The following is a 120,154-nucleotide window of genomic DNA, read 5'->3' as shown; positions in this document are numbered from 1 at the left end:
GCTGCCTCCATCAATACTCTTCTTTAGTCACAACAAACATTCCAAAGCCAGGTTTCCACTTCCATTTAGGGGTGATCGCGGTGCGGTTTGGTTCGGTTTTGAGCATAAAAGTCATCCTAACCGCGAGATAAAAATGCATGCGGTTCGGTTTGGTTCGGTTGATTTTTAAAAAGTCATCCAAACCAAACCAAACCAAACCAATGCGGTTTGGATCGGTTCGGTTGGTGCGGTTTAAAACATAACGATTGTACCGAACAATTTTAAGCATAAAAAAAAAATAAAAAATTGAAGTTCCAAAATAACATTGTAGTACCAACAAAAATTATTTATCCAAAATAACATTATAGTAACTTACAATTTTAAATATATAAAAAAAATTGAATTTTCAAAATAACATCACGGTACCGATAAAATTTGTTTATTTAAAATAACATTACAACACCAAAATAAAATTTCAATACAAAAAATAAAAACAACTTGAAGTTTGATTAATTTGGTCGACTGACTTGGTAATTGGGCATGTATATTGGAATATAAATATATTTTCTTTTACAATATTGGAATATAAATATATAATAGTAACTTAATGCGGTTTTTGCGGTTATCCGCGGTTTTTGCGGTTTTTGCGGTTTGCGGTTTTGCGGTTTGCGGTTCAGTAAGAAAGTCATCCAAATACATCCAAACCAAATGCGGTTTTTGCGGTTTTCGGTTTGGTTTGGTTCGATTTGCGGTTTTACTTTTGGATTGGTTCGGATACGATCACCCCTACTTCCATTACTGCTCTAGCTACGGACGTTAACAATCTCCGTGCTCGCATGGGTCCTCCGGGCTTTCCTCCACCACATCCAGATCCACCACCGATTCACACTACCTCCATTAAATTGGATATTCCTCGGTTTGATGGAACCGATCCTCTTGGGTGGATCTTCAAGATCACTCAGTTCTTTGATTATCACCTCACTCCCGAAGAGCAGCGACTTCGTATCGCTTCCTTCTACATGGAAGGCGCTGCGTTGACATGGTTTCAGTGGATGCATCAGAACGGACAACTTCTGACGTGGGCAAATTTTCTTCATGCTCTTGAGATCCGATTTGCTCCGTCTCAGTACGAGGACCCCAAAGGTACGTTGTTCAAGCTTACTCAGACAACGACGGTAAAAGAATATCAGGCTCAGTTCGAATCTCTTGCCAATCGCATCACCGGCTTACCTCCGACGTGTTATTTGAGCTGCTTCATCTCCGGTCTCAAACCGGCGATTCGTCACGAGGTATTAGCCTTCCAACCCGTTACTTTGATTCAGGCCATTAGTCTTGCCAAGTTACAGGAGGAAAAACACTTGGATCGGATTCCGTCGTTGTCCAGACCTTCGCCATCTGCGACAGGTTCTTCTTCGTCGTTTAAACCCACTATGACTATCATTCCTCCGAAGCCTCAGCCGGTGGTGAAACGACTCAGTCCTGACGAATTGCAAGCACGCAGGGAGAAGGGTTTATGCTATAATTGTGATGAGACGTATCAACGAGGCCATCGTTGCAAACGTTCATTTCATATTTTGATTGTTGAACCTGATGATGTTGTTGAAGATGCATCATCGTTTCAACTTGATGGTACTCAGGTGGAATTAGAACCTGTGGTGGACCCCACCATTCAGAATACGGATCCGGATCCTGACCCGGCCCAGATTAGTCTCCATGCCTTGATGGGTCACACTATCCCACAAACACTGCGGGTCATGGGCCAGATCCACAACAGCCCAGTAGCTATCCTTATTGATAGTGGGAGTACCCACAACTTTCTACAGGATCGGGTCGCCCGTCAATTGGGCTTGAAGACTGAACAAGCCCATTCCTTCCGTGTGTTGGTTGGCAACGGTGAGGAGTTACAGTGTACTGCTATGTGTCCTCAAACAAAATTGTTATTGGGCTCTCATTTGTTTACAGTGGATCTATTTGTTCTTCCTATCAGTGGAGCTGAGTTGGTTTTGGGTGTTCAATGGCTTAAGACATTGGGCCCTGTTATTACTGATTATGAGAAGTTAACTATGAGTTTTTACAAGGAGGGACAACAAATCCAATTGACTGGGGTACCAAAAGCAAGTCCTGCTGAAGCCAACATTCACCAATTGCAGCGTCTCCTAGCCACAGACGCCATTGACACTTTTCTCCACCTTCAACTTATACAACCTGAACCACCACATAATCCACCATCCCACTCTGACCCTCGTGTGGAGCAATTGCTTCAACAATTTGCTTCTCTCTTCAACTCACCTACCCACCTTCCACCACAAAGACCAGTAGACCACAAAATACCTCTTCTCCCCAATACAAACCCTATCAATGTTCGTCCGTATCGTTACCCTCATTTCCAGAAGCGTGAAATTGAATCCCAGATCAAGGACATGCTTGCTAATGGTCTCATACAACCTAGTTCTAGTGCCTTCTCTTCCCCTGTGTTGTTGGTGCGCAAGAAGGACGGTACCTGGCGCTTCTGTGTGGATTATCGTGCTTTGAATACTCTTACTAGTAAGGACCGATTCCCTATTCCTGCAATTGATGAGCTTCTTGATGAATTGTATGGTACGCAGTGGTTTTCGAAGCTTGACTTACGCTCGGGGTACCATCAGATTCGAATGGCACAAGAGGATATTCACAAGACTGCTTTTCGCACACACCACGGGCACTATGAGTTTCTGGTAATGCCGTTCGGCTTATGCAACGCTCCCTCTACTTTTCAGTCTACTATGAATTTGATATTTGAGCCATATTTGCGTCGTTTTGTGATCGTCTTCTTTGACGATATCCTCGTTTACAGCCCTACCTTGGATAGTCATTTAGAACACTTAAAGGTTGTGTTCCAATGCTTGCTTACTCATGACTTTTGCTTAAAACAATCCAAGTGTTCATTCGCTCAATCATCTATTGATTATTTGGGTCACATAGTCTCGGCTGAAGGTGTAGGTCCAGATCCTACCAAAATTGAAGCCATGGTTAGCTGGCCAGTTCCATCCAACGTGAAGCAACTCCGTGGGTTTCTAGGTCTCACAGGATTTTATCGCAAGTTTATCTGCAAGTATGCTTCCATTGCTGCCCCTCTTACTGCTCTTTTAAAACGTGATGCTTTTATATGGACCGATGCCGCTCAACAAGCATTTGATATGCTTAAAAGGGCAATGTCTGAAGCTCCTGTTTTAAGCCTTCCCAACTTTGAGGACCAATTTATCTTAGAGACTGATGCATCCGGCATGGGAATGGGTGCGGTGTTGATCCAAAAAGGTCACCCCATATGCTATTTTAGTAAACAATTCTGCCCAAGAATGTTGGTGGCTTCTACTTATGTCAGAGAGTTGTGTGCTATTACTACAGCTGTGAAGAAATGGCGCACTTACTTGCTGGGCAATACTTTTATTATATACACGGATCAAAGAAGTTTGAGGGAACTAATGACACAAGTGATCCAAACACCAGAGCAGCAGTTTTATCTTGCTAAATTGTTGGGCTATTCTTATGAAATCATGTACAAACCTGGTCCTCAAAATCGCGTTGCAGACGCTCTTTCACGTGTCCACTGTTTAGCTATAACAGTACCACATTTGGATTTTCTGCACACACTCAAAGAACAATTGGTCCAAGATGATGAATTTCAGCAGCTCTTGACCAATGTGAAGGAAAATCCGGATGCACACATGGGCTTTGAGATTTTAGATGACTTGTTGTTCTTCAAAGGGAAACTGTTTATTCCATCTAATTCTCCTCTCAAAGTTACACTATTGGAAGAATTTCACTCTTCTACCATAGGGGGACATAGTGGAATCCATCGCACCTTTGGACGTCTACAAGAAAATGTGTTTTGGCATGGAATGCGTAATGATGTTACACAGTTTGTCAAGTCTTGTGCTATTTGTCAACAAACTAAGCCACCTACACATTCACCCTATGGGTTGCTGCAACCATTACCAATACCAGACAAAGTGTGGGAGGATATATCCCTTGATTTCGTGGTAGGGCTCCCTTCTTTCCAAACACACACAGTGGTCTTGGTGGTAGTAGACAGATTGTCGAAAGCTGCTCATTTTGGCCTTTTACCAACCCATTTCACTGCAGCTAAAGTAGCTGATCTGTTTGCAAAAATGGTGTGCAAGCTACATGGCATGCCTAGGAGCATTGTCTCGGACCGGGATCCTATTTTTCTGAGTCACTTTTGGCAAGAGTTGTTCCGCTTAAGTGGTACAAAGCTTCGTATGTCTACTGCTTACCATCCTCAAAGTGATGGACAAACGGAGAATGTCAATAAGGTGTTGCAGCAATATCTCAGATGCTTTATTCATGACAAACCAAAGCAATGGGGTCATTACTTACACTGGGCAGAATGGCACTACAACACAGCGATACATACTTCTACAGGAATTTCACCTTATGAAGTAGTGTATGGTAGACCACCACCTACCCTTGCTGATTACGTTCCAGGTTCATCTAAGTTGCAAGCTGTGGATGCAACGCTGACAGAACGCGACATAGTAATTGAAGTATTGAAGAACAAGCTGTTGAAAGCCCAAAATACCATGAAGGAGTATGCAGATTTGAAGCGAATTCCTCATCAATTCAAAGTTGGAGACTGGGTATTTGTTAAGCTTAGGCCTTATCGCCAGAATTCGGTTTTGGGGCGCAGGTTTCACAAACTTTCAAAACGCTTTTATGGTCCTTTTAAACTAGTGCGTGCTATCGGGGAGGTAGCCTTTGAGCTGGAGTTACCCGACACTAGTAGGATCCATCCAGTGTTTCACGTCTCACAGCTGAAACCTTGCTTTGACAACACGGTGGTTCCGTTAGCATTACCACCAGAAACCGTAGATAATCAGCCTTGCATCACTCCCATTGCTATACTTGATTGGAGGACCAATGAGGAAAATGGCCAGCAGGAAGCACTTGTTCAATGGGAGGGACTTTTTCCAGAAGATGCAACTTGGGAGAACTATCAAGACCTGAAAAATTCATATCCAACATTTGACCATGAGGACATGGTCAGTCTTGATGAGCAGAGGGATGTCATGAATCAAAATGACATGGGCCTAGATGAAGAAATACAAGAGAATTGGGCTCAAGAGAATGAGGAAGAAGTGTTGGGCCATCAGCCTAAAGTCAAGAGGAAGATTGTTAGGCCCAAACACTTGGATGACTTTGTGATTCCAACACTCAAGAAGGGGGGTAGAAAGTAATTAATAGCCTAGAAGGTTCTCTACTAGTGAGTCAGCTTATTCTGTTAGAATAGGTGATGTAAGAAATGCCTGAAATTGTGGAACGAACTTGGTGTATTGCGTTGGTAATCACACTATATATGTATCAATTGGCATATGAAATAAAGCAGAGAAGAATTTGGAGAAAGTTAGTTTCCTTTTATTACTAGTTTGTTGTTATCTTTCTTATTCACCACTTTATTCATTACAGTTTCCTAATATATAAAGTGTTATGAAATCTTGATTGTAAAAAAGTCTTTTGAAAAAATCTCTCAAAATTCATTCAAATCATGTGTTAAAAATCTTGATTGTAAAAAAGTCTTTGTAAAAAAGTCTTTAAAATCTCACAAAATCAATATAGTCCAACAAAATCTCATAAAATCATCAAGACTTTTTTTGCCAAAATTGTCTCATAAAATCTCAATCCAATACACCCTCCTAAGAATAAATCAATTAAAAAAATACTATATCATTTTACTAAAATTCAAAATAAAATTAAAAGATTTTAATGGTGACTTATGAAAATTATAAACAAAATTACTAGTAATCATGTTAAAGTTCATATATTCGTTGACATGTTCATATTATGTTTGAATTAGGTTATAAATAAAAAATTTATTAAAAATGTGTACTATTTCAATAGTGTTGTATTTTTTAAAATTGAAATACATATATTCAGCGGTGTACATGGGCCAGATTAACCAAAATTAAAACCGAACCACATAAGATACTACATATTGGATATTGTAAAATAAACATATATCATATGAGTTGTCAGCCACATAAACATATATCATGTGCCACATCATCAAAATTGAATGCTAAATGAGGAGGGGAGCCAAATGTTAGAATTTTTTTTAAAATAGATCGAGGAATCAAAATTCTAGAGTGTGTTTTTTTGAATATTTTCATGAGGGGGCGTGACCCCGTGACATGTGCAATTGTAGGAATGAGATAAAAAAAATGATGTTCACATTATAAGGTTGGAATTGTTGGAATCAGGGGCATAGCCACGTTGTGCTGAGGGGGTTCAACTGAACCCCCTGAACTTGAAAATTTGTACAGATAATTTTGTATATTTTGTTTATTGAACCCCCTGAAATTTTACTTTTGCACCCACCCAAGCACCCAAGAGAAAAAGAAACACTGATGAAGAATGAACCTAGGAAGAAACCATCTTGGGCCTTTTACTATGTGTAGCCCAATTGTGTTTTTTAATGTGTTTTTTGAAGCAAGATAGCCTATTTGTCAAAAACATATCATAGTGTATCTTTCTCAAAAATTAAAAAATAAATAAACATGGTATAAACAATTGTGTAGTTAGAATGTAAATGAAGTCTGTGAATTGCAGCATGTGTAGTTAAAATACTCAAATTTTAGTATAAGTTAAATTAAAATGGTAGAATGTCATAGAATAACCTGTTGAGCTTTACTGGAATTGATTAGGAATAATGCTGGGCAGAATGTCTAGGCCATCTGTTTTTACAGTCGTTAGATTTTGTGGGTTTTAGGCTTGTAAGGGCATTGTAAGTGTTAATCTAATATTCTAATTTCCCGTTGCAATTGTTGGACTATATGAAATGTGACTAAATTATTAGTCATAGTTGAAGAGTAATTAGATAACTAGAATAATGCTTATAGACAAGCATTAGTTCCTTAAATTTTGTATTTAAAAGATAAGATAGTGTTAAATCACAAATTGGAACCAAATAGAAAAGAGAAAGAAAATTGATTTTAGTTATGCAAATTGTTTTAAAACTATATTTTTGATGCATTATTGGGAATACAAAGTTATCGTTCGCCACAACGAAGAGATAATGTGGTATAGGTATTCGTTCACCACAATGAAGAGATATTGTGGTATAGGTATCTGTTCGCCACAACGAAGAGATAATGTGGTATAGGTATCCGTTCGCCAAGAGATAAATGTTTCTAAGGCTTTACAATGATTCCCCAAACCCTTTGAGTGACCCAAAAGACAAAACCTAGCTCTCTAGACACAAAATTGGCTCAAACACCCTAAAAATCACTTTTTCTCTATTCCTGATGGCTGCAGAAAAAACACTGCAGCATATATACTGCAACTGGCGCATGGGGCACAACTTTCTGGTGCATGAGGCGCATAAGGCAGAAGCTGCCCCCAAACCTGCTGCAACTGGCGCATGATGCGCCCATTCCTGCGCATGGTGCGCAAATGCCAGCAGCTCCACCATTTTCCTGTTTTCTGCATCATTGTTTTCATGCTTTTCAACATCCAATTCAAAGGCAAATTCAACAACAATGACGTGCAAAACTACAATAAAAAACAAATGATGGTAGATTCCTCATGCTTACAGCACAAGCTACACATGAAAAGCCATGTTAAAATCTCTGGTCCATGGAAATTGAATTAGTGGATTTGGAATTGGAGTTTTCATTATTATGCATGTTAAAATTGACAACGACTAATAAAATCATCATCGAAATTGAGAAAATGATCTTCTTCCTCCTCCTTCCGTTGATCTATTTCCATTTGAGAATCTTCAACTACCTCTGCAATGTCTTTCATTATCGAGTATATGAGATTCAGGTGAAGGTTGAAATGTGAATTTGTCAATAGTATGTGTGCCGGGGTTTTTTTACAATTGAAAATGAGATTGTAGGTTTTGGAAATAGGTGTTACATTTTTTTGGCGGGAAATAATGAGTTGGGCCAAGTGGTTAACAATAACATAATGTTTTGGGGCCCAAATATCTTATCTTATTACTCATTTTGTATTGAGATATAGTTAGTCGGTCAGTCTAGTTAGTTGGCATATAAATAGGCTTTGCTATAGTCATTTGTATCTAACTTTCACATTATTGTAATTCTACTCATTACTATCAATACATAGTTTTCTAGTTTTTTCTCTACTTTTCCATAGATGCCATGTTTCATAACATTTTGAAAACGGAAAATCACAATCATTTTGAGGCAAGTTTTTCGACAATTATTAATTATACTAAGATAGAAGAAGTACTAATAAATCAATGCTACCGATCCACATGAGATATGAAGACAAAATAAAGCAAATGGTACATCTTTCTTTGCCCATCACGTGACTATAGAGCAAAAAAAGCCAAAAAGAAAAAGTAACAAGTTGAGAGCAAATACAAACACTAGTGCGGAAAGGAGATACAACTACTGGTATTACAGACTTTCCACAGCCGACGTTGTAAGTATACACTTTCCACGTCGGGTCTTTTTATAACCGTAGTGGTATGTATGGTTTCCACTGTAGTTATTATTTAAAATTATGGGGATTCCACGTCGGTTTTTACAAATACCCGTAGTGGTATGTATTAGATTCCACTACGTGTATTTACAATATCCGTAGTGGTATGTATGGTTTCCAGTTTTTTTTTTTTAAGAATTGGGGATTCCACTACGGGTATTTACAAATACCCGTAGTGGTATGTATGAGATTCCACTACGGGTATTTACACATATCAGTAGTGGTATGTTTGATTTTTTTTTTTTTCGTTTTTTGCATACCTAGGTGACCAAACCTAATCCAATGCAAATGAAACTTCCAAAACAATTATGCAAATACCTACTCCAATACTCAATTTTTTTTTGGAAAAGGCAAATTGGCATTAAAAGCAAAAAGTCTTGTGTACAAGATGTTCAGCAAGCTCTAAATGATACAGGATACCAGTTCAGAAAAAAATGCACCAATACAATGGAACTCACTAAGCAATAGCTAAGGATACAACATTAATATTACTAAGCAGTTAAGATACCAGCGACAATTATACACCACTTAGCCATTGCTGAGAAAGAAAAGCAGCAGCAGGCTCCATCACATGAGAATTGCCTCCCTTTCAAAAACTGGACACAAGGTTTACACTAATATGAGAACTTACTACTCAAAATATAAATACAAACAAATGAATAAAACTCATGATAGAACTTACCAACAGAGATAGCAGTGGTGCTCCGCTGATAACTGTTTGACATGCAACAAATATTGTTATTAGATAGTGCATAATTTACTCTGATAGTGATACTCTGATATATCTCATCTGAATATATGAATCTCTGGTACACTTAATATGCTTAATATGAACTATTATTTAAGTGACCAAATGAATAGTCTTGTTACACAATGAACAACTTCAATAAGACTAGTTTGTTCTGTATTTCCAATAAGCCTGTAACACTTTGTTGCAAGAGCATTCATTTGACAACTCTAAGACATTTAAGCATACTAACTAGCAATAGTTTAGAATTTTTTTAACTCATGAAACTAAATACTTAGAATTATATTAACTAACTACTACTAACTGTCATCACAAGACCATTTCAAACTTCAATTCTAAACAACAGTAGTAAGCAAACACCGATGCAATTTTCAATTCTAAACAACAATTTTTATAACCAAACTATACAATGAACTAAGTAACAATAGTATTTAGCAACACTGATGCAAGATGAGATAGTAGTGTAGTGGCAGCTGCTAGTTATATACCATAAATTAAGGGCAGAAGAGAAGAGACCATAACAAGTTCTATTTTCTAATCTTATTGAAACAAAGAAGCAAAACTAAAGAATGATATTAAACTAGTTTACACCAAGTAAAATGCACATTGCAATAGTCATAGTTTAACATAGCTATTGTTTGCTGATGAAGCTATTGCATAAAAAAATACACAAGTATATATAGGTGGCGTTGTCTGTCACCTGTGTAGGTGGTGAAGGTGCTTGTGGTAAACCAAGTGAACGTAGGCAGGCGCCGCTTCTTATTGGCTGGCTGCCTCAAGTATCTCCAGGTTGCACAAACAAACCTTGAATGACCCTTCATAACTAAATAAATTGACAATCATAAAACTTCTTAAGTTAAACTTGCTAAAATTAAGCCAATAAATAATATATCAAGGAGACTATTCTATTCTCTATACACAAAGGAATCACAATACCTGGCCACAAATTTGAATAGATATGTTGACAAAGAGTCATATGTGAAATCAAAGTGAGTTCTACTACTTTATCTCATTTCCCCAAATTAGTCCTTAATTCCTATCAAAATTATACAAAAAGAATGAAGCAGTTAGCAATATAATATAGCCATCAAAATTTTGAACATACATACCTTTAGTGTTCACTGGAATTGATCCCAACAAAAAGCATATAGTAAAACAAAACACTGAAATTTCATAACCAATCTTACTATGGCATATCATTATTACTAGATCGAACTTCATATTTTTAATTGACACATCAATGGTGTAAATTTCTTGAATTCACCTCTTTGTATATATTCGAGTTCAAGATTATTTACCTTTCCATGGAACTATACTTAGAATGAGAAATGCTACTTTCTTTCACTGCATACCTAATCAAAGACATAAATCACAAACAAAAAAGCTTAGCATAATAAACAAACCTTACTAATGTGAATAAAATTTACCCTTTCTAGTTGATGAAACCCAATCAAAGTGAACAAGTAATTCAACCGAAAGTTATATATGAATTAATAATAAGGTGTACAAATTTTGATGAATCAATACTCTCTTCCTTAAACCAAAAGCCTAGTCTGAAACCAAAACCAGAAAGCGTGAAACCAACCAAAAGGCTAGCTACTAACAAACAAGGCTAGACCCTGTAAAATTGCAAACTAGAATCCGAACCAAAACCAAAACTCCAAACCAATCACTGCAGCAAAAAACACACAAACACAGTGCGCATATTAGGAGCAGTAGGAGCAGTAGGACAAATCCATTTTATCTGTAACATATCATAAGAAAATCATATTATAGAACTCAGGAGTTATCAGAATATTATAGTTATGGAATGATAATATTAGCCTAGTGAAGTATTTAAGACATATTCAAACTGATTGAAGATATAAATAAAGATTCTCACATTTGGAAGTGGAAGTGATTCCAGCAACTGAGATGAGCTGCAGGGAACCAAAAACACAAAATCAGATAAGCATATGTAAATCTTACATTAATTAAGTTTCTCATTTCCAAGATAAATTTGTCTAACATAAAAGTACTAAACCATACATTGAAATGCTCAAACTCAATATGTGTCCACACTAAACACAATAAAAAATATTTCTAAAACATGACAGCTTCTATTCATATAGTAATATATTCTTCTGTCAATAGTCATATAAGTAGAGAATTTAGTATATACTCTTCCTAACCAAGCTTCCAAGAATTATAATCACAACTTTCTTCAGCAGAATATATTCCATGTAGAATCTAACCAGAAAGAACTTCAATAACTTTCATATACGGATTGTAACAACACTCTTTAACCAATAAGCAAAATCAATACCCATTCCTCCCAACAAGAGGATTACCCTCAAACACACCAAAAAACGCATGGCACAGCAGAAGAAGCAGAACAACACACAAATTGAAGATAAAAATTTAAAATATGAATTGAATTTAGGTTATAAAAAAATGAAGAATAGAGAGAAAAAGGGATTGTTACCACAGATTGAAGCTTGTTACCGCAGATTGAAGCAAATTTGGAGAATGATAAAGGGGTCGCCGTCTAGGGTTTGGAGAATGATTGAAGAAATTGGGACGATGGCGCTTTGGGATTTTTAGGGATTTGGCGATTTGGGAATGAAAATTGGGAAGAAATTAGGGATGATGGCGATTTGGGAAGAAATTGGGAAGAAATTTGGGAACGATGAAGAATGAGAATGAAGAAATTAGGGCGTTCCGGTGTGTTCTCGCGTTCGCGTACGTAAGGGAAGAAATTTTGGGAACGATAATGAAGAATGAGGAATGTACAAATTAATTAATTAATGAACACTAATAGGGATTCCACTACCGGTGAATACCAAATCCGTAGTGAAATCCAATTAAAACAAATTTTAATGTAATTACAACATTGCCACCGTGTCTACTTTTCACTACTGATTTAAGCAAACCAGTAGTGAAATCCCTAGTCTATGAACTTTTCACTACCGGTATTAAAATATCCGTAGTGAAATCCTTTGTTCAAATGGTTTTAACTACTGTTATTCACATACCAGTAGTGGAATCTCTTAACCAAAAGTCATTTTTCTACTAGTGAAACTATGTCCAAATTCCATGAATGCACATCTCCTTTTCAAAAAAGTTTGGCCTATATCCTAATTAAGAATCTTTTGTGTTTAAAATGCATAACAGAATCTTTTTGTGTTCCCCACTCAATTATCAAAAACTAACAATTTAAAATGCCAGAAGTATAGTCAGTTAAACTATAGTCATTGATTAAACTATCAAATTCTACAATCTAAAATAATCCATTTTTCCTAAAAACCAACCTTTTCCTGTCATGTTTCCAACATTTTCATTTTGTTTATCTCTTCTCTTTACTCTCAACTTCATCCAAAACACAACCTCTACCTTAGCCTTAGGAAACGAGACGGATAACTCGGCGTTGCTCAAATTCAAAGATGCAATATCTAATGACCCAAGTGGAATCTTGGTCTCTTGGAACGGTTCAACTCACTACTGTAACTGGCATGGAATTACATGTGGTCACAAGCATCAAAGAGTTACACAGTTAAACTTAGATGGATATAATTTGCATGGATTCATATCTCCTCATGTTGGAAATCTCTCATTTTTGAGACACCTCAACCTTGCAAACAATAGTTTCTCTGGAAACATCCCACAAGAACTCGGTCAGTTGTTTCGATTGCAGACACTCTTAATTAATAATAACTCAATGACAGGAGAGATTCCTACAAACTTGTCAAGTTGCTCTGATCTTGAGGTCTTATACTTAACTAAAAATCATTTGATTGGTAAAATACCAATTGGAATCAGCTCTCTTCATAAGCTTCGGATATTGTGGATTTCAAATAACAAATTAACAGGAAGAATTCCACCGGTTATAGGGAATCTTTCATCCCTAATTGGTCTTGTAATTGGTTCAAACACTTAGAGGGAGATATTCCACAAGAAATTTGCAACCTCAAAAACTTAGTAATGATAGAAGTGGTTGAGAACAGACTATATGGTACATTTCCTTCTTGCCTTTATAATATGTCATCACTTACTATCATCTCAGCTGGAATCAATGATTTTAATGGATCTCTTCCACCCAATATGTTCAACAGCCTCTTCAATCTAAAAAAATTCACAATTGGAGGAAATCGATTCTCAGGTACAATCCCTATTTCCATTGCAAATGCTTCTGCCCTACAAAATCTAGAATTAGCTCAAAATCATTTGGTTGGACAAGTTCCAAGTCTAGGAAAGTTACATGACCTTCAACTGCTAAATCTACAATTAAACAATTTAGGTGACAATTCAACTAAAGATTTAGAGTTTTTAAAATCCTTGACAAACTGTAGTAAACTACAAATGATTTCAATATCCTATAATAATTTTGGAGGTAATTTGCCAAATTTCGTAGGAAATTTACCCACTCAACTTAGAAAACTATTTCTTGGGGATAATCAGATTTCAGGAAAAATTCCCGCAGAATTAGGAAATCTAATTGGCTTAATTCTCTTGACCCTAGACAATAACTATTTTGAAGGGGTTATTCCTACTACTTTTGGGAAATTAGACAAAATGCAAAACTTAAACTTGAATGGAAATAAGTTGTCTGGAGAGGTACCACCCATCATAGGAAACCTTAGTCAATTATATTATTTGGATATAAGAGATAATATGTTAGAAGGGAACATTCCTCCAAGTATAGGGAATTGCAAAAAGTTACAATACCTAGACCTTTCACAAAACAATCTTAGAGGAACCATACCCTTAGAGATTTTCGGTCTTTCTTCATTATTATTGAATTTGTCAAAAAACTCATTGAGTGGTAGCTTACCAAGAGAAGTGGGTAAGCTAATAAGTATCAACGGTCTAGATGTCTCGGAGAATCATCTATCCGGTGACATTCCTAGAACCATTGGTGAATGCATAGCCTTAGAATACCTCGTTTTGCAAGGAAACTCTTTCAACGGAACCATACCATCCTCATTGGATTCACTAAAAGGTCTTTGATATTTAGACATGTCAAGAAATCGCTTGTCTGGACCAATTCCTAATGTTATACAGAATATAACCTTTTTAGAATACCTGAATGTTTCTTTCAACATGTTGGAAGGTGAGGTACCAATAGAAGGTGTCTTTGGAAATGTAAGCAGGTTAGCTGTGACCGGAAACAATAAGCTTTGTGGAGGCATTTCAGAGCTTCATCTACAGCCATGCCCTGTTAAAGGTCTGAAACATGCAAAACAACATAAAATCAAATTGATAGTAGTGATTGTTAGTGTGGTATCTATTCTTCTCACGATGACAATTTTCCTAACTGTTTGTTGCATGTGGAAAAGAAACCAGAAACAGTATTCTGATTCACTAACAACTGACCCGCTCGCCAAGGTTTCATACCAAGACCTTCACAATGGAACTGATGGGTTTTCTGCTAGCAACTTGGTTGGATTAGGAGGTTTTGGTTCTGTGTACAAAGGAAATCTTGCATCAGAAGATAAAATTGTCGCCATAAAGGTCCTGAACCTTCAAAAGAAAGGAGCTCATAAGAGTTTCATTGCAGAATGTAATGTGCTTAAAAATATGAGACATCGAAATTTGGTTAAAATTTTGACATGTTGCTCAAGTACAGATTACAAAGGTCAAGAATTTAAGGCATTAGTGTTTGAATACATGAGCAATGGAAGCTTAGAACAATGGCTACATCCAGGGATAGTGAATGCAGGCAATCAAAGAATATTGGACCTAAATCAAAGATTGAATATCATTGTTGACATTGCTTCCGTATTACATTACCTTCATCGTGAATGTGAGCAATTGGTCATTCATTGTGATCTAAAGCCAAGCAATGTTCTTCTTGACGATGATATGGTTGCTCGTGTGAGTGATTTCGGCATAGCAAGACTTGTCTCAGTAATTGACGAAACCTCTCACCAGGAAACTAGTACACTTGGAATTAAAGGAACTGTTGGCTATGCTCCTCCAGGTATTTTGTAGACTCATAGATCACTCAATGTTTCGTTGAACTCTCCAACCTTTTGGTTTATATTTGATATTTTACTAGTTACAAATATTTATTGTTTTTGCTTTATCTTGTAGAGTATGGAATGGGTTCTGAAATATCCACATATGGTGACATGTATAGCTTCGGGGTGCTTATGTTGGAAGTGCTTACTCGAAGAAGACCGACAGATGAAATGTTTGAAGATGGTCAAAATCTACACATGTTTGTTGAAAATTCATTTCCTAATAGTCTTATACAAATTTTGGACCCACATCTTCTACCAAGAAATGTAGCAGCAACAATAGATGATGGAAACAGTGGAAATTTCACTCCAAATGTAGAGAACTGCTTAATTTCACTTTTTAGGATTGGACTTGCTTGTTCTGTGGAATCACCAAAAGACAGAATGAATATAGTTGATGTCACAAGAGAATTAAACACAATAAAAAATGTTTATCTCGCTGGTAAGTTTGATTGATACTCTTAGATGCTTAACCAGAAGATATACCATTAGCTTAAGAAGTTATGTAATTAGTTTAAATCTCTGCCATCTTAACTACAATATGCAAAGATAAGGAGTTTCTTTTTTATTTCAGGTTTCCACACTCGTGATTAGTTAATGGTTTTAGAGACTTTCACGGTAGAGTTTGAATGCTGGTGCAGAACTGTTTGATAAGTTTCCTTCCAAATCTAGCCATTTGAATGGAACAACCATACTTCATGTAATATCAATCATACTTTATTGATGTAATACTATAATTGACAAGTGGGCTTATTGTACTTTCAATATTTATTTTCAGCATATATTTTCCGCACTTTATTATGATTCATGAATAATCATGGCATTTTTATGCTTCCAGCACAAGGGAGTAAAGAGACATGTTAAACATATAAACCATTTATGAATTTGATGTGTACTCTTCACTCAACAACATACCTTGTGAAATGCAAAAGATGCATGCCTTTCTTGAAGCCCTTCTGGTGACTCACTTTTCCATTCAATTTTTCTATCTGTTATCCTACAAACAGTTGATCCTCATCTTGTTACCACTAACTATATCAATGAACCATATTAACTAGAAAAAGTAACAGAATACTGAAAATAGACTGAAATAACTTAGAAAGGATCCATACCACTGATGGGATTAATGGTGCATGGCATACAAAAGAAAACAATCACATCAATTCAGTTCATTTCGGTGCAACGTTGAAACTAAAAAGGATGTCCATGCCTTGATTACCGGCTTCATGTCCTTCGGTCTGAACTTGCTTGGCAGAAATCCCTGTGCTTGCATGTACCACCGGGCTCCCTCTCGGCATAACTCGTGCAAAATGGTGTCCAACTCTTGTTGTGATGCCGGAATAGAAGCCCTTCGTTTCCGGATGACACATTCTGCCGCTGCTCGCAAACACAACAGTTGGTTGATAGCACGTAGACTGCAGTCAATTTTCCTAATAATCTTATACAGATCTTGTAACAACCAATGAAGAAATCACCATTCACAAAACTTAAAAGTACATGAATAAAGGATCGACATGACACACACTTTCAACTTTAATTCGTAGAATAAGAAAGTTGGTGAAGAAGGATTCACATGTCAAATTTAATCTTACTTTACGTGAAGGCAATCGATGTACTAATTGACTAGCCAGTTTATTCTTCTTTACTTAATCAAATAATTGAATTTAATCATGATTTTAAATTCGAATAAATCAAATTTGATTTAATCCTTTCTTTTTCTTTTTGTCAAATAGCCTATTGGCTAGAAAATCCACCTTAAAGGTGAATAAGTGAAGTGTCCTGGGTTCGAAACCGAACTCCTACACATATAGTGGGATGTCCTGGGTTAATCCTATCTTTCATTTAATCCTTAAATCAATCTTAACAAAAAAAAAATCTTAATTATATCATAAAAAAAATCTTAATTCAATTTTGAATTATAAATATTAACACTAAATGCTAAATTTTTTAATTTGTCCAAAACTTTAAATTTAAATTTTTATATGAAGAAGACCAACTATAATATTTATTTGAGAAAAAAATATAGACGGGCACAATAAAAAATTATAAAATTCTGTAACAAAAAAAAAATTTATATAATTCATTCATCTATTCACCATAGACAATTAAAGGGAAGCATGCATTTTTGGTGTTCCAATTCAACCACCGAATTAACAATATGGAGTATGTAACTATAACTAAAAGAATTTAGGCTTAAATGCAGTTTTGCCCCCCCTGTTTTGATTAAATCGGAATTTTACCCCCCCTGTTTTAAAACGCGGACTTTTACCCCCCCTGTTTTATAATTTGTTGGTTTTTGCCCCCCCTAAAATTCTGCTTTCGAGTCACAACTTTAAAGCTTCGCACACAACTCAATTTTGATCAATAATTTACCAAAAGGATACCGAAATGACCGTAATCGAGTTATCTTTCCACATAATCAAACCCCACTGAATTTGGAGTTACAAAGAGAGATTAATTACCGTTTTAGTGAAGGTATGTCCCCCAAAATTCTGCAAAAAATCTGCATTCGAGTCACAACTTCAAAGCTTCGCATACAACTCAATTTGGATCCATAATTCACCAAACGGCTACCGAAATGACCGTAATCGAGTTATCTTTCCACATAATCAAACCCCACTGAATTTGGAGTTACAAAGAGAGATTAATTACCGTTTTAGTGAAGGTATGTCCCCAAAATTCTGCAAAAAATCTGCTTTCGAGTCACAACTTCAAAGCTTCGCATACAACTCAATTTGGATCCATAATTCACCAAATGGCTACCGAAATGACCGTAATCGAGTTAGCTTTCCACAGAATCAAACCCCACTAAATTTGGAGTTACAGAGAGAGATTAATTACCGTTTTAGTGAAGGTCTGTCCAATTACTAATTCTGCAGAAATCTACTTGTGATCTTCAAATTCAACATCGTCTACCGAACACATCGTAACTCCAAATTCGACGAAATCGAAATGCCAGCAAGGGTAATTTCGTTAGATTTCCATACATGTAAATAGTATTAAAAAATGAGCTACAGGGTGAGAGGAATGACGAGAATACCAGTAGTAGTTTCATACGATAATTAATTTGAACAGACCTTCACTAAAACAGTAATTAATCTCTCTCTGTAACTCCAAATTTAGTGGAGTTTGATTCTATGGAAAACTAACTCGATTGCGGTCGTTTCGGTACCAGTTTGGTGAATTATTGATCCAAATTGAGTTCTGTGCGTAGCTTTGAACTTGAGGCTCAGAAGCAGATTTTGTGCAAAATTTTGGTGGGGGGCAAAATCCAACAAATTATAAAATAGGGGGGGTAAAATTCCGCATTTTAAAATAGGGGGGGTAAAATTCCGCATTTTTCAAAATAGGGGGGGTAAAACTGCATTTAAGCCAAGAATTTATTTATTTTTTTGGCTTAATTAGTATTTTAGTCCCTTAAAGATATTTTTGGTTTCATATTGGTCCCTTAAAGAAAAAAAAGTACTGTCTAGGTCCCTTAAAGACATCTCCGTTAATCAAAATGGTCCTTTCCGTCAATTTAAAAAAAAAAACTGTTAATTTTGGACAAGTCCACTGTTACTAATGGTGTACCACCAACATCCAATTTTTTTCCTTCCTTCATCTTCTCCCCTTCCTTTGTTCTTCACTTCATCATTATCCTCATACAAAAATCTCAGAAAATAACAAAATCTGAAACCTAGAAATTTTCGTTTCCCAAACAATACCCAGAAAATTAAAACCAATAAAATCTGATAATGAAGAAAATTTCTGGAAATTTTAAACCCATAACTATTCAACTTCACATGAACAATTTATGGGTTTTTTGCTATTTGTTCCCGGTGTTTCCAACACTTTCTCAATCTCTGACAAATCAAATTCAAATCAAGCTATTCACAAACCATAGTTTTGAACGATGGGTCAGATCCAATGCCCTGGGAAGTATTTCGATGATACTTATGAGTATAGGTATGTTGTTCTTCCTCCTGAAGTCATTAAATTGCTTCATAAGAATTGGCTTCTCTCTGAAAAATGAGTGGCGTGCAATAGGAGTTCTGCAGAGCCGTAGTTGGTTCCTAAGCATGATAGTTTCAATCAAATTTTTGGGTTTTAATATTTTAGGTTTTAATTTCTAAGTTTTTTGAATAATTATGAATGAAAGAAAATTTCTAAGTTCCGATTTTATTGATTTTTTCTGGATTTTTAAGATGGTGATTTTCATGAATTTGAAGAAAAAATTCTAGGTTTCTATGAATACGGTGATGAAGATGAAGATGAAGGAGAAGGGGAAGAAGATGAAGAAAAGTAAAACAAATCTAGTGTGGGTAGTTCATTATTAGATGTCATAGATTTGCAAGATCCAAAGGTCTAGATTTAAAGAAAAAGATCAAATGATTATAATTAAAAATGTTAATGAGGTCTATGGTGGACCATTTACAGTGTTAGTCCACCTTATACATTTGGGGGTTAAGTTTAACGGAAAGGACCTTTTTGACTAACGGAGATGTCTTTAAGGGACCAATCCGGACATTTTTTTTCTTTAAGGGACCATTGTGAAACCTAAAATATCTTTAAGAGACCATTTAACTAATTAAGCCTATTGTTTTCTTTCTCAAAAACTAAAGATGTTCAAAGTTCCATAATCTCACACCTTTTATTTTCAAACTTAGCCCAAAATCACGTTTTGACAATTCCGAGAGGATGATCAAAAGAGTGGACCTATATCCTAATTAAGAATTGTTTAAATGAAAATATAAGTGGATTTAATTTTTTTTTTTGGGTAAGGAAGCTAAAGAAAAAAAGAAAAAAACAATTAAAATAAAAATTATTCACGAAGATAGAAGGATCTTATTGCATCGTTTTTAAGAAGATCACGAACGCCTTCTGGAGGAGAAGGATGAGTCAAGAAGTCGGCATCTGAGGAGACTCCAAGTTTGGCGAAGAAATCTGCACATTGATTCATCTCTCTAAGTGTATGATAAAGGAAAACATTGGTTTGAAAGAATAGCTCTTTTATATCTTGGACCAACACAGCATGAATATGATACTTGACATGAGGACCTTTGATGAGGTTGACACAGTGTAAAGAATCAGGGTAGCAAACAAGTTTATCAATACTAATGTCTTTGGATAGCAAGAGGCCCTTGTAGATAGTGTATAGGCGAGCGAGCAAAATGATGTATGACCCTTGAATGAAGCTTGAGAAGCCTCCAAGATAGTGGCCGAAAGTGTTTCTAATAATACGACCAAATCCAGATCAAACGGGAGAGTCGGGGCAACTTTCATCCACATTAAGAATGACACAAGAATAGTTATTGTGGTTCCACTTGATATTTCTTTCAACTAATCCTTCGTTAGAAGCGGGGGAGAAGTAGTTTCTGAAGGTTTCAACCATAGCTCAGATGTTAAAGGAGAGCCGACTTAAGGACCAAGTCTCATTGTTCAGGCACATCAAGTTGTAGTGTCTCAAAGACCACCAAACACCAGCCGAGAAAATGACAGCCTGTGAACCTGTGGCACCTAGCTTGAGCCAATCGTACACATCAATAGTTGAGAAGAAATCCAGATTGTTAAAACCAATGTGGTTCCAAAGGCTACGAGAGAACTCACAGTTCCAAATGTAATGAAGGAATGATTCATCTTGGAGACCACAACGAGTACAAGTGGCAAAAGGACTCATCTTGCGGTTATTGAGGGTGTGTTTGTTTCGGGGATTAAAATTATAATCCTAGGATTATTATTCCTTGGAACATTATTGCTGGGAGTATTATTCCTATCAATGTGTTTGGTAAATATATAAAGTTCCTTGGAACATTTTTAAAATAAATTCAATTAACATTTTAAAATATTAAAATAAAAAAATAAATGAGTTAAAAACAATGGGAGAGTGGGGAGTTATGGGTGGTTACCTCTTATTCCCATGGGAATATAAGATTCCCACCATTTAACATGGGAATGAAAAGTGGAAAAGTCATGTGTAATTTATATTCCAAGGAATAAAAAATTCCTAGGCATAATTTTTTAAAACTTGAAACAAACATAGGAATTAAAGATTCCCAAAGTCACATTCCTGGGAATAAATTTATAATCCATGAAACAAACACTCCCTGAGTGAAGAGAGGGTAGGGGTAGAGTTGTGACAAGCCAACCAAAAGAAGAATTTAATCTTCTCAGGGAGTTGAAGTTTCCATATCCAAGACCAAGAGTGGATTAGAAAGATGCATATATTAGGGAGTCATGTAGAAATTTTTTGATGAAAAAACAGAACGATATTCAATCATCAAAATTGATATAATACATTGATCGAAATCATTACATATTTAAATTTGTTAAAAATTCATATTTGAAGTAGATATATATATATATAAGTAGACATAAAAAAATAGAATTGATTAAATCCGAAGTGTGAGACTTATATATATAACTATACTACTTCAACCTATATAAGGAGAGTGCCAGCTTCTTACAGCAATTTTAAAAGAACAAAAAAACAGACTATCGAACTAAATGGTATTAAGCACTTAAATAATTACTAATCTAAATTTAAGACGGCATAACATATCACCTACCTCCTGTATTTAAAACACAAAAACAGTTTATATAACTACACAACATATTCACTAAGCAGTATATATAAACTACAAAACATATTCAAAATTCACAATCTAAAATAATACTGTTTTCCTCAAAACCTTTTCCTGCCATGTATCCAACATTTTCATTTTGTTTATCTCTTCTCTTTGCTTTCAACTTCATCCAAAACACAATTACCTCTTCCTTAGGAAACAAGACAGATAACTTGGCATTGCTCAAATTCAAAGAATCTATCTATAATGACCCAAATGGAATCTTGGCCTCTTGGAATAGTTCAACTCACTACTGTAACTGGCATGGAATTACATGCAGTCCCATGCATCAAAGAGTTACAAAGTTAAACTTAAATGGATATAATTTGCATGGATTCATATCTCCCCATGTTGGCAATCTCTCTTTCTTGAAATATCTCAACCTTGCAAACAATAGTTTCTTTGGAAAAATCCCAAATGAATTCAGTCGATTGTTCCGATTGCAGAAACTCTTCATTAACAATAACTCTATCACAGGGGAGATTCCTACAAACTTGTCAAGTTGCTCCAATCTTGAAGTCTTATTCTTAAGTAGAAATCATTTGATTGGTAAAATACCAATTGGAATCAGCTCTCTTCATAAGCTTCGTATGTTGGAGATTCCAAATAACAATCTAACAGGAAGAATTCCATCATTCATAGGAAATCTTTCATCCCTAATTAATCTCGGAATGGCTAGAAATCACTTAGAGGGAAATATTCCACAAGAAATGTGCTACCTCAAAAACTTGACAAGAATGGTATTGGAATCCAACAGACTAAATGGTACATTTCCTTCTTGTCTATATAATATGTCATCTCTTACTATAATCTCAGCAGTACTCAATGAATTCAACGGATCTCTTCTACCCGGTATGTTTAACACCCTCTCCAATCTTCAATATTTCATAATAGGAGGAAATCAATTCACAGGTACAATTCCTATTTCCATTGCAAATGCTTCTGCCCTAATAAAACTCGATTTATCTGAAAACCATTTGTTGAAATTTGGGGAATTTAGGTGAAACAATAGGAGAAAATAATGAGGAACAATAAAATATTATTGATAATGATATCAATAACCCTAATTACAATATTTACTATTTACATTACTATTTACATGAATAAAATAGTATGACTACCTTGGTATTTATAACCAAGTGAATAAACTTAAATCTAAACTAAATCCCTTTATTATAGGGCTAAGAATAAACAAACCAAATCATAGAGATATTTTCTCAACAAATAATATAATATTTTCTATATTCTAACACTCCCGCTCAAGCTAAAGCTTACTAAGCTTTAAGCTTGTTACAAAATTAACCCTAAAAATAAATTAAATCCATTGATAGCAAGCCATAAAGAGCAGCAATCAAAGAAGTAGTAAAGCAGCGACCGAAGAGATGAATCCATATCAAATTAAGTAAAAATGTCCGCAGATTAAAGTATCATAAACGGGGTATGCCCGCGGATTAACGTATCACAAACGGGGTATGCCCGCGGATTAAGGGAAAACAAACGGGGTATGCCCGCGGATTAAGGTATCACAAACGGGGTATGCCCGCGGATTAAGGGATCACAAACGGGGTATGCCCGCGGATTAAGGGATAATAAACGGGGTATGCCCGCAAATTAAGGGATCACAAACGGGGTATGCCCGCGGATTAAGGATCACAAACGGGGTATGCCCGCATATTAAGGTATCACAAAACAGGTAATTAGGCCACCAAAACAAGATCAAGATCAAGAGAGACTGATGATCAATCTTGGGAAAAAACGGTGGTTAAAGGTAAAGGATTCATGGAAAATTGGCATGTGACTGCATGTGTTAAGTAACATATCAATAAGGGTTAGAAAAGAAAGCAAAGGGGTAAACAAGAACCACAAAGGTGTGGAACAAAATAAAAATAAATTCTAATGACGGGTAGGGTTTATATGAAAAAAAGATAAAAAAGGTAAAGTGAAGAATAACCAAGAATTAATTATTCTCGGGAGAAATTGCAGCGGAATTATGTTTCAAGGTGGATACCATGGCTCTGATACCATGTTGAAATTTGGGGAATTTAGGTGAAACAATAGGAGAAAATAATGAGGAACAATAAAATATTATTGATAATGATGTCAATAACCCTAATTACAATATTTACTATTTACATTACTATTTACATGAATAAAATAGTATGACTACCTTGGTATTTATAACCAAGTGAATAAACTTAAATCTAAACTAAATCCCTTTATTATAGGGCTAAGAATAAACAAACCAAATCATAGAGATATTTTCTCAACAAATAATATAATATTTTCTATATTCTAACACCATTTGTTCGGACAAGTTCCAAGTCTAGGGAAGTTACATGATCTTCAATTGCTAAATCTAGAATTAAACAATTTAGGTGACAATTCAACTAAAGATTTAGAGTTTTTAAAATCATTGACAAACTGTAGTAAACTACGAGGACTTTCTATATCCTATAATAATTTCGGAGGAAAATTGCCAAATTTTGTAGGCAATTTATCCAATCAACTTAGTCATCTACATCTTGCATTTAATATGATATCAGGAAAAATTCCTGCAGAATTAGGAAATCTAATTGGCTTAACTCTCTTGAGTGTGCAAGCAAACCACTTTGAAGGAATTATTCCTACTACTTTTGGGAAGTTTGAGAATATGCAACTATTAGTATTGCAGGGAAATCAGTTGTCAGGAGAGATACCAGCCATCATAGGCAACCTCAGTCAACTATATCTTTTGAGTATAGGAGATAATATGTTAGAAGGAAATATTCCTTCAAGTATAGGAAACTGCAAAAAGTTACAATACTTAGACCTGTCACAAAACATTCTAAGAGGAATCATACCCATTGAGGTCTTTAGTCTTTCTTCCTTAACAAACTTACTGAACTTGTCAAAAAACTCATTTAGTGGTAGCTTACCCAAAGAAGTGGGTATGCTAAAAAATATCAATAAGTTAGATGTCTCAGAGAATCATCTATCTGGTAACATTCCTAGATCCATTGGTGACTGCACAGTCTTAGAATACCTCTATTTGCAAGGAAACTCCTTCAGTGGAACCATACCATCTTCTTTGGCTTCACTAAAAGGTCTACGATATTTAGACTTGTCAAAAAATCTCTTGTCTGGCCCAATACCTACTGTTCTACAAAATATATCAGTTTTAGAACACTTGAATATTTCTTTCAACATGTTGGAAGGAAAGGTGCCAATAGAAGGTGTATGTGGAAATGTAAGCAGGTTAACTCTGACTGGAAACAATAAGCTTTGTGGAGGTATTTCAGAGCTTCATCTACAACCATGCCTTGTTAAAGGTCTGAAACAAGGAAAACACCATAAAATCAAGTTGATAGTAGTAATTGTTAGTGTGATATCAATTCTTCTCATGATGATAGTTATTCTAACTATATATTACATGTGGAAAAGAAACCAGAAACAATATTCTGATTCACCAACAACTGACACGCTAGCCAAGGTTTCATACCAAGACCTACACAATGCAACTGATGGGTTTTCTGCTAGCAACTTGGTTGGATTAGGAAGTTTTGGTTCTGTGTACAAAGGTAATCTCGCATCAGAAGATAAAGTTGTTGCCATAAAGGTCCTGAACCTTCAAAAGAAAGGAGCTCACAAGAGTTTCATTGCAGAATGTAATACACTTAAAAATGTAAGACATCGAAACTTGGTTAAAATTTTGACATGTTGTTCAAGTACAGATTACAAGGGTCAAGAATTTAAGGCATTAGTGTTTGAATACATGAACAATGGAAGCTTAGAACAATGGCTACATCCAGGGTTAATGAATGCAGGGAATCAAAGAATGTTGGACCTAAATCAAAGATTGAATATCATTGTCGGCATTGCATCTGTATTACATTACCTTCATCATGAATGTGAGCAATTGGTTATTCATTGTGATCTAAAGCCAAGCAATGTCCTTCTTGATGATGACATGATTGCTCATGTGAGTGATTTTGGAATAGCAAGACTTGTCTCAACCATTGACAATACCTCTCACAAGGAAAGTAGTACTATTGGAATTAAAGGGACTATTGGATATGCTCCTCCTGGTATTTTCTAGACTCTTAGATCACTTAGTGTTTCATTGAATTAGCCTGTCTTTTGTTTTATGTTTTATATATTAAAAAATATTCTTGTTTTTGTTTTATTTTGTAGAGTATGGAATGGGTTCTGAAATATCCATATATGGTGACATGTATAGCTTTGGGGTGCTTATGTTGGAAATGCTTACCGGAAGAAGACCGACAGATGAAATGTTTGAAGATGGTCAAAATCTACACATGTTTGTTGAAAATTCATTTCCTAATAATCTTATACAAATTTTGGACCTACATCTTCTACCAAGAAATGAAGCAGCAATAGAAGATGAAAACAATGGGAGTTTCACTCCGATTGTAGAGAAGTGTTTAGTTTCACTTTTTCGGATTGGACTTGCTTGTTCAGTGGAATCACCAAAAGAAAGAATGAATATAGTGGATGTTACCAGAGAGCTAAGCATAACCAAAAAGGCCTTTCTCACGGGTAAGATTGATTGATATTCTTAGATGCTTAATTTCGTATTTATTAGCTTATGCTCTTATTATCTGATTAAGTAATTTTCTAAACTTCAAAATACAAAGATAATGGGTTTCTTCTTGATTTCAGGTGTTCGAACTCGTGATTAGTTAAAGGTGAAGTAGACGTGTCCACGATCATTTAGGAAAGAAATGTGTGTGTATGTACTATTATGCAGTGACACTAGAGTTGAATGCAACAGTCCATCATTCGTATGTTTTAAATAAGAACCGAACTTTTGGATTTTCAATATATATTTTCCTCGTATTGTTTTATATATATATCCATTCTCTGACTGGAATCATTACAGTAATACTTCGTTTTACATGCTCACTTTTCTCAATAAACAATTTCTGTTAGAACTTTTCTGGGTTTGTGGACAGTTAAAAGATCAGAAATCTGGACTTGAACTATCCAATGCAGGAGGAATTTTTATGTGCCTTCACTCAATAACTTAAGCTTTAGAGTAAGATGGTTTACACCAAAAACTAATGATGAAACATGAGCATACATATGGTTACCAAAGTGTTTAATTTGTAAAGCATATGCGTTTTCATTTTTCAGAACTGCTATATATTGGATTTACATAGAGCATACATATTGGTAATTGGTTAACAAGAAAATTATGATCTATATCAACCAACCATATTAATTTTAAAAAATAAACATAATGAAAGAACTGAAAATTTACATATGAAAAACCATGACATTTAAATAGAGTTCATTAAAATAATCATAGCATCAACATACCTTGCGAAATGAAAAAAGATGCCTTTCTTGAATCCCTTCTGGTGACTCTTCCACTCAATTTTTCTATCTGTTGTGGCAAATAAAGCTACTACTAGTTAAGGTGTATTAAGAATCTAATAAAAGCAACAATCCATCATTCATGTAATATTATCAGATACTCGATGGATGTAATACTATAAATGAGAAGTGAACTTAATTGTATTGTCAAAAAATTTTGTTCATATCACTCTTATGGTTTTCCAAAATTTACTGCAACAACTTAAGTTTTTGGGTAAGTTGGTTCACAACAAACACAAATGCTAAAGCATGAGCATACAAATGGTTACCAAATGTGTTTGTAAAGCATGTGGTCTAATTTTCCAAAACTGCAACTTATTGGACTGACAAGAATATTGTACAGGAAAACTATCAATCAACCATGTTGACTAAAAAAAGTAACACAATGAAAATAAACTGAAATTACTGATAAAGGATACCATTGATGGGAATAACAATTTCTTTCCTGTTGTGTTGGAGAACTAGACATCGAATCACTGTTAAAAAATATACCGAGGGATTTAATATGGAGTATAGGCATACAAAAGAAAACAATAAAATCAATTAGTACTATTAGAAGAAACCAAAAAGAAACGAATCAAACTTTTAAATCAAACTGAGCTTCAGCAAAGAAATCAAACTGCGATTGATAGTTCACTATTGATAGTTCACGAATAGAACCAGTTCAGTGGTTCAGTTCGTGAACTACGTCAGAATTCAGTTCATTTTGGTGCGGTTCGGTTTAACAATTCTATTCGGTTTTTGGTTTTTAAACAATCCTGATATTCAATTTGATTTGATTTTGGTTTTTTTAATAGTCCTAATTATCAATTAATATTAGCAGTTTACTACAGTTCAATTCGAAAAAGCACAGTTCGCTTATTTTGTAGAGGTAATTCTGGTTCGGAACCAAAACATTGGTGTACCGAATCTATATGTCAGATAGATTTTAGACGAACCATTAACAGTTCAGTTCAATTTTATCAAACTGTTGTAACAGTTCGGTTCGGTTTTTTTGCTGAACCAAACAATGAACAGTTTTAATCATAAACATACCTTACTACATGTAAAAGATGCACTTTCTGAAGTCCTTCTGGCTACTCTTCCATTCAATTTCTATCTGTGGGAGCAAAAAATATATTGTCAAATTAAATCACACACCTTAATTCCCAAAAAAACAATAGGGCATACCTTGATGCACTTTAGGTTCATGTTTAAAAAAACATGCCGCGATCCACTTGAAACGCCTTGCTGTTGGAGTAAGCCCTAAAAGCCAATCTATTTTGATAGAATCTTCTTTTGTATCATGACTTTGATTTATATATTTAATATATATATATATAAAAAGGCATTTCTTTATTATGTTTGTTTCAAACTAATAAAGTCCCTAGAATAGCTAGTCTAATTAATGGAACATTAAGTGTGACTTAATAGTGAGACTCCATTAAACATAAGGACACTATTCTTAAAGTATCCGTAGTCAAGTTTTACTGTGATGTGGGATAACAGTAAAACATAGAGACTATTATGTGAGTAGACTGATGACCTCATCTCACTTGTCATGGATATGAGATATCAAGTCTTCACATAGATATAAATATTATGAGTAATATTTATATTGGATTGACCCACCATGAGAATACTACATAGTGTGTTATGAAAAGTGTCATAAGTTATTCTCATAGTGATAATGGTGTATACCACCCTTCGACCTGAAACCACTATGGACCCTAGATGTGGAGTAGAGTACTTAGTTGCCGTTCAAACATTGTCCGTAACAGGATGACTATAAAGTCGGTTGATGGGTACTCCACAAATCATTCTGAGGGACATGAGTGACCTAGATGGAATTTGCCCCTCATGCATAACAGGAGTAATATCTACGGGCCTCTTGATGGAATATGACTGATAAAATGCGTGGCCACGCCGAACTAAGTCAATATGAGATATTGAGCTTATTCGTTACTCAGTATATTCTGGGATCAAGAAATAAGATATTGAACCATACAAGGATGACACGATTTATGCCTTGTGTTCAATATAGATATAAGGGCAAAGGGGTAATTATACACACGATCGTTATCATGGAAAGGTTTCGTCAGATCACATGACATTCTCGTCACTTGGGTAGCAGTGATGTGTTGCTAGATACCGCTCACTGTCTATAATATTAAATATGTGATTTAATATTATTGCCAACGTTACGAGAACCTATAGGGTCACACACAAAGGACAGATAGATGAGAGAAATAAATAAGTAAGACTTATTTATAAAATAATAAGTAGGACTTATTAGTAATTAAATAATTAAGTATGACTTATTATTTAATTAGAGAAGCGCGGCACACCGTAAAGTATGGTGCACTTAAGTAAAATACAGCACACCGTAAGGTACGGTGGATACTCAAATAAGTCTATAAAAAGAATACACTTATGTGCTGAATTTTAACCTAAAAGTTAGTCCTAAAATTTAGAAACCTAGCCGCCGCTCTCTAAACCTTGTTCTCTCTGAATCTCTGGTGGAATTGGCTAGCACCGGTCATCGGAGAAGTTCTGTTCGTGTGGACTGAGTAGATGCATCGCTACTTTGCTTTGCTCGTGATCAGAAATAGTTTCTACTTCAAAGGTTCTGCACATCAAGAGGTAAACACATAAACTTGTGGTTTTGTGTTCGTTGATTTGTGATTAATGGTTTAATCAAGATCCGTTCATCGGGATTGTTCCGCTAAGAGGATTAATTTTTGAAAAACCCCTCTTAAATCCCTTCAGTGGTATCAGAGCATCGGTTTCGATTAAATCATTACATTCAAATCGTTTTAATGTATAATGATGATTATATGATGATATATTCATGTTTATATGCATCTGTATGATTAAGCTTTATTTTAATAACATGATGACACGAATATGATTCGTAATAAATTAAGTATATCATTGTTTGAATTATAGTAATTCTAAAAGTTTGTTTTTCAAGTGATTTCTTCTCCTTTCAAAATCGTATGAGTTTTGATTTTAGTGAAAAACAAGAAGCAATCATTTATACATATATTTGATATAACAGGAAACAATTTTGTGAATATGTTTAAGTTTGAGCCATAGTTGCTTCATTCGTTTTCCTGTTGATTGCTTTTTATTTATTTTATTTTTTTGAATTAGATTCAAAATTATTCTGACAAGTTACGTTTTGATGTTTATTATAAGATTATGTATCCTTTAACATCGTTTTAAAGATAGTACTATATTTTTGCAAATAATTTGATTCAAAAGAGTTTTGATCAAATTATCATATTTGATAATTGGAGAATTATCAATGATTTTAATTCAAAATATTTGATTTAGAATTAAAAGATTTGAATTAAATTTAATTTAGTATTTTAAAGCAATGGTGAATCAAAAGGTTTGATTCTGCTTTAAATTAATGATTTAATTCAAAAGTATTTTGGTTAAATAAATTGTCATATATATATATTTTTTTTTTAAAAAAAAAAAAGGAATTGTCATATATATTTAATAATTGGAGAATTGTTAAAGATTTTATTTAAAAGAAAATTTTCTAAAACACGCTGACTTTCTTTGCTATATTAATTGGTCTTAATAATATCTTAATTGATTGGTAATTGTTACATCAATTTAGAAATAATATATGCCAAATTAGAAATAGTATGCGGCAATTTAGATATATTGACTAAATATGTGTGAAATGTTTTTTGTGAAAAATTGTGTTTCACGATTTATTCGGCAAGTTTATATTTCATTGGATTTAGCCTATAATGCAATCCGTGTATTGATGAATAAGAATTGCATAATAATGATATTATAATAATGATAGTCATTATTATTTTATTGTTTAATATTTGTGCTATATAATTAATTTTTATTTTTAATTAATTATTAGAGGTGTATAGTTATGGCCTTAGCATATTTGACATTTATTTTATTTGGTTTAAATACGACCTGCGTGTCGTGGTATTATTTTAAAATACGACCTGCGTGTCGTGGTTTATTTTAAAATATGGCCTGCGTGTCGTGACAATTTATTTATTTTATTTATTTAAATAATTTGTAAATTGTAAATTGCTCATGATGATTGGAGACAAAGTCAAACAAAGGATGCCGACGGAGTAACTTGAGAAGTTTGCTCGAGGGTCAAAGAATTGTAATAAAGTAGTTTATTTAATTCTTTCGTTTTAGGAGGCCATAACTATACTACCTTAGTTTATTTTATGTATGTGATGCATGAGATGAATGTTTTAATTATATATGTCTTGAATATTTTATATAATTGTTAAACATATATTTACATGAGTGTCATGTAAATTGAAACATGTTGTGTATGAGATACACATGTCGGTGAGATCAAATTTAATTAAAAATCCTTCAAGTACTCATAAAGACTAATATTGAAGATGTAGGTTTTGCCAACGCAAGGTGCATTTCTATACTAGTAAGATGTGTCTATATTAAGTTTTATGCTTTCCAAAGAATAGCACCCTTCAAGATCAATATCGATTAATGTAGGTTTTGCCAACGTAAAGTGCATTGTCAATATTGATAAGTTGCGGTGAGATAACCAGTTTATCCGATTGCTATTTATTGGGTTTAACTTAACTAAAGAAAATATAATATGATTATATGACTTTAGAAGCAAATGTTGGGTCAATCCATATGATGGATTAGAATAAGTGTTATTCACCCAACGGAAAGGATATGAGAGTTGTATGAGATACAATTGGAAACAGTTTCCTACCTAAATAACTACGTTTTGTGTAATCAGCCCAACGCTGACTTAAAACAAAGTGAAATATGGATCTCATTCCCACTAGAAAATCTTCCAACGGAATTTTCCGAATCAAATGTTGAGGGTCATTTGGTTTGAGTAAAATAGTGGGAGCATATTTAATTAAAGACCTAGTTAAATATGTTTTAATCATGATACAAATATTCTTATTTTCGTAGTTAGATATATTTGGCATATATTTTATATTTTACTGTAAAATGTCCTTACAAAGGATAAATAGTTCAGAAAGGAGTTTCTGAATTGGTACACGTATTGAGAATTGTTCTCTCAAATACGAGAAAAACTACTAATGATTTTGAAAGAGTTAAAGTTGAAGAAAGAAGTAAAACTTCTTCATAGACCTTGTTATAGAAAGTTAAATTATCCACTTTTATCTTAGGTATATGATACCAGTTGTTAATTTCATATTTGTTGAAATATGAAGTTGTTTTAAAGAAGTGAAAATTTGACCATAGATAAAGTCAACCTACGTTTAGAATGAAATAGTTTCATTGATAGTAGAAGTTGAGTTTGACATGGAACCAAATAATTGTTATTATGTTTCATTTAATAATAGAAACATTGGACCTAAACCTTGTATTGACAAGAAAAATGACTGCTTGTTTGAATAATAGACAAGTGTTGTTTCATTATCCAAATAATGTTTTCTATTCTATTGTTCTAATTGAGTAATGGAATTGAGTTCCATCAACTTGATAACCTTATCTATAACAATGATGAATAAGGATCAAATAAGATTTGAACCTTGTAAATTAGTGGCAATTAATATTGTTTAGTACTAATAGGTGAGACACACATTTCCATACTCCATGGATAGGAATTTTTGGACTCATTTGATTTATATCATTTGAAGGATGTGAGTTCCGCTTTTGAAAATAGTTCAGTATGTCAATTACCAACTAAGGCAAAGTGACATTTGGTCTATTTGAAATATATACATATGAGATGTATATGAACCACTAAACTAATTATTTGCTAGATATAATTTTATTTCTTTTACTTCATTTACATTACTAATTAGCTTAGTAGATGTGAATATGTGTGGTTGACACAAAGTATGATTCTTTGAATTTGTTCAAAGAATTTATGAAGTAAATGAATAATTTTGAAAAAGTATTAAGACCATACAAACAAGTCGTAATGGTAAATACTTAGATAAGGAGTATAGTAATAACTATTTATATTACATCATGTTTGACATGATTACAAATAAGATAGTTCTTTTATCTCCGACGACTCTTTCGAAAAATTATTTTAATTAGAGTTATTCTTTACCCGCAAAAGTTCCAATAAAAGAAATCATAAAGACACCATATTTGATATGGAGGTAAAAGTACCTAGTTTGACTTTATGGTAGTTTGGGATTGCACGGTTTATAAGATAAACATAATTCCAACTTGGATTAATGTGTATTTGTGGAGGGATCCTAAAGAAATTTAGAAATACTAATTCTACAATACTCTCTAGGACAAAAGTTGTTTTGTTACTAGAATTAAAATATTCCTTTAGAAGGAATGTGTCTCGAGAAGAGATAGTGGGAGTGATGTAGAACTTGAGTAAATTCGAGTACCACAAAACACATGTTTTTGAGAATGGAACATGAATCGGTTCAACAAGAGTTGTTGTTGGATCACCAGTTCGAGTAGCACAAGACCTATATAAGTCGGATATGTCATATCACACAGTTGAGAGTCACGGTTTTACCATGACTCGACAATGTGATATATGATGCTCATGGAAGATGAGAATGTGACTTATAAAGAGTCCATGTACACAAAACATATATGGATATTGTTTTGTCATCCAATTGAGTAAGACTCATAGGATAAATATGAGTCTGGTTGTAAAGACTCACATGGATGGTATTGTGAATACATTTAAGGTGTGATTGAATGTGAAAGGTTTCATACAAATCATGATGCAATTATGATGAAACCTTTATTTCAATCATAGTGCTTAAACTCATTTGATTCCACTTGCAATTATTGTATGTTTTACTACGAGTTCTGGCAGATGGATAACGAGGTTGCATTCCTTAATTGGAATGACCTTACATATGTATTTGACATATGGATAGGGTTTCGTTAATCTAAAGGATGCTAGAAAAGTATATAAATTACAAAATTCATTTATGAATTTGTTCAAATTTCTCAAAGTTGAATTATCAGTTTTATTGATCAAGTTTTATGAAAACTAAGATTAATAAAGGAACTCTTGTGCACACAAGAAAGTCAGTGGGAGTATTTAAATTAATCTGGTATTGTATGTGGATGACATACTGATCATCAAGACAATTTTCATACACTACACATGTAAGACATGATTAGGTAATTGTTTCTTGATGAAATACTTAGGCGAGACTTCCTAAAAGTTAGGAATCAAGATCTATAGTGATAGAATGTTGACATATCTCAACCTTAGCCCATGTACAAATTTGATGAAGTGTACAAACACCTCATGTGCTTAATTTTATTGAAATTATTGCATACGTCACATGATGTATTTTTTGTCTCAAAGACAATATCCAACCTCATTGGATGAGAAAGGGATGCATGAGAAGTATCCAAATGCTTTGGCAATTGGATTGATCATGTATATCATGATATGTACTAGACCAGATGTACTATATGCTATTAGCATAAACAATATGTACCAATTATTTCTAGTGATTGTCATTATATCACCATCAAGAATATCCATGGATATCTTAAAATCACTAAGGATGGCTTCTTGATCGGATCTGGAAATGATCATTATAAATGAGTTACAATGATACTGATTGTCCAAAACCGAAGAACAGTATACCCAGATTGTAGTCTGGAATAAACTTTATGCTCGGATGTCAAATCTGTAAGCTTACAAGCTTCAGAAGATTGATAAATCTATTACAAAGGTCAAATATATGATTTGAATCGTTTGTCTCATAAGATGAGCCAGAAAATTGTTTTCCTTACGTTGCAGATTCCTTTGACCTCATTAAAGATGGTAATGGTTTAATCTTGCAAGCAACGTAAAACCAGATCTCACCAACGATTCAAATACAAGTTTTGACACTTTATTTCTTTTGATAGAAGATCAAAAGTGTAAATTGGAAGATGTATCGGGTACCAACATAGGAAAGAGTTCCTTATCCACTAATAGAAAATCTTGCATAGAAGATGCTTGATGATGACGCTAGTCCAATAGATGTTGAGTTAATATCTGATTGGCTTTAGTGCTAGTGGGAGATTGTTGGAGTAAGCCCTAAAAGCCAATCTATTTTGATAGAATCTTCTTTTGTATCATGACTTTGATTTATATATTTAATATATATATATATATAAAAAGGCATTTCTTTATTATGTTTGTTTCAAACTAATAAAGTCCCTAGAATAGCTAGTCTAATTAATGGAACATTAAGTGTGACTTAATAGTGAGACTCCATTAAACATAAGGACACTATTCTTAAAGTATCCGTAGTCAAGTTTTACTGTGATGTGGGATAAAAGTAAAACATAGAGACTATTATGTGAGTAGACTGATGACCTCATCTCACGTGTCATGGATATGAGATATCAAGTCTTCACATAGATATAAATATTATGAGTAATATTTATATTGGATTGACCCACCATGAGAATACTACATAGTGTGTTATGAAAAGTGTCATAAGTTATTCTCATAGTGATAATGGTGTATACCACCCTTCGACCTGAAACCACTATGGACCCTAGATGTGGAGTAGAGTACTTAGTTGCCGTTCAAACATTGTCCGTAACAGGATGACTATAAAGTCGGTTGATGGGTACTCCACAAATCATTCTGAGGGACATGAGTGACCTAGATGGAATTTGCCCCTCATGCATAACAGGAGTAATATCTACGGGCCTCTTGATGGAATATGACTGATAAAATGCGTGGCCACGCCGAACTAAGTCAATATGAGATATTGAGCTTATTCGTTACTCAGTATATTCTGGGATCAAGAAATAAGATATTGAACCATACAAGGATGACACGATTTATGCCTTGTGTTCAATATAGATATAAGGGCAAAGGGGTAATTATACACACGATCGTTATCATGGAAAGGTTTCGTCAGATCACATGACATTCTCGTCACTTGGGTAGCAGTGATGTGTTGCTAGATACCGCTCACTGTCTATAATATTAAATATGTGATTTAATATTATTGCCAACGTTACGAGAACCTATAGGGTCACACACAAAGGACAGATAGATGAGAGAAATAAATAAGTAAGACTTATTTATAAAATAATAAGTAGGACTTATTAGTAATTAAATAATTAAGTATGACTTATTATTTAATTAGAGAAGCGCGGCACACCGTAAAGTATGGTGCACTTAAGTAAAATACAGCACACCGTAAGGTACGGTGGATACTCAAATAAGTCTATAAAAAGAATACACTTATGTGCTGAATTTTAACCTAAAAGTTAGTCCTAAAATTTAGAAACCTAGCCGCCGCTCTCTAAACCTTGTTCTCTCTGAATCTCTGGTGGAATTGGCTAGCACCGGTCATCGGAGAAGTTCTGTTCGTGTGGACTGAGTAGATGCATCGCTACTTTGCTTTGCTCGTGATCAGAAATAGTTTCTACTTCAAAGGTTCTGCACATCAAGAGGTAAACACATAAACTTGTGGTTTTGTGTTCGTTGATTTGTGATTAATGGTTTAATCAAGATCCGTTCATCGGGATTGTTCCGCTAAGAGGATTAATTTTTGAAAAACCCCTCTTAAATCCCTTTACTTGCATGCTTTGAAACGTCTCGCGTTTGCCACGAAAGGCACTGCTAGGCCTTGCGTATCTCGATTTTCAAGAGGGACTCCATTTCTCTTCCTTCAACTCTTCAAAATGTAAAAATTATCTCCGCGTCATATGAGTTCAATAGATAACGCGGTGCACTATAGGCTAAAAATTATCTCCGTGTCATATCTCCATGTCATTTGAGTGGGGATGCAGAGATTGAGGCTCTAGAGAAAAAATTACAAGTGACTCCCTCTTATAGATACCAGCAAAATGCCTCACGTTCGATATTGTAGATTAGGCACAAAGACCCATATTGAATTCACGCACATGCACGGATACTTGATGTGTCAATGTGAAAGGCAGCATAAGGAAATACAAATTCTGTTATACCAACAAAATGTGTGAAAAGAAATTCTGTTATACCAACAAAAAGCACATAATGTGTGAAAATAAAAGTTCAAACACCATGATTACACAACCTTGGTGGAAACTTGAGAGAGAAGAAATATAGAAGAAAGAAGAAATTTTATTGATCACAAAAAACTGACTAATACAATTGACTATCCTCTTAATTAAAAGCTATGAGGAACTGCATGTCTGTACCTAATACAAGCTAATTGATAGTTACAAAGTCAACTAACTCTAACTGATAGTTAAAACAAATCCTAACAAACTTAGTGACAGTTATGCTAAGACAGTTGTGCTGAAATCAGTTATGCCAGCTGTTACTTGTGACTTAAGCAAGCTTTCAATCCTTTATCTCTCATTAGTTCAATCACTCCCTATAATTGTGAATATGTATGCAAGTGTACGGGTCTTACTCCATAATCAAAAAAAGAAGATAAAAGACAAACTTGGTGTTGAAAAGGACACCTTTTCAACTTTTAAAAAGTTGAATACACGATTTCTAAGACAATATTTATTCTTGTTATTCCGAGAGCCCTTATTAGCATTAGTACCATTTTTTATTTTATTTTATTAGCCAAAAAACTAAGGAGATTCACTAATAAAAGAAACCAATGCTACCAGTCCACTTGAGATATGAAAACAAAATAAAGCAAATGGTACATATTTCTTTGCCCATGACGTGGCTAGAGAGCAAATACAATTGATTTTTGATTAAAAAAAGTAAAGTCAGTAGACTATATCTTAATTAACAATTGTTTTAATGATATAATCAACATTGATTAAAAAAGATTGCATGCCAGAAGTATAGTCAGTACAGTAGACTATTCTTCTGTATTTAAAATGCATAACAGAACAAGCATCTTTTGTGTTCCCATTCAACTATCAAAAACTACACAGAATGCTCAAATTCTACAATCTAAAATAATCCCTTTTTCCTTAAAACCTTTTCATATCATGTTTCCAACATTTTCATTTTGTTTATCTCTTCTCTTTGCTTTCAATTTCATCCAAAACACAATCACCTCTCCCTTAGGAAATGAGACAGATAGCTTGGCATTGCTCAAATTCAAAGAATCAATATCTAATGATCCATATGGAATCTAGGCCTCTTGGAATATTTCAACTCACTACTGTAATTGGCATGGAGTTACACAGTTAAGCTTAGTTGGATATAACTTTCATGGATTCATATCTCCCCATGTTGGCAATCTCTCTTTTTTGGTAAGTCTCAACCTTGCAGACAATAGTTTCTTTGAAAAAATCCCTCGTGAACTTAGTCAGTTGTTCCGATTGCACCAACTCATTCTCTCCGAAAACTCCATCACAGGGGAGATTCCTACAAACTTGTCAAGTTTCTCTAATCTTGAAGTCTTATACTTAGATGGAAATCATTTGATTGGTAAAATACCAATTGGAATCAGCTCTCTTCATAAGCTTCAGTGGTTATGGATTACAAATAACAATTTAACAGGAAGAATTCCATCATTCATAGGAAATCTTTCATCCTTAATTACTCTTGGAATCGGTGAGAATAACTTAGAGGGAAATATTCCACAAGAAATGTGCAGCCTCAAAAACTTGACAGTGATGGAAGTGGAAGTCAACAAATTATATGGTACATTTCCCTCTTGTGTATATAATATGTCATCTCTTACTAGGATAGCAGCTGGATTCAATGATTTTAATGGACCTCTTCCTCTCAATATGTTCAACACCCTCTCTAATCTTCAAATATTCTATATTGGAGGAAATCAATTCTCAGGTACAATCCCTGTTTCCATTGCAAATGCTTCTACCCTACAAAGACTCGACTTAGGTAAAAATAATTTGATCAGATAAGTTCCAAGTATAGGAGAGTTAAATGATCTCCAATGGCTAAATTTAGAAAACAACAATTTAGGTGACAATTCAACTAGGGATTTGGAGTTTTTAAAAACCTTGACAAACTGCAGTAAACTAAGAGCGTTTTCTATATTCAGTAATAATTTTGGAGGCAAATTACCAAATTTTGTAGGCAATTTATCCACTCGCCTTAGTCAACTATATCTTGGGGGTAATAAGATAACAGGAGAAATTCCTGCAGAATTAGGAAATCTAATTGGCTTAATTCTCTTGACCCTGGACTATTGTCACTTTGAAGGAGTTATTCCTACTACTTTTGGGAAGTTTGAGAGAATGCAAAAGTTATCGTTGAATGGAAATAAGTTGTCAGGAGAGATACCACCCATCATAGGCAACCTCAGTCAATTGTATTTTTTTTCTATAAAGGACAATATGTTTGAAGGAAATATTCCTTCAAGTATAGGAAAATGCAAAAAGTTACAATACCTAGACCTTTCACAAAACAATCTTAGAGGAACCATACCCATAGAGGTCATTAGTCTTTCTTCCTTAACAAACTTGCTGAACTTGTCAAAAAACTCATTGAGTGGTAGCTTACCCAAAGAAGTGGGTAAGCTGTGCATAAGCCCAAACTTATGCACCATGCATAAACTTGCTTCTTACACCCATCATATTTGCTTCCTACACCAAAAGTCAACCAAAGGTCAGCCCAAACCCAAAATTAGGCAATCCATTACTCGCGCGCCCCCCATATACTACCTCATTACTTGCGCCCCCCTTTTGCTTAGCGCACCCCCCATTTTTTTTTCCTTTTTCTCCTAGATTTCTTGTGAGCCCCCCAGTTTTTTTTCCTCCCCTAGATTTCTAGCGCGCCCCCAATTTTTTTCCCTCCTCCAAACTTCTAGCGCACCCCCCAAATTTCTAGCGTGCCCCCCGTTTCCAATTAAATAATAATTTTTGTTCCTTTGAAGTATATATTATAAAAATCCATTTTTAATTAATTTTCGTCATACACCCCCTCGAAGCCCAACATAATAACGAAGGTTCATGTATATATAAAGCATACTTGTCAAACATACAATTTAATTTTAAGCTTTATCAATCATAATCACAATATAAATAAAATTTCATACATTAATTATATATATATATATATATATATATATAGGGGGCTGCTAACTTAGACCCAGTTGGGTCTAAGTTAGCAAGGTGCACCTTTTCAGTTGGACCAAAATACCCGTTCTTTTTAATTAATTAACCAAATTACCATCAATGGACGCGGATCCAGTGTCGCGCGCGTACCGCAGTACCATGGTTACAGGCTGTTGATTTCCATCAGACAGCCAAGATCTGATCTCATCAAGACTGTCTGATCAATCAGACAGCCCAGATCATCCGAATCCATCAGATTCCAGCGCGTGCACCACACTGGATTACACCCTGGAGAGAAGAATCTACTTTTTAAAAGCAGGACACGTGTCGCTGTCTGATTGGCTGGGCGTGATTTTTTTCCATTTAATATTTTGAACTCAATTATTTCGTTGTAAATTTATTTTTTATTTATTTTTTTTATACCAAAATTCATAATTTTTTTTTCTCTACAAATAAAGACTTGGTTCGTTTGATTTGGACACAGAAAAAAAAACTCAATTTTTCACTACCTTAATCTCATTTTTCACTACCTTACATCAACTCACTGAAACCATTCTACCAGCAAAATGGTTTCAGATTACAACTCTCTGAAACCATTGTACCAGATAAATGGTTTCAGAAGCAAACACAATTAATAAATTACTCACTGAAACCATTCTACCAGTAAAATGGTTTCAGAATACAACTATGTGCAACCATTCTACAAGCTAAATGGTTTCAGAAGCAAATAACTAATAATCAACTTACTGAAACCATTCTACCAGCAAAATGGTTTCAGATTACAACTCTCTGAAACCATTGTACCAGATAAATAGTTTCAGAAGCAAACACAATTAATAAATTACTCATTGAAACCATTCTACCAGTAAAATGGTTTCAGAATATAACTATGTGCAACCATTCTACCAGTAAAATGGTTTCAGAAGCAAACATTAGTTTTTAATTACCGTTTTATCTCATTTAATTAACTAAAAATAGTTTCAGGTCTCCAAAAATTTCATAAAATATACCAAAACTTCCAGAATATTATCTACTATTTTCCTGGTATAATGGTTTCAGTGAGTTGGTTGAGTGGTGCGTGTTAAATTACAACACACAGGTAACGTATTTAGTAGACAAAAAATGAGATTAAGGTAGTGAAAAATTGCGTTTTTTTTTCGGTGTCCAAATCAAACGAACCAAGTCTCTATTTGTAGACAAAAAAAAATTATGAATTTTGGTATAAAAATAAAAAAATAAAAAATTAATTTACAACGAAATAATTGAGTTCAAAGTATTAAATGAACAAAAATCACGCCCAGCCAACCATTGTGTGACACGTGTCCTACTTTTAAAAAGCAAATTTTTCTCTCTCCAGGTTGTAATCCAGTGTGGCGCAGGCGCTGGAATCTGATGGATCAGGATGATCTGGGCTGTCTGATTGATCAGACAGTCTTGATGAGATCAGATCTTGGCTGTCTGATGGAAATCAACGGTCTGTAACCATGGTCCTTCGGTACGCGCGCGACACTGGATCTGCGTCTACTAATGGGTATTTTGGTTAATTAATTAAAAAGAATGGGTATTTTGGTCCAATTGAAAAGGTGCACCTTGCTAACTTAGACCTAACTAGGGTCTAAGTTAGAAAACCCCATATATATATATATATCGATTTTTCTTTACAATAAAAAAATGATCGAATCCAATATCTCATGCATACTATCCAATTTTTTTCAACTAAACTAACCCTAATTCCTTTATATGATTTTTTGCTTTATGTAGCATGGTTTTGTAAAATGGTTATGTGATGTTTTACTTAATAACAATGGTTTCAATGTATAACATCTTGACACTAATGCCCATATGAAACCATTTAACTAAAATAATGGTTTCAGTGTATAATGTTATGAAACGATTTAACTAGACTAATGATTTCAGTGTATAACATCTTGAAACCAAATAACAAGACTAATGGTTTCAGTGTATAACGCTATGAAACCATTTAACTAGAATAATGGTTTCAGTGTATAACAGTATGAAACCATTTAACTAGACAAATGGTTTTAGTGTATAACATCTTGAAACCAATTAAAATGACTAATGGTTTCAATGTATAACATCTTGGCACTAATGCTCATATAAAACCATTTAACTATAATAATAGTTTCAGTGTATAACAGTATCAAACCATTTAACTAGACAAATGGTTTCAGTGTATAACATCTTGAAACCAATTAACAAGACTAATGGTTTCAGTGTATAACATCTTGACACTAATGCTCGTATAAAACCATTTAACTATAATAATGGTTTCGGTGTATAACGTCATGAAACCATTTAACTAGACTAATGGTTTCAATGTATAACGGTATGAAACCATTTTTGCTGTGGAATGGTTTCAAAGAGTTGTTCTCCAAAAACATATTTAACCGTTAATAAAAATTGTGAAATAAATTTAAATTTTTAAGACGATATAAAATCGAAGAGAGTGAGGTATCCCCAACCGTTCCAAATAATTCAAAATACCCTAAATAAAATTTTGGAAAAATTTTATTAATATCTTATATTTATAAAAGCATATTTACCTCATTTAATTAACTAAAAATAGTTACAGGTCTCAGAAAAATACCAAACTGGTCCCAAAATTCTCAGAAAATTATTTAATATTTTTATGTAAAAATAATAAAAAAAATTGGAGTCTCCTTGGCACCGCACGCGCCCCCACGCGCCGCCAGTGAGAGTGGGCGTGGACGCGCGTCACTGTTCATCATCTTCCTCACCCATTTTCTGCAGAAACGGGTCACGACGACCCGGTTCGTCGACCCGGTTCGTTCTCCCTCAATAATCAACGAAACTCGACGTTCTATGTACCGTTTTGATCGTCGTTCGATTTTATGAATGTTTCCGGTATTAATTTTCGAAATCGGTGATCGAATCGCATGTAAAATGTGGCCGAAATTGAGCAAACAAAAATATAAAATTCTTTAGTTATTATTATTACATGTGTAAAATCATCTGATGGCTGTGAATGACTTATGCACCATACATAAGAAAAGACTTATGCATATTAACTATTGTCGTCTTAGAATACCTCTATTTGCAAGGAAACTCCTTCAACGGAACCATACCATCCTCTTTGGCTTCACTAAAAGGTCTTCAATATATAGACTTGTCAAGAAATCGGTTGTCTGGACCAATTCCTAATGTTCTGCAAAATATATCAGTGTTAGAACACTTGAATATTTCTTTCAACATGTTGGAAGGCAAGGTACCGATAGATGGTGTCTTTGGAAATATAAGCAGGTTAGCTGTGACCGGAAACAATAAGCTTTGTGGAGGCATTTCAGAGCTTCATCTACAGCCATGCCCTGTTAAACATCTGAAACATGCAAAACAACATAAAATCAAATTGATAGTAGTGATTGTTAGTGTGGTATATATTCTTCTCACGCTGACAATTTTCCTAACTATCTATTGCATGAGGAAAAGAAACCAGAAACAGTATTCCGATTCACCAACAACTGACCCGCTAGCCAAGGTTTCATACCAAGACCTTCACAATGGAACTGATGGGTTTTCTCCTAGCAACTTGGTTGGATTAGGAGGTTTTGGTTCTGTGTACAAAGGAAATCTTGCATCAGAAGATAAAGTTGTTGCCATAAAGGTCCTGAACCTTCAAAAGAAAGGAGCTCATAAGAGTTTCATTACAGAATGTAATGTGCTTAAAAATATGAGACATCGAAATTTGGTTAACATTTTGACATGTTGTTCAAGTACAGATTACAAAGGTCAAGAATTTAAGGCATTAGTATTTGGGGTGCTTATGTTGGAAATTTAGAACAATGGCTACATTTAGGGATAGTGAATACCGGGAATCAAAGAAGGTTAGAACTCGATCAAAGATTGAATATCATTGTCGACATTGCTTCTGTATTACATTACCTTCATCATGAATGTGAGCAATTGGTTATTCATTGTGATCTAAAGCCAAGCAATGTCCTTCTTGACGATGACATGATTGCTCATGTGAGTGATTTTGGAATAGCAAGACTTGTCTCAACCATTGACAATACCTCTCACAAGGAAAGTAGTACAATTGGAATTAAAGGGACTATTGGATATGCTCCTCCTGGTATTTTCTAGACTCTTAGATCACTTAGTGTTTCATTGAATTAGCCTGTCTTTTGTTTTATGTTTTATATATTAAAAAATATTCTTGTTTTTGCTTTATCTTGTAGAGTATGGAATGGGTTCTGAAATATCCATATATGGTGACATGTATAGCTTTGGGGTGCTTATGCTGGAAATGCTTACCGGAAGAAGACCGACAGATGAAATGTTTGAAGATGGTCAAAATCTACACATGTTTGTTGAAAATTCATTTCCTAATAATCTTATACAAATTTTGGACCTACATCTTCTACCAAGAAATGTTCGAATTAAATCACACACTTCACTCTAACACCTATGGTATGGCAACATAAATCACATGGAAACTAATCAATAATCAATCACACATTTCACTCGGACATTTTGTCAAGCACTTAGAGTGTACAATATAATACAAACTAACCTCACATTCACATTGAACCTAATATGCAACATGCATTCATGCTAATATCTTGTCAAATTAAATCACACACACCTTAATGTAGTCAGGAAAAAAGAAAAAAGAAAAAAGCATACCTTGATGCAATTTAAGTTCATGAGCAAAAAGAAGATTTTTCTGCTACAGTTGTAGAAGTTGTGTTAGATTTGTTTGCTCCGTTTCGAATTAGTGGTTGTGGAATGGAATTAGTGAGCAAAGAATAGAGTACAAGTTGATAATACATACACCAATGAATTTGAGTGGTGATGCAGAGATTGAGGCTCTAGACAAAAAATTCCAAGTCACTCCCTCTTATAGGAGAGCAGCTATGCTCCTTTTCTTAATGCTCCATTTCTTCCTTTTCTTTTCATAGGTTAAAGACATGTGGCAAAATTAAATCTAATGGCTGAGAATAAAAAAGGTACAATACACATCTTTCTCTGATACCACAAATACAAGTTCCATGAACCATCTTTGATACTGTACACACCTCACTCCACTCTCATCACCGGCGCCTCTCCATTGCCTCGTCGCCACCGCCGTCATCAACCATTCTCCGTTGTCTTGCCACCACCGCCGTTATGTTTTTAGAATTTGAGTGGTTTGATTTCTAGATCTGGTTTGTATAGTTCTTCCTTCACATCCTCTCTTTATGTTTCGTGAGTTTTCTGGGCTTGATGAACCATTGTTCTACCTATGAGGTGAAATGGTGAATATTAAAGGTGTTAAACCATGAGGATGAAGGTTGATTTTCTAGGTTAATTTAGAATTGTGTTGTTACTGTGCTGCCATGGAGTTTTCACTCATTTGCTTCATTTGAATTCATGAAATTTTCACAACTACATTTGAATTAAAACAGTGGCGGTGGAGGTGGCTGCGGCAAGGGTGATGAAGAAGATGGAAAGAAGAAGTAACGCACGCGTTTTGGTTCTTTTGTTTTGTTCTGTTTTTAATTTTTTATTATTCAATTATAGTCATTAAATTCCAACCATCAGATCTATTGTTGCCACATGTCTTCAATCTATAAAAAGAAAAGGAGAAAAAGGAGCCTTAGGAAAAGGAGCAAAGCTGCTCTCCTCTTATAGACACCTGCAAGTTCGCCTTTAAACGCCTCGCGTTCTACATAAACGTCCAGCTATCTTCCCCAAACGTTGCATGTTCGCCTTGAAACGCACTGCCACGCCTCGCGCGTTTTCTACTCTTAGCGTGCTTCTAAAACGCCTCGCGATCGACTTGAAACGCACTGCTACACACAAGAGCTCCATTTCTTTTCCTTCAAAATGTAAAAATCACCTTGCGGGAGAGGTCAACCCTTAAAATCACCTTGCGCATGATACCTTTGATTTATAAAAAAAGGAAAATGCTAAACAGTGCCCCGGGCACTAGTTAAGGATACAAATATAGAAGTTTTATCTCGTAAATTGTGCATTCAATGTTTTAATGATGTGAAAAGTTATTCTCTCTCATCATTAACTTTATCATTTGTTTCCTTTTTAGTATGCTTAACTAGTGCCCCAGGGGCACTGTTTAGCATGACCCATAAAAAAAATGTAAAAATCACCTCCGTGTCAACATGAGTTCAATAGATAACGCGGTGCACTATAGTATTGTTCTACATAATAAAAAAATTATTTATCAACATTTTTTTTTACTATTTCAATATAGTTACCATGAGTTTAGCTTCTTAGAATTCGAACCTTGGACACTTAACTTATTCACTTTTAAGGTGAATTTTTTAGTCACTAAGTTAATTGACAAAAACAAATGTTCGGAAGCACTGTTTAGCATGACTCAAAATAACATAAAAATAAAATTTAATATACAAGAACTGAAATTTAAACTTTGAACATTCTACATATTCATTTTAAAAATAAAATTTTAGTTATTAGACTATTTAAGTTTTGAATAAAAAAAAGTTATATTGCTGTTAATCATTTTTTAAATAACAACTCACTTATATATGAATTTTAAGTGATCCATTGATTTTTAAGTGATCCATAATCCATTGGTTTTCTCGTGCATAACTCGTTAGCAAGATGTTTACAATAGTTGTTGTGTAGTCGATAAGAAACTAAATAATATGACTTTTATTTAATTTTCATTCACATAATTTTTAGGTATGTCGTAAAATTTTTTATTAAATTTGATCTAGTGGTGATGGGTTTGAGCTCGATCTTCCGCTATTTTGTAAACAAAAAAAATTGCAAATTCATAGGAATTGATCAAAAATACCTAGATCCTTAGTGGAAATAAGGTCCATGGAAATTGAATTAGTGGATTTGGAATTGGAGTTTCCATTTATTATACATGTTGAAATTGAGAAAGACAGGTGAAACCATATTGTATACAGTGGGCAAGTCTAACATGCACAAGTGGAGAAAGTCTTCCACGGTGCACAAGTGTATGATAACATTATAACGAATATGAATTTTATAAAATCCACCATTGGATTGAAAGTTTATATCGTATAGATCATCTATAAAAAAATTGAAAAAAATTGAAAATCATTTGATACGTCATTGAGACCCATCAAGATTAACGGTTTATGATTTTTTATTAACTACCGTTAATTTTAATGGGTCTCGATTACATATTAAATGATTTTCAATTTTTTTCAAATTTTTTATAGATGATCTATACGATATAAACTTTCAATCCAACGGTAAATTTTATAAAATTCGTATTCGTTATAATATAATTGCTAACTTGTTCACCATGCACCACTTAATCAAGTGGTGCATGTTAGACAAAGCCTGTATACAGTAGGTTGTTAATATTGTGTGCTTAATTTATTTTTTTTGGAAATTTTGTGGTTAATTGTTAATATTGTGTGGTTAATTGTTGAAAGCATATAATTCACTTCCTATAGTAATTTTCATTCACATAATTTTGGTTAATTGTTATATAAAATTGATGTTTATAAAATAATTTTTTGCACTTTTAAAATATTAAATGTCCAAATTCTAAGACAAAATTTATTTATTAACATGTTTAACTAACCCTCGTAATACTGTTTTCCATTAAAAAATCCACTTGGTCACTATGTTGGTAGTGGATTTGGAATTATAGCCTCCACTCTTATATATACAATCATCTCATATTAATTTTGCGTCTCCAGTTTGGTAGCTTTCATCCTAAAAAAATATTTGAAGCGCAGTGACAAAAATCTAAATTGTAAATTAGTTCCTAAAAATTTTCAAATTGGTACTTTACAATTTTTCAATTTTTAAATTTATAAAAGTGTCCAAAATGTTCACAATGAAATTTTTATTTATATATTCAAACACACATTTAAAAATTATGATAATTCAAATACAATCATTTGAATTGCTTAGAATTATAAATTCTCTAAAATTTATATTTACCTTATCCAAACGCACGCTTAAGGTCTATTTATATTTACCTTATTGCAAAACGGCACTTTTAACCGCACAATTAGCAAATGCAACCGTCACAATTTACTCTATTTGTTGTAGTGAATATATATTGGTTATTTTAAAAAACCAAAACATAATTAATGATATTTTACCATTTATACTATTACATACATTAAAATACTTATTAAATAAATTTTCTCTTTCTTAATAAAGTAAGGATAAAAACGAGAATCTTTATTATTTTTTAGTCCACGTGCAAAACTCTAAAATGACTAAAGTTTTGGCCAGGAGGAAGTAATATAATATAGGCTAAATTGCAGTTTTAGTCCCCCACGTTTCTTAATTGTGCGATTTTAGTCCCCTAGTTTCAAACGAGCGATTTTAGTCCCCCACGTTTGCCCCCTTTTGCATTTCTTGGTCCTTTGACTATTTTGACCAAAAACACTGATGACATGGAATTTTGGTGACACATGTCATAATTTTATTAGACAACCTACAAAAAAATATTTTTAACAAAAAACATGGAGACTAAAAATATTGTTAAAATATTAATCTAAAATTAAAAAACAATAATATTTTTTTAAAAAAAATATTTTTTGTAGGTTGTCCAATAAAATTAAGACATGTGTCACCAAAATTTCATGTCATCAATTTTTTGGTCAAAATAGTCAAAGGGACCAAGAAATGCAAAAGGGGGCAAACGTGGGGACTAAAATCGCTCGTTTGAAACTAAATGAACTAAAATCGCACAATTAGGAAACATGGAGACCAAAACTGCAATTTAGCCTATAATATATAATTACAATACAAAAGTTATTTTTCTAAATTATCATCTGTTTGGTTAATGACTCTGTTTGGCATGTTGTGTTTGTTTTTTTCTTATGACTTAATGACTATGATTGGCATGTTGTGTTTTTTATTTTCTCATGACTTATATTGTCATTTATGTGTTTTTTTTCTTCTTTCGACATATGTACAAATTCAGTATGTTTCTTTCACAACGAGAAGAACAAATGAAAATACAAGGTTTAACTAATCTTAAGTTGATGACCTATTTGAATTTTAAATAGGTCTTTAAATAAGAAAAGGTTTTTTTTTTTTTGGGGACAAAATGAATAAGAAAAAGTTTATAATCAGATATTTGAATTTTATGGTTTTTTTTGTGACATTATGTAAATTTTTGTAGTCTACTTCGATACTCCTTGTGTCGAGGGACTGTTATGTTAATATATATCATTTTAGCTTCCTAAAAAAAAAAAATCATATTTGAATTTTATTTTATTATTTTTTCTTCAATTATCGTCAACTAGTTAATTTATACATTAAGATTCACATAATATCCACATCATTATTATTTTACTTGCAAAAAGAAATATTTTATTTTAATAATATAATATTTTATTTCTCAATAAACTCCAATTTTCTTAGCTTTCCGAGTACTTTTCTTTCTTCGTTCAGTCACTCAAATTATCCCCAACCATCTCCTAAATTTGAAAATAAGTCGAATTAAGTTGAACTCGCCTAAGCTCGATTTGATAATAATTGATTCAGCTCAAAACACAGCTGAAATTTGTTACAAACATTTTTTCAGCTTGAGTTTAACTTGTTTAAAGTTCACAAACAACTCGGTTCGCTTGTTAGATTCAACTTGTATGCTCAATTTTATTTGTTTTATGTTTTTGTAATAAAAAAAATCATTTTTTTTTTACAATGAAGTTGATGATCAAACATTCGACCTCGCAAACTATCTGAAAATCACTCACCACTAGATTAAACCTAATAGCTACATAGATCTTGTTATATAAGTTATTTTTTAAAAAAGACATAGATCCGAGCATAACAAAAAAAAACTAAAATGCATTAGTCAACTAATAACACTCCAAAACAAAAATAAAAAACTACTGAGGACCAAATCCTTGACAGCAATTTAGTAGAAGAAAAAACAGACAAGCAACTTAAATAATATATGCTACATGACTCATTCATTAAAATGCAGAACAGAAAAACAATGAAAGAAGGATTCAAATTTCAAATTTGTTTATCTAAACAGCATATTCAAATTTAATAATTCCTTGTTTCTCAAAACAGTATATTCAAATTTCACAGTATATAATAACTAAACAGCATATTCAAATTTCACAGTCTAAAATAATCCCTTGTTCCTCAAAACCTTTTCATATCATGTTTCCAACATTTTCATTTTGTTTATCTCTTCTCTTTGCTTTCAACTTCATCCAAAACACAATTACCTCTCCCTTAGGAAATGAAACAGATAACTTGGCATTGCTCAAATTCAAAGAATCAATATCAAATGACCCATATGGAATCTTGGCCTCTTGGAACATTTCAACTCACTACTGTAATTGGCATGGAATTACATGTAGTCCCATAAATCAAAGAGTTACACAGTTAAGCTTAGTTGGATATAACTTTCATGGATTCATATCTCCCCATATTGGCAATCTCTCTTTTTTGATAAATCTCAATCTTGCAAAAAATAGTTTCTTTGGAAAAATCCCTCATGAACTCGATCGATTGTTCCGATTGCAGCAACTCATTCTCTCCGAAAACTCCATCACAGGGGAGATTCCTACAAACTTGTCAAGTTGCTCTAATCTTGAAGTCTTATACTTATATGGGAATCATTTGATTGGTCAAATACCAATTGCAATCAGCTCTCTTCATAAGCTTCAGTGGTTATGGATAGCAGATAACAATTTAACAGGAACAATTCCATCATTCATAGGAAATCTTTCATCCCTAACTAATCTTGGAATGGGTGGGAATCATTTAGCGGGAAATATTCCACAAGAAATGTGCAGCCTCAAAATATTGACAAATATGGAAGTAGGTTTTAACAGACTACACGGTACATTTCCTTCTTGTCTTAATAATCTGTCATCTCTTACTATAATCTCAGCACCAGGCAATGAATTCAACGGATCTCTTCCACCCAATATGTTTAATACCCTCTCCAATCTTCAATATTTCATAATGGGAGGAAATCAATTCTCAGGTACAATCCCCGTTTCCATTGTAAATGCTTCTGCTCTACAAAAACTCGACTTCGATCAAAATAATTTGGTAGGACAAGTTCCAAGTCTAGGAAAGTCAAATGATCTTCGATGGCTAAATTTAGAATATAACAATTTAGGTGACAATTCAACTAGGGATTTGGAGTTTTTAGAAACCTTGACAAACTGCAGTAAACTAAGAGCGTTTTCTATATCCAGTAATAATTTTGGAGGCAACTTGCCAAATTTTGTAGGCAATTTATCCACTCACCTTAGTCAACTATATCTAGGGGGTAATAAGATATCAGGAGAAATTCCTGCAGAATTAGGAAATCTAATTGGCTTAATTCTCTTGACCCTGGACTATTGTCACTTTGAAGGAGTTATTCCTACTACTTTTGGGAAGTTTGAGAAAATGCAAAAGTTATCAATGAATGGAAATAAGTTGTCAGGAGAGATACCACCCATCATAGGCAACCTCAATCAATTGTATTTTCTTTCTATAAACGACAATATGTTAGAAGGAAATATTCCTTCAAGTATAGGAAACTGCAAAAAGTTACAATACCTAGACCTTTCACAAAACAATCTTAGAGGAATCATACCCATAGAGCTCTTTAGTCTTTCTTCCTTAACAAACTTATTGAACTTGTCAAAAAACTCATTGAGTGGTAGCTTACCCAAAGAAGTGGGTAAGCTACTAAGTATAAACATGCTAGATGTCTCAGAAAATCATCTGTCTGGAGACATTCCTAGAACCATCGGTGAATGCATAGACTTAGAATACCTCTATTTGCAAGGTAACTCCTTCAACGGAACCATACCATCTTCTTTGTCTTCACTAAAAGGTCTTCAATATATAGACTTGTCAAGAAATTGGTTGTCTGGACCAATTCCTAATGTTCTGCAAAATATATCAGTGCTAGAACACTTGAATATTTCTTTCAACGTGTTGGAAGGCGAGGTACCGATAGATGGTGTCTTTGGAAATATAAGCAGGTTAGCTGTGACCGGAAACAATAAGCTTTGTGGAGGCATTTCAGAGCTTCATCTACAGCCATGCCCTGTTAAACGTCTGAAACATTCAAAACAACGTAAAATCAAATTGATAGTAGTGATTGTTAGTGTGGTATCTATTCTTCTCACGATGACAATTTTCCTAACTATCTATTGCATGAGGAAAAGAAACCAGAAACAGTATTCTAATTCACCAACAACTGACCCGCTAGCCAAGGTTTCATACCAAGACCTTCACAATGGAACTGATGGGTTTTCTGCTACAAACTTGGTTGGAGTAGGAGGTTTTGGTTCTGTGTACAAAGGAAATCTTGCATCAGAAGATAAAGTTGTTGCCATAAAGGTCCTGAACCTTCAAAAGAAAGGAGCTCATAAGAGTTTCATTGCAGAATGTAATGTACTTAAAAATATTAGACATCGAAATTTGGTGAAAATTTTGACATGTTGTTCAAGTACAGATCACAAAGGTCAAGAATTTAAGGCATTAGTGTTTGAATACATGAGAAATGGAAGCTTAGAACAATGGCTACATCCGGGGATAATGAATGTCGAGAATCAAAGAATGTTGGACCTAGATCAAAGATTGAATATAACCATCGACATTGCTTCTGTATTACATTACCTTCATCATGAATGTGAGCAAACGATCATTCATTGTGATATAAAGCCAAGCAATGTCCTTCTTGACGATGACATGGTTGTTCATGTGAGTGATTTTGGCATAGCAAGACTTGTCTCGGCCATTGACAATACCTCTCACCAGGAAACTAGTACAATTGAAATTAAAGGGACTATTGGTTATTCTCCTCCAGGTATTTTGTAGACTCTTAGATCACTCAATATTTCATTGAACTGTCTGAACTTTTTGTTTATACTTGATATTTTACTAGTTACACAATATTAATTATTTATTTTTTTTGCTTTGTCTTCTAGAGTATGGAATGGGTTCTGAAATATCCACATATGGTGACATGTATAGCTTCGGGGTACTTATGTTGGAAATGCTTACCGGAAGAAAACCAACAGATGAAATGTTTGAAGATGGTCAAAATCTACACATGTTTGTTGAAAATTCATTTCCTGATAATCTAATACAGATTTTGGACCCACATCTTCTACCAAGAAATGAAGAAGCGATAATAGAAGATGGAAAGATTGTGAGTTTCACTCCAATTGTAGAAAAGTTTTTAGCTTCACTTTTTGGGATTGGTCTTGCTTGTTCAATGGAATCACCAAAAGAAAGAATGAAAATAGTGGATGTTACCAGAGAGCTAAGCGTAATCAAAAAGGCCTTTCTCGCCGGTGAGATTGATTGATATTTTTAGATTCTTAATTGCATATTTATTAACTTATGTTCTTATTATCTGATTAAGTAGTTATGTAATTAACTTAATATTTGCTGCCAAATTGCTATCCATATGAAAATTCCTAAACTACAAAATACAAAGATAATGGATTTATTCTTGATTTCAGGTGTTCGAACACGTGATTAGTCAAAGGTGAAATAGAGTTGAATGCAAGAATCATTACAGTTTAAATAAGAAGTGTATCTACATCCACAATCATTCATGTAATAGCTGCTATAAAGTTTAAATAAGAAGTTAATCATAGCATCAACATACCTTGCAAATGTAAAAGATGCCTCTCTTGAAACCCTTCTGAAAGCTCTTCCATTCTATTTTTCTATCTGTTGTGGCAAATAAAGCTACTACTAGTTAAGGAACTTTGTTTTCCTAATAATAGTTGATCCTCAATTGTTCCTAATAATAGTAGAATTGTTTGATATACTTAATCTAGCCATTAAAAAAAAAATCCATCATTCAGGTAATAATATATATCTATCATATACTTGATGGATGTAATACTATGAATGGGAAGTGAACTTAATAGTATTGTCAACATATCACTCTTATGGTTTTCCAAATTTTACTGCAAAAACTTATGCTTTTGGGTAAGTTGGTTCACAACAAACATTAATGCTGAAGAATGAGGATACAAATGGTTACCAAGTGTTTGCAAAGCATGTGTTTTCATTTTCGAAAACTGCTACATATTGGACTGACAGGAATATTGTAAAGGAAAATTATCAATCAACCATATTAACTAAAAAAAGTAACAGAATGAAAATAGACTAAAATAGCTGATAAAGGATACCATTGATGGGAATAACAATTTCATTCCTATTGTGCTGAATAACTGGATAGTGAATCATTGTTATAAAATATACCGAGGGATTTAATATGGTATAGCCATCCAAAAGAAATCAATAACATCAATTAGTACAGTTAGAAAAAAGAAAAAACCAAATAGAACTTTAATACCAAACTGAGCTTCATCGAAGAAAATCAAACTGCGGTTGATAGTTCACGAATAGAACCAGTTCGTGAACTATGTCAGAATTCAGTTCATTTTGGTGTGGTTCGGTTTAACCGTTATATTCGGTTTTTGGTTTTTAAACGGTCCTAATTATCAATTAATAATATCAGTTTGGTACGGTTCAGTTCGAAAAAGCACAATTCGTTTTCTTTAGAGGTAATTCTGGTTTGGAACCAAAAAATTGGTGTACCGAACCTATATACCAGTTCGATTCAGGACGAACCATTAACAGTTCAATTCAATTTTATGGTCGGTTTGGTTTTCTTCCTAAACCAAACAAGGAACAATTTTACTCATCAACATACCTTACTACATGTGTAAAAGATGCGCTTTCTGAAGTCCTTCTGTCTACTCTTCCATTCAAGTTTTCTATCTGTGGGAGCAAAAAAGATATTGTCAAATTAAATCACACATTTCACTCTAACACCTATGGTATGGCAACATAAATCACATGGAAACTAATCAATAATCAATCACACATTTCACTCGGACATTTTGTCAAGCACTTAGAGTGTACAATATAATACAAACTAACCTCACATTCACATTGAACCTAATATGCAACATGCATTCATGCTAATATCTTGTCAAATTAAATCACACACACCTTAATGTAGTGGTTGTGGAATGGAATTAGTGAGCAAAGAATAGAGTACAAGTTGATAATACACCAAGGAATTTGAGTGGTGATGCAGAGATTGAGGCTCTAGACAAAAAATTACAAGTGACTCCCTCCCTCTTATAGATACCACCAAAATGCCTCAGATTAGCCTTTAAACGCCTCGCGTTCAACATAAACGTCCCGCGATCTTACCCAAACATTGCATGTTCGCCTTGAACGCACTGTTACGCCTCGCGCGCTTTCTACGCCTAGCGCGCTACTAAAACGCCTCGCAATCGACTTTAAATGCCTCGCGTTTGCCACGAAACGCACTGCTATGCCTTGCGGTGTCTCGCGTTTTCAACAAGGGCTCCTCCATCTGTCTCTTCCTTCAACTCTTCAAAGTTCAATAAATAACGCGGTGCACTATGGCCTAGGAAATGTTACCCACTCAATTCCATTTTATTTGTCTTTTGACACGGAGGGATGCTCCCTCCTATCTCATAGGCAACAAATCAAAAAAATTGGAAGTCTAGCAAAAACTATATTAAGTTTATCATCAACATTCTAGTTTGACCCATAATAAATACCATAATAAATAGTAATTTAATTTTAAACAAGAAATAAGGGTAAAATTAAAAATGACATACTCCCCCTCAACACAAATATAAGCAAAAATGTACTTTTTACATTTATTGAATAACAGATGTATCTAATCTAAAAAATGCAATTTTGCTTATATTTGTGTGTGGATAGAGTACTTTATCTAATCATTTACTTCATTTTCTTAAAGGATTTTTTTTTTGTTGCTTACATTCAAGACTAGAGGAGTATTTGTCTTTTTAGATTTATGCACATATGTCGACACAATTTTGATCACTAATATTTTTAATTATTTTTTATAAAAAATTATGAAAATTTTATATTATTAAAATACTCGTCGAGACAAATTTAACAGCATATTTTATATGATACTTTTCTCAATAAACTCCAATTTTCTTAGCTTTCTGAATATTTTTCTTTCTTAGTTCCATCACTCAAATTATCCGCATCTCTTAAAATTGAAAATGAGTCGAATCAGGTAGAAGTCGCCTAAGCTCGATTCGATAATAATATTCGGTTCAAAACATGTACTTAAAAATATGAGACATCGAAATTTGGTGAAAATTTTGACATGTTGTTCAAGTACAGATTACAGAGGTCAAGAATTTAAGGCATTAGTGTTTGAATACATGAGCAATGGAAGCTTAGAACAATGGCTACATCCAGGGATAGTGAATGCCAGGAATCAGAGAACGTTAGAACTAGATTAAAGATTGAATATCACTATCGACATTGCTTCTGTAGTTCATTACCTTCATCGTGAATGTGAGCAATTGGTCACTCATTGTGATCTAAAGCCAAGCAATGTCCTTCTTGACGATGATATGGTTGCTCGTGTGAGTGATTTTGGCATAGCAAGACTTTTCTCAGTTATTGACGACACCTCTCACCAGGAAATTAGTACAATTGGAGATAAAGGGACTATTGGCTATGCTCCTCCAGGTATTTTTTAGACTCTTAGATCACTCAATGTTTCCTTGAATTCTCCTATCTTTTAGTTTATGTCTGATATTTAACAAGTTACAGAATATTAATTGTTTTTCCTTTATCTTGTAGAGTATGAAATGGGTTCTAAAATATCTACATATGGTGACATGTATAGCTTCGGGGTGCTTATGCTGGAAATGCTTACCGGAAGAAGACCAACGGATGAAATGTTCGAAGATGGTCAAAATCTACACGTGTTTGTTGAAACAGCATTTCCTGATAATCTTCTACAGATTGTTGACCGGCATCTTCTACCAAGAAATGAAGAAGTAACAAGGAAAGATGGAAACATTGAGAATTTCACTCCAATTGTAGAAAAGTGTTTAGTTTCACTTTTTCGGATTGGTCTTGCTTGTTCAGTGGAATCACCGAAAGAAAGAATGAATATAGTGGATGTCACTAGAGAATTAAGCATGATCAAAAAGGCCTTTGTTTCCGGTTAGATTACTTGAGATTTTTAGATGCTTCATTACATTTGTCATTAGCATATGCCCTGATTAGTTATGTAATTAATATAATTTTCTGCAATCTTGTTATGCATTTGAAAAATCCTAAACTACAATCTACAGTGATAACGGGTTTCTTCTTGATTTCAGGTGTTCGCATTGTGAGGTGAAAGAGACCTTCACGGTCATTTAGGAAAGAGAAGTGTATGATGCAGTGCCACTAGAGTTGAATGTTGGTCCAGAATTGTTTGATAAATTTTCCCTCCAATGAGAAGTGGAATTAACTGTATTTTTTTAAAAAAAAAACTCACATGAATCTTAAGATTTTCCAAATTTTACTGCAAAATCATCGATTGTTCTCAAACTATTACTACAAGTTCATGCTGTCACCATATTAACTAAAGAAAAGAAACTAAAAGAAAGGATATAAAATCAAATGGAGTTCATGAATCATATCAATGAGGCTACTGAAATAACCGGTAAAGGATTCCAATTACGGGATTAATTCACTATTAATAAAATATAATGGATTTAAAGCCACTAAGTTTGGTTTAATGGTGAGGGATTTGAATAGTATCTTAGAGTTTTTGAGTTTAATCTTCAATTAAAACAAAAGAAATTTGATTTTTGGCAGCGTCTTTTTTTTGTTACTAGTCGTTGGCAAAAACGTAACGACTTGCAATAAAAAAGGCGCCGCCAAAAATCAAATTTTTTAATAAAATATAATGGATTTAAAGCACTAAGTTTGGTCTAATGGTGAGAGATTTGAATAGTATGTTAAAGATTTTGAGTTTAATCTTCAATTAAAACAAAAGAAATTTTATTTTTGACAGCGCCTTTTTTTGTTACAAGTCGTTGGAAAAAACGTAACGACTTGCAATAAAAAAAGGTGCTGCCAAAAATCAAATTTCTTTTAGAAGAAATTTAATAAGAAAGTCTTTTATGGCACAAACCCAAATAATAGCTTTTAGACACGCTCACAAGAAAACAATTAGAAATTAGAATAAAGAGAAAGGGAAATGCTTGAATGCACGACACATTTGTCGTCTCAAGCACACGACCACACATGCTGCAAGCGGTTATGCATTGTTTTTATGAGTTTGGGTTCTCTCCATTTATTATCCCTCCATTTATTCTCTATTTGGAGAGAGATAGACACATTAAGAATTAGTGGGACCCATTAAAAGTGGGACCCACTAATTTGTGGACCCACAAATTTTTTCTTGTGTCTATCTCTCTCTAAATGGAGAATAAATGAAGAAATAATAAATGGAGGGAACCTGAACTCTGTTTTTATATAGAGCAGTGTTATATGGCACTATAAGCCATAAGCACGACGGAAGCTTTTTTCGTATTATTGATTTGCTTAGTTTAGACAAGGATATGATCGTACTATTGTTTTTTAAGTAAAAATTGATTTAAGTTTCTAAATAACTTAATTTATCTCTCTAGGTTTCTAGAATGGTCTTTTCTCACGGTGTTTTGTTCGTCGGATCTGGTTTTTCCGGTGGTTTGACGGTGGTGGTTTGGGGGCCGGCACCGTTTTGATGGTGCTGGTGGCAACTTAGGTGTTTGTTGGTGGTGAGATGAGTGGTTGTGTTGGATCTGAGATGTGGGTGGTGGTGGTGGCGGCGGCGACGGATCTGAGTCGGAGGTGATGTGGGGGGGGGGGGGGGGGGGGGGTGAGGTGCTGATGTGGAGGTGTTGGATATGGTGCCGCCGGTATGTGGTTGATGTTGTGTGTGGCTGGTTTTCTCGATACGGGACTCTCTGACCGCTTACAAGTCTGTTGATATTTGCAAGATTTTTTTTTTAATCTCTGATGGTTCCCAAATCTGTTGAGATTTGCAGGTTTCTTTGTAACTGGTTGACCTCTTCCGCATCGTGGTTGACTGTTTGAAGGTGGACTGCGAGTTAGGGACTTATTTGCTTAGGTTTTCATTTTACCATTGTCCCATCAATTTTTGGATTTCGATGGGCCGGTGATTTTTTATTCGAGATCGGGAGTTAAAGTCTAGGGGCATCTTTTTGGGTCGGGTTGATGGTCATCTTTGGTGGTCTGAAGGCTAAGGAGCGTTCTTCTAAGAATGAGATTAAAAGTAAATTTCTCCTAGGTGGTGTCTGTTTTTCGCTTTTCATTGGTATCCGCATATATATATGACGCATTTGTTTTGTAGTTTCGTTTTTCCCGACTTATGTTCATCTTATGCAGAGACCAATTATTATTAATAATATATTTGCAGTAAAAAAATTATATAATATAAATCAGTGCCAAAGTAAATTTGGTTGGTAAATATATAAATGAAAATGCTTCAACCCACGACACATTTCGTCGTCCAAACCGAGCGACCAACACTAACTGCAGTGGTTATACATTTTTTTTATTGTTTTATGTATTTATTGCATGCCAACCAATGACCAATTTTACTTTGCCCGATTCTATGTTTATTTTATGTTTTAATTTGGTATCTTACATTTAAAAAGTTTCAAGTTTTTCTTTTTTGACTCATAAAAAGTTTCAAGTTGATCCCTTAATCATTTATTACATAAGTGTCTTTTTCGTTAAATTTTGAGTTAATTTCTTTTAACTTTTTGTTAAATTTTGATTTAAAATGATGTTGATTGATGTGATTATATTAATTTTCTTTTAAGCTTTTGATTTTATGTGTATGCGCCTAAATACATTTTATTTAGGTTTGTACCTAAGCAAGACTTGCTCTTGGTAACAAAGGTTCTCTAATTTTAACCTTATTATTTTAATTTTAATTTTTTTGTTTTAAATTTAATAACAACTCATTAACCAACTAAGTAAGATCATATCATTGTCTAAAGCGTAAGATCATATCATTGTCTAAAGCAAACTGCTGTATTTTTTTTTTGTCAAGTAGTCTATTGGCTAAAAAATTCACCTTAAAAGTGAATAAGTGGAGTGTCCCGGGTTCGAACTCGGGCTCCTGCATATATAATGTGATATCCCTACCAACTGAGGTAAATTCATGGGGACAACACTGCTGTATTTTTAATTATTTTGAATTGTGTGTGGGTGCCTAAAGCTTTTGCGTAAATACTTGTGTCCAAGCAAATGTTTGTGGAATTTAATATTGTGTATAAGCAGAGAAAAATAAAAATTAACACCAACTAGAACGGTTAAAAAAAAAAACCAAAAATCCAATAGCGTACAAAAATTCGGAACAACATAAAGAAAACCAAAAACCGAACTGCATAATGTTGGGAATAACTTTCCCAGACATAACTATCTAGGAAATAAATATTTTTTAAAAATTGTTTGGATAGTCAAGTTCCCAAGAATTTTAATTTTAATTCTTTTTTTTTTTTAGTTTTTACAACGATAAGTGATGATTATACAAGAGAGATAGTGATAATAAGCAACATTTAATTCCGACTGCCTCGAAAAAATGTTGCCCACCACTATTAGAGGAGAATGCAAAGCCGGCCTCCTTGGCATAATAGTATTTTCCTAGGAGTAATTTTATATTCTCTTATAACAAACATACGTATTTTTAATACCAACGGTAGAATCCCAATAATATATATGAAACAAACACCTCCTAACTAATCTAGAGCAATCTCAGATGAAAAGTATAACGAATAAATCAACTGTTAACACAGAATAGGTGTCATTAACAACTCCCTGCAACAAGCGGCTAGTATTAATGACTCTTTCAAGTCAAACAGTTTGACATCAATCACAAGAGCTAATATAAAAATTGACACGACATCGGTACAATAGAGACAAACCTAAAACTTTGAAAACTGCATAGTGGCTATAAATTGAACAAAATATAAGGATCAAAAATATATTTAACTCTTTAAATTATTATTTTTAGAGTTTTATTTTTTGTTAAGTAGCATAGTGACTATAAATTTCACTCTTAAAGTGGATAAATGTGATATGTCTAGTTCAAACTCCAACAAACACTTTTTTTTTCTTAATAGAAATCTATCATATAATAATTTATTTGAACCCCAAAATTGAAAGTCCAACTTCATTAAACTGGATGCAAATGGTAAAGACGGCCCCTATATATAGACATATAAGTACAAAAGTTATTTTTCTAAATTATCACATGTTTGCTTTGTTATTGGCATGTTGTGTTTGTTTTTTTCTTTTTTTGGTACATTGTGTTTGTTTTTTTCTTTTGACTTATTATGTGTGTGATTTATGTGTTTTTTTTTTCCTTCTTTCGACATATGTACAAATTCAGTATGTTTCTTTAACAACGACAAGAACAAATGAAATGATACTTTATATAAGTACAAGGTTTAACTAATATAAAGTTGATGAACTATTTGAGAATTTTAAATAGGTCTTTAAATAAATTTTAAAAAAGTTTAAAATCAGATATTTGAATTTTATTTTACTTTTTTCAATTAATGTCAACTAATTAATACATTAAGATTTTCATAATATCCACATCATTATATCATGTTATTTGCAAAAATAAATATTTTACATTAATAATATAAGAGTATTTTATTTCTCAATAAACTCCAATTTTCTTAGCTTTTTGCGTACTTTTCATTCCTTCTTCGTGTCACTCCAATTAGGATTTGAATCATCTCAATCAACTCTTATTTCAATCTTTCTCACCAATAAATTATATCCTTTGAATTTGATCATACGGTGAAAAGACAAAACACAGCTATTAAGAAAAAACACATCGAGATAAACTCTAAAAAAAAAATTTTGCCATGAGTTTATGTCATTCAATTTATTTTCTAAAGTTTGCATTACCTTTATTTTTTCGAAGTTTAAATTATGATTAGCAAATTTGACATTTTATTTAAGAGTTTAATTGATATGCACCGACAGTGTTAAATAGTTTTACACAATCGTCCAATAAACAACCATTATTTTGCCATGTTATTGTTATATCAAGAAAGTGGGGTGAAGTGGGGTGATGTGGCGGAAAACATGATTGGTATTGCTTGAAAGTGTAAAATTATTTTACACCGTCGGTACATATCAATTAAATCTTTTATTTAATCATTCTTCCCAAAATCATCACCAAAAATTGCATCTCACCAATTATAACAATTACGATTTGCTGACATTTTTCCCAAAATCATTACCAAAAATTGCATCTCACCAATTCATTTAATCATTCTTCCCAATTTGTTATGACTTCTTTCATCCATCTCTATTTCTTTTATATATATTGACCGAGAGAATTTATTTTGAAAATCCAATCAGAAACATTGGTTGGTGATTTTGTCATGTATTAAAATTTTAAATTGTTATTACTTTGTTGGGAACGACCCACACACTTTTTTTCACAAATTTTTTGAATTTCATATTCAATCATAGCAATATTCACTGTTTCTGGTATGAATGGTTGTATTTTTTCATGAACTTCTTTATTTTATTTTTGCAAACTTTCCTTATTTTAGAGTATTTTGTTACGGTGTTTTCTTATAATAGTTGTGTTTTTTTATTTCCACTATTAGATTATATATAATGGCTAGGATTTATTGTGTCCATCTCCTAGAATTGAAAATGAGTCGAGTTAAATCAAACTCGTCTAAGCTCGATTCAATAATAATTGGTTCAACTCAAAATACGGCTCGAACGAATTCGTTATGAACATATTTTTAGCTCGAGTTCAACTTGTTTAAAATTCACGAACAACTTGCTTTCATTCGTTGGATTCAACTTGGTTGCTAAATTTTCATTTGTTTTTGTAGGAAAAAAAAATAAAATCTAATTTTTTAGACCTTTTACTTTGTTTATTTGGTATATAATTTATTTTTAAAAAAACGGCATAGATTGAATTAAAATGAAAGTTTATTTTTTTTACGGTAAATTAAAATGAAAGTTAATCCGAGCATAAAGTGTATAAAAGGTACATATCTTATAAATAGGCTAGTGCTACGGTGGAACTTTTTCATAGGTGCTCCATCATGGACTAGTGTTTAAAATTATCATATATTTTAACGACGGTTTACAATATTGTTCAAAATAAAATTCACAATTCTCCTAGTCTTTACTGTTAAAACAATGACATAATTGAAGTCAGTTCAATTCAGGTTACATTTTTATTTTCCGTTGTTTTTCTCAAACCGCTATCAATTAAGTCATTATTTTAGTCATAAAAAGGAGTGGTCAGTATTGGATTAAAATTTCAAATGATTTTAGAAGACTTTTTTATGGTAAAACAATCTTGTGGTATTTAATCAAGACTTTTATAAAATCTAAAAAAATCTTGAGGTATTCAATCATGACAATTAGACCAACGGCTCCGTGTTTGAAGTTGAACATGGATGGTAGCTTTTTCGGAAATCCGGGTCGTGCTGGTTTTGGTGGTCTTATTCGCAATGATATTGGCGAATGGATGCATAGTTTCTCTAGTTCTTGTAGTCGTGCTTCTAACCTTTTGGTAGAGCTTTATGCTATTCTCAAAGGGCTTCAATTGCCTTTGGGGCTTATGCTACAGTACAATTACCTTGGAATCTGATTCTAAATCAGCTATTGATCTCATCTTTGAAGATAACAATAATTTTCACACTCACGCAATTGTTCTTTGTCAGAATCGTATCTTCCGAACGCGTAATTGGTCTTTATCGTTCTCTCATACTCTTTTAGAAGGGAATGAATGTGTTGATTGGTTGGCTAAATATGGTGCTCAATCAGACGTTAATCTTAAGTTATGGACTTCTTCGCCTCCGCAAATAGCGCATGTGCTGCTTGCAAATGCAACAGATGTTTGAGGCTGCGTCCTCGTAAGTTTGTCTTGTTGTATTTTTATTTTCTCCTCAATAAAAAAAATCACGACCATTACGATTTTTTTCAAGGCATCAAAATCTGCTGGTATTCAATTAAAATTTCTCAAGATTTCTAAAATGTCTCTTAATATTAAAAAATCTATCGATTTTAATGGACTCTTTCATGGAATGAATTTTGTGAGACTTTTATTTGAAAACACAAAGAACACGCTCATTCAACAAATCTCACTAATAGGCATGGCAATAAAATTGATACTCGCGGGTACCCGCCTAAATCCTATCCGCTTTGATGGGGAAAACCCGAGTAGATTGAGTTTGTGTTCATGTTTGGGTTTTTCCCAATTTCAAAAGACGGGGTTGGAGCGGCTAATGGGGACATTGATACCCACCCCGGACCCGTCCCCGAACCCGCCCTGCTTATATTAAAATTATATTGAAAAATGTTAAACGGTGCCCCCGGACACTAGTTAAGCATTCAAATAAGGAAATTATGTTTTGAAAATTGTAAATTTAATATATTGAAAGTGTAAAAAATTATATTATCAACATTAACTTTATCTTTTATTTCTATTTTTGGTATGTTTAACTAATTAAACATTTTAACCCCGCTTGGAATTGGGATGAATTTGGGGAAACCCAAACTTTATTATATTGGGTTTGAGACAGCAAAATCCGTCCTCAACCCATTGCCATGCCTACTCACCAAAATTCATGAGATTTCATGAGACTTCTCTCTTCCTCTCTTTTTTTGTTTTGTTTACAATGAGCTGGGGATCGAACCCAAGACCTATAACATACTACCAAAATCCCTCACCACTAGACCAAACCTTAAAACTATAAAATGAATTATATTTTCTTTTCTTTTCTTTTCTTTTTTCGTTATGTTTTTGTACCACCACCAAAAAAAGTTTCAAAATCAAGCTTGAAAAGGCAAAAAAGTTCACCAAACATGACCGCAGACACGAAATCAAAATTTAGGGTTCAATTTGAATCTCGATCAGAGATTCAATTTAGGGAATAAAAATAATTAGTCAAACCTTAAGATAACTGGACATGTGGTTTTCTCCTAGATTTTCGACTCTTCCTTTATTCACTGTGCATAAAACATTACTACAATTATCACTCCAATCATATCCATCGATGTAATTTGGGATAAAGAAAATCATGTTTTCATAATATATATATATATATATATATATATATATATATATATATATATGATTTGCTAATTTAGCCCCACCTAAAAATATAAAGGTCAAAATTAGCAAGATGCACATTTTCACTTTGAACAAGAATATCCCTTTATCTCTATTCAAATCAATTTTAACTAGAAGGCTACCGTTACCCTGTGGCCTAATAAAATTAGTTGTTGCGTGATAACTGATCATGTTTCCGAATTTCCCAACTCGTACAGTATTATTTATTCATGTAAACTAAACAAATGATTGTTTTCTTTTCTTGCGTAAAAAAAAATGATTGTCTTCTTTTTTAGTTTTTTTTTTATCCTACCAACATTTTGGTTTTCAAAAAAATATTTTTAATGATAATAGCACCTGAATATTTTTTTTTATAATAACACCTGAATATTATTAATGATATTATTACATCAACTTTAAATTATATAAAAACAAAAAAAAAAAAAACCAAAAAAATTCAATGTAAGATTTTATACGAAAGGCATTAATTTTTTGATTAATATAAAGCGCAGTGATTTTTATTTTCACAGTACTTTGTTTGATTAAAGAGAGAAAAATATCAAAGTTGAGTAACATGTTTTCTTAAGTTGTCATTTTTTGTTTTTTTAGGTTGTTTATGTAAATTGCATATATTTATAATTAAGTGGGTCTAAATTAGCAAATGGGTGCACAACATTTAATAAAATTTACCTAATTAACCCTCAATTTTCTAGTGTAAAATAACTAAACGTCAAAGATTTTTTGCCCAAAGTGAAAATGTGCATCTTACTAATTTAGACCTTCATGTTTTTAGGTGGGTCAAAATTAGCAAACCACGTATATATATATATATATATATATATATATATATATATATATATATATATATATATATATATATATATATATATATATATATATATATATATTGTTATTTAACCTCACTTTTTTATTCCAAGGCAACAATCAGAAAGAAAAATATAAACAAAAAAAGTAGAAACAAAGAAGAAATTCAAAGAAAATGTACAAAACTGCGGTGAACTATATTAAGAAAATGCACGGTTGTACCCTATGTAGCAATTCAGGATACTTCCGCAAGGATTAAGGATGTTTGGTTTGATGGTAAGTGGAATTTTAATTTTTTGTATACTAATCTTCCAGACAATGTCGTCAATGCTATCACAGCAACCCAACCTAGAATAGTGCAGAATTTGCCTGATGTTTGGACTTGGAGTAACTCGAGTTCAGGTATGTATTCCGTCAAGGATGCTTATAATTGGCTTTTGAACCCAGCACCGCTCAATGATCATGTCAACTGGAAGTGGATTTGGCAGCTTAATCTCCCAGCAAATATTCAATTTTTTGTCTGGCAACTCATTCATGAATCCATTCCTGTGCGCGCAGTTCTGCACACCGTCGGGTCTGCAACACTGATGTTTGTCCTCGCTGTGCAGGAGCCTCAGAGAACATCGATCACTGCCTATTCTCGTGTCCGGATGCAGCACGAGTGTGGAATCTGACTGGTTTGGTTTTTAATCGCAACTCTTCCCAAGGGGCTGACACGTTCACATGGTATAAAAATATGGGTAAGATTCATGGATCTCTCTTCTTCATTGCTCTCTGGGTGATTTGGTGTGGAAGGAATGAGATTGCCTTCAATAGTCATAGAGAAAACACGCACACTAGTATGGGAAAGATTTATTCCTTGCTGAAATCCTGTGAAGCTGCTTTTATGCCTCCGCAGTCGGTAGCAGCTACGCCCGTTAACCCACGTTTAGTATCTTGGTCCCCACCTATGGAAGGTACCGTGTGTCTCAATGCTGATGGAAGCCTTATCGGCGCTACAAGTTCAGCTGGTTACGGTGGTCTGATTCGGGATCATAACGGCGTTTTTATATCGGGTTTCTACGGAGCTGCTAATGTTCGAAGTATCTTATTCGTAGAACTCATGGCTGTGTTACATGGTTTACACATATGTTGGGATAGTGGGTTCCGTCGGGTTACATGTTACTCAGACTCGCTTCAGTCAGTTAACCTTATTCGGGATGGTGTGTCTGCTCACCACAGGTTTGCTAATGAAGTCTTCTGTATTCGTCAACTCCTCGCTAGAGATTGGGAGGTTGCGATTAACCATACACTACGGGAAGGTAATGCGTGTGCGGATGCCTTAGCAAAGATGGGTGCGTTATCTGACTCACCTTTAGTGAAAATCTCTACACCCCCAAGTGACCTCTCTATGCTCTTGCTCGCTGATGCGCAGGGGATAGGCTTCATCCGGGAGTAGCTTTCGCTTCTGTTTAGTCTTTTTGTTTTGTTTTCTTTATTGTAACCAAAAAAAAAAAATATTAAAATAAATTCACTTTTGTAACTTTTTTATATTTTTGTTTGAAATTCGTTAATCTTTTGAAATCTTAAAAATCCATAAAATACCGTGAAATCTTAAAAATTTGTATTAGAAATCACTTAGAATGAATCTCGATTTAAAAAATGTTTTAAAAAAATCTTTAAAAATCCCACAAAGTCAATAAATTATTTTAAAATCTTCAAAACATTTTTGTCAAAACAATAAATTTTTTGAAAATCTTCAAAACTCTTTTGTCTAAATAGTTTTTCGAAATCTCAATCTAATACATCCCCTTATACTTTCAAACAACCATATATATCATCGTTGAAATTTTAAATTTTTTTAAAAACTAATCAATGATCAGTGGTCCACATTAAAAATTTCCTGTATAAATAAACATTAAAAAATAAAATACATCGTCAACTAAAAACACACCCATGCTTCACATTAAAAAAAAAAAAAAACACACCATGCTTCAAAAAAACTAAAAACCCCCAAAAATAAATAAATAAATAAATAAAATAAAAAAACTACCTAACTCATTCGTTTAAAATGATAGGAGAAAGAATTTTTTTTTTTACTAAAGGAGGAAGAATTTTTTTTAACTAATGTGTTTGGTTGAGTGGAAAGAAAGGGAGAGGAAAGAAAATTATGGAGGACTAATGAATGAACTTGGACTAACTTTAGTCCAAGTTCATTGATTTTCCTAATTTTCTTTCCTCCCACTTTCTTTCCACTCAAGCAAACACATAATAGGAAGAATCTTTTTTTTCCCCACTCAACTGACAAAACAGTATATAATAAGTAATAACTACACAGCATATTCAAATTAATTTCACCATCTAAAATAATCCCTTGTTCCTCAAAACCTTTTCATATCATGTTTCCAACATTTTCACTTTGTTTATCTCTTCTCTTTGCTTTCAGTTTCAACTTCATCCAAAACACAACTACCTCTCCCTTAGGAAATGAGACAGATAACTTGGCATTGCTGAAATTCAAAGAATCAATATCAAATGACCCATATGGAATCTTGGCCTCTTGGAATATTTCAACTCACTACTGTAATTGGCATGGAATTACATGTAGTCCCATAAATCAAAGAGTTACACAGTTAAACTTAGAAGGATATAAGTTACATGGATTCATACCTCCTCATGTTGGCAATCTCTCTTTTTTGGGAAATCTCAACCTTGCAAACAATAGTTTCTTTGGAAAAATCCCAAACGAACTTAGTCGGTTGTTCCGATTGCAGGCACTCTCTCTCAACAATAACTACATGACAGGAGAGATTCCTACAAACTTGACAAGTTGGTCCAATCTTAAAGGCTTATACTTGTATGGAAATCATTTGATTGGTAAATTACCAATTGGAATCAGCTCTCTTCATAAGCTTAAGACGTTGTGGATTTCAGAAAACAATTTAACAGGAAGAATTCCATCATTCATCGGAAATCTTTCATCTCTAACAACTCTTATAATGGGTATAAATGACTTAGAGGGAAATATTCCACAAGAAATGTGCAGCCTCAAAAACTTGATACTTATGGAAATACTTGAGAACAGACTATATGGAACATTTCCACCGTGTCTTTCTAATATATCATCTCTTATTTATATAGGAGCTGGATTCAATGAATTTAATGGATCTCTTCCACCCAATATGTTCAACACGTTCTCAAATCTACAATATTTTTTAATAGGAAGAAATCAATTCTCAGGTACAATCCCTATTTCAATTGCAAATGCTTCTGCCCTACGAAAACTAGAATTAGCACAAAACCATTTGGTCGGACAAGTTCCAAGTCTAGGAAAGTTACCTGATCTTCAAGTGCTAAATCTAGAATTAAACAATTTAGGTGACAATTCAACTAAGGATTTAGAGTTTTTAAAATCCTTGACAAACTGTAGTAAACTACAAGCGATTTCTATACCCTATAATAATTTTGGAGGTAATTTACCAACTTTTGTAGGAAATTTATCCACTCAACTGAGACAACTATATGTTGGGGGTAATCAGATATCAGGAAAAATTCCTCCAGAGTTAGGAAATCTAATTGGCTTAATTCTCTTGAGCCTGGACAATTGTCACTTTGAAGGAGTTATTCCTACTACTTTTGGGAAGTTTGAGAGAATGCAAAAATTATCATTGGATGGAAATAAGTTTTCAGGAGAGATACCATCCATCATAGGCAACCTCAGTCAATTGTATCATTTGACTATAGGAGATAATATGTTAGAAGGAAATATTCCTTCAAGCATAGGAAATTGCCAAAAGCTACAATACCTAGACCTTTCACAAAACAATCTTCGAGGAACCATACCCATTGAAGTCTTTAGTCTTTCCTCTTTAACAAACTTACTGAACTTGTCAAAAAACTCATTGAGTGGTGGCTTACCAAGAGAAGTAGGTAAGCTAAAAAGTGTCAACAAGCTAGATGTCTCAGAGAATCATCTATCTGGTAACATTCCTGGAACCATTGGTGAATGCACAGTCTTAGAATACCTCTATTTGCAAGGAAACTCCTTCAATGGAACCATACCATCTTCTCTGGCTTCACTAAAAGGTCTTCGATATTTAGACTTGTCAAGAAATCTCTTGTCTGGCCCAATTCCTAATGTTCTACAGAATATATCAGTGTTAGAACACTTGAATATTTCTTTCAACATGTTGGAAGGTGAGGTACCAATAGAAGGTGTATTTGGAAATGTAAGCAGGTTAACTGTGACTGGAAACAATAAGCTTTGTGGAGGTATTTCAGTGCTTCGTCTACAGCCATGCCCTGTTAAAGGTCTGAAACACTATAAAATCAAGTTGATAGTAGTGATTGTTAGTGTGATATCTATTCTTCTCATGATGATAATTATCCTAACTATCAATTCCATGAGGAAAAGAAACCAGAAACAATATTCCGATTCACCAACAACTGACCCGCTAGCCAAGGTTTCATACCAAGACCTTCACAATGGTACAAATGGGTTTTCTGCTAGCAACTTGGTTGGATTAGGAAGTTTTGGTTCTGTGTACAAAGGAAATCTTGCATCAGAAGAGAAAGTTGTTGCCATAAAGGTCCTGAACCTTCAAAAGAAAGGAGCTCATAAGAGTTTCATTGCAGAATGCCAGGCACTTAAAAATATGAGACATCGAAATTTGGTTAAAATTTTGACATGTTGTTCAAGTACGGATTACAAAGGTCAAGAATTTAAGGCATTAGTGTTTGAATACATGAGCAATGGATGCTTAGAACAATGGCTACATCCAGGAATAGTGAATGCAGGGAATCAAAGAATGTTGGACCTAGATCAAAGATTTAATATCATTGTCGACATTGCTTCTGTTTTACATTACCTTCATCATGAGTGTGAGAAATTGGTTATTCATTGTGATCTAAAGCCAAGCAATGTCCTTCTTGACAATGACATGATTGCTCATGTGAGTGATTTTGGCATAGCAAGACTTGTCTCAGTTATTGACAACACCTCTCACCAGGAAACTAGTACAATTGGAATTAAAGGGACTATTGGCTATGCTCCTCCAGGTATTTTGTATGCACCTTTTGGTTTATATTTGATGTTTTACTAGTTAAAGAATATTAATTGTTTTTTCCGTATCTTGTAGAGTATGGAATGGGTTCTGAAATAACCACATATGGTGACATGTATAGCTTTGGGGTGCTTATGTTGGAAATGCTTACCGGAAGAAGACCGACAGATGAAATGTTTGAAGATGGTCAAAATCTACACATGTTTGTTGAAAAGTCATTTCCTAATAATCTTATACACATTTTGGACCCACATCTTCTACCAAGAAATGATGAAGCAACAATGGAAGATGGAAACATTGGGAATTTCACTCCAATTGTAGAAAAGTATTTAGTTTCACTTTTTCAGATTGGTCTTGCTTGTTCAGTGGAATCACCGAAAGAAAGAATGAATATAGTGGATGTCACCAGAGAATTAAGCATGATCAAAAAGGCCTTTATTTCTGGTTAGATTACTTGGGATTTTTAGATGCTTCATTACATTGGTCATTAGCATATGCTCTAATCTGATCGATTATTAGTTATGTAGTTATTTTAATTTTCTGTGTTCTTGTTATGCATTTGAAAAATCCTAAAATACAATCTACAATGATAATCGATTTCTTCTCGATTTCAGGTGTTCGCATTGTGAGGTGAAAGAGACCTTCACGGTCATTTAGGAAAGAGAAGTGTATGATGCAGTTCCACTAGAGTTGAATGTTGGTCCAGAATTGTTTGATAATAAATTTTCCTTCCTATTCTAGTCAATTTACTGCCAAAATTTATCTTTAATGCAATATCTATCTTATACTTAATGGATGTAATACTATAAATGAGAAGTGGAATTAATTGTATTTTCAAAAAAATCCCTCATATCACTCTTAAGATTTTCCAAATTTGACTGCAAAATCATCAATTGTTCTCAAACTATTACGGCAAATTCATGTTGTCACCATATATTAACTAAAGAAAAGAAACTGAATGGAAATAGGGTAATAAGTACATATGAATCGTATCAACATACCTGGCAGCTACTGAAATAACCGGTAAAAGATTCCAATTATGGGATTAATTCACTTACCAATAGCAATTTTTTCCCTGTTGCTGAAAAACTAACAAATAACACCAACTAGGACTGTCAAAAAAACCAAAAACTGAACAGCAAAAAAAATCCCGAGTTGTGACCAAGAGTTCACGAAATGAAGTGATTCAAGTAACCAGTTCAAATGGGTTCAGTTTGTGAACTATCCATCACAGTTCGGTGCTTTTTAGTGCAATTCATTTTAACGGTTCAAATTCAATTTGGTTCGGTTTTTGGTTTTTTCTAACAGTCCTAATAATAACAATTTGGTACAGTTCAGTCCACAAAGAATAAGTTCGGTTCGAAAAAGCATAGTTCACTTTTTGGTAGAGGTAATTCCGGTTTGGAACCACAGAACTGGTGCACCGAACCTATATACCAGTTCGGTTTGATTCTGGACGAACTCACGAACCATTAACGGTTCGGTTCAGTTTTATCGAACTGCTGTAACAACAGTTCAGTTTACTTTCCAAACCAAATCATGTATAGTCTTTACATCAACATACCTTACGAAATGTGCCCGTCCGGTGTCTCTTCCATTCACCTTTTCTATCTGTGGGGGTAGAAAATATATTTAGCTGCAGATTATATTGTCAAAGCACACACCTTGATGCACCTAAGCAAAGAGAATCAACTTTAAGTTTTCCACTAATAATTGAATACAATAGTAGTAGTTTTTTAATGAAAATGTCAGAAAACTGGACAACAAAGTTCCTTAACACAAAACAAATGAAGAGAGCTGCAAATTTGTGGGACAAAATGTCGTAGCAAACATCAACAAAGTTCCTTAACACATACGAAATTAATTCATGCACAAAAACTTAATGTGAAAAGCAGCATAAGGAAATACAAGTTCTCTTTAACCAACAAAAAAGCACATAATGGACTTCATATTCTAAATAGATAACTCGCAAACAAGGATCTTTCAGAAAACGATATGTTTTGCAAATATGATATTGGAAATCTGACAGAAAAGTTTACTTGGCTATGCTCCTCAAGGTACATAACAAACCTGTTAGCATTAACTAGTTTTACTAATTACTCGCCACTGACAGTTTCTGCTATATATTGTTAGAACAACAATCCCGGTTCAAAAGAAAAAAAGGGATATGGAAAAGCAAATAGAGAAACACGATGTAAGATAATGTAGCCCAGTCATGATACATTTAGCGTTTCTTTGAATTGTCATACCTGTTAGCATTAACTAGTTTTACTAATTACTCAGTATTGACAGTTGCAGCTATATATTGTTAGAAACAACAATCCCGGTTCAAAAGAAAAAGGGACACGGAAAAGTAAATAGAGAAACACATGCACTATGTAAGATAATGTAGCGCAGTCAATTGTGCCTATGTCTCTGACTACAGAGCGGTTGTCCATTTATCAATACCATGAGTCATACAGTTCATACTCAACATATATAGAGAATGGAACAGGTTCTGAGGTGTCTACATGAAGAAGACCAACATATGATACTATATTTGAAGATGGTCAAAATCTTCATATCTTTGCTGAAAATCTTAATCCTAATGCATAAAAATGCTTTGTTTCACTTTTAATGAGAGGACTTCATTGTTGTTGATCTAGCCAGGGAGCTCAATCTAATAAAAGAAAAGCATTTTCTTTGCATATATCTATAGATAACAAAATGTATATTTTTCACTCTCTCATTGCTCTGCTTAAAATTAGGGTTTTTTTTTTTGTTGTTGTTGTTAAGAACCTACAGCTGAAACTCACACACATAAATTACGTTTTTATGGATGGCGGATGACATCCCACCGCGGCACGACTCAACATCTAGAAGCATGACCATGCTTCACCTTTCTAGCTACTTGGAACAAATTCACATCGGATAAACACTATAACCCCTAATTGTTACTATTATATCATGGCATCATTCATAAATTACGTTTTTAGTTAGATAAAGTTAAAGCAATTGAATGATTAGTATCTAATAAATGTAGATTTTGTTGAAGCAAAACATATGCAAGGAAATCAATCATTAGTTGGTCTATTTGGTAGTGAGTACCACAGTTCGATCCCCGCAACTGTAATCAGAAGGGAGCTGGAACCACTTGATGTCAGAACTGACCTCAAATCAAATTAAACCGTCCATTCCAAATAAAAAAGAAAACCATATGCAAAGGAACAAAAATCACGAACTACCTTTAATGTTGCTTATGCAGAATCCACTTCAGAATAGTGTCGTAATCTTGTACATAAACTCCATGAAAGTTGAGTTCCCCAAATTTGCAGAACAAAACAGATGCAATATAATGATGAGAGAAAGAGAGAAGGGTGTGAAATTGTGGTCGCATTGGTGTCTTTGGATGATGCATTTGGCATTTTCACATCGCTAGAGACTAAATAAATCAAACCTTAAATTTGATCCGTATCTTTAAATTTTGATCCGTATCTTTTTTGGCGGTGCTTAACATTGATGGTTTAGTTTTTCTTAAATAAATATTTTAAATGTTTAAAAAATGTCCGAACCAAATCAAATTATTTTTAATCGGTTGGTTTTAATTTGGTCAAAATAATCCGGTTTGGTTTAGTTTCAACAGAAAAATTGAAAAACCCAATTTAAACCGACTATTTTTTTTATTTTTTTATAAACCGACTACTCCATCCGTAACATTTTATAAACAAAAATATATTTTTTAGGTTCATTATATATTTAATATATCTGATCTATATTTTGCACCAAATACATTAAATATACAACGAATCTAAAAAAATATTTTTTAAATAGTTTATTAACTTTTTAAATATTACCTGACAAAATTGATGGTTTCTCTCCCGACCTCCCTCATTTCTTTTCTACCTCTGAATTTCTGTTTTTGCCCTTGAGGGTACTTCGGTTTATACGAACCGAATTTTTTTGTCATGCTAAAAAAATTCGGTTTATATAAACCGAAATATGGTGTTCCAAATTTTTTTTCAGCTTTCCTGCATAAATTCTGCATGAGACCCTCAACTTCCACAATTTATTTGAAATACTAAAGGATGTCCGATTTGAGTAAACGACCACTCGTTGGAAAGCTTAAGGTGTCAAGAATACAAATATAATTTTTGTTTTCAAGGTTAACTATCCAATTGGTTCAGTTTGACCAAATAATGAGTACTGGTACAAAAACAGAGCATAAACTTTTCTCAAACTTGTAGGTAGATTTTCTCATACTATACTTAATGAAATTTAACAATTCCGGTGTCAATCTTGTAGTAAATTTTGTCTTCTTTGCACTGGATCAAAAATCATTAGCATACGACTTATATTCAGAGAGCTATGATAAATTTACCACATGTATCTCTACAACATTTTATAGAAACTTTTCTTAAACTTGTAGGTAGATTTTCTCATACTATACTTAATGAAATTTAATAATTCCGGTGTCAATCTTATAGTAAATTTTGTCTTCTTTACACTGGATTAAAAATCATTAGCATACGACCTATATTCAGAGAGATATGCTAAATTTACCACAGGTAGCTCTACACGAATTTTCACATAAATTTTCCTTCTTTTTGGGGGTTATATGTTATTTCGGTTTATATAAACCGAATCTTTTTTTCCATGTTTAAAAACTTCGGTCTATATAAACCGAAGTTTGTTGACAAAAATTTTTCATACCGCAAGGGGCAAAATGAGATTTTTGGGGGTAGAAAAGAATTGAGGGGGTCAGGAGAGAAAACTTCGACAAAATTTTATTGGACACACGTCTAAAGTGTTTTTTTTTTAAACTTAGACACACGTCTAAAGTGTTGTTATGTCACTATGTATATACTTCTTCCGTCCTAAAATAAAAATAAAAATTAATGTATATAGACTAAATTTTACACTAAATACATCAACTTTTTGTTGACTAGTTTTTACTTATATCTTAGGACAGATGGAGTATAATTTTTTGTTCTCTTCTCGATGTCTACAAATTTAATTCATAAGGCAAATCATTACTAAATGATTAATAAAAGAAACTAGTTTTTTTTTTTATGGAAAAAGAAACTAGTTCATACAAAATAATAAAGAAAATGTAATTCTTAGGGAAAAATTTATAATATTTAATTTGGTAATAAAATTTTACCTATTTATCAAAAACAAAGTTATTTCTTTTCATATTTATTTTATTTTATTATACTCCACTTTTACCTATTTTATTTATATAAAAAAAAAAGAACAATTTTTTTTTTTTTTGACAAATAAAGAACAATTTATTTATTTAAACCCTAAAAAAACACAAAACAAAAACCCTAAAACAACAGAACAGCGGCTCCATCAATCTTCAACTCGGAGTCACAGAAACAGAGAGAAACTCACAAAATTCGATATCAAGCTTCTTCACACTGAACCAGAAGTATCAATTCATCAATGGCGAAGAGAAAGGAAAGGATTCAGAATCCAGAACCATTTGTTCCAGATGGTACTGAATATGCCAAAACCAAGAAAAGTTCCAAAGCTGCTAAAAAGCATCAAAAGGAAGGTGAACTCATTGATTCTCATATCAGTTCAAAGATTATGAAGGAGGCTTTGATTCAACTCAAGGAAGTTGAAGATGAAGAACAAGCTAAGGAGGAAAATGTTGCTAGAAGTTCGTTCCAACGTATTGAAGAGGTTCCTAATGTTGTTGAAGATAATGATGGTGATATTGATGATTTTTGTGGATTTGGTGAAATGGAAGTCCAATTTAATGAAATGAAATTTGGTGATGATGATGTTGAAAAGCAAAACCAATTTGGTGATGTTGATGTGAGTCATATTTTTTCTTTGATTCTTATTTTTTGTTTTTGTTTTTGTTTTGATGAGTTTGTGTTATGCTTATATGCAAGTTTGGTTCTTTTGGCACTTTTGAGAAATTAGGTTGAGAATTTGAGACATCTTAAGCGATTATCATATAAGGGATTATGTATAAGACACTTTTTGGATAAGCAACTTATCATATAAATAAGGGCCGGTTTGGATTAGCTTATTTTTGAGCTTATGCAAACAGCTTATGCAATATAAATTAGGTTTTATGCTATTTTATAAGTTCACACTAGTGAAAATTGTATTTTTATAAGCTATTTTATCATAAACTACCTTGACAAACTTATAATAATACATAAAAATTGCATAAGCTCAAAAATAAGCTAATCCAAACGAGCCCTAAAACCATATATACTTTAAATTGTTTTCATAAGCTCTCTTTGGCAAAATAAATAAATAGCTGAATAAGTAGTGGCACCAAACTAGTCCGTTTATCATATGAAATTGTAAGTTATAAGCTCAGAATCTGGCATTGCCAAACAATAGACATAAGCTATCCTAGAGAGTTTATTGGAATAAGCTGAAAACAACTTAAGAATATGTCATAAGTTGTTTTCAATTCATAAGCTCTCCCAAACAGTTTCACAATTGTTTATGCCGGTAGATAAGCTCAAATAAGTTAATCCAAACATGTTCTAAGTGCGTTATAAACTGTTTTCTTACATGTTGTAAGTGGGAAATTATTAGTAATGCTTGTTTATATTTGCAAATGATTTTGTACTGAATTGGGTTTATTTTCTTTCTTCAACTCTTTTTGTTTATGATAGTGACGTTGGTTATTATGTTTTGATTATTTGAAATTCAGAAAATTAGTAAGGAGGAAGAGGAACTATTGGAAACATTCTTTTCCAAGGACCCGAAGGTCGATAAAACATTTACAGACATCATGATTAAAAGATTAAAAGAAAGTGATGTTACTGTTGCCTCAGGTAATAAAATTAAACGGGACATTATTTTATTCAATGTTTTCAGCCGGATTTGGGGTCTGACTTTTATTCGTTTATGAATTGTTATGTGCGCAGAGGATCGACCAATGCCTAATATGGATAAACCAATACTTGATCTATACAAGGGGTATATAAAATTTCCACCTCAAACTCTTTTTACGAATTTGTAGATTAGATGAATGAATTCAGTTCCATTTGGATACTTAACTGGTTAATATGAGGTGTTTATATCATGCATCTCTCCTAATACGACCTGTCATATTGCAGGGTTGCAAAACTTCTCAGCAGATATACAGTAGGCAAAATTCCCAAGGCATTGAAACACATCCCCTCATTGCAAAACTGGGAGGAGGTCTTATATGTTACTGAACCTGAAAATTGGTCTCCAAATGCCCTGTATCAAGCTACTAGGATTTTTGCTTCTAATTTTGGTGCCAAAAAAGCTGAGCGCTTCTACAAGCTTGTGTTGCTTCCAAGAGTTAGAGAAGACATACGAAAGAACAAACGGCTGCATTTTGCTTTATACCAAACACTGAAAAAGGCATTGTACAAACCTGCTGCTTTCTTTAAGGGAATACTGTTTCCTCTATGTGAGGTATATAATCATATCTAAGTTGTTTTAAATTTTTATGCTCCTAACTAATTATTGGTGGATTTTTTTATTAGATTCTGTGTATGATATGTTTTGATCCTTGAATTGATTAAAGACTCGGCTTTTCTATCTTAATACATATTTATCTTCTGAACACATCTCTCTGATGTTAGCAGTTTCTGCAGTGTAAAATGGGACATTGATAAATTTGTGGATTTGGGTGTTGAGGAATAGATATTGCACACATTATCTAGAGACTAGAATGATTACCTGTGTTAATTTTTCTGTCATACTTATCGGAAAAAGATGGAATATAATGCGTGAATAAGAAAAATTAAATATTAATCATGTTTAGATAAAATGAAATAACACGAGTGTGGAATGGTGAATGAACCAGAAAAAGTGGTTTTGGTTGTTTCAATGATGCATTGTGAATGATTTGGTTGTAGCTGTCATAGGTACTTGGCAGATTGTTGTAAATTTTCCCCGTTTTTGCTTTTGTTGCCTTCTCTGTCTAGTTACTGTGCAATTGTGTCCATGTTTTTTTATATTATTCTCCCCATTTGTTTTTATTGCCTTTGTGTAGTTTTACAATTACTTGCATATTTGCTCTGGTATTATTTTGTAAAGAATACCCACCTTCTCTTGTGCATTGTAGAATGACAAACATGTTTGATTTGATTCAAGAAATTAATAACTTAAAATAGGCCCCGTAAAAAAAACTTAGGTCTTAGAAAAGACACAACTTGCTGATAATCATAGAAGAAACTCATTAAATATAATATTATTTATAAACCTTAAATAGTCTAAACAAATCTAGAAACCTTCCTGTTCATTCAATTTTCATTTCTCATTTGACGTTATTCTTCATGTACAGTCACAGACATGCACTCTCAGGGAAGCAGTCATTGTTGGAAGCATTATAGAAAAGGTTTCTATTCCTCCACTCCATTCAAGGTATGTTAACTTGATCAATCATAACTTGAATTATTAAAATTAGGATTGGATGCATGGAAGCAAGTGTTTAATTTTTTTGTTGAGTGCGCAGATGCGTGCCATAGTGGTCATCAGGTTGTTTCTCAAACTTAAGTTCAGAAAAGATTTCATTTATTATTGTTGACAGGAACTAGGATTGAACTTCTTTAGCTGGCAGTGCAAATTTAGTTGATCATATCTCCTTATTATCATTATCCATTAAAATTGCTTGAATTCTTTTCGATTATCAATGTTGATTGTGCAATAACCTGTAATTATTATTGTGGAAAGGAAATAGGGATGAGTTTTGAGTTTCTATAGTTAGTAGTGCAAATTTATTTTGTTATCATATCTCTTATTATCATTACTCAGTAAAGTTGCTTACTTTCTTTTCCATTATCAATGTCGATTGTGCAACCTTGGATTTCCGGAAAAAAAAAATCCCATAGCACATCTATAACAGTAACAATAAAATACATTTTTTTTAATTGTTTTGAATATGAAAATCCTCTGTTTTCTTGCACTATTTTGTCTCTTTATGTTATCCTTTCCCCGATACTAACATTGAAGCTGGTCAAAATTATCATGTCAAGTATATTTGTTTGCATCATCGGCTCTTAGAAGTTACTGCTAGAAGTGCATACGTAGTGTACACCTTTCATGTATTGATTGAAATTATAAGTTTTATTTCTATTTTGAATTATGTCCAATGTCTGACTCACCCTAACTTCTGGATGTTTATACAGTGTTGCGCTGTTGAAGCTTGCTGGGATGAATTATTGCGGCACTACAAGGTATTCATCATTGTAGACATTTGTATGATAATAGTCATAAAACTATTTGTGAAATAGAATCGTAGTGGGGCATTAACCATCGCTATGATATCACGAAGTAGGAATTACAACTTCAAAATTTTCTTAAAGCATATGTTCCACGTAGAGAATCACACTTTTGCTGCTGTATATATAAAGATAGATAGATAGATAGGCATGGACATTTTTTCTTATGTTATGATAAAATAAAATAACAGAAACTGATAATCGTAGCCTTAAATAAGATTTGTTCATTGAAGAGGCTGACCACATAAATTGTTTACTGAATATTTTGACACATAAATTTTAACAATCTTTGTTATGAAAGAAGAGGCTGACCACACTACAAAACATTTTGATGATTTGATTAATATGTTGAACTGTCATTTAGAAAAATAGAGTATTATATGTTTTCTCAAAAAACTTTTTTTTTTTTTTTATTTCTCCCAATATCTGATATATATACTAATTGTGATAATCATTGCAGCTATTTCATAAAGCTTTTGGTGGAGAAGAAATATGCTTTGCCGTATCGTGTGGTTGATGCAGTTGTTGCTCATTTCATGAGATTTGAAAATGAAACTAGGACAATGCCTGTTATATGGCACCAATCACTTCTTGCATTTGTGCAGAGGTCAGCAATTAACCATTTTCTGTAATTTTTTGTGCACTTCCGATAATTTTTTTTATGGGATTTCAATACGATAGTGGTAGTTGGATGGGGATTCTTGCTTGGGGTGTGTTAGGAAAAACACCAGAATGGCATTTGGGTTTCTCCCCTCTCACCCTGTCTCACTGTTGAAGTCTCTTTTCACCCTTTCACTGGTCAGTCACTTTTCACCCTTTCACTGGTCAGTCACAGACTCACAGCTAGGGTATGGATTGAGGAGAGAAAGGAATTGATTTGGGCTAGACTCTAGTTATTATTGTATGGAGCTATTCTCCATGTTTTCATTCAGCAAAATTAGTTCTTAACGTAGAGTCGATTATCCCCACATATTTTGTCCCTCTATTATTTCTGTAATCATACTGATAGTTGGAGTGACAATATTCCATGAAAATATTTATTTTTTACACATTCATCACATTATCTGATTCAATATCTATTTATTTTATTTATAAAAAATATACAACTATTGATCTCATGTGATTAAGTTGTCAAATGTTCTAGCAATGATTGATGTCCTTTTGGCTTTTGAATATTAAGCCTTTTCTGACTAAGCTTTTTGTATCAGGTACAAAAATGAACTGCAGAAGGAAGATAAGGATAATTTAATGATTCTTCTGGACAAGCAAAATCATAAATTAGTGAGAACACTAGATCTGACAGGTTGTTTTTCTCATTTTGCATTTGTGGCCGTGACTGATATTAATTTTCCTACTGCAGGTTACACCTGAAATAAGTAGAGAGCTAAACCACAGCCGTAACCGAGGTGAAAAGGAGGACGATCTCGATTCAATATATATCCTTTTCTTTAATTTTTTGCCCTCCCTTTCCCTATTTTGCTTTCATAAGGTTAGATACGAATGCCATTGCATGTTTAGTGTCCCTCGAGCAAGGTTCAGGGCAGGTTTAAGGTGAAAAATTAGAGCTGAAAGTAAGCTTCTTAATGTTGGGATAGCGAAAAATAAGAATTCAGATTTTACATAAATAATTAATAATACAGAAAGTCTTTGGATTGCTACACAAATATCCAGCTGAGCATGAAATTTTGCAATAAAAAAACACAGGATCCCCTGTTCCTCTGTAGATGTTCTGTAGTTTTTGCTGCCAGCATTTCAGCCTTGGCAATACAATCTGGACAACCTTCCTTGAAGCATAAATTTCAAAGAAAATACGCAGATACTGAAGTAATTAATATTTGATATAACGACTCTGGAAACATAAATGATCAAAGATCATTTCTCCTTTCTATTTTTTTTAATTCGAATTTCTATAAGTAATGACATTATTTGAGTTAAGAAAATGCATGTGAAAATCTCTATTGTTACTGCAATTGGCATGTCTGTCTAGTGGTTGTCCATTTTGAAGGGCTTTCTTGATCCATACTAAACATCTTTTGAAACATAGCATGTGTCTAATTCTAACTTATGTGGAACCAGCCATATTAAGAATATAAGAAAATGTGTTGCCGACTCTTTCCTTGACAGACTAATACCCGGTCCAGCAACTGTGATTAACAAGACTATTGAAGAAGATAGATTTGACATTCCAGACGTACCAATGGAGATGGACTAATTTATCGAGGTATGATTCTATGCTGTCTTTAGATTTTTCTATTTTCGTGATTGTCCTTTCCAAGGTTTGATCACCTATCCATCTTAAGAAGATTATTCATTTTAATTTTACGAATTACTATAATGTATCTATATTTACATAGACCAAAATACCATTTTTAATAGAGTTAATTTGATGTTTAATCGTTTTACTTGGCAGCTTCTTTCTAGTACATGTTTTTCCAAGTCTTGAAACACTAGTTTTCTATGGCAGGTTTTTCCCTTTTGGAGAAAATGTACACAACCTCATCTTCTTACTGCTGGTAGTCTCTCCACAATTTTGTACTTGGATGCACGTGAATTATTGGATTTGCATGCTTTATGTTATTGTTTTGGGCGAATTTTCGACTACTGCATTTTTTGCTTCTGTTTCTTTTCGTTGTATTCTTACTATCAGGGTAGTCTAGTATAATCAAAATTATTACAACACATCATATGATATAGCATTCTTCTTCTACTCTTGGTGTGGATTATATTTATTTTCTAGAGTAATCGGACATTGTATTACTACTAATACTATTACTCAATAACATTAGAGAGCTTGTTCAATCCGATGGTTCTAAATTGTAGTTCATGATGGACCATATGTTGATTTGGTCTACCTTAGCACTCACTTATAATTTGATGGTTAGTTGTCAAAGCTCGAAGAGTCTATGATCAAAAAGTTCAAACCAATATATTTTTTCTTTCTCCTAACTCGTAAACTTCTTTATTTTTATCCTGTGTGGAATGTGTTTCTTCAACATAGCATTTTTGTTTAAATATGTTTTGTTAATTATTTTTTCTTCAACTATTTTCATATAAAATACTCTACTCCAGTGTGGAATGGAATGTAATGGAAATTGTTGTGCGAATTTGTTAGCCAACTATAGTTATGACTCGAATAATACAGAGTTATTCATTCTTCAAAATATTCTTGATAAAGATGTTTTTAGTTGATGATACCAATGAGGTCTCCTTCATACTTGTTGAAATTTCTTGTTAAGTTTGGTTTTAATGTGTTTTTTGGCCTTTTGCCGCTCTTTATAATAAAGTTATTTATACAAATTAAAAAAAAAAATTGAGGTAGCCAAAGTTACCCCATACATATGCATAATTGCTCCCTTCACCTTATCAACTAATGTGACAACCTATAATTGATACGATAAAATTTAAATGTTTGAATTAGTCATGTCTTCGAATCTGCAATGTTGACAAAGCTAAAGTTATTGAATATGTATTGTATTTGGATAGAAACAAATTTGTAGATTTGAACAAAATAAACACCGTATGAAGATAGGAAACCAAAACAAACACTATCATGACAAGAAATCAAAACAAACAACTCTACACTAAGACGCGAGTACAAAAAACGACGCGAGTACAAAAAACCATTAGGGTGTATTAATTTATTAAGTTCAAATTACAAAAAGCATTCCATATTCCATGCATGAAAGTGTGAAACATGAAAAACCAAAAAGTGGGAAAACCATGATCCCCATGTTCTTGTATTTGTATGAGTATTATTAATTTATTATTATTCCCAACACAGAATGTAGTATAGCAAAATGGAGACAAAATGTAGTGGTGGCCTAGTGCAAAAGCATTTGTTTGTTAGTACTAGTAGTAGATTAGAAAGGAGTGTTGATAGGAATAGGAGTGGCAAAGGCAAGCTACTTTGGTGCGAGTTTCGAAAGGGGACAAGTTAGATACAGCCGCTCCTAAATCCATCTCAATATTCTTAACAGCTACACAGCAAGCAAGCAATTGCAATAGAATCAATGGATTATTGCTCTTTTCTTGTTTCTATTTTGATTTGGTGGTCCTTGCTTGCTTTTTAGTATTGCGGATATGATTATAATGAGCGGCAAAATTCACCGTCAAGAGGTTCTTTTTAAACGGACAAAGTTAGTAATTACTTGTTAACATTATGTTTTTAGGACATTATGTTAAGGAGTAAATAAGCATAAGCATGGAAAGTTATTCACTTGTTTACAGAGGTGGGAACAGGCCAGGCCGGCCTACATGGCCTTAAGGCCTAGCCTACATAGGCTCAGGTCAGGCCAGCCTATTTCTTTAAATAGAGTAGGCCAATACTTTTTTATAAGCCTATTTAGCTAAAAAGGCCAGGCCGCAGGCCATTAAAAACGCCTTTGAGGCCTACTAGGCCGGCCTATTTAAGTTAACATAAATAATATTTTTATTACGATTATTATTTATATATTAAAATTTATACTTTGATTAAATTATAAATCTATTAACTTTTTAAGTAATTTAAGTTTATTAATCTACATTAGTTTTTAACATATATAAATGTATTATTATAAACTAGAATTGAAATATGATGACATATATAGTCAAATTCTCTAAATTATCAAATGGAACATTATTTTATTAGTTCATAAGTATATTTCAAAATAAATATAATTATTTATTTAAATATGTTCATATGAAATAGGCTTTTAAACAGGCTAACAGGCCACATCAGACTTTCAAAAGGCCAGGCTCAGGCCTAGAATTTAAGCCTATGATAGGCCACAGGCCAGGCTCAGACCTTCGATTTTTTGACAGGCCAGGCTCAGGCTTGGCAAAGCCTAGCTCGGCCTAGCCTATTCCCACCTCTAGTTGTTTACATGATTAAAAGATAAAATAATTTCTAAAAAAATAAAAGATAAAATAATAATATTTTTTTTAATAACATTTTTACATACATACTTTTAGTTATTCACTTGTTTGACACTTTAGAACTCTTATTAAACAACTATAAAAGGAGTTTTGTTAATAATAAAATTATCAAGACAACACTAAAAATACTTTTTTTAAGATTTATCCCCATCATGAAAAATTGGCTAGTTTTGCCACTGCAAAAATGAGTTGTGAGAAAGAATGATGGGGAAAGAGATAAATTGAGATTCAGAGGATCGTCTCTACGATCTCTCATCACACCATCATGAATGAAGTATGTGATTTAATGTTTTTTTAATTGACGAAATGATAAACTATTGAAAATTCAGACATATAAAGTGAAGGGATCAGGATTCGAACTCCGGTCATGACATCCGATACTAACAATTTCGACATTTTCTGTCAGTTTAGTTAGGATTTGTAAATATAATAAAAAAAGGGTTATGCTAACCGGTGCCCTCGGGACACTAGTTAAGGAAACAAAAAAAAAATTAAATTGAAAATAATACTTTTTACACTTTCGAGACGTTGACTGCACAAAGTTCAATATTATATTACTATATTTACTTCCTTAAACAGTGCCTTTAGCATTTTCCTAAAAAAAATGTGATTTAATGTCTTTATTATACACTAATCATACATAGTAGATTCTAAAATCAATAAAATTAACCAAATGTTAGTTGGTCCAGTGGTGATTGACGCTGGATTTGGTAAAGAGGACCACGGTTCGATTCCCGCAACTGCATTTGGGAGGGGACTGAAATCACTTGATGTCAGAACTCCCCGAACTCTGGACTACTAGAACTAGAACCCCCTTCCCCTAGGAACCAGAGGTTGAAAACCAAGAAAAAAAAATCAATAAAATTATGATAGTTTTTTTTTTCCTTCAATTAGTCTACTAAATCAAATTTCACCTTTAACATAAATAAATGTATACATCAGTTCCAATAGATTTTTTTTTATTTTTTTATTATAATGATATTGGTACGAAGTTTTCACCGCTGTTAGTAATGATTAATCTCCATCAGAGAACATGTGGGGCACATAAAGTGGATTCTTCCTTACCAACAGAATTTTCTCCATACACATTAGCTAGAAATCAAATCTCTGACTAAATATTCAAGAAAACTAAAACTCCTACCACTTAAACCAATTTTGTCTTAGTATACCATGTTTATACTAATTAAACTATAGTCACATGACAAAATATGATAGTTTCCTATATGATCCATAAATTATAACTTTTAATTATACATGTAGCACAACTTAGTTATGTAATTTCCCACTATCTTGTAGTATATTGGCATATAGTACATACTAGTAGCATACAGCACTATGAGTTTCGGCTTACACACATGAGATGAGAGTAGAGACAAATTTAGAGACATGAGCCATTAGTACCGGCGCTTTTCATGGCCCTGAAATTAGGGAATTTACGCACATAGTCATGCCGTGTAAGTAAGTAGTAGGTTTTGACAATTACCACTTCTCTCATATGTGTTTGTTAAGTTTGAATTCTTCAAAACAAATTCTTTAATCTCTTCAGAATTTTTGTGACTTTTTTTGACATGTAATTAATAATTATATGCACGACCTTTATAACGGCTATGAATCATCACACAATAAATAAATAAAAATGATTCATGATTTTTTTTCTCCAATGATATAGTTAAGTTTTTACAATTTAATGTGACTAATATTATATATGATTGAGAATCTATAGAGTATATACGATGAATTCTTCTCTTCCAATCTAAATATATATTTTCATATGCAATACTATGATAGTTACGACGTGACATACATACATTTGAATCTTGGCTGAAACAACCACTCATATTTAGTATCTGACATGCCTCGAATATGATTGCTTTCAATAGAGAGAAAGTGAGAAACTATGAAAAGAAAAGTCCATTATGAAAGGTTTATTGAGTTCATAAGTCACAACGGCCTTAGTGTATTATATGTGACTTTAACGACCTTCTCTCGCAGGAAGACAAGTGTAGCATTCATTTTCATCCCAACTGATTATGTATGAGATTTTATCAAGCGGTTAATGAGTGCGACTTATCATATATTAACCTAGTGGACTATCATTTAAGATTAAATCGTGCGGTTGAAGAAAAGTCAAGGTACAAGTATGAGATTTTCTTGGATGAAAAGTCAAGGTACAAGTCGTGTAGTTGAAGAAAGATTAAATCGCATTGTGGCGACCAATGATTGACCACACTTGTTCTCGAATGTGAAGCTCGCTAACCTTTTGGCTTCATCAATAATACTATGGTACGAACTTTGATCCAAATTATAAGTTGTTTTTGATAATTTTACACAAATTATAAAATGTAATTAATTTTTATAGAAAAAAGATATGAGTTATATTACAAAATTATTGTTCATTAATGATATGAGAAAGATAAATTAAAAAATTGAAAATGAGAGTAATAAAGCCACTAGGTTTAGTCCAGTGGTGAGAGGGTTTGTGTAATACGTTATAGGTCCTGGGTTCGATCTCCAACTTATTGTAAACAAAAAAGAAAAAAGAAAATGAAAGTAATAAATAATTAAGTGTATAATAAGAAACATAACATTTACTTATAATTTGAGATTTTATCTTCTTAAAACAACTTATACTTTGGAACGAAGTGAGTAATTAAGGGTCCGTTTGATTCGCTAAAAATAAGGGACTGGACAGGACAACTGTAGCAGTTGTACTGTGTTTGATTGTAAAACTGTTTCAGGAACTGGACAAACTGGGAAGCAATGGACAGGACAAAACAGAATTTTTTGTACCTCACTAAACCACAGCACAACTTTTTGTCCGCAGTACAAGTTGTCTAAAATGCCAAAATACCATTTTATTAACAAAATATCGTATAAGACAAAAAAATGTTCAATATCCCAAAAGTTTGTTCTGTGCTGTTCTGTCATGTGTTGTGCTGTTCTGTCTTGTACTGTTCTGTCCAGTACTTACCCTTTAACAAATCAAACACACCCTAACACATGTATATGCTTTTATAATTTTTTATTTTTTAATTGAAGACACATTTTAGTCCTCATAAATTTTTCACAGGACAATTCAATCCCTGACAACGAAACTCAAATTAGTCCATCCATTTTCATACTAGGTACAAATTGGTCCCTTTTTTTTTTTGTTTACATGTGAATCTGGTTTCGTTATTCAATTACTATTGAATTAATCCAAAGTCACTTGACCAAAAAAATAAAATTAATCCAATGTCAATCATTAGGTTGTATGCTATGTTGCCTAGGTACGGGTACGGTACCGGTATCCGGTACCGGTACTGGTACGCGGTACGACATTTTTAGAAAATTTAAGGTACGGGTACGTTAGTATAAAATATTAGAAAAATTATTTTTAAGTGAATTATTATCATCATGCTTTGAAGATTTAATTTTTTTTGTCTACCGTCTCAACTATTTTCATAAAAAATGAGAGATAATTGAAATATAATAAAAAATTATAATAGTTTAAGAGATTTTTCAACAGCCAATATGTTTTTTCCCTATTCATCATCATAAATCAACCAAATAAAAATGGGTACGGAATCGGTGCGTACCATACGAGTACCATGGAGTATCCGGTACTGATACGTACCCGGTACGGGTACTTCACCATTTTAGGAGTACCCATGCTACATAGGTTGTATGAGTCCCGTGAACTTCATAAAAAATAAAGCGACATGCTTATTATTTAATGTGTTCCATAATTATTTATTTTAAAATAAAAACAAATAGTAGTACTAGCAATTAGGGGTATTCGCGGTTCGGTTTAGATCGATTTTGTGGTAAAAATTCATCTGATCCAAAATTAAAATTACTCGCAGTTCGGTTCGGTTTTGGATGGTTAATTAAAAAAATTCGATCCAATACGATCCAATTTTGTGCGGTTTAATTTGGATCGGTTTTTGGATATCCAAATTACAAATTAAATTTCACTTATTTAAATATTAATGTTATAAATACATGGTAAAATAATATATTTTATGTAAAATATAAGACATAATATGTTAAAAATTAATATTTTACAATGACAATTATCAAATATATTTGAAACCTATGAAATAATAAAAAGAAATAGATGAAATTGAACTAATATGTGTTATTGAGAAAACTAAAAACCAACAATTAATATGTTAATGTAATATATCATACTAATAAAAAGTTAAATAACTATTAAAAGTTATGTATACGGTTTGGTTCGGTATGAATCGGTTTTGAAAAATCAATCCAAAATCCGATCCGATCCTGCGGTTTTCACAAAAGGACATCCAAACACATCCAAAAATATTCGGTTTTTTACGATTTTCGGTGTTTTTAGATCGGTTTGCGGTTATTTTTTGGACTGGTTTGGATTTGAGCACCCCTACTAACAATTATCTGAGTTTTTTCTTCTTCCAAATAGTAGCTGAGTTACTGACCCAACTTTAGAGCATTCATTTCAGACAGTGAAGTTAATGAAAGAACATGAAGGCAATGTCTTCTCCTCGCCCTTATCTTCAAAGCTCAAAAGAGAGGACAACATTTTGTCAAAAATAAGTCATCATTTACTCATAATTTTTTGGCTTAATTGAACGTTTTATCCTACTATTTTATCAATTAAAGGTAACCGTCCACCCATCGACAAATGCCTACTCTTCCAACCAGATAAACGCTTCTGAATTTTATCAATTAAAAGTAAGTACAAAGCATTACGGCTAGGATTGCCTCCAATCGAGAGGCCTAGATAAACAAACGAAATGCGACTAATTTTATAATTCATCACCACCGCCGCACCGATAATCTAAGAAGCATTTGCATTAACACTCACCAACATACTCTTATGTAAATTAACTTTTAATCCCGAGTCCCGACACCAATTCAATAGAATTAAAATAGTTTTAATACCCATATATTTGTCTAACTCTTTTCACCCACAATCAGAGTATCGTTTGCAAATTGAAGATGAGATATACAGACTTGAGAATCTTATCTTTCACCAATCAAATAACCTTTAAATAGAGCAGCATCACATGTAAACTTCAACTTAAGAGTTAAGAACTTAATTTTATATGTTTTCATTCATAAATCCTAACATTGCCAATTGAGCTAGAATTTTCTTTTGTTATTGTTTTAATTTTTTACCACTTTGAATTTGTAAATTACTTGGGTATAGTTAACCTAATACCCGACATAATCCATCATTTTCAATTTTTTTATAAACACCAAAAATATCTGATAATTCACCCCAATCCAAGTTTCATGGGTTGACCTGAGTCGCTCAGTCAAATATATAAAATATGTGAATGAAGATGGATTAACCTTCCTCTTCTCTTCTAACTCGGCCTCCTCTTCCTCCCGGATAGGTGATTTTCCTTTGTCTTTTGACGAAATCGGGGTTCTGAGGGCTCCTCGAGTTCTGCTTTTTCGGCTTCTCTCGCTGTTTTGATTTTTGATTTTTTTTAGGCTTGTGGAGCCTTAATTCTTCCTTGCTTCATAGTCTATGAAATATCCATATGGATATTTCATAAATGTCATCATCCATACATAATGATTTGTTGTGGTAAAAAAATGCAAAGCATTTCTATTTGTTTAAATTTAATTACACTATTCATTATTTCGATCCATTCTATTTCAAATTTAGATATTCACTACTACTAATTAGTTACACATTGATGTTACCTATGGTCTTGACAAATACACCGCGGTCTTTGTTGGGAAAAACCGGCATAGAGAAAATAAATGAACGCAATCAACAACACAAGAATATAACGTGGAAACTCCAAATCGGAGAAAAAACCACGGCCGTTGTCAAAACCGACAATCAGAGAATAAACACTATGTGAAAATTGTTACAACACATAGACTTCACTCTCAATCACCCCATGCCTCATTACACCCACACTCTCCAAAGTAAATATTTGAACTACATCTCAAATACTCTTGAACAAGAGCATAAGAGAAAAAGAAAAAAACACAAATATAAACTTAAAGTGCTTACAAGTGTTACTGCTTGGTGTAATTATAAACAAATAACTTAGGTCCATTATATAGCTTTGATTTCCTCCTTGCTTCACAATTCTAAGCGATGTGGGACTTTCAATAGCTATTTTTTAACCTCCTTCTTTTTCTTCATTAGCAATGTGCGATTTACATTGCAATCAATCCCAACAATCTCCACCTTGATTGTAATGGTCTTCAATCTTCATTGTCTACACCGACAATCATTATCTTCTGCTTCCATTGTCTATACCGACAATCATTATCTTCACCGACAATCATAATTCTCATTGTCTATACCGACAAATTAAATTATCATACTCCACCATAAAGAGTATACTCCACTTGGAACTAAACCATCCCAAGAATTTTCTTCACTTGAAACTAAACCATCCCAAGATTTTTCTTTACTTGGAACCAAACCATCCCAAGAATTTCATCTCGAAACCTCGCTGAAAATTTATGGTGCAACTTCCATGTTGGCTTTCTCCGGAAGTTCATCAACCATCGAGATAACCGCGTACCTTGCATCAATGCCAACCAATGCCCGCACGCTATCATCACACACCTTGCATCCATGTCAACCGATGTCAATGTGTCACTTGAACAACTTCAAGCATCTATGAAACCACCTCAGACCATTGTTAGGCTCCAACAATTCCAGTTTAGTTACATCACCTAGTAAACCTTGTTTCACTAGTCCAACTAAACTCATGTCACTAACAAGTACCCACCCGAAGATACACAAGTTAACCAAAACATGAGAATCACCACTAGTAACAGATGCATAACCAATAATAGTAGAACTATCTAACAAGTATCTACCTACTATCTATGCATCAAAGTTCAAGAAAATACCTCGCATTATGTTAAAAGAAACTCACCCATACCTTGAACCTTACAAGCTTTTCGTCACCGAGATGAACAACTCCACCTTCAACTAGCTCTAGGGATTCAAAAGTATTTCTTCTTCAAACACATGTGATAGGAGCTTCCAAAGTCCATGACTCAACACTCCACCGATTCCCAACTTCCACTAGCACCTCCGCATCCTCATAATAAGTTGTTGTTTCAGATGTAACCCGAGTATTCTTAGCACCGCCTCTCCAGACTGTTGTTGAGTATTATTACCACCGCCTCTCCAAGCTGACCTTGTGTAACCCTGATTGCATCAACACATTCTTGACTTTATTTTCTATAAGCCAACCATCAATTTTCTCTAGCCTAAACTTCACAACAGAACTCCCTCCTCCTGAATCAAACCAAGAGCTCTGATACCAGTTGTTGGGAAAAACCGGCATAGAGAAAATAAATGAACGCAATCAACAACACAAGAATATAACGTGGAAACTCCAAATCGGAGAAAAAACCACGGCCGTTGTCAAAACCGACAACCAGAGAATAAACACAATGTGAAAATTGTTACAACACATAGACTTCACTCTAAATCACCCCATGCCTCATTACACCCACACTCTCCAAAGTAAATATTTGAACTACATCTCAAATACTCTTGAACAAGAGCATAAGAGAAAAAGAAAAAACACAAATATAAACTTAAAGTGCTTACAAGTGTTACTGCTTGGTGTAATTATAAACAAATAACTTAGGTCCATTATATAGCTTTGATTTCCTCCTTGCTTCACAATTCTAAGCGATGTGGGACTTTCAATAGCTATTTTTTAACCTCCTTCTTTTTCTTCATTAGCAATGTGCGACTTACATTGCAATCAATCCCAACAGTCTTGACATTATATAATCATGGAAACATCAACCTTAATTGCCATCTCTCTATCCGGTTTAATTGTTAGTTTTACTTGATATGCCTTAATATACTGCTTTTGGGCAACCCTCTCAACAACTAAGAGATTCATTAGAAATATTCATATGAATATTTCATAGACGTACTTAGGTAAAATTTCATGTTATTTTATAAAGTAATAAAAAAATAGAAATTCCATTATTAAATTTATCAAATAGAAATTTCATGTTATTTTAGATGGTCATATATATATATATATATATATATATATATATATATATATATATATGAAAGTAAAAATTCATTTTTAAATTTATCGAATAAATGATAGATCAAATACAAAAATTTCTTGATGAATCTGAAAAAATCTTTGCTTACATTGAAAAGTAGCATTAACTAATTACTAGGAGCTAACTACTCCTACTAACTAATAGTAGAATGACTAGTTTTCTCAAAAAAAATAGTAGAATGACTAGTGAGAGGAGTAACCACGACACGACAATTTGAAAATTGAAAATCCAAAAACTTGTTCATCACATCATTAATAAAAACTGCTCTTGATTTGATAGGACATTACCCCTAAAATATGGACCCACTTTACCAATCCCTCAAACAATCTACACCGTCCAATAAAAACCAGGTCCAATCAGATTCAACGGTCCATCTTCGGTCACTGTACAGAGGAGCCTCCTTCATTCATTCCTCTCTCCATTCTTAAATCCATTCCTCCATATTCTTCTTCTTCTCTCTCTCTCTCTCTCTCTCTCTCAAACTCTCTCATCACTCTTCAATCTCATTCTACTTCTTCTTCTACAGCACCATTGCTATCATCTCATATAACAATGCCATCTCAGGTATGTTCTGTTCAATTTCATTACTTTTCAACTTTGAACTTCAAATTATTATTTTAGTTTTAGTTTTTTTTTTTTTTTTGAAAATGAAAGTTGTTGTTAAAAGTATCTTTCTCTGTTTTTTAGTATATTTTTTTGTTTCTCTTTGTGATTGGATCTTCCTTAATCTTCATTTGCTTTTGCAAAACTTTTTGAATTTTTGTTCTTTATGCAAAAAAATCAGACATAGAGTGTGGAATCTACGTGACCAATGGATTTTTTTACTATTCTGATTTCATACCCTTTTCTGATTTTTTTGACCAATGTTTCATAAAGTTACCATTAATTAATACCTTTTGCTCTACATTGTACTTTTACCCTTTTACCCTTAAATGATTTTTTTTGTTCACTCCCTTGTACCAATTTTTTAATACTCCATGATTATTTAAAAGTTATTTTTTTTTATAAGCAAGAGTTTAATTTATCTGTATAAGATTACCGAATTAGTCTCTATGAAACAGAAACACCCTTAGATTTTATGAATATTTTAAAAGGCTACTCATCTCTATTAAAATGTCGCTTTAGTTTATTAATTTGATCTGTAAATTTAACTACTTATTCTTTAGTTAATAGTAACATATTGTATAAAGAATTATTATCAGTGAAATTTGACAAAATTAGAAACTTTTTTGATTTTTTTTTTGGGTACAACTTTTTTGAAATATTTATAAAGTTAAAACTTAAAACCATGTTATAAAATTAGAGGTCATGATTTTGGAATTGGATTCCCTGCAGTCAAATTTTGACTGCAGGTTAATCACAATCATTCATTTTTAAACTTGGGCCACCAAAATTTGCATCCAAAGACTCACAATGCATGAATGCATGAATGCATGGATAATTGAATGCATTGAATCCAGGTCCCATGATTTTATGTCAAAACCCTTTGTATGTTTTTGTTTCATAAAGCAGGCGATTAATTAGTTTGGACATCGGAAAAGTAAGATTTCGTTTAAATTAACTTATTTTTTACTTTATGTAAAATAACTTATAACTTGAGATAGTTTACGAAATAATAGTTTATGAAGATACAATATTCGTTAGTAAGAACTTATGAATAACATAAAATCTTATTTATTTGCATAAATTATTTTTCATAAGTTCAAAGATAAGATAATCCAATCTTGCTCTTGAGTTTTTGTTTTTGTTAATACATATTTTTAACTTAAGTATGGTATTTTTTTTTTTGGTCAAGTAGCCTAACAGCTAGAAATTCCACCCTTAAGATGGATAAGTGGGATGACCGGGGTTCGAACCCCGGCCCCCTGCATATATAATGCGATATCCAACCAATTGAGCCAAGCTCATGGGACGTATGTTATTTTCTTTTTGGTTGATAAAAGTATGGTATTTGTTTGAGCGTCAATTTGGGTTTTAATATGTAGCATAGCTGATTCTGACATTTTATCTTAGATGTAAATTGAAATTAGTACATGAAACGTGACTTGGTACGTGAAATTAAATGTTTAATTTTAATATGAAATACTGTGACATGGTGGCCCATGGCTTCCTCAGTATACATTTAATTTCGAAAATTGTTGGCATTATTTTTTAGGCAAAATTATACCGAAGGTCTTTATCTTATTTTTTTTAACACTATGGTTTTTTATTTTTTTCTTTGTAATAGTTTGGTGCTTTATTTTTTTTTGTAACACTTTGATCCTTTATTTTATTTTTTTGTAACACTTTGATCCTTTATATTTTTTTATTTGTAACATATAGATCCTTTATTTTTTATAAATAAATAAGATAAAAGAACAAAAAGTTACAAAAAAAAAAAGACTAAAGTGTTATAAAAAAAAGATAAAAGATCAAAGTGTTACAAAAAAAATAAAATAAAGGACCAAAGTGTTATAAAAAAATAATAAAGGACTAAAGTGTTACAAAAAAATAAGATAAAGGACCTCCGGTATAATTTTGCCTATTTTTTATTTTTATGAATAGTAATTGAGCTATTGAAAATAGTTTAGAATAATAATATATATTTTGGACATTGTTTGGTGAAGGTGTCAGAGTAAGAGTTATTGAAGCCACAGTACATTTGTTAAAGGTGAAAGAGATGTTTAGGATGAGGAAAGGACTCCCTTGTTGCAGCAAGGGAAGGAAAATTAGCATTGATTTTCTTCATGACCAAGAAAGTAAGTTCATACTTTTAAACTATGTCTATATATGTGCTTTAATATTTTTATTAGTTTAAATTTATTTTTTTAATTATACTTTTATAGTTTTGGAAGGGTACAAATACTTTTATAGTTAATTTTTTGGCAAGCTTACTTTGGAATGTATGATGCTAGTTATTTTAGTTACATTCTCAATAGTGTTGTATGAGAGTTAGATTTGAATTTGAAATGAAAACCATAGATACTTCTCTCTATGTTTCTAAATTCTAATGGTGGTACCAGACTATATATATATATTTCTAAGTTTGAGAAAGTCCTTTATTATAGGGCACATTTATACCTATCCTACAGTCCTGCCTCACGAGTCATAAATAGGCATCTTAAACCTTCAATGTTGTTTTCTGCAACATACCAAGCACATGAACTTGCCATTCAAAAGAATCCGGATTGGGTACAATCGACACCCATGACCACATGTAGTCGATCAGATCAGACGATTTCAATCTTAAAATTACAATTTTAATTTTTTCAAAATAATTTTAAAAAAACAATAATATGTATATAAATTAAATCATTTGGAGTACTAATTAACCATTTTAATTTTTTTTTTTCAATTTTTCTCATAATTTGTAAGAAAAAGAGGATTAAATTAATGATTGATCATTTTTACCCCTCAAAATTGTACGGATTGACTAATTTACATCATCAAATTGATGTAATGACAAAATTAATCAATTAACCAAAAATCATGTACCCTGTCACAAAAGTCATCACTCTTCAATGACACTTACCGTTTTAAGCACGAAAATGATGTGTCCCCTCTAAAGACAAAGTGTGGAATCCCACAATATAAACCCTTTGCTACGTGCTATCATTTTAGATGTGATATTGGTCCTGTCCTTTTGATTTAGAGTAAGCAAGTAGGAGAGGGTGAGATATAGAACATTAAAATGGAAGGTTATTATGTTTCAAATTTCTTAATCACAAACCCATGGACCAACATATTGGTGGACCATGAGTGTTTTTATTAAGCCCAACTACTACCAGTTTCACTCCCCCCGGTCCCTCCTAAGAGATACACAAAATGTGTCGGAAAGCTTCTCTTCCGACCTCATGATTCTTTTTTATCCTCGAAAATCTAATTTTGCCCTCGAAAAAAGATTCGAAACGTGTTTTTTGAAGTTTTTCTAGTTCAAATTTAGGAAAAGTTCGGAAAACACAACCCGAAGTTTTTTTTCAAGGCAAAAAAAATTTGGAAAATACATTTAGAAGTTTTTTTAAAGGGCAAAAAAAGGAAATCTAAAGGGGGAAAAAGAAACATGGGGCCTCAATGGAGTTAGTGTGGTTTCATAGTGGGGTTGTACCTTTCACTGCCCATGTCTTAAATTTTTTAAGGAAACTACCTTTCTTTGTCCTCATTCCTTACAATTCAGAAACATCCTCTATGTTATTTTATTGTTCTTCATGAAAAAAAATTTTAGGTAAGTTGGATCTAATAGATTACTAGGACAGTGTGAAAACTTCAAGAATCAAAGTCAAGAGAGATATTTATATAGTATCCATCAACAAAAAAATTGTTTTTATAAGCTCATGGAACTTTATTCTCAATTTCTATGACCAAACTTGAAATTAAAATAAAAAAGTTAATTGCTATGCATCGACGGTAATTTTTATTTACATATGCATTCAATGAAATCATATCACAGACACAGTGCTAGTTTTATATGATTGTTCCTAAAATATAGCCTCAAATGTCAACATGTCATGATTTGAATAGATGTATGTGTAAAACTGGTTTTACACTGTCATTGTATATAAAAATCAAATTTATTAAAAAATGTCACCATAATACTTGCATGTGAGGCTATATGTGGTTTATTATGTATAATCTATAATCTATAGTTAGGGTCATATTTGACGGCTGATTATGTCATTCTCAAAAGTGTGAACCTCCTAGTTGTTAGATCTAGCATACATTTTTTAAAAAGGATCAACTATTAAAAAAAAAAAAAACCAATTAACAACAATTAGCTTATTAATATTAATTGTTATGCTATGTTAATAATGTATCATTAGGACATAAATAAATATGTGAATCCCAACAATTATAACATATATTCTTGACAGTATACTAACTTGCAAATAGTACATTAATATGTCATCATGGTCATGGTGATCTGCAATTGCAGATATATCCTTGACCTTGTTAGGAAGCCGTATACAATTTTGTATAAACTAAGTAAATGATATCCGTGACAAAGATGTCATGGAATCTCAATTATTCACTTTTCACCATTTGTGACATATTTGTTTTTTTTATTTTTTATTTTCTTTCTTGTAGTATTTGTGAATTAGTATTTTTTTTTTTGGCATTAGCCTTCTGGTTCTCACAAGAAAGGGACCCAGTAATCTAGAGTTTGGCCGCGAGGTTCGGAAAACCTGGCCAAAAATTGTTTCCAACAGAAATCAAATTCGGATTCTCCCGAACAATCCCTCCTAGGGAGCTCATTAAACAATTTTTTAAATGAGTCTAGTTGAGGTATTTGCCAATAACAATGCAAATAATTTGGATTTCATAAAGCCTAAATAATATCAATTAATTGGGTAATCATGTATTAATTTTTTTATATTATTATGGTTTTATTGTAAACCATGATTTTAGTCTTATGCTATTTTTGGATGTATGCCTGCATAGCTTATTTTGTCCAACAGCAGAGAGAATATATTCTTGCATCATTTTAGTATTGACAGCAAGGTTTCATTTCATTTTTTGGTTAGTTCTTTTTTGTGTCTAAGGATTCATTTTTGTTCTTTCTAGACTATATTTAGTTATATGTAATAATATATATTTTTTAAATATTTAAGTATAACCCCATTTGGAAAAATCATGATTTTTTTATGAATTTATATAATGGTACCTTTCAGGAATTATGACATATAATGGCCTTGAAAGTTGCATTGTAAATAATCAATCATATGAAGAAGAAAGTAGAACAAGTAGAGGAGATGGATGCATAACTGATTCATTTGATGAAGATGATTCAAGTTGTTCTTCAAGTAAAGATGCTTTTGGATCATTCTCTTCAAAATGTTTAACAATGAAAAGGGATGATGAACAAGGTCTCGAAGAATGGGAACTCTCGGAAAGTCCTCAAAAAGTTTATGTCAAAGAAAAGCCTTCTTATGCTATTCAACATTCCGATATTGAAGACATGAAAGAAAAGTTTTCGAAGCTCTTACTTGGTGAAGATGTTACTGGAGGAACTAAGGGCATTAGTACAGCTTTGGCACTTTCTAATGCCATCACAAATTTATCAGGTATGTATGCTCTTGTTTGTTTGCTTTCATAATTACTCTAAAGTTTTATTTCGAACGCTAAATGTTGGTAATTAGTTGTTAGTAATGTCAGTTGAGTGTTTCAAATCCATATCACCTTATCTCTTCATAGAAACTACTAAACAACCTTATCAATCCGAAATTACATTAAACTCATAAAATTTATTATTTGTTGCATGAAGCTTATAAAGTTGTTTTGTTCAAATGCCGAAAGCAGAGAAATATCTTAAACTTGCAAGAGTACATCAACAGTTTTTTACTACCCCGTTTCTTTCATATGCAGTTACTGTTTTTGGTGAGCTGTGGAAATTGGAACCATTATCTGAAGAAAGGAAAAGTAAATGGCGAAGAGAAATGGATTGGTTACTGTCTCCGACTAACTATATGGTGGAGCTAGTTCCTGCTAAGCAAAACAACGGCAATGGTGGAATCTTTGAGGTATCTTTCATTTCAGCTAGATAAGAAAAAATAAACTATTTTATGCATCACTTTGCAGCAAAATAAGAGACTCTTGTTCTTGGAACAGATAATGACTCCAAAAGCTCGTGGAGACATTCACATGAATCTTCCAGCACTCCAGAAGTTGGACTCTATGCTTATCGTATGTCATCTCTTTACTAAGAAAAGTCTTTGTTCATTTTTTATTAATAACATATTAGGCTTCTGCATCTTATTTGAAATTTGGATTATTGTTTGGCAGGAGGCACTTGATTCAATGGTGAAAACAGAGTTTTGGTATGGAGAGGGAGGAAGCCGAACTGAAGGGAGAGACACGAGTGTGCGGCATAGTAAAAGATGGTGGCTTCCATCACCTCAGGTACCAAAAACTGGTCTTTCTGATACCGAAAGAAAGAGGCTGGTTCATCAAGGAAGGGTGGTACGTCAAGTATTCAAGGCTGCTAAATCTATCAATGAAAATGTTTTGCTTGAAATGCCTGTGCCAGAAGTTATTAAAGATGCACTTGCAAAGGTAATAATAGTCTTGTAATGTTGAATAGCTTCAATCAAATTAAATTCGACTGCATTCAGCGCAAACCTTAATGAATTAATTAAATCGATCTTCATTGATATGTTTGATGTTCGTATGTTGCAGTCTGGAAAGGCAAACCTCGGACAGGAACTGCACAAGGTATTGACAGCTGAATCAAATTGTGGTGAAGACATGCTTAAATCTCTCAATTTGAAATCCGAGCATACGGCCCTTGAGACTATTAATAAATTGGAATCTCTTATATTCTCATTGAAAGAGAGAACTATCGAACAAGTCTGCAGCAAATCACCAGTTAGAACCTCATGGTCTTTTGTGACGGGCTCTATATCAGAATTTGATAAAATGGAGTTATTATTGGATCGTGCGGAAACACTTTTACAGCTGCTTAAAATCAGATATCCTAATCTTCCTCAAACTTTTCTTGATGTTGCTAAAGTTCAATATGGCAAGGTAAGTTTCATGGTATACAGTATACTGCAACTTTTTCTGTTATAGTAATAATGCAATGAATAGTTCTTCCCAATTTGCCGCGTCCTAAAGTTTGTCCTAATTCAGTGCTAATTGTGATTTGATTTATGTCTTAATCTCTGTAGGACATTGGACATTCCATTTTGGAAGCTTATTCAAGAGTTCTTGGAAATTTAGCATTCAGCATATTATCTAGAATAGGAGATATATTACAAGAGGATTGTCTAAGCAATTCTAATTCACTAAGTTCCTCTCCTGGAATAAATCTTTCTGAAACTTGGGTGGTGGATTCACATATTAGGCAATCCTTACTTCAAAAGATGGACAAAGCAGACGGACAATGTTGTGATAGTACTTCAAATTTAGAACTTGAATCTTTTGATGTCAAATCTAAGGAAGTAATAGCTACACCAAGTAGGAGTAATGTTTGGCGCATTAGTAAAGAGGCTTGTACAAGTGTGTCCACTCAAAATTCTCCATAGTGGTTTTTGCATATCAGATTTGTAAATGCTATTGTTATAAATTATAATTATATGCTAAGTATGAATATATTATATATAGAAGCAAACTGATACATTTGCTTTCTTATAAATTTTTGGTTGTTTTAGGCTCAGATAACATGTTAGAAGTAGAGTGTTCTTCGTTGATATTGAAGAGAAAATATCGGACAAAATGAAAGTGCGAAATCAAATATAGAGTAAACTAATTCTCATTTGATTGAATACTACAAAAGGATTATTTCCCTCATTATTTTTATTTGTATTTTTCTACATTGGCACCCCGGTTCTTCTATGTAGTCCAGCCACAGTATCAGCTCTTCGTCATCGACACTATCCATTGTGGCACAGTATGCCTCTGTACTGAGAAAAAAAACATTTGTAATCTTAAAGAAACAGATTTTAATACTCATTGTGCTTGATAGTCAACGTTGGACTAGAGTTTTTGCAGTGCCTTACTGCATCCTAGTAGCAGGTTGAATAATATAAGTGAAATCCCAAAGCTTATTGTCAAGAACTTTGATTTGAATAATTTCATTTTATGCAAAAGTTGAGAAACTAAATTGCTATGCAAAAGTTGAATAATATAAGTGAAATCCCAAAGCTTATTGTCAAGAACTTTGGTTAATAGTTCTTTTAAAGTTATATATGTTATAGAGAATTTAATATTTGCCTGGAAATTTCATTGTCACTTCAACTAAAACCAACAAAGACTTAAATGTAGCACTATTTTTTTAACTCAACAGACGTGGAGAATACATAGACTCTAACGAAAAAAGAAGAATAGAAAACATATATAGACTTAACATGTCACTTGCACTGCTAATCTAGCTATACTACTATTATTAGCGCTTGTTGCGCCACCAAACATTTCTTTGGTCACACTAAATCCACAGCTGTTTGTTCCAACGCAAGCAGCTTCCATGACAGCTTGGCTATTTGTAGCATCCCAAGAGCCTTTCTTAAAAGAACCACATTGACCTTCTGGATTTCCAAAACTAGCGAATTGGATTTGTGAAATTACTTGTCCACTTTGGCATGATAGTTCTAACTGTTTACCTTCATATACATTAGCACAAACAGTTCCTGTTGTCACCGTTTGGAACTGAACACTTAGAGGATTTCCACCTATTTCTTCAAACAAAACCAATGTGTTCAAGCCATCATTCATGAATGACCTTGGCACATGGTACCACCTTTGTGATGGATTTCCACAATTGGTTTTGCATTTTTCCGGGGTATAGTTTCCACGATAATCACACGTGTTGCTACATCCATCGGAAGGTGTAATCCAAGAAGACCAATAACGACCAATGCTATGACCATTCACCCAAGCATGTCCTTTACCTAAGCCTTGCAAGTCCACCACAACCGGGTTTGTTCCTAAAGGAGATTTAAACTCTGCCTTATACCAAATCATAGGTTGTCCAATAGGAATAGCGCGCCATGATGCACCATGTGGTTGTGGTTGCGATTGCGAATCATATAGACGCCTTCTCTCACCATTCAAACCAACCTTATAAGACCAAAAATTGGTTGACAAATCCATAGTCACATTATTCTTTCCAATCAATTGAACAGGACCTCCTGATATGCCGACTTTTATTTCATCAAACCATGCACCGTAATTTGCAAGCCCAACTGTAGCACTAAGCAAAGTTATAATGTTTGTTCCATTCTTCAAAGAAACTTGTTTTTCATAAGTGAACTGATTTCCCGTTTGACTAAATTGGTATCCGACATACCTCCTATTAACATAGCCATGAAGTGTATGACCCATCGTGTCCACACGGAGAGTTGCATTGCTCCAAATTGAAGTGTCGTTGATATCAACACTAGTCATGTACCATAAATAGTCACTAGCATCCGATGTTACCTCCTTCTGCTCCAAAAGCTGATATGCTTTAGGACTTCCATTTCCAAGCATGGTGTCTTTCTTTGGCTCCATTTTCCACTCCCAAGTGAGCTTATTATCATCATCACTCTTTTTCACCATTATTGATGTTTGACTATTAACCTTTGCAGTATTGAAAACTTCTTGATTACAACCATTAAGAATTGTCACAGACCAAGCAGGGACAAAATATTTACCATCATTTTGCAAATCAACATTTGCATCATTGTTAGTGTCATTGTTGTTCAAGAAACAAAATCTTGCACCAGTGGAATTAGTGTATGTTGTTAGTGTGATTCCATTGCCGAGATCCTTGTCGTTCCTTGTGCTATAATTTGTAAGAACTTTTTCACCTAATTTAATTGATGCATGAAGGTCCTTAAGATGTCCCCATTTTGGTTGATTCAAATTTCCATATTCATCAATCGGTGCATCATAGTCATATGATGTTGTTATATACGGTCCACCTGACGTACGACCAAAGTTAGTTCCTCCATGGTACATGTAGTAATTGTTTAATACACCACCATTTTGGAAAAATCGCGCAACTGAGAAAGCTGAATCTTGAGCAGTTCTATGTGGAACCCTTTCACCCCATTTTTGGAACCAACCAATCCAATTTTCAGTAAACATTTTAGGACTTTTTGGATTATTGGGTTGAAAATTGTGACAATAATGTCCATTGCAAGTATTGATGATTGGTTGCGGAGCATCAGGTTGCTGACACATGATCCATGGAACACCGATCTTTTGTGCTAGAGCCATTTGAGCACACCAATTAATATATACCTTCCCTGAATCGTTGTAATGCGACATGATATCACCATATTCATTCTCAATTTGAGCTAGAATAATCGGTCCACCTTGTGATGCAAACAAATTCGCTTCTTTTGCCACGTCAACGATCTTTGTGGTAAAAATTTGCATTTCGTTCTTATAAACTGGATTATCAGTTCTTAGCTTGATCCCAGACATGTTGTGAAGCCACAATGGGAACCCTCCGTAGTTCCATTCAGCACATACATAAGGACCGATCCGTATAATGCCATACAGTCCAGCTTCTTGAATAAGTTTGAAAAATTTGACAAAATCCAAATTTCCCGAGAAATTATATTCGCGCTGAACAGGTTCGTGAACGTCCCAAAATATGTAAGTTTCAATGGCATCAAGGCCACCATCTTTGGCTTTTTGAATAAGGTCGGGCCACATCTCCACGGTGCTTCTTGGATAATGGATTGCACCGGAAAATATAAGACGCCTTTCTCCGTTGATAATGAGAGCTTTTGAATCATAATCAACATCAATGGCAAAGCATGAGTACAACAGAATAAGATTGAATAACAAAATGCTAGTAAAAGATGAATAACTCATTGTATAACTGTTTTGTGTTTGTTTTTGTACTATTAAAACTTAGCAACAAATTTATACAGAATAGAGTTTGGTTTGAAATAGAAATAACTGATCAATGCTAAAACAAAAAGAAAAAAAGAAAAAACTAATCAATATAAAAAATTATATCTTTCCTTTTTCATAAAATATAATTAATATGTGAGTTGATCACAACTATGACACATAAGAATGGATAGGCAGGCAGTCACAAAAAATATGGCCAAATTTCTGTAACTCGTCTGACATTTATCTCTACCGTTTAATTTTCGTGTAATCGTTTCTTTTTTGAACATAGGCCCCATTGATTACGAAACAAAATTACCTTATTTGAGTTTGTAATTATACTCATCTATAAATATGGACTATACATTAGTAATAGTAACATTACTTTATTTGGTGTTTACGTACATATAGACGATAGGATTAAATAGTTTGATAAGATCTAATGATGATATCATGTATTTTGATGTGTACTTGATAAGAAACTATATATATAGTGTTATCTTTTTAATATCTTAATCTTAATCTTAATACTATACATTTGAGGCTTATTTTATAAGTCCTCATTTAATTGTCACGTACACATGGCACTTCCCTCATTTTATAGGGTATACTTTATTTATTTGTTTGATATTTATTTTAAATCACCATATGTTGTTTTATATTAAATTTATTGTTTTTCCCTACAGAATATGATGGCCAGTTTTTCTGAAATTTGTGCTGCTGACTCTACTAAGGACGCTGGTGCTGAAAACACAATAGATCTAACAAAGGACAGTGTGCTAATTACTCCAGCAAAGCGATCCCATGCTGCCACTCAAGATGGTGCATCTGTGTTCAAGTTGAAAAAGCAGATAAAGATTGAGAAGGATTGATTACTTTTTCAAAATTCTTTTTTTTCGTATGATTTTCTGGTGTTTAGTTTTTCAACATTATTTATAGAACTATTTTGGTTTGCTTTTCTTCAGATACATCATTTTAAAATGGTGTAGACTATGTTATGAATAATTGTTGAGTAATTTTATCATGGTTGGCAGGATATTTGGTCATCGTATTTTTTCTGCCGGTTTGATTCACGTATAATTTTTTTGATTGATATCATATTTTTCTTCAAAGTAAATATACACAAATTTAATGAACAAAAACGTTGTTTAGAATAACACTAATTATGTGTTTTAATATATAATTAGTATGAATCATAAATTAAATATTGACATATACTTTTTCCAAAAAAATACCTCATTTAGAATATTTACTTGAAAAGTATATTTGACATGGGATTTTCCAATGGCTGATATATCAAAAAGATCAGAAATTGCATGTATCTAATATTCGTATGCCTATAGTTAGACTTTTCTATATGTAGTTTCATGTATTTACTATTCATATGCCTATATTTGGACTTTTTTAATACTTTGAATAATTTAGCATAATAAATCTCCATTTTTTTTGTCTTTAATTAAAATATTTCTATTTTCATGATAAAAACACACGTTTTTCAAAAAAGGTAATTCCACATTTTCATTAGAAAAAAATTAAATATTGACATGAGATTTTATCTTTACTTAACTATTTATATAAGAGATTCTTTGAATTTTTTCTTTCAACTTTTCTTAACTATTTTTAGGAATCCAATGGCTGATATATCAAAAAGATCAGAAATTTCATGTATCTAATATTCCCATGCTTATATTTGGAATTTTCCATAAGTAATTGCATATATTTAATATTTGTAGTGAGACCACAAATGTTGTCTATCACGAAGTTTTTCAGAACGTATAAAGATTTCTAAACTTTTCAGGTTATTTCTTAACACTATAATATACTATTAATGTTCCTTAAATTTCATTTATTATTATTTGTGTATTTTTTTTCTAACTTCGTATTTTTTTTCACATCATTTTTTTTGCAGTTCAGACTATTATGAATAACAGATGACTATTATGAAACACGCTTCAAAATAATATGTTGAAGTTTCAAATAGTGTTGACAATTGTTTTATTTATTTCTCCTGTTGAATCGTTTTTTTTTATAAGAAAACATTTATATTTTGTTAAGGTGGATGTATAAGTGGTATACACAACCAACTACAGTGATATAAAAATAACTTTCATCGATATTATGCGAAGATGCATCGAGATGTGTGAGCTCATGTAGCACAAATCCGTTATTACTTTAAATGAGATTCACCGTTTGATGATATATTTTTGTTAATGGTGTCAATAAATCGTAAGTTTGATTTCCTAAAATTTGACCATTAGTTTAGATATCACGAAAAGAAATTATATGAGTTATTTGATTTTCTAAAAATCGACCATTATTTTTTATCATGCGTTTTTTGTTACTCTATTCATCATAATTTTTATTTATGTTGTAAACAAAAATAAGTAAATTTTTAAAGTTTTGCCCCCGTGCTTGGCACGGGTATCATACTAGTAATGAAGAAAATACCAAGTATAAACCAAAAAAGAAGAAGAAAGAGAATAGCAAGTAATTTATTGTAATTTTAGGATCTGGATTTGGTGCTGTCCAAAAAGCACGTAGTTTCACGCTGTACTGCATCTTGACCGTTTGATCACAATTCAACGGATCAGATCTATAGTGGTTACTTTTTACTGTATTTAATCTAAGCTGTTTGATCGTGATCGGATGGTCAGGATACAGTACAGTGTGAAACTGCGTGCTTTTTGAATTGCACCAAATCCAGATCCGTAATTTTATCCTTTATTTGAAATCTCTTATTTACAATTCGAGGAATGCTTATTATCGCGACAACAAGTTTCACGAGAATAGAGAGATGCTATATGTCACGAGAGAACGTAACTATGGTTTTTTGTCATTGATTTTTTTTTTTATAGTTAGCTCAACAATAATATGAATCCCCATTCACATAATCGTTAGGGTGTTTATGCAAAAACAATATAGTCACGTGACCCTTTCTTGGATTTTTAATTTTTTTAAAAAATAATTTTTTTTATAGGTTGTCCAATATATTTAAGATACATGTCAAAAAATTTCATATCAACAGTTTTTTTGGTCAAAATAGTCAACAGGGACAAAAAAATACAAAATGGGGCAAATGTCGAGACTAAAATTGCTCGTTTGAAACTAAGAAGATAAAAATCACACAATTAGGAAACCTGGGGACCAAAACTGAAATTTTGCCAAAAAAACAAAAAAACTAAGGGTCTGTTTGGTAAAAATAAGCTATAAGCTAGCTGATAGCTGAAAAACTAGCTAATTGAAATTAATGTGTTTGGTAAAATTAGCTTTTAAAGTGGTTAATAAATATAAAATGACATAATTGTTAGTGGGTAGTTTTTTTTTTAGAGTGGGTAGTTATTAAATTAAAGGGTAAAAATGAAATAAAATGTAAAAAGCTATAAGCTCAAACACTACTTGAAATAGCATCTGAAAAAAAGCTATAAGCTAGTAAAAAAAGCTTGTTACCAAACACCTCTAATTTTTTGAAACAAGCTTATAAGCTCATATAATAAGCTATAAGCTAACTTATTTGTGTTACCAAACACACCCTAAGTCATCGATTTTTTTATTTATTATATTAGTGTATTTTTTCAAAATTTATCAAACAAGTATACTATTATTTTCAAAAAAATTATATCAATGGAATAAGTCGTTACTGCCATCAGTAACTTACCCTTCAATCGAAAAGTTAGCATCACGGTGTAATAAGGCAAGTGCTACGGCATCATAAGTGGTTCAATATGGATCAATGTTTAAAATTATGAGATATTTTGACGACGGCCAACAAAATTATTTAAAAGTAAAAAAATCACGAATCACCCTGTCTTTACGACTAAAATAATGACATGATTGACGTTAGTTCAATGCGAGTTACATTTTTACTATCTCTAATAGCAATAATAGTTTCTATTATGTCTTCATCTGCCTGATTGAGAATGCTACTAATCCGGTCTTTAAACGACCAAAGTTTTAGGACGAAGGGAGTAATAAAGAATACTACAAGACATGAATATAAATTGAATTCTCAATCTTCCACCAAAGTTTTGAAGACTGAGAATGAATTTAGGAATATGACAGAAGTATCAATTCTGACTTCATTGAATTAGAAAGCAATACAACATGAATACTTATTTATAGCAACTAGTAGGCTGCAGGAAAATCTATATTGAACACATTCAGATACAAATTATATGCTGCTAACTGAATTCATTCACCCAAAAAAAAAAGAAAGTAAACTAAGCATTGGAACACATGCTTCTTAATTAGAAATGTTGGTAATTTACACAATCTTGAATACACATCTCTTTCCACAATGGCCTTCGAAATTTAGTTCACCTTCGATTACTAATTATGACTGCGAACACCTGAAATTCAAATCAAGAAGAAGTCTGTTATCACCATTGTGTTTTATGTAAGAAATTAATGAGTTAGTTAAGATTCAAATAAGCATATAAAAATATCATTTTATCTCACCGGAGAAGAAAGCCTTTTTGATTATGCTAAGCTCTCTAGTGACATATGCAATATTCATTCTTTCTTTAGGTGATTCCAATGAACAAATAAGTCCAATCCTAAAAAGTGAAACTAAGCACTCCTCTCTTGACAAAAGTGGAATAAGATTCTCACGGTTTTGATCTTCCATTGCTACTTCTCCATCTCTTGACAAAAGATGCGGGTCCAAAATCTTTATAAGATTATCGGGAAATGAATTTGCAACAAAGTTATGCAGATTTTGACCATCTCCATAAACTTCGTCAGTGGGTCTTCTACCGGTAAGCATTTCCAACATAAGGACTCCAAAGCTATACATGTCACCAAATGTGGACACTTCTGAACCCAATGCATACTCTAAAGCATGTAGCAAAATTTATGTTGATACAATATAATTAGTAAATTACTAACTATACACAAAAACATAAGAGAATTCAAAGAAAACAAAATGAAAGATTGATCAATAATTTATAACATACCAGGTGGAGCATAACCAATTGTCCCTTTTATTCCAATTGTACTAGTAGTATCTTTATGAGAAGTATCACCAATGACCGAGATAAGTCTTGCTATGCCAAAATCACTCACATGAGCAACCATGTCATCATCAAGAAGGACATTGCTTGGCTTTAGATCACAGTGAAGAACCAACTGCTCACATTCATGATGAAGATAATGTAATGCAGAAGCAACATCAATAATGATGTTTAATCTATGACTGAGGTCCAATGTTGTTGGAGGCTCTGCATTTAAAATCTCAGGATGCAACCATTGTTCTAAGCTTCCATTTTTCATGTAATCAAAAACTAAAGCTTTAAATTCTTGGCCTTTGTAATCTGTACTCGAACAACATGTTAAGATCTTAACTAAATTTCGGTGCCTAATATTTTTGAGTGCATTACATTCAACAATAAAACTCTTGTGAGCTCCCTGTTTTTGTAGGTTCAAGACCTTTACAGCAACAAGATTATCTTCTGACACAAGATTTCCTAGGTACACAGAACCAAAACTTCCTGAGCCTATCAAGTTTCTTGTCGAGAACCCATCGGTTCCTCGATGTAAGGCTTGATATGAAACCTTAGTTAGTTGATCGATTGGTGGTGAATCAAAAGATCGTTTTTGATTTCTTTTCCTCATCCAATAGATGGTTATAATAAATGAAAGAATGAGAAGGAAAGAAACCACGCTAACTATCACTATTATCAACCTGAATTTATGGTGTTTTGTGCCCTTGATATGGCATGGTGGTAGATGCAGTTGTGCAATACCTCCACAAAGCTTATTGTTTCCAATAATTTCTACTTGTGTTGCATTTCCAAATACACCATATATCGGCACCTCACCTTCCAACATGTTGAAAGATACATTCAAGTATTCTAAGCTAGAGATGTTTTGCATAGCATCAGGAATTGGTCCATAGAATTGATTTCTTGACAGATCTAAATGTCGCAGACCTTTGTGAGAAGCCAAAGAGGATGGTATTGTTCCGTTGAAGGAGTTCCCTTGTAAATTGAGGTACTCTAAGCTTATGCATTCACCAATAGTTTCAGGAATATTTCCAGACAAATGATTCTCAGATATATCTAGCCAGTTTATATTTTTTAGCAAACCGACTTCTCTTGGTAAGCTACCACTCAAAGAGTTATGTGACAAGTTCAAGAGGTTGGTTAAAGAAACAAGATTAAAAACCTCTAAAGGTATGGTTCCTCTAAGCTTATTCTGCGAAAAATCTAGATATTGTAACTTTTGGCAGTTTCCTATGCTTGGAGGAATATTTCCTTCAAATATATTATGCTGTAAATCCAAATAATACAATTGACTGAGATTGCCTATAAAGGGTGGTATATCTCCTAACAACTTGTTTTCACCCATTATTAACTTTTGCATATTTTGAAACATCTTAAAAGTAGTTGGAATAATTCCATCAAAGTGGTTCAATTCCATGTTCAATAAAGTTAAGCCAACTAAATGTCCTAATTCTGGAGGAATTTTTCCTGATATCTGATTAGATCCAAGAATTAGTATATTAAGCTTGGTGGATAAGTTTCCTATAGAACTTGGTAGCATGCCTCCAAAATTATTAAGTCTAATGGAAAGAAAATACAACTTACTACAGTTTGTCAAAGATTTTAAAAAATCCAAATCATTTGTTGAATTGTCACCTAAGTTGTTGTTTTCCAAATTCAAAATATTTAAATCTTTTAGTATTCCTAAAGTTGGAACTTGTCCGACAAAATAATTTGAACCGAAATCAAATAATGCAAGAGAAGAAGATGCATTTATAATGGAAGTTGGAATTGGGCCAGAGATTATATTCATGCCAAATGCAAGAGCTTGAAGATTGGGGAGGGTGTGAAACATGTTTGGTGGAAGAGAACCATGAAAGTTATTGGTTGATATTGAGAGCGTAGAAAGTGATGACATATTGAAAAGACATGAAGGAATTATACCAGACAAATTGTTGTTACCCATAGTTAAAAATGTCATGTTTTTGAGGCGACATATTTCTTGTGGAATATTTCCTTCTATGTTGTTATAAGTAAAAGAAAAAATCATTAAGGATGAAAGATTACCTATAGACGAAGGAAATTCTCCGGTTAAATTGTTTTTCCAAATTTCGACATATTGAAGCTTTTTCAAAGAGCCAATTTCAGTTGGTATTTTGCCAATTAGCTTGTTCGATCCCAAAAGCAAGCTTTTAAGATTGAAGCAATATGTCAAGTTTGTAGGAATTTCACCGGAAAACAAATTACCGACGAGATGAAGTTGTTGCAATTGTAGCAATTGACCTAGTTCTGGTGGGATTTCTCTAAAGAAACTGTTGTTCATAAGGTTGAGCTTTATTAGAAAAGTGAGATTGGCAACATAAGGAGATAAGGATCCATGTAACTCATATCCTTCTAAGTTCAACTTTATAACTCTTTGATGCATGGGGTTGCATGTGACTCCATGCCACTTACAAAAGTGGACGGAAGAATTCCATGAATTTAAGACTCTGTTTGGATCATTGGATATTAATTCTTTGAATTTGAGCAATGCCAAATGATCTGTTTGGTTTCCTAATGCCTCTACCACAATTTTGTTTGGATTTGGACCAAACCACATTAAATTCAGGGTAAACATAAAAAGAAGATGAAGGTATAGGCACAAAAGTATACAAAAAGGCTTCATTTGGTTTAGGAGAAAGAGATTTATGCTATATAGTTTTGTTTGTGTTTGATAATTATGTGAGGGAATTCGAGACGAAGTTTGCTTTTAAATACCAGTGGGAAGAGCTGTGTTAATTCTCTTGATTAAATTCAAACCGATGACCTCTAGTTAAGGTCCGAACCCCAGTTCTGCATTAAAAACTGAGCTACACTCACAAAGACTCATTAAAAAAATTATTTAATCCTAGTATTTAATTTTGTTAAATGTTGCACCACAAAAATAAAAATAAAAAATGCCATCAAAAGTCAAGTGAATTGATTGAACAGAAGAAGTAGCTTCACATATAATGCAATCCTCACTTATCCACCACTACTTATATGCTATCCTTTCTGATCCCTTATTTTGAATGACGATAGTGACTTGTGAGGATGAATGAGACAGATCGATTCATGCGTGGTTTACTCTACATGAACATATAATGATGATTAAACCTCCATATCCCCTGATTAGTCTACACTCTATTACTTGTCACCGTCGGTATGTAGATGTCACTTTTATTTTTGTCAAGTAGTTAAGTGGGGAATTTCCCTTTTATGATGAATAAGTAAATTGTCCAAGATTCGACCTCCGGTCCTTACATATATATACTAATGCGATATCTCTTTCAAATGAGTCAAACTCACGGATATTTACCTGCGGTTTTTAGTACAAAGAGGTTATAAGAAATAGTTTTTTACTATGCAAACTAAATTACTTTACTCTTTTAACATTTTAGAGAAAAACATTCACTACAAATTGTTTTCGCTCTTCTTCCTTCATGAATTGTTTTTCGCCATCACAGAAAAATTTCATGTACGATTTTGTTACTTACCCGTCCTAATTGATTCTGTGTTATTCATTTCTTCTTCATCATCGTTAAAATCTGTTAATTTTCACTTAGGTGACTTGCCACATCAGGGTTGACTTGGTCAAAATTGACCTTTTACAAAAGGGGTAATTGGGTAAACATAGGGGGGGCTAGAAGTGCTATTTTGAAACATAGAGGGCCAAAATCGCAAGTTTCTAAAACATAGGGGGTCAAAAATGCAATTTAGCTTAGTTTTTATTACTAGTTAGGAGTATTGCATGCATACGTTCTCTACCTTTGTAGGGGTAATATATTTTTGCTTGACTTCCTCCAACTTCAGAATCGTGTCTTTTGGGATGGAAAATACTAACATGCTTTATGGAGCAGTCATTCATTATCATATCATTATTCACTACTCAGGATGGCAATTAATTGAACAAAGAAAGTAGCATGTCATATGGGAGGAAAAGTGAAGTGATAGTGGTGTGTGATAATTAGGTGAAAATTTTGCAACCAAACTTTGTAGATGCAACATGTATGTGTTTTAGTTTTGTTAAATTCTGGAGCATTCATGGAAATATACAGAAGCTAAGTTTCCTTAATTACCATGTGAACATGCTTTTCCTATAAAAATCATTACTTATATGACAATATAAGTAATGCTTTGGGGTTTGAATGTACCAACTTCACTAGCAGGGAATCAAGGGATTGTTCAACAAGTCAATTGGCTTCATTATGTTCAATTGGCTTCACAGTTTTAACAGCGCGGCAATGCCTTAGATCTTGAAAATGCATGACAAAGAAATGAAAATGAAGATAAATATGGGAGAAGTATCAATTCTCATTTCATTGAATTAGAAACCAATACAATACAACATGATTACTTATTTATTTATAGCAACTAGTAGGTTGAAGCTAAGCAAATCTACATTAAACACGATGATACAAAATCAAATGACATAACCGAATTAACAGAGTAACAAACTAGTAAACTAAGCAAAGCACATGCAAGCCAGCTGAACCATTTAGTGTCTAAACAACAATGCTTCAAGCTGAATACACTTCTCTTTCCACGAATCATCTTAGAAATTTAGTTAAGCTTTAATTTCTAATTATGAGCGTGAACACCTGAAATTTCAATCAAGAAAAAGCACATTTAGCTGTTTAGGAATTTTAAATGCACAATAAGATTATTAAAATCAAATTATAACAATATATAATTAATGAGTTTGTTATGATTCAAATAAGCATATGAAAATATCAGTTTATCTTACCGGTGAGAAAGGCCTTTTTGATTTTGTTAAGCTCTCCTGTGACATCTGCAATATTCATTCTTTCTTTCGGTGATTCCATTGAACAAAGAATTCCAATCCTAAAAAGTGAAACTAAGCACTCTTCAATAGTTGGAATAAGATTTTCACGATTTCCATCTTGTATTGCTACTTCTACATCTCTTGATACAATATGTGGATCTAAAATCTTCATAAGGTTATCAGGAAATGAAATTGCAACAAAGTTATGCAGATTTTGACCATCTTCAAAAACTTCATCAGTAGGTCTTCTACCGGTAAGCATTTCCAACATGAGGATTCCAAAGCTATACATGTCACCACATGTGGAAACTTCGGAACCCATTCCGTACTCTAAAACATGCAGCAAAAGCTGTTAATACTATGTCACTAGTAAATTATTGAGTCTGCAACAAAACATAGAAACAATGTATGATTCAAGAATTTAGACCATACCTGGAGGAGCATATCCAACCGTCCCTTTAATTCCAATTGAACTTGTATCCTTCCGAGAGCTGCCACCAATGGATAAGACAAGTCTTGCTATTCCAAAATCACTCACATGAGCAACCATATCATCATCAAGAAGAACATTGTTTGGCTTTAGATCACAATGAAGGACCAAATGCTCACATTCTTGGTGGAGATAATGTAATGCATCAGCAACATCGATAATTACGTTTAATCTTTGACCAAGACCCAATGTTGTTGGATGCTCTTCATTTAAAATCTCGGGATGCAACCATTGTTCTAAGCTTCCATTTTTCATATAATCAAAAACTAGAGCTTTGAATTCTTGACCTTTGTAATCTGTACCCGAACAACATGTCATGATCTTAACTAAATTTCGGTGTCTAATATTTTTGAGTGCATTACATTCAACAATGAAACTCTTGTGAGATCCCTTTTTTTGGAGGTTCAGGACCTTTACGGCAACAACATGATCTTCCGACACAAGATTTGCTTTGTACACAAAGCCAAAACTTCCTGATCCGATCAAGTTTGTAGGAGAGAACCCATTGGTTCCTTGATGCAATTCTTGGTATGAAATCTTAGCTAGTTGATCAATTGTTGGTGAATCAAAAGATCGTTTTTGATTTCTTTTCCTCATCCAGTACATAGTTATAATAAATGAAAGTATGAGAAGAAAAGAAACCACACTAACTATCACTGCTATCAACCTAAGTTTATGGTGTTTTGTGTGTTTTCTGCCCTTGATAGGGCATGGTGGTATATGTAGCTGTGAGATACCTCCACAAAGCTTATTGTTTCCAATAATTGCTACTTGGGTTGCATTTCCAAAGACACCATTGGTTGGTACCTCACCATCCAACATGTTAAAAGATACATTCAAATACTCTAAGCTAGAGATATTTTGCATAACATCTGGAATTGATCCAGACAATTGATTTCTTGAAAGGTCTAAATGTCGCATACCTTTGTGAGAAGCCAAAGAGAATGGTATTGTTCCGTTGAAGGAGTTCCCTTGTAAATTGAGGTACTCTAAGCTTATGCATTCACCAATAGTTTCAGGAATATTCCCAGACAAATGATTTTCAGAAACATCTAGCCAATCTATATTTTTTAGCATACCCACTTCTTTTGGTAAGCTACCACTCAAAGAGTTATGTGACAAGTCCAAGAGGTTTGTTAAAGAAAAAAGATTAAAAACCTCTAAAGGTATGGTTCCTCTAAGCTTATTATGTGAAAGATCTAGGATTTGTAACAGTTGACACTTTCCTATGCTTGGAGGAATATTTCCCTCAAACTTATTATCACCTAAATCCAAAAGATACAATTGACTGAGATTACCTACAAAGTGTGGTATATCTCCTGACAACTTGTTATTTCTTAAACTTAACGCTTGCAATTTTTTAAACTTTCCAAAAGTAGTTGGAATAACTCCTTCAAAGTGGTTAGATATCAAGGACAATGACAATAAGCCAGTTAGACGACCTAATTCAGCAGGAATTTTTCCTGATATCATATTAACCCCAAGATATAGCATTTTAAGCTCATTGGTTAAATTGCCTATAGAATTTGGCAGAACGCCTCCAAAGTTATTTTGATCAAAAGAAGCTATATACAATTTACTACAGTTTGTCAAAGGTTTTAAAAACTCTAAATCCTCAGCGGAATTGTTACCTAAATTGTTGAGTTCCAAATTCAAAAGGTATAAATCTTTTAGCTTTCCTAGACTTGGAACTTGTCCAACAAAATTATTGTCAGCCATTTCAAGATGAGTAATGGAAAAAGATGCATTTATAGAAGTGGGGATTGGACCTGAAAAATGATTTCCTGCAATACCAAACTGTTTGATATTTGGGAGAGTGTGAAACATGTTGGGTGGAAGAGGGCCATGAAAGTTATTCATTGGCATGTAAAATATAGTAAGTGATGTGATGTTGTAAAGACAAGATGGAGGGGTTCCAGACAAATTGTTCTCACCCAAACCTAAATAATGTAAGTTTTTGAGGCGACAAATAGCTTGTGGAATATCTCCTTCTAAGTTGTTACGAACAAAATCTAACATCATTACAAATGAAAGATTCCCTATGGATGAAGGGATTCCACCAGTTAATTTGTTTTTATAAATAGACATCATTTGAAGCTTTTTCAAAGAGCCAATTTCAATTGGTATTTTGCCAACCAGTTTGTTCCCATCCATGAATAAGTATTTGAGATTGGAGCAATATGTCAAGTTTGTAGGAATTTTACCAACAAAAGAGTTATTGCTGAGAAAAAGATATTGCAATTGTAGCAACTTACCTAACTCCTTTGGGATTTCTCCATAGAAGCTGTTGGTTCCAAGGTCGAGATTTCTCAGAAAAGTAAGATTACCAATATGGGGAGATAACGATCCATGTAACTGATATTTATTTAGGTTCAACCCTATAACTCTTTGATGCATGGGGTTGCATGTGATTCCACGCCACTTACAGAAGTGGATGGAAGAATTCCAAGATTCAAGAGTTTTATATGGATCAGTGGATATTGATTCTTTGAATTTGAGCAATGCAAAATGATCTGTTTGGTTTCCTAATATTGCAGCCACTGCCACAGTATTGTTATTAGTGTCAAACCACATTAAATTCAAGGTAAACAGCAAAAGAAGATGAAGGTATAAAAGTGTAGGTGACAGCAAAGAAAAAGACTTCATTAGATTTAGAAGAAAGAGGTTTATGAAATTTATTAGTTATGTTTGTGTTGGATAGTTTTGTTTTGTGAGAATAAAGAGGATATATGCATCCATTTAAATAGTGGTGGCAAGAGCTAGTTCTGAAGAATGCAAATTTAAATTTTTATTAAATTCACACACCAAAAAAAAAAAAAAGAGATTATATTGAAAAGTCAAGTCAATTGATACAGAGAAGCATATACATGGGAGCTAAAAGTCAAAAAGTCATTACTATAGTACTATGTGGACCAACCGATAATGAGCTACCTTACAATCTCACAAATTACATTACTCAATTTGCAGAGAAATTTGCAAACACTATACAACTGGCAAACCCGCAGCATACACAAAATACTCTGAATGAATATCCACATTGACATATGAAATAGATCTCCAATCCAATTTACCGTGTGTGAGTGTCTTAATGTAACATCTCAAACTATTTTAAGTATTGTTGACTTGACTATATATCTCAAAAACAAACACGAGTCTTTTCACCATGTTTGTCCTCACTCGCATAAAGAGGAGAGCAAATAACAATAGAAATAAAACTAATCAGGTCCAAGCAAACGATTTTAGTTTTTTATAAAATTTAACTTGGATAATTTACACTACAAGAAAATTGTTAGTTAGCGACGGTTTTGGAAGGGATTAGCGGCGGTTTTAAACTGCCGCAAACAAGAATAACGACGGTTTCAATAATGACGCAAATCCTGGCGTCGTCGCACATAATGGCGACAGTTTTTGAAACCGCCACACAAACCGTCGCAACGTACGTAGCGTCGGTTTCCAACCGTCGTCAATTAATTTAAATTAGGGATGTTGTGTACTTTATATAGTAATTTAAATTCATTAAGGTACATGCAAAATGTTAAATGATGACTAATTGATCACATAAATCTTCTTCAATGATATGATTTGAAAATGTCTTGTGAAGAGGATTGAATAAATGATCTATATCCTTGATTTTATTTATTTAGAATAATATATATGTGCTTGAGTGTTTACGGTGAAAAGTTGATAGTGATTTCTTATAAGTTGTATTTAGTGTTAGAGGATTAATATGCTAAGTTGGATATTGACAAAGACAAATTAAGTTGAACACTTAAATAATTATCCACCTTTGATAGGTGAAGAGCAAAACAAGGTGTTTCTTACATTACGATAATGTATGTAAGACTGAGGATAGGTTCGGCTGGGTCGCCTCAAGACCTACTGGGGATCACCGGCGTTTTAAACTGTTACCAATAGTTAGAGATAGTCACTCTGACTGGAGGAAATCATACAACCTGATGTGGTGAAACTTGACTGTGCTGGACTATCTATAGTAAGGTGTAGCGCTCGGGCCAGAATGGTTGAGACATATTTGATATAGGTTGATTTGCAAACGACCATGTTATGACAGTTGAAACGGCCTTACGCTCATAATAGAGGTCTCCATGGAGTAGGTTGAATAAAGATAATACTAACTTTGAGTGAAGAATTATGATTGAATTTTATATACATTTTAAATGATTAAAATTTCGATGATTGATATATTGGATATATTTGATTATCTTTGTTTTTGACTGATTGTTGAATTCTGATGTTGATATAATGTTTTTGTGCAATTCATATTTTGTGATTATTTGGTTATATCTATTTGATTTAAATACATGATTAGATACTCAGGTATGTATATATACTATTAAATAAAAATGTATATACTTGTATAATATTATGTGTAGCCTCGTGACATCATCACGATGGTAACTTGTGTACGAGTGATTCACCCTTACAACAGTTAGTGCAGGATACTAAGATCTCAAGTTGAAGTTCCTTGGGAAAAGGAAAACGGCATTGTGAGAGACGTTAATACCAAGACCGTGAGCGTTGATTAGTGATCTAGTTTTATTTATGAAGTCCGAAGAGAAATATCTCTTTGATATTCAAGTATTAATGACGTCATTGGGGTACTCTCAAGATGACATGTATCTTTAGTGATTGACAAGCTCGTGATTATTTGTGGGTTAGAGTCTTTTGTAGAATATGTCTTTTTATCATTTTGAATTGAAAGATCGTAATTAAGATACTTATGTGAAATGGAAATGTTTTAAATTTGAAAATCCTTTGAGAAAAATTACTTGATGATTGTTTGATATAAGTGATGTATATTATTTATGGGCTTACTTTAGATTTATATAAAATGTATTTTGAATTTTTTTTAAAGAAACCAAAATAGTACTCATATATTAGAGTAAATTTCTCACTTATTACCTTCATTTTTAAGAAAAACAAATCAACATAATTTTATTTGCTTGTATTTATGCATTTAAGTTTGGGTAGAGAACTGTGACGCTCTTCTTTTCAGTCTTTGAAAAGGAGTGTTACACATATCATAAAAAATGCATAGTCAGATACTCAGTTGTCCAACTATAGGGCAAAATGAGGGAATCTTCATATTGTAAGGTGGATTTGAAAAAAATAATTAGACAAGGGATAAATCAAATTTTGCTAACTTTGGGGTAAACAACTATTTACCCATATGTCAAAAAAAAAAACTATTTACCCTAACATCAATAATATAAAAAGTACCTTAGTTATTATTGTAACTATTTTTATTTTAATCGATAACAACAAATTAAATATCTTCTGGCTACTTAAAAAAAATAAAATCATTCCTTCCAGCAGTGAGAGGAAGAATGAGAAGATACATGCATTTTTGTTTGTGTTTGAGACAAGGAAAACCTTTTTCTTGTTTATTTTATTTTTCTGAAAATTTGTCTAGCCACTTTAGATTGGGCGATCAAAAATAGATTAAAATTATATTA

General features: G+C 33.2%; 8 protein-coding genes, 3 long non-coding RNA genes and 2 pseudogenes across 13 annotated transcripts; 7 read left to right on the top strand and 6 right to left on the bottom strand.

Moving 5' to 3' along the window:
• Window positions 1-8,658: 8,658 nt before the first annotated feature.
• On the bottom strand, window positions 8,659-12,009 carry LOC123907528. Of its 2 annotated transcripts, XR_006809263.1 has the most exons (7): window positions 11,697-12,008; window positions 11,115-11,151; window positions 10,531-10,976; window positions 10,169-10,268; window positions 9,933-10,055; window positions 9,167-9,198; window positions 8,662-9,080 (listed from the first exon to the last, which is right to left on the bottom strand). It is a non-coding gene; the product is annotated as an uncharacterized LOC123907528 (long non-coding RNA). The 2 variants fall into 2 exon arrangements; XR_006809262.1 differs by having other exon boundaries at window positions 8,659-9,080; window positions 10,169-10,976; window positions 11,697-12,009.
• Window positions 12,010-12,414: 405 nt separating this feature from the next.
• Window positions 12,415-16,015, top strand: LOC123907526 (annotated as a pseudogene).
• Window positions 16,016-21,777: 5,762 nt separating this feature from the next.
• On the top strand, window positions 21,778-26,661 carry LOC123907527 (probable LRR receptor-like serine/threonine-protein kinase At3g47570). The gene is made up of 4 exons (XM_045957826.1): window positions 21,778-22,810; window positions 24,136-25,900; window positions 26,007-26,372; window positions 26,496-26,661. The coding sequence occupies exons 1-4, from the start codon at window positions 21,914-21,916 to the stop codon at window positions 26,513-26,515; spliced, it is 3,048 nt and encodes a 1,015-aa protein (XP_045813782.1). The 5' UTR covers window positions 21,778-21,913; the 3' UTR covers window positions 26,516-26,661.
• An 11,306-nt stretch (window positions 26,662-37,967) lies between these two features.
• Window positions 37,968-44,752, top strand: LOC123907523 (annotated as a pseudogene).
• A 5,512-nt stretch (window positions 44,753-50,264) lies between these two features.
• LOC123907522 (probable LRR receptor-like serine/threonine-protein kinase At3g47570) lies at window positions 50,265-53,878 on the top strand. The gene is made up of 3 exons (XM_045957824.1): window positions 50,265-52,926; window positions 53,048-53,416; window positions 53,588-53,878. The coding sequence occupies exons 1-3, from the start codon at window positions 50,265-50,267 to the stop codon at window positions 53,605-53,607; spliced, it is 3,051 nt and encodes a 1,016-aa protein (XP_045813780.1). The 3' UTR covers window positions 53,608-53,878.
• LOC123907524 lies at window positions 52,057-54,863 on the bottom strand. The gene is made up of 3 exons (XR_006809261.1): window positions 54,269-54,863; window positions 53,737-53,819; window positions 52,057-52,172 (listed from the first exon to the last, which is right to left on the bottom strand). It is a non-coding gene; the product is annotated as an uncharacterized LOC123907524 (long non-coding RNA).
• A 12,492-nt stretch (window positions 54,864-67,355) lies between these two features.
• LOC123907520 (probable LRR receptor-like serine/threonine-protein kinase At3g47570) lies at window positions 67,356-71,777 on the top strand. Its single transcript, XM_045957822.1, has 3 exons — window positions 67,356-70,929; window positions 71,010-71,378; window positions 71,549-71,777. Exons 1-3 carry the CDS (start codon window positions 68,271-68,273, stop codon window positions 71,566-71,568), a joined length of 3,048 nt encoding a protein of 1,015 aa, XP_045813778.1. The 5' UTR covers window positions 67,356-68,270; the 3' UTR covers window positions 71,569-71,777.
• Window positions 71,778-71,889: 112 nt separating this feature from the next.
• Window positions 71,890-74,418, bottom strand: LOC123907521. Its single transcript, XR_006809260.1, has 2 exons — window positions 74,159-74,418; window positions 71,890-72,608 (listed from the first exon to the last, which is right to left on the bottom strand). It is a non-coding gene; the product is annotated as an uncharacterized LOC123907521 (long non-coding RNA).
• Window positions 74,419-76,226: 1,808 nt separating this feature from the next.
• On the top strand, window positions 76,227-82,945 carry LOC123907519 (bystin). Of its 2 annotated transcripts, XM_045957821.1 has the most exons (11): window positions 76,227-76,736; window positions 77,599-77,722; window positions 77,816-77,867; window positions 78,008-78,335; window positions 79,210-79,289; window positions 80,054-80,101; window positions 80,607-80,753; window positions 81,355-81,427; window positions 81,507-81,582; window positions 82,279-82,367; window positions 82,611-82,945. In XM_045957821.1, the coding sequence occupies exons 1-10, from the start codon at window positions 76,359-76,361 to the stop codon at window positions 82,356-82,358; spliced, it is 1,386 nt and encodes a 461-aa protein (XP_045813777.1). In that variant the 5' UTR covers window positions 76,227-76,358; the 3' UTR covers window positions 82,359-82,367; window positions 82,611-82,945. The 2 variants fall into 2 exon arrangements, 1 of the variants encoding a protein (XP_045813777.1); XR_006809259.1 differs by having other exon boundaries at window positions 81,507-82,367.
• Window positions 82,946-93,496: 10,551 nt separating this feature from the next.
• LOC123907517 (rop guanine nucleotide exchange factor 14) lies at window positions 93,497-101,216 on the top strand. The gene is made up of 8 exons (XM_045957820.1): window positions 93,497-93,673; window positions 95,716-95,847; window positions 98,755-99,147; window positions 99,449-99,603; window positions 99,692-99,766; window positions 99,866-100,135; window positions 100,259-100,606; window positions 100,750-101,216. Exons 2-8 carry the CDS (start codon window positions 95,769-95,771, stop codon window positions 101,104-101,106), a joined length of 1,677 nt encoding a protein of 558 aa, XP_045813776.1. The 5' UTR covers window positions 93,497-93,673; window positions 95,716-95,768; the 3' UTR covers window positions 101,107-101,216.
• Window positions 101,217-101,923: 707 nt separating this feature from the next.
• LOC123904261 (beta-galactosidase 7-like) lies at window positions 101,924-104,386 on the bottom strand. The gene has a single exon (XM_045953944.1). The coding sequence runs from the start codon at window positions 104,384-104,386 to the stop codon at window positions 101,924-101,926; it is 2,463 nt and encodes an 820-aa protein (XP_045809900.1).
• Window positions 104,387-108,465: 4,079 nt separating this feature from the next.
• Window positions 108,466-112,375, bottom strand: LOC123907516 (probable LRR receptor-like serine/threonine-protein kinase At3g47570). The gene is made up of 3 exons (XM_045957819.1): window positions 109,360-112,375; window positions 108,863-109,237; window positions 108,466-108,753 (listed from the first exon to the last, which is right to left on the bottom strand). Exons 1-3 carry the CDS (start codon window positions 112,049-112,051, stop codon window positions 108,734-108,736), a joined length of 3,087 nt encoding a protein of 1,028 aa, XP_045813775.1. The 5' UTR covers window positions 112,052-112,375; the 3' UTR covers window positions 108,466-108,733.
• Window positions 112,376-113,700: 1,325 nt separating this feature from the next.
• LOC123907513 (probable LRR receptor-like serine/threonine-protein kinase At3g47570) lies at window positions 113,701-117,481 on the bottom strand. Its single transcript, XM_045957813.1, has 3 exons — window positions 114,623-117,481; window positions 114,152-114,520; window positions 113,701-114,005 (listed from the first exon to the last, which is right to left on the bottom strand). The coding sequence occupies exons 1-3, from the start codon at window positions 117,324-117,326 to the stop codon at window positions 113,986-113,988; spliced, it is 3,093 nt and encodes a 1,030-aa protein (XP_045813769.1). The 5' UTR covers window positions 117,327-117,481; the 3' UTR covers window positions 113,701-113,985.
• Window positions 117,482-120,154: the final 2,673 nt, after the last annotated feature.

The sequence above is a fragment of the Trifolium pratense genome, linkage group LG2 (assembly GCF_020283565.1).
Source record: "Trifolium pratense cultivar HEN17-A07 linkage group LG2, ARS_RC_1.1, whole genome shotgun sequence".
Taxonomy (NCBI): domain Eukaryota; kingdom Viridiplantae; phylum Streptophyta; class Magnoliopsida; order Fabales; family Fabaceae; genus Trifolium; species Trifolium pratense.
The sequence above is the reverse complement of the archived record's forward strand: the minus strand, read 5'-3'. Positions and strand labels throughout refer to the sequence as shown.

Coding starts and splice junctions, on each gene's coding strand:
- LOC123907517 (XM_045957820.1), top strand. CDS start 95,769: ATGTTTAGGATGAGGAAAGGACTCCCTTGTTGCAGCAAGGGAAGGAAA. Junction 99,148..99,448: donor TGCCATCACAAATTTATCAG/GTATGTATGCTC, acceptor TTTCATATGCAG/TTACTGTTTTTGGTGAGCTG. Junction 99,604..99,691: donor GCAATGGTGGAATCTTTGAG/GTATCTTTCATT, acceptor TTCTTGGAACAG/ATAATGACTCCAAAAGCTCG.
- LOC123907520 (XM_045957822.1), top strand. CDS start 68,271: ATGTTTCCAACATTTTCACTTTGTTTATCTCTTCTCTTTGCTTTCAGT. Junction 70,930..71,009: donor TATTGGCTATGCTCCTCCAG/GTATTTTGTATG, acceptor CGTATCTTGTAG/AGTATGGAATGGGTTCTGAA. Junction 71,379..71,548: donor CAAAAAGGCCTTTATTTCTG/GTTAGATTACTT, acceptor TCTCGATTTCAG/GTGTTCGCATTGTGAGGTGA.
- LOC123907519 (XM_045957821.1), top strand. CDS start 76,359: ATGGCGAAGAGAAAGGAAAGGATTCAGAATCCAGAACCATTTGTTCCA. Junction 79,290..80,053: donor ATTCCTCCACTCCATTCAAG/GTATGTTAACTT, acceptor ATGTTTATACAG/TGTTGCGCTGTTGAAGCTTG. Junction 81,583..82,278: donor GGACGATCTCGATTCAATAT/ATATCCTTTTCT, acceptor ACAGACTAATAC/CCGGTCCAGCAACTGTGATT.
- LOC123904261 (XM_045953944.1), bottom strand. CDS start 104,386: ATGAGTTATTCATCTTTTACTAGCATTTTGTTATTCAATCTTATTCTG.
- LOC123907513 (XM_045957813.1), bottom strand. CDS start 117,326: ATGAAGTCTTTTTCTTTGCTGTCACCTACACTTTTATACCTTCATCTT. Junction 114,521..114,622: donor GGTTGGATATGCTCCTCCAG/GTATGGTCTAAA, acceptor TGCATGTTTTAG/AGTACGGAATGGGTTCCGAA. Junction 114,006..114,151: donor CAAAAAGGCCTTTCTCACCG/GTAAGATAAACT, acceptor TTGAAATTTCAG/GTGTTCACGCTCATAATTAG.
- LOC123907516 (XM_045957819.1), bottom strand. CDS start 112,051: ATGAAGCCTTTTTGTATACTTTTGTGCCTATACCTTCATCTTCTTTTT. Junction 109,238..109,359: donor AATTGGTTATGCTCCACCTG/GTATGTTATAAA, acceptor TACATGCTTTAG/AGTATGCATTGGGTTCAGAA. Junction 108,754..108,862: donor CAAAAAGGCTTTCTTCTCCG/GTGAGATAAAAT, acceptor TTTGAATTTCAG/GTGTTCGCAGTCATAATTAG.
- LOC123907522 (XM_045957824.1), top strand. CDS start 50,265: ATGTTTCCAACATTTTCATTTTGTTTATCTCTTCTCTTTGCTTTCAAC. Junction 52,927..53,047: donor TATTGGTTATTCTCCTCCAG/GTATTTTGTAGA, acceptor TTTGTCTTCTAG/AGTATGGAATGGGTTCTGAA. Junction 53,417..53,587: donor CAAAAAGGCCTTTCTCGCCG/GTGAGATTGATT, acceptor TCTTGATTTCAG/GTGTTCGAACACGTGATTAG.
- LOC123907527 (XM_045957826.1), top strand. CDS start 21,914: ATGTATCCAACATTTTCATTTTGTTTATCTCTTCTCTTTGCTTTCAAC. Junction 25,901..26,006: donor TATTGGATATGCTCCTCCTG/GTATTTTCTAGA, acceptor TTTATTTTGTAG/AGTATGGAATGGGTTCTGAA. Junction 26,373..26,495: donor CAAAAAGGCCTTTCTCACGG/GTAAGATTGATT, acceptor TCTTGATTTCAG/GTGTTCGAACTCGTGATTAG.